This window comes from Thunnus thynnus, chromosome 7 (genome assembly GCF_963924715.1).
Source record: "Thunnus thynnus chromosome 7, fThuThy2.1, whole genome shotgun sequence".
In the NCBI taxonomy this organism is placed as follows: domain Eukaryota; kingdom Metazoa; phylum Chordata; class Actinopteri; order Scombriformes; family Scombridae; genus Thunnus; species Thunnus thynnus.
Window position 1 is genome coordinate 18,490,171 of NC_089523.1, and position 139,917 is coordinate 18,630,087.

The 139,917-nt window shown below is 39.8% G+C and overlaps 6 protein-coding genes across 15 annotated transcripts; 2 read left to right on the plus strand and 4 right to left on the minus strand.

Moving 5' to 3' along the window:
* Positions 1–15,399: 15,399 nt before the first annotated feature.
* pde9ac (phosphodiesterase 9ac) lies at positions 15,400–23,081 on the minus strand. 2 transcript variants are annotated; one of them, XM_067595782.1, is made up of 18 exons: positions 22,957–23,081; positions 21,181–21,251; positions 20,505–20,582; positions 20,101–20,144; positions 19,885–19,939; positions 19,537–19,607; positions 19,296–19,373; positions 19,110–19,189; positions 18,935–19,009; positions 18,622–18,708; positions 18,431–18,535; positions 18,199–18,281; positions 17,759–17,915; positions 17,455–17,568; positions 17,037–17,141; positions 16,759–16,887; positions 16,566–16,661; positions 15,400–15,613 (listed from the first exon to the last, which is right to left on the minus strand). In XM_067595782.1, exons 1-18 carry the CDS (start codon positions 23,023–23,025, stop codon positions 15,563–15,565), a joined length of 1,548 nt encoding a protein of 515 aa, XP_067451883.1. In that variant the 5' UTR covers positions 23,026–23,081; the 3' UTR covers positions 15,400–15,562. The 2 variants fall into 2 exon arrangements, with proteins under 2 accessions (XP_067451883.1, XP_067451882.1); XM_067595781.1 differs by having other exon boundaries at positions 19,110–19,191; positions 19,286–19,373.
* Positions 23,082–26,825: 3,744 nt separating this feature from the next.
* Positions 26,826–33,946, minus strand: hepacama (hepatic and glial cell adhesion molecule a). The gene is made up of 7 exons (XM_067594707.1): positions 33,568–33,946; positions 30,797–31,144; positions 30,236–30,517; positions 28,816–28,906; positions 28,510–28,577; positions 28,270–28,340; positions 26,826–27,614 (listed from the first exon to the last, which is right to left on the minus strand). The coding sequence occupies exons 1-7, from the start codon at positions 33,662–33,664 to the stop codon at positions 27,252–27,254; spliced, it is 1,320 nt and encodes a 439-aa protein (XP_067450808.1). The 5' UTR covers positions 33,665–33,946; the 3' UTR covers positions 26,826–27,251.
* Positions 33,947–37,045: 3,099 nt separating this feature from the next.
* Positions 37,046–46,860, minus strand: spa17 (sperm autoantigenic protein 17). 7 transcript variants are annotated; one of them, XM_067594711.1, is made up of 7 exons: positions 46,758–46,860; positions 46,425–46,638; positions 46,245–46,315; positions 46,040–46,083; positions 43,460–45,254; positions 39,555–39,710; positions 37,046–38,013 (listed from the first exon to the last, which is right to left on the minus strand). In XM_067594711.1, the coding sequence occupies exons 2-7, from the start codon at positions 46,576–46,578 to the stop codon at positions 37,990–37,992; spliced, it is 2,244 nt and encodes a 747-aa protein (XP_067450812.1). In that variant the 5' UTR covers positions 46,579–46,638; positions 46,758–46,860; the 3' UTR covers positions 37,046–37,989. The 7 variants fall into 7 exon arrangements, 6 of the variants coding, with proteins under 6 accessions (XP_067450812.1, XP_067450810.1, XP_067450811.1 ...); XM_067594709.1 differs by having other exon boundaries at positions 39,509–39,710; XM_067594710.1 differs by having other exon boundaries at positions 39,509–39,710; positions 46,425–46,652; positions 46,758–46,816.
* A 16-nt stretch (positions 46,861–46,876) lies between these two features.
* Positions 46,877–49,764, minus strand: LOC137186074 (uncharacterized). 2 transcript variants are annotated; one of them, XM_067594716.1, is made up of 10 exons: positions 49,497–49,764; positions 49,056–49,361; positions 48,872–48,913; positions 48,740–48,775; positions 48,464–48,574; positions 48,315–48,339; positions 48,144–48,184; positions 47,998–48,048; positions 47,794–47,906; positions 46,877–47,196 (listed from the first exon to the last, which is right to left on the minus strand). In XM_067594716.1, the coding sequence occupies exons 1-10, from the start codon at positions 49,543–49,545 to the stop codon at positions 47,065–47,067; spliced, it is 906 nt and encodes a 301-aa protein (XP_067450817.1). In that variant the 5' UTR covers positions 49,546–49,764; the 3' UTR covers positions 46,877–47,064. The 2 variants fall into 2 exon arrangements, with proteins under 2 accessions (XP_067450817.1, XP_067450816.1); XM_067594715.1 differs by having other exon boundaries at positions 48,458–48,574; positions 49,497–49,762.
* Positions 49,765–50,953: 1,189 nt separating this feature from the next.
* On the plus strand, positions 50,954–102,022 carry si:ch211-286b4.4 (SCO-spondin). Its single transcript, XM_067594717.1, has 101 exons — positions 50,954–51,041; positions 51,558–51,746; positions 51,866–51,971; positions 52,085–52,318; positions 52,417–52,518; positions 52,757–52,948; positions 53,172–53,282; positions 53,955–54,147; positions 54,316–54,452; positions 54,950–55,174; positions 55,404–55,545; positions 55,698–55,821; positions 56,225–56,416; positions 56,540–56,677; positions 56,885–57,067; positions 57,221–57,415; positions 57,765–57,913; positions 58,028–58,196; positions 58,303–58,437; positions 58,610–58,762; positions 59,653–59,854; positions 60,168–60,308; positions 60,410–60,595; positions 60,890–60,961; positions 61,089–61,215; positions 61,330–61,463; positions 61,884–62,081; positions 62,308–62,457; positions 63,027–63,206; positions 63,706–63,822; positions 64,733–64,882; positions 65,090–65,242; positions 65,535–65,750; positions 66,277–66,381; positions 66,962–67,106; positions 67,252–67,463; positions 67,688–67,906; positions 68,118–68,224; positions 69,088–69,241; positions 69,634–69,733; positions 69,963–70,135; positions 70,352–70,588; positions 70,758–70,945; positions 71,313–71,433; positions 71,775–71,925; positions 72,132–72,271; positions 72,461–72,607; positions 72,955–73,083; positions 73,545–73,700; positions 74,668–74,784; positions 74,892–75,053; positions 75,217–75,435; positions 75,695–75,865; positions 76,212–76,346; positions 77,070–77,285; positions 77,996–78,174; positions 78,446–78,548; positions 78,690–78,848; positions 79,028–79,190; positions 79,566–79,669; positions 79,774–79,953; positions 80,333–80,554; positions 80,978–81,157; positions 81,282–81,473; positions 81,973–82,122; positions 82,235–82,338; positions 83,214–83,416; positions 84,651–84,871; positions 85,033–85,179; positions 85,322–85,486; positions 85,656–85,807; positions 86,028–86,196; positions 86,438–86,546; positions 87,085–87,221; positions 87,428–87,553; positions 88,194–88,373; positions 89,102–89,326; positions 89,478–89,604; positions 89,785–89,984; positions 90,112–90,324; positions 90,432–90,577; positions 91,015–91,142; positions 91,964–92,108; positions 93,082–93,214; positions 93,366–93,524; positions 93,628–93,754; positions 93,857–94,068; positions 94,172–94,334; positions 94,504–94,592; positions 95,949–96,109; positions 96,214–96,328; positions 96,852–97,048; positions 97,136–97,184; positions 97,279–97,425; positions 97,565–97,897; positions 98,054–98,151; positions 98,228–98,334; positions 98,427–98,506; positions 100,388–100,416; positions 100,524–100,655; positions 101,008–102,022. Exons 4-101 carry the CDS (start codon positions 52,108–52,110, stop codon positions 101,551–101,553), a joined length of 15,687 nt encoding a protein of 5,228 aa, XP_067450818.1. The 5' UTR covers positions 50,954–51,041; positions 51,558–51,746; positions 51,866–51,971; positions 52,085–52,107; the 3' UTR covers positions 101,554–102,022.
* Positions 102,023–106,088: 4,066 nt separating this feature from the next.
* On the plus strand, positions 106,089–117,380 carry scn3b (sodium channel, voltage-gated, type III, beta). Of its 2 annotated transcripts, none has more exons than XM_067594719.1 (5): positions 106,089–106,879; positions 108,492–108,679; positions 108,795–109,023; positions 111,640–111,778; positions 113,932–114,632. In XM_067594719.1, the coding sequence occupies exons 1-5, from the start codon at positions 106,825–106,827 to the stop codon at positions 113,993–113,995; spliced, it is 675 nt and encodes a 224-aa protein (XP_067450820.1). In that variant the 5' UTR covers positions 106,089–106,824; the 3' UTR covers positions 113,996–114,632. The 2 variants fall into 2 exon arrangements, with proteins under 2 accessions (XP_067450820.1, XP_067450819.1); XM_067594718.1 differs by lacking the exon at positions 113,932–114,632 and adding an exon at positions 114,661–117,380 and having other exon boundaries at positions 106,093–106,879.
* Positions 117,381–139,917: the final 22,537 nt, after the last annotated feature.

The following is a 139,917-nucleotide window of genomic DNA, read 5'->3' on the forward strand; positions in this document are numbered from 1 at the left end:
TTATTCACATTTTGCGGTGCTTAATTTTACTGGAATATTTCGTTAAGCGTCTCAGCTGAAATGGAGAGAAGCTGTTTGCATTCCAAAGGCAAAACCTGTGAAATAGACACCGCAGCCTTGTCTGGTCAGTCTCCTGTAGACTCTATGTGTGTTTGCTTTTTCACCCTAACAGCACAGCTGCAGATGTTCCCTTATCTAAACACATATAATCTTGACATCCTTCTGCAAATGTGAAATAAGAAAACCCATTTAGGCCTTGCCCTTTGTCAAAAGTAAACCACTGATTCCCTAAAAGGACAGTGATATAAAAGTATAATTATAGTTGTATATCTTATGTGTTTTTCACATCTGAACACATCAATATCTATTAAGATTTTGATAAAGACAATGAGTGTGTCTCCATTACTACTCCATTACATCAGGCTACCGTAAATAAATCACGCCTGCCTCATAATAAACGCAGTAACGATGCTACTTGATTATGTAATATTGAATGAGTCTGAACATGTAGAATTGGAAACCAATCCCAAACTAGTACATTCATCAAAAACAACACTGTGGGATTTCATTTTTCCATTCATAACTTTGGACGGCAACGTAAATCCACATTGCTGTAAACACACACACACACACACACACACACACACACACACACACACACACACACATATACACACACACACACACACACACACACACACACACACACACACACACACACACGCAAGCACGCACTTCCACTTTTACTGTTAGAAATGTGAAGTATTTCCACCCTTTGATGAGGGACAATTGTGCCTATTTGTGAGGTATTTGGCTTTGACTACAGTCAGGGTGTTAATACTGCATTCCAGTTGTGTGTGTGTTCATGTGTGTGCATGTGCATGGACATGCACACAGAGTTAACATAAAATGTTTGACAGGGGATTTGTGCCACCCTGATAGAGCTTTTAACCAAAACAACAGTTTTTGCCAGTGACCGGAACAAGCCAAATGTTCTGCACTTCATCAATTGTGTCAAATGCAGTAGCGTGAATTAAAAGCATATTCCCCAACTGGAACACTTTGCTTTCATTGCAGGAACTGAAAACTCCAGATAGAGAAAGACAATATTTGCATTAAGGGTTGATTGCCATCACATACAGCCACACAGTAGTATCCCTAATACTCCCTGTATAGCTGTAATATTTTCCTCCATAATGGTTTGCTTGAACAAAGCGATCAGAAGTAATCAGAAAGCCTCCAAAACCAACAAGCTGATGATGTTCCACCTCTGCAGCATTGCAGAAGAAGGACAGCTAGTGGGGGAGAGCCAAACTCTGTGGTTGATCTGTAGTTGATCTCTCCTCCAGACAGATGCCAGAAGTGTTTGTGTTTGTGAGTGAGTGTGTGTGTGTGTGTGTGCTCTCAAGAATGTGTACAGTATTTACATAAGGATTGCAGGAGCCGAAATCAAGCTGCTTTCTAGTGCTCTGATGATATTTTCATATCTTTCCTCCCCTTCCTTTTTTTCCCTCTGTTTAAATGCTTTGCCTTCAGTGTGTCTAGGGCAGCAGCCAGTCAGTTCAGTGGGCTCCCTGCAGTAGGCTGACTGAGGAGATATCCCCTTACACATGTGGGGCTCTGGGGCCAGGGTAACCATTTTGGAGCACAGGCTCATATGAAGGAAAAGAGAGCATAGAGGAGAAAAGTTGGATGATGGTGGTAAGACAAGAAACTAGAGAAGAGAAGAGAAGAGAAGAGAAGAGAAGAGAAGAGAAGAGAAGAGAAGAGAAGAGAAGAGAAGAGAAGAGAAGAGAAGAGACGAGAAGAGAAGAGAAGAGAAGAGAAGAGAAGAGAAGAGAAGAGAAGAGAAGAAAGTTAATCTGTACAGACATTATTGTTTGTTTAACAATGTTGGAATCAGCATCTTTTTGGCAGACATTCCATAAGCTCTAGTACTGTTTGGATGCTTTCTAATGATTCTACATTATTTAGTATTACTCACTGGGTGAGTGGCATCCAGATGTTCTTGTGTCATCACTTGCAGGAGCACAGTTCAAAGGAAAAACACTGAAAGAAGAGAGGAGGGATCATTTAACCCCTGCTTCTCCAAGAAAAGCATCCCACACACACCCACAAAAGGTGCCCTATCCAACACAATCACTTTTATTACAAAAGAATTCCATGGAAATTCCCATAAAGTTAATGACAGAGGGAAAGAAAGACTGAGAGAGATACGGGGAAGGGGGAGGGGTGTTCTTTTGAATTGTAAAAATAAATAAGCATGTTTGAGCTTATAGCTCTAAGCATTAAACCTCACAGTGAGAATCTTTCCTAGCAGCGTCCCAGCATGAGATGAAAGACAATCCCACTTTAAACACAGGCGTAGGAACGTATCATTTATCTTTCCCCATTATGGGAGGTCAAAGCTGTTATGATCTAATAGCTGAGGTGGAGCTACCTCTTTCTTTCTAGAAAATACACATACAAATACTTAGCGCATCGACTATATGGGCTCATGATAATTACAGAACAGAGGAACTACATCCTTGTGTGTATACATCTGGTGAACCTCAATGTTTTTTACAAACATGAATACATCCATCTTCCTGAGCCCTTGAGAGAAATTCAATTTATAACTGGAGTGTATATTGTCGGTGGGGAAATGGTTCAAGGTGGATGATGTTTGGCCAAGAATCTGCAGCAATTCTCCCCTCATCAGATGGTGTTGATTAAAGTCTTGGTTCTGAGGAAGCACATGACTCAGAAAACATCTGTTCAGGATATAAGGAAGATCTCCTCTGTATTTAATTAATCTAGCTCCTGGGGGGCATTTAATAAGGTTGTTGGGAGTCATTCAGAGGTGACTCACCAAACACAGTTTTTCTCAGCAATTAAACTGCCATGTTTATTCATGATACTTAGTATGCTCTCATTTCCCTGGGAAACACAGTATACATGTTCTGCATAGTAATGTCACCTGGAATTTGGTTCACATGCGTATAAACTGTACTCTCATGTATTCTTGGATAACTGTGTGTATATGTGGCCCTGAAACAGGTCTTTTAATGTGTGTTCTGTAATGCCAAATAAACTGAATCCATTACATACAATTTATGACAGTAATAAACTGTGGAACTCTGACATTTTAAGTGTTAAGACATAAGAAAAGTGAGAAAATACGTAAGGAAATACTTAAAAAGACTGTGTGTCAACCATTGTACTGAATGGATCTCTTGTAAAATCCAAGATGGCACATAAACCAACAGAAGTGCTACTCTTCAGCCTTAAGTGATCTTACTGTTGTCCAGTATCACTTACTTGGTCGAGGGCTTCTCCACCAAAATGTTATCATTTTTGGCATTTAATTTCCCAGCATACATATTTTCAAGATTGGTTGATACAATGACCCTCTATTTGATAATCAATTCTGACATAGCTTCTTTCTCTTAAGTGAGAGCATTTCACTTTATCTGTTTTGAAGGAGGCATGTGGCTCTCTGCACAGGGCAATAGTAAAGTTTGCAGTGAAAAGGACCACAAAGTAGGGATAATGGTTCTTCTAAATGTGGGACAAGAGGGAGCATAAAGTTAAAGAATAAGGCAGCCACTTTGAGCCAATGCTGCCAACCAACAGAACTGAACTGAGCTACAACGTGGGCTGTGAGTGACTCTTGAGTGAGTCTGTTGTGAACAACAGTGCAAGGGAAGTAATGGCTGTGCGTGGCCAGCTGCAATTTTAGTCAGTTTGTGTCATTATGATGTCACTTTCATCCAATACATGATGCTCTTTAAGTGTTATGACAGTACTACTTTATGAGTGCTTTATGACAGTCCATTGGTATACAAACAAACTGTTAGGAGGAACTGCGGGCTCAGATGATTGTAGTAATGGCCCTTTCAGACACAACACGACAATGGCACCACTGCGCTCTGAAACCCATTATTTCCAATGGTTTGCAGCAAGCCACGACGGCTTTTTGTTGCGTTGAGCAAAGCATGGGCGCAGCGCACTGCTCAGTGAGCTGGTGCCCAAAGTTGTGCTGCGTGGCCAGTAAAAACAAGGCAGCCAGCCAGGCACGGAAGGCAAAATGGAGGAAAAGCTAATATTGTGTCTCTGAATTCCCTGAATTATACAACACAAGTTTATGCTTGTATCGAGACCTCGCGATGAAAGCCCTATCTTGAAAACATGTTTCCAAGGCATATCAGGTGTGTTTTAATGGTCTGGTAGCTTGTAGGTAGGTAATACATGTAACTCAGCCTATTTTGCTCTGTCCTCCATGAATTCCCTGAACTCCTAGTCAGATGTGCACTGAACCCAGTGGTGAGTGCTGCTCAAATCATGTTGTGTCTGAGAGGACTATAAGCCTGTGAGAGATAGTTGCCCACTCTCTTACTAGCCTCAAATCACCTGCTTATGTTATATTCTCCAGTGAGGTGAGCATTCATATTTAAGATGTGTAACATTGTCTGTCTTATGGTAATGTGTTGCATGCCTTATGATAAAGTTTAACAACCAAATTAACCAAATTAATTAGCCACCATGCTAGGCAGACTTTGGCAAGAAGTTTGTACAAGTTACCTCTGTGTCCAAAATGTCAACTGACATGGTTTAGGCTATATATCACACCAGATCTGGCAATGTGGGAAAAATGCCAGTCCTCCCATTCATTTGAATGTAGTGCATTTAGGCTACAGGAGTGGGGACGGCATGGGGTTCAGCAAAAAACTGCAGTGGCTGTGCGAAAAGAAGGTGAACCAGAATTAACTTTTGCTGAAATGCTCACAGGAAGAAGAACCTTGTTTACAATGTAGCAGAGGTGTACAACCCTGCCATGAGGGAGTGCAAAGACATTACTAAGACGAGCGGAGGACATTTCTCTTCATTTGATAACATTCCACTAGTCCATGGACTCAGAAAGGACTCCTTAAGTATAAAGGGCAACACAATACATTTCCTGGTTGAACCTGTATTAAGCCAATCATTTGAAGATACTGATTTGTTACCAAACCAAGGTGCATTTATACCTATCCATTTCATTTTAATGGAAGTGTAAGTTTCCTTTAATTTCATGTCAATAAGGTATGTAAGGAAGTAGGATAAAGGTACTCTGTGATTATCCGATGTATAATAAAGATAGCTATGCTCCAGTGCAGCAATTCATAAAATAACTGGATATAGGTAGTAAACTGCTATCAGACCCTAAATATAATATAAATATATTCTGAGTTGTTACAGTTACATGATCTCAGTAATTATTTTATAAGCTGGAGCAGTGGTTACACTAGCATGACACAACACAAGCTCGAATTGGTCTTCAAACATAAACTGAGAGAAAACTGATGCCAACAGAAACATGAGTGTTTGACGACTGAGTAAGTGTTTATGTATATTAAGCCAGTTCCCCTCAGCTATATGGAGCATTTCAGTGTCTTTTGGTTTTCTGCTTCAAAGTCAGCAACTGGCTGGTTACCATCTGGCTCTTTAGAGCATTAAAGCAGCTGTCGAGCCAAATATTTCCCTCAGGAGTTGGTGAAGACCAAAACAGAGCTAAATGGAAAGTCAAAATTGGACTAACATTCATCAAGTGACCTGAAACACAACTCTAAATGAATGTTAATGTTGCTCTGTATCTGTTTTTCAACCATTATCAAAAGTGAAAATAAATCGATGTTGTGTTTACAGCTTGCTTCTGTTGTCCACAGGTGGCCAAAAATCTGTTATTGCAGGTTTTAAGGGGACACATCATACATTTTGTGATTTTCTGTTATTTTTTAATATCGTTATTATGTCAGGTGTCTATGTTAAACATGGTCAAAGGTCCAAAACTTGAGAAAAATGTAAAACACTCCTTGCAAGTCAAAAGCCAAGGCTTCAGCATGCTCTGAACACTTCACTTGCAATGTTACCTCTACTTCCTCCTCAGGATAACATCAGATCGGCCTACAAACGGCTGTGCACTCTGTAGTCTTTATTGCTTAGGTTATCCAATGGGTGGTTCATGTCTTTGGTTTGCATATTTGGATTGGATTCAGGCTCCAGATATATTTGAGAAGTTTTTCATTTTGAGTAAAGAACAAGAAAAAGAAGTGAAATCCAACCAATACTGTTTGTTTACATTGCCTCCAGAGCCAGTGGAAGTCTGCAGAGGGGCACCTTCTGGGAGCTAACCATTCAGAACAGAGTGGGCTCATGGGGAGGGGGGCCTTAAAGAGACAGGAGCTAAAACAGCCTGTTTCAGATAGAGGCTGAACTGAGGGACTGCATAAGGACCAGTATAAGATAAATGAGGAGTATTTTGAATTGCAAATCATGTGAAGATATCCCTGTAGAGCCTCAGAATATGAATACAGACCTGGAAATGTGCATGATACATCCCCTTTAAATACAGCGCATCTTCCAGGTTTGTGTTGTTGTGCTCATTCAAAAAAAGAATGACCACCAATACATTAATCTTTTTAAAGCTCTGTGTTACAAGCCTTTCAATATGAGTATATTCTGGAACAATATCAAAGATCAGTTTCACCACCATTAACCTATGAAATAGAAAGCTCAGAAAATCATCACGTTATTAGTGATTAGCATTCCTTTAACCCAACCCCAACCCAATTCCACTCAAGCCCCATGCTAATACCAAGACCGAGATTACTGAAGGAAGACTTTAAGGTACTTTATGCTGGTGTTTTTTTTGTTACTATACTCTGTATGTCCATCTGTCATTAGGCCTGCTTTACTGCACTCACAAGCCTGCTATTCATACAGATAAGAGGCCAGTGTAATTGCCGTGTGGCCCGGCAGTCACGGCACGGCTGCTGATGTTCTGCCAGCACACAATCAAGATTCTTGCTCCAGATTATCAAGCTGTAAACAAACTGGTGCGGGCCTCTCCCTCAGTGAACTGTCAGGCCTCTTTCATGCGCTGGGATTAGTATGTCCAACTGTCAGCTGCCAGACTGGGCTCACTGCTCCGCTCTACTAAGTGAATGTGTCTATAACAAAAGATTCAGATAAACAGTAACACAAATCCTTGCCAACCAGAGCTCCATGAGAGCATTCATTGATCATCATATTTGTTATTATTTATAATATTATAATCTCTTTGATCTGATAGTGGCATCCACATTTATTTCCGGTTCTCTGTTGCTCTGTTTTAATGGGTGGACTGATAGTTTAATTGTTTTTCCTGTGAGGAACAGCAAACCAGTAAAATGTCTGTTTTTGACATGTTGTAAATTGTAAATGAGGGAAAACATTAAAACTGTTTTTTTAATAACAGTGAGCCATTGTTTTTATGTGTGCAGAGTTTAATTAAAAGAAAAGAAACACTGTAAGTGGTTAATATAACAATTGAGCCTGTGTCAACACATAAAAAATGTTACAGTATGAAGAAATAACCACAGGGATTTTGCCTTCATATTAGTGTATTTTGTTGTACAGAGTTTAAATGGAACAAAATGTGTCCTAGTGTTTCACAATAGCCATGACTGCTTGTGGAAAACAAACATCTTTCCATGTCCCAATTTTTGTTGTTTGCATATTTCTGAGAAAAGCAGCGATAAACACAACAATATAGACTTAGGTAAAGTCATTCTCTGACATGTATCACCAGAGTAGACTGGTCTTACTGTAGGGGTTAAAGCCTGCATGAGGGAGCTGAGAAAGCCAAGGATACTAACTAAACGCTGCTGGTATGTCGGAAATGGATACTTGAGCTCAGATAGCCTGTATGTGCACAGCTCTTTGGAAATCAGATCTTTCAATATTTACTCAAGCCCATGTTGCCTTTGATAGTTAATCCCCACTGACCTAAAAGTGAACCAAATGCACTGAGTGGTATTTGGTTGATGTGATATATTGATGGCTGATCTAGTCTATGAATGCAATGAATGACACATCATGAGAAAGCAGGAATACAAAATACAATAAATACATTGTATAAAGAAATGTTTTCAGTTAAGTTAAAGGTACTAGTTTTTGACCACTGGAGGCGCTGTAGTGCAGTGTTTTAATGAACATGTCTCCACATTGCGTTTTACAGCCCATAAACAAGGTTGCACATGTACACCTGGAGCATGGGGGTGATGTAATATAAATATAAATAAAATGGTGAATGGAGAGGGCAGAATTGCATATCAGCTGTTAGCGGTTACCCTTATGTGTCCTAATCATAGACTGTGAAAAATATGGACGTCACCCATTGGTTTTCGGACAGTCGAATTGAAGCCTCAAGTGTAGCGATTTGACCATCACCATCTTGGATTTGACCGTCGCCATGTTTGATTTTTGGAGCTAGAAGTGACCACATTTGGATGAGAGGGTTGAGCTGACCATAGTGCGAGCTGCTAGCTCTGTTAGCACAGTGCATTTATAATCTACGATTAACAGTGATCATGCTAATGCTAATGCTAATTTCTGCTAGCGAAAAACAGGCCTAAAACTGTTAAAACAAAATGTAGTCACCCGAAAAACTGATCATCCGAATCATTGATGAGTCTTTTATTAAAACCAAACGCTGAACAAGACTTTTTTTCTGAAAACACACTGTGAAATAGCAGCAGTTAGGCCTATGGTTACGTTACGTAAGCAACGTTGTCGCCGTGGTAGCACCTTGTCAATCATAAGGTAGCCACACCCTAAAGCATACCCTGCTTTATCGTCAAATTTAAATTAAATGGGACCATAATTTACAAAATGGACATCATGCTGTATTGAGGAAGACTTGAAACTAGTGATTGAGATCATAAACTCAGTAGGAAACAGTTTACTGAGGTAATAAATCAAGAGAGACATAGGGCCATTTTCTCATAGAGTTCCATACAATAGGACTTCTTTTTGCAGTCAGTGGAGTTGCCCCCTGATGGCCATTAGATACAATGCAGGTTTTTGGCACTTCCGCATTGGCTTAATTTTTCAGCCTTGGAGGTTGGCGCTTGGTCCTAATGGTGCCAATAAAAGAGGAGAAGAAGACATCTGCAAGTCAATGTAACAAATGGAGGTTTCAAAACGTAAAAAAGGCTTTGCAAATTTTTATGATGTATGAAATGCTTTCAGTGTGCTAAAGGATATACACAAGAAAAATGTTTGTTTATAATGAAAAATCCACATGGATAAAAAATGAGACCAGTTTTTACACACAAGCCAGATGTTAAAAGAGCCTTCTATTTCTTTCTTAAATGAGTCATTTTCTCTTGACAGCACTTCATGGAAATTTTAAGACCTGTTTTATCAGGATGTTGCACAGGTGTCTCAGAGCCCTGTGGCTGAGTGTGTGAGGTCTGCTTAGCTTGTAAAAAATGGAGCTGTTCAACCAACTTTTGAGTTATTGGATGGGCTTATAACTAAACCTAAAACATTAACAAGGAAATTTTAAGGTGAGAGGGGGGAGCTCAATTAAAGAGAAAATTAGAGAGAGCCTCTGTTGCAGTAGATGTGTTTTTTTTTTTTCAGAGAGAAAGATAAGAAAAAAAGTTTTGTTTTGGTACCCAGATTTACACCACCTGACACTGCTCTTTGTTTTGTCTGTCACAGAGTCTTTAGTCGCTGACACAAAAATGCAGGGCCTGAATTTAGGGTTAGCTTTCTCTTCTGACCTTTGACTTCATGCCATTCTTTGCAGGGATGTAACTGTCTTCAGTAAATCTTGCTTGTGTCCTCACAGTCCAGTGGCCAAACAAGGAACTGGGCATTCCTGTGAATGTCAATGTCAGGGGAACGCGACATCCATGATGGTTTAACTGCCTCTCCCACAAGCAAAGCTTTGTCTGCGTGCATGTTTGCTCACACGAAGCAGGTCTGGGCCGCGACTGTTGTCTGGTCAGCAGAGAAAAGCCTGTGTGGCTGACTCATTCCCCTGACCGATGCCACAGTCTGATCTGTGGTTTGACAAAAGATAAATGGGGAATCGCATGTGTTTACATAGACGTAACTGTAGAGAATCCTACAGCTTACACACTCAGTTCATTCAGAATACATTAAAAACTGCTGCACAAGCTGTACCTAATGAAGAACAGATTAATGGACAGTGAGGTAATAAAACAGCTAGGTAGAACTACAGTCAGAATTTATTCCACACCATGTGTTTTGCATTTCACCCAGTTCCCCATGAAACTAGGCCATGGATCATCCACAGCTTCCTGCTGTAAGACTTCAGTTTTGGAAAGCCTGTTGACAACACACACACACACACACATGCACACACACAAAATGCCCTTTTACCTCAACCCCTGGAAGAGCGCATGCTGGGAGGAATTCTCCACAGTGTGCTCTGACCTGAGAAAGTAATGTAATGAGAATTTAGCAGAACACACATGAAAATGAAACAGCTTTTCCGAGATTGTTCCAAGATGCTTTTCAAATAAAGCAGGAGAGAAAGGGGTTCGATTTAGTACTATCCATTTCTGCTCTCATGAATGCATGTACTATAATCGTACAAAAGTAAGTTCATCATGCAGCACAAACCTTTACAGGGCAGTAATACTGCAGACACAACAGACAGTGAGTATGTTTTTTTCTGTGTGCTGCTTTGCAAGAGGAATATTTTATCAACTTTCATCAACATTCCCGTATACTGTACATCCCTCTCACATGGTCTTTACCTGATAAGCTGCGATAATATGTGAGAGAAAAGCTTGTATCAAATTACCTTTTGGTTTCCAAACTTTCTCCTGGCTCAGGATAAGGATTCATCGGTAGACCACCAGTGAAGATCAGAGAGATCAGTTAAAGCTCTGACTGGGTGGTACCTGCACAATTCATATGGATAATATGTATCTGTACGAATTACAACACAGACCTTTTGACAGACAGCCTCTAATGAGGGGATTTCAAAGGTTTTTCCATGTTAATAATGTATTAAATCAAACAAACATAAGGGAAGTCCGAGTTGAATCTGAGGCAAATTGTTGAAAATAGGACTGAAAATCAATTAAAAGAGCTCTCAGGAGCATCAGATGAAAATAAAGTGAATATAACATGGAATGAAAATTAAAGCCACTATGTTCAGAATTTGAACTTCTAATTATAGGGTTTGAATTTCAAAATTTGTCACTCCCAAGTGGTAGGGTCAAAAAAGACCCCATGGATCCAACTTTGGGATGAATGACTGAAAGTATTACACAGACCGTAACAGTTTTTAAAACAACAGAAACTGTTGCCGTTTAAATAATTTGAAAGATATCATAATCACATAAAAATTGTACATATATGATGGCTTTAAGTCACATATCTCTCTGGAACATCAATGCTCAGAGTTTCTATGGCAGATTTTGGTCATTACTTCTCCAATAAACCAATAGAATATTGACAGTATAATGCTGATGCATGTTACCAGCAATGGTCTTTTCATTTTCATAGCCACAAAAATTGAGGATGATGGAACATCATGAAAATACATGAACAAGGTTTTCTTCACTTAAAATTGGACTTATTTTGTTAAGCGTCCCAAAATTTCATAAAACTGACAAAAAGGTATTTTTACTTTATTCCCTTATTTTTGGAAATAAGGTAAAGGTTGTATTTGTTTTTAATGTTGTCATTGTAAAGCAACTTGTAATCTCTGGTTTTAATAAAGTAAGGACACTGAAAAATACATTATGAAGACTGTTTTATACCTGCAAAGTTAAACATTTTTGTTTTAGTGGTATGAAACTTTGCTTTGATTCCTGTTAAAAAATTCTATGCAGAAAAAAAATCATTATCATAGAGAGCATTTCTGTAGATCTATCTCTACACTTTTCTCATGTACAGTAATAAGTGATTAAAACTACTGCAAGTTTTGACTACTGACTGTGAGGTAGTACGGATAATGTTCCAAACCCCTGATCGAATGTCACTGTAATAGATGCCACACCTTTCTTTGCACACTAAGGTCCAATGTCGTGCGCACCCAGTGAAAGAATAATTAAACACTTGCTCATTTCACCCAAATAATGGTACTTTTGTAACAGATACAGTGTTCACTGTCACATCAGAAAACAGGCCTAGTGAAGTTTTGTGGTAGTTTAAGATGTGACACCCGCCTCAAGGCAAAGAGAATGAATTAAGGGTTTCAGATATCAGTTACTTTAATTAGTGCTGCACTCATACTTGGCAGGCTGGGATGCTCAATCTGAGAGATTAATCTTTTGATGTAGGATAGAGAACTGAAATGTGAACAAATTATGAAAACATCAGAATACTGTGTGCGCAATTTGATGTCAGTCATTTACAGAGAATATAAAATGAAGCATTTTTGCAAACCTTTCTTTCAAAACAAACAAGCAAGACAATAACAAAATATCATTAAAGTTGTGCCTCGACGTGTGACTCAGAAACTCCTTTTGCTTGTTGACCGCAGTGCTTTAATTATTTGCCATGCAGGAGGATGTAGTGCAGAATCCTTTAGACAACATGTTGTTTAATCAGAGCATTCCTTCAGGCTAATGTCAATACACTCTGCCATGCTATGTGGAGGAGGTGACGGGTAATTACATCCATTCAAACAACACATGAACTCAAATATGTTTACCCACTTCCCATATTTCTCTCATCTTAACTGCAATCACAACATGTGGTCGAGTGTTTTTCTTTTTTATTGCTTTGAGATCATTAGCTTACAAGTAGGATTGCAGTAGTATATGCACACAAAAGATCAGATTATTCCAAAAATAACCCATCAGACCATTTCTGTAATATGTGAATAAATGGATTAGTGGTGGGACTTAGATAAAGCTAACTAGAGAAGTGAAATTGAAGTTTATTAATTCTCCTACTTGATTTTTGAATGCACAAACAAACCTAAACAAAAAGATGCAGGACAAATAATGTCTTTGGCGATTCATAGCGTGCGTTACTCTGTATTATTAACATGATTTCATGTTAGGTGTTGTTTGTGGTGTGTGAGGCGAGGCCAACAGGTGAGGCATAATCACTCTGGAGTAATCAGCAACAAATTGTTGCCAAAAAACACAGTGATTTAATCACTGCAGAGTAGCTGGAGGAAACCACCCAGTTCTGATATGGCTGAGAGGGAAGCTGTGAAGAGAGAGGGGCGTAGTGCGGGCTGAGTTAAGTGGCACCTTTGGGTGGTACACAACAGGATAACTAGTCATATTTCAACACATGTTGACTGTATTCTAGCCCTCCAGTCTCAAATGTGCCAATAAAATGTGTCTCAATCAGAATGATGGGCAGAGAAGCAGTGAATAACTGGAATGTGTGCACAACATTTTACAATGCAGCCTTTCACAAGGGCTCAAGTAAAGCATCTATCCAGGATTGAAAAAAGGGTGAAAAAAGATTGACGGTTATGTCAAACAACAGAAATGACTCGGTTTGTTTTCAGGTATAAAGATTCAGGTATGATGTGATATTGATGCTACCAAGTTTGTTTTTTATCAACATGATTCATTTGGTGAAAATTATGTATCATTGTTACATTTTTAACATTCAAATATTCAGTATAAACAGTATGTTGAAAAAGATGTACACCAAGAAATTATCAAATCGTTGAGTAGTGATTAGTTAGAGGAATCATACTTGCAACATTCTCACCTTTATAAAATAGGTAAACAAAATAAATTAAGTGTTACCACAGTGATCTAAATAGCCACTTGCTGTCGTATGTTATGGCCTCTGTGGATTAACAGCATATTTGTAATAAGCAGTAATATGATTAATATGAAAAACATGTGGAACAATGCAAAGCATAAATAAAGGGTTAATTTATGTCAATTAGTTGTTTTCTAGTATACAACACCAGGTTTATTTTAATGATCTGTAGCTGTATTTTTTTTAACTTCTTTTAAAATAACTTTGACTAAAATTTATTGTTTTTAAATGTGTTCTATTATTAAAGTGACAGTGGACAGACACTCTGAAATGTATGTTGTCTAAACTTTATATATAAAGACATAACAGATGAACAGACATATAAAGCACAGTTCTACATACATTTTGAGATGTAAAAACACAGAATGAATTGTGAAACATACTTGGAACTTACAACTTGTGAAACGTTTGCCCCTATGTGGCTTTTTAAAAAAATGTATAAGTGAACCAGAGAAGATATCTAGAATCGTGATGGTTTGCTGAACAGCTCATTGTGTGTGTACAAAAAAAAGTAAAGCATTATTCTTTGGAAAACACTCTCATAGTGCACCATGTCAATCAAAAATATTTATTGCTACAGTGAGGTGAAAATGTCCCACTTTGATGTAGTTTATTTTTCTACTGGAAATATTTTGGGGAAATATCATCATTTACTGTTTGTGCAAGCTATTTGCCTGAACCTTTAGCTCATGAGGCTTTTAAAAAATGCATTGCCATCAATCTAAAATAACATTTTTCTTGAAATTTGTTGTCAGAGAAACTGGTCTTTCAAGCTGTTGCAGCTCTATGAAATGAAAATAAAAAAAGAGTAGAAAGAAACAACAGAAACACTATAAATATACATCGAGGTCGCCAGGTCCCTCTCTGTTACATCCAGTGCAAAAGTCTAAGTCAAAGTTCAAGATATGCCACCTTGACGCCTAAGTTTAGTTCAGTATGTAGCCAAGCAGTCTCTTTTCTCTGCCTCCTGCTCCATCTCTCCATCCGTCATCTTCAGAACGCAGCACAGAACGTCTTTGTCCAGGCCTCACTCACGTTTTTTAAAGTCTGTCCTGAGTTTGAACACAAAAGAAGACCCCTGCAATAAAACAAGAGCTTAAATTAGACAGAGAGAAACAGATGGGTTTTAAGGAGGAAAGCTGAGACTAAAACTAGGTTTAAACAACAACTCATCGACGGAGAGTTGTGCCTAGATCAGCACAAACCATGCCTGACCACCAAAAGATCGTCCATCACAGAAGAAGGCTATTCGACTGAAGTTGCCCTACAGCTGTGAGTTAGACTTGGCTTCCCTCTGCGGAAAGTCAAATCTTACCCTAAATCTAGTAGCAACTTCATTCTAGTTCTGTGGAAAGGTTCAATGTGAAATGGGAAAAGAAAGGAAAAGAGGTTATAATTTCAATTCATGAGCAGAAATTGTTGTCTTGTCACTGTAAAAAAAAAAAAGTGTTTAAGAGGGTAACTAATGAGTGACAGTTTCATCACTTTCAGTATTGCAGCAGTGACAGTCAAAATTATAATGACAGCTGCAAAATTAATCTTTTCAAGGAAGTCATATTTGAGTCATACTCTGGTGTTAGTTAGTTTTAATAACTTAAGTATTTTTTGTAGGATTTCTTTCTCCTTTTGGTTCTTAGGCTGTAACATTTTCTCTTTCTTTGTAGGCTGTAAAATTTCTAATGCTGAACCAATTTTGCTTGAGCCAACTGAACAGGATTGCTCTGTTTGCTTTTTCCTTTTTTGTGAGGGAATCCATATGAACTCCTTGGTGTTAACTTAAAAGGCGAATCCAAAGTGATGAAAGTGCTGCACATTCCTAAAGGTCTGGCTTTTGTCGATAGAGTTCAGTACAGAGAAGAGTTGCTGTGGAGGGGCCAGAGACAGCGGCAGAGACAGAGAGCACTCATGACACGAACACTAAACACTAAAGCACAACCAAGGAGTCAGTTGCTTTTACTTACACAGATACCACTGCACTCACTCACTGCAGAGCTTACTTCTTCTTCCCGCCTAATGACATATTTTCAGTTTTTTTCTTCTGTGCCTCATTGAACAAAAGACACACCTTTATGTTAGCAAGTGGTTTGATGGGTGCGTGCATGCATGTGTCCATGTACTGTATGTGTGTGTGTGTGTGTTTGTGTGTGTGTGTGTGTGTGTGTGACCCCTCCCATGTGAAACAAATTGCATAACTGTTCATTCGTAGTGTTTGGTAGCTCCAGGTGATAAGCTTGAGTGAGCTTGGATCTGTTGACTAAATGCCTCCTTTTCATTGCAGAGAACCTGTTACTGCTATTGTTTTAACCCTTTACATTCCGATTAAGCTAAATTTCATTTGTTATGTCCACACAGGCAAAATGGCATGTTTGCGAGCATAAAGGAGTGTCACTTTTGGCTTTTGACACATATTTCTCTGCAATGTGTGCAGGTTTAAACCTGTCTTCATTGCAGTTTTGTTCACTGCATCTCCTAGTGTCTCAATAAAAAATAATATTGCAATATTGTGATAATTTCAGATTTAATTTTTTTCTTACATTATTTATGTTGTTTAAAATATTATATTGCAAAATTGCACATTGTGACTCCCCCACTGACAGCTTTACAATATCCAGATCATTTATAGCCATGGGAGCTGGATGGTAAATCAGATTAGTGCATGTGTGAGGATTTGCTCTGTTTACGTGCATTTGTATGTGTCTGTGGGAGCAACCTGGCCAAAGTTATAGCCACTCTACCTTTGCTAGTCACCAAGGTTGAAAATAAGGTCGTTGTAATAGTGCTACAACTTGCTGTCTCTGTTTTGCACAGTATCATAGAGAATAGATGACTATTGACAGGTGATTTTTTTCGACTCATTTGACATCTTTTGAAAATATGGAGTGTAATTTAACATAAAAATGTGTGTGTTTGAACAAAGCTTGACTGTACATCATGCTTTTTCCCCGATAGATAGATAGATATAGATATAGATAGATAGATAGATAGGAAGGTTCTACCTCTGTCATGGCATCGTCAATCTGTTTCAGCTCCTCATAGTGGTCACGAGAGTCTCTCAAAGGCTGAACCATGATCTCCTCAATCTGAGGGAAAAGCTGTCATAAAACACCGCAGCCGTTAAAGGACATTAACTTTTTTTTTTCTTTATCAAAGTGTTCATATAGGCACACATCGTTAGACAGTTGGTCCTACCTTCATGACAGTTTCAAACATTGGGATGAGGACAAACTTGATGAATCCAATCTGAGCAGTGGGTTTGGTGACTTTATCTCTGTCCATGAAGGGGGCCACAGGAAGACCCTCAGACTTCTCCCTGTCACTCTGGGAGCCACAGAGGTGGAAATATTGTCATTTGATGCTGTAAGCTTCACTTATCATTGCTCATGATGTACAGAATCCTTTATTTGAGTTGACTTTTTGGCTGTAGATCATGGATTTAGGGGTAATGTAAATATTTTGGATGAGGTCACCTGCATGAAGTACTCCTCCAGTAGACAGTCCACCCATGGCTCAGCTACCTCAGTTGGCCTCACTTCGTTGGAAATATCACAGCACTTGATCAAAACCATCTTCAGCTGAAAACACAAACACATGCATGTACAACCACCCCCCCACCCCATACACACACACACACACACACACACACACACACACCAAACAGAGAATAAAGGAGCCTATTCATTTCCACATTTTCCACTGTATTTCTGTGACTACTTTCCCAATTACGCTAATACAATCCCTGTGGCTTCTGCTGATTGCAACACTCTCAGAAAGGATAAAGGCCTGCTTGTGCTGAGGGTCAAATCCTATATGCATAGCGCAGTACAGTAAACAGCTGGTGTCAGCTGGAGATGTAACATGATCTTGTAAGGCACAATGTATACGCACACATGTGACATGCTCTTCGTTGGTGAAGTCAAAGTTGTCCACTTTTTGCTTAAAGGAGTCTAGTATCTCTCCGTGTCTGGCCATGTCGGTGGCCAGAATGAGGGTGATAATTGCCTGGAGACATAAAAGCAAAGTCAAGGTTTGAAGGTTTGAATGAAAATTGGTTACATTTTAAGTTAAATAGTCTTTAGATAAATGTGACAAGACAGTAGAATTACAATAAGATAAATAAGATGTTTGTCATGAATCTGAATGAATTCTGTTTTTCCTGCTCACTAAGGAGACTTTTGCATGCACATTTCACCTGTCGAATCTGTTTGAATGCTTCAGGATCCACGTTTGCAAAGATATTGCACTCAGGAAGAGAGAGGATCTGGAAGGCCACGGCACAGTGATGGTTCTCCAGTGGAGAGATGTCGTTGTAGCGCACTGCCAACTCTGTGCGGGCATTGATTTGGTACCTGATAGATGGATGACACGGATGACACGGATGAAACGGATGGATTTAAGATGGATGGATATATTCTCACGAAGTTTCCTTGATAAGAGAGGTCTTCACCTGCCCAAAACTTCAACATGATAATCTAAATCGGCGTGTTTTCATACCTGAACTCTCCCCATGCTGAACTAGTTTCACAGTTCATTGACAACAGTGTTGTGTAAAAGATGTCAAAACATACTGGGGTCAACGGGCATCTGTACTCCATCTTTCAACACCCCTACAGACAGAATAGCGAGTCTTACGTGTTGTTGTAGCCAGGGTGGTCCAGGTCGTGACACACTGCAGCTGTCATTAAAATGCCCATATCTGTGAGAGTCAACTTCTCCTGGACAACAGTATAAATCAAAGGTGTTGTTACAAAATGCAAAATATCCAGCGTTACATAATTCTGTAAACATGGTTGTTGAATGGTAGATGATTCACTTGATATCCTTGACATGCATGAACACTCATACCCACAAACATACACCTCACCTGTAGGTTGCAGAGGTGGATCATGCCATACATCATCTGACTAACGCAGAAGCAATGACGAAAGTTGTGGAAAGGGTTGTTTCGGTAGTTCTCCTGAATGGCCAACTAGCGGACAGAAAAAATACTTAATTAACTGTGAACTGCACATTAGAAAATATATGTGATGCTTCTACTCTCTTCTGTAACTTTACCAGCCAGCGTTTCAGTGTGATAGGGTTCATGTTGAATTCTTTCACCAGTCCCAAGTCATGGTACATATACTCCAGACAGCTCAGCATCTGCAACCACAAAGGAAGTAAAGCATCTTCAGTTCAAATATGCAAAAAAGGCTGAAAAAAGAGCTAAAATAGGCATAAAAATCATATAGAAATATACACTTGCAACTAAACTGCAACCGTGTAAGAATAGTGCATACAGACTGATCAGTTGAATGTTAATTGGAGTCAACAAAACTTGGCAAATTATTAAAAGTGTTTTGAATTAAACTGAATTGAATTAAAAAACCTCATTGTGTTCCCAATGCCAGACATCAAATGTTGGCTTCTTCAGTGCCTCAACAGTCTCCTGAGACAGTGTGTACTGTGGATGTCAAGCCAAATAAATAAAGTCATCAGAACTTCAAAAAAAATCTTCAGTGTTCCAGAAGTTTAAATGGTAAAAAAATAGGAGACAGACATACCTTTGGATAACTGGGGACATCTCGTCTAGGAGTGACCTTCTTCCCATCATCTGAGAAGTTGTATTTGCATGGGCAGTTTACTCTAAAGTCGAAAGGAAAGAGGACATTTTATTTTGAATTGATATTACATGATTTGGTTTCTATCGATGTTGGTGGTAAAAGTATAGTCATTTCACCTGCCACCACCTCGTGAAGTCATCTCATCTCGTAGCTTCTTCAGATCATTTTTACACTTCTCAATTTCCACCACCTTCAGGCCCTCCACTGGAACAAGATGACATGAAATATCACTGTTTGGCTTACTTTAGGAATGTGCCTGCACTTGAATTATTTCATGTTTTATTGATATCCTAGATTGTATTGCATTGAAATATTTTTTTTTCCTATGTGATCCTATTAGATAAATGACATAAAATGTACTTCTTACATTCCACTCTCTTCTCCAGCATGGCTAGCCTGTTGGTGACCTCAGTCTTCAGCTCATTGATGCGAAAGGCTCTTTGAGAGCAAAACAAATGACAAAAGACATGTATTTCATATGGTTCATAGGGTCATAATGACAAAACCAAACTAGAAAAGGACCTTCAAAGTTAATGACAAAAGTGAAAGAATTTCTTGTTGTCTGATTTAACTTGCCTCTATGGGTTGCAGCATGTATTATGACTGGATTAGAGTGTTTGAAAGGCACCGGTGTCAGGTATGAGTGTGAGGTATGTGCGAGGGTGGGGAAGGGCAGGCTTCAGTCATAGCATAACATAAACAACTGAGGTGTTACCTGCTGAACTGCTCAGCCACCTGGGACAACACGTTCTGAAACATATCCTCCTTCTCTGCAGACATAAATACATACCTGATAAATCATTGTGAACAGCAATCACGCTGTCAGGTTTGGTATGTTCAAAGCTAATCATTACTTTCACAGTAGATGTGTTGTTGATGCATGAATGTATGTGTGCTTGTCAGCTAGTTAAAGCTGCTGCAGACGCTTTACCTCCAAGCTGACCGGTAGACAGGGGGATGATTTTGTACAGAGAGCTGTAAGGAAACCAGATGTGCAATTATTATTCCTAATTCTCACCATAGCAGTTTGCTTGTATTACTTTTTTTTGGAAAGAATTGCAGTTTAATTCTATTAAGTTTATAAATGTCTATAAAGAGTTAACAGAACAATTTCAAGGTTAATTTAGTAGCTGTTCTGTAGATATGATCAAAAGCTCCATTTCAGATTGTTTTGTCACTGTTTCCAAAGTCAAGAGCGAACTTTCATTCTCATCTTATAAAATGTTTGTCAAAAGAGCCTCTGAAATGAGGCACAGATTTGGAAAAAGATGACATGAATGACATGTAATTATGTAATTAAGATATTAATACAATGTCATAATGATGCTAGGTTACTTTGGAGAGTTGGTGGGCATGGTGGGATCTATGGAGACCAAGGCACCTTCTGGATCCACCATCATGATGGCAGTGTTCCTGTGATAAGAAGATGAGAAGAAGAAACACTGAGTTGAATACAGTCCTCTTAACTTTTTCATATTATATTTAGTGTTTAAGTCAGAGTACGTAGTGTTTAATGTTGTTGGAGTGAAAGAGAAATGATCGACATTTATGTTATAAAAGTTACAACACCCCCCCCCCAAAAAAAACCAACCCAAACATTTATTATAGTAATAACACCTTAACTGGGCTAACTTTTGGCATAGATACAATTTTATAGTTATACACAAAAATGCATGTGTATTGTGCCTGGGATCTCTGTAGAGACAGAGTGAAGGAAAAGGAGGGAAGAAAAAGGCATGTCTAATGTAGTGTGTCTGACTCATTAGTACATTCAAGTCTTACTTTACTATATGGAGCTACTCAACAAGCTTTTTCTGTCTTTACTTATCATGAGTTATCATGCCTGAAAATAATCTTGCTTTGTTTTATGGCAATCATGCCCAGAGACATGAAATAGGGAGCAATGGGACCTCACTGTCCACGTGAATGAAATAAATGAGCAAAAAAACAAACAAGTGAGCAAACAATGATGAATTTCTAAAAATTGAAGCTAAAAGCAGGTGAAATAAACCTGGGAATGTTGGATGAGGAACATAGAAGCTCCTTGATGTCGCAGGGACTGCAGTGCCGACTGAACACCACCTGTGAGGGACACACAGTTCTTTTATTGGTTCAAATTCAAATACAAGCAAGTTGGTTCTCCTTTTTGTATTAATGTAGACACAAATGATTGAGGGCTGTAGCAGTGGTATTTAATAAAATAACATTCACACATATAGGAGAAAACTTGTTCTGTGCAGCCCTCAAATCGAACACAGCAGATTCAGTGTATAAGGCTTTCAAAGGGACACCTGGACACAGCTGCTGTGGTTTTGATATAAAGCCTCAGTGCTCTGACAGGGGAGGAAGGTTATCAAATTTCATATCTTTAAGCGACAAAGTCACATGGGAATGTAAAGTAAAGGTTGGTTTGCTGAATATATAGTTGAATGAGGTCAAGTCAGCAGAGAGAACAATGTGACAGAAGTGGACAGCTGGAGTGTGAGAGAAGATAGCGACATTATCCACGGCTGTCATACAAAAACACTCTAGATTACAAGACTCACTACAGCATATGTACACAGATAAAAAAAGGTGTGTGCATATACCCTATGCAAAAACTGCAGCCTTACATCTTGAAGCCAGCAGGTGTAGCAGACAAACATTCAGCCTCAGGCTGTGGGCTTGGGGCTCTTGAACAGACATGTGTCATCGCCAGCTCTCTACTTGAAGCACTCTACATCACCAGATCAGCAAGTGTTTCATTTATCTGTACCTCAGTATGTTTGGAGCGCTGAAACATGAAACTCGAGCAAGAAACCATTTGTCATGACTGTTTAAATGTTCACTCGGCCGTTGCTATCTTGTCGGTATGATTAAAGAGCTGAAATAAGCCAGTGCTATACTTTATTTAGTACTTTTTCTGTTTAACTTAAATGCTGCTTCTGAAAAGTTAAAGACAAGAAGAGATCTAAATCCATATTTTGAAATACATTATATTCCCCAGAGCTTTAAGGGATCAGAAATTAATACCGGAGTGTAAGCTGTTGACAACAGGTGTTTGGTTCTGTCAGAAATAAGGCAAACTGCTCTGCATCACAGTCTAATTTTAGCTCCTCCTCAGGTGAGGCTGGTCCACTGGGAATACCAACAACTGTGAGTCATGAAGGTAAATTAAACATTGAATTATTTAATTGCCATTGCTTAAGTTATTAAAGGACAGTTTTAGAATTCTTACTAATATGAAATTCTGAATTTCTGAATTTTCCGAATTCTGAATTTGAACTTGAATTGAAAAATAAATGCATTTGAAAAATAAATTTGAACTAACTGAATGAGCTGCAACTGTGATGTTTTTTTTTTTTTTGTTTTATTTACATATTTGCATTTTTTTACATTAATGTCAATCGTTTTACAGTTACGGTTTGATACATAATTCATATGCAAATGCAGTTCTGATTAAAAGAAAGAAATAACCTATTTTCATCAGATGTGTCTCTTATATCTACACTGTATTGTATATCACATTTTATAACACATTTTACAGGCAATTTTTACATCTTTGTAAACACATAATTGAAATCTGTATATGACTGCATATCTGTAACAGATTTTACTGCCAGAAAATTAGATTCTGTGACCATTTTTTGTCAAAACCAGTTGATCTGACACAGCAGAGAAGACATTAGTGAAATGTATAATGTCACATTACATTTCTAATAGAAATGGGGGGTGAACTGTATTTTGGCAAATGAAATAATAAAAAAAGACAGAATAATTCAAACTTTTCCACTAGAATCGGACCCACCTTTTGCACCTTCCCATCCACATCCAGATAAATGGTTTTGGGGGCATAGGAGGAGGAGCTGGAGCCCATGTTGACCTCCCTCTCCTCTCTTACACACCCGGAGTGATTCTGGCTTGGAGCCCTGATTGACAAACTTTAAAAGCCGACAACCTGGGTGTTTTTCTGAGGATCCACAAGGTAAGCAAATGAGTGGAGGACATCATTTTTTCTCAATACATTACACTAATTCCTAATAAAAAACTAAAAAAATAATGACATGAGAAAAGAATGAAACACCAGCAACAGGTGAGCATCCTTAGATCTCTGTCAACATATTTGAAATTACATAATTTGTTATGTTTTTGCCATTGCCAATCTCCAGAGGCCGGAAACAACTAAATCAAAGAGGAATACGTATGCAAAATGTTACCAAGGAGCATGTTAGATTCATGTGTAAAACATGATGGAAAAAATGTCTATTTGCCCACAACATTTTCCACAATCCACAGCCAATTTCCATGATATTTAGTTTCAAAAAAACTGAAAAAATGTGCAAATAATAAGGTTAAAAACTTACAGTCAAATGAAATCACAAAAAGCAGCAGCACATCTGCTAAACTCACAGTATCAGCGATGCAGCTTCCCCTGTGGAGACTGGCGGTAATGTCCCAGGTGCTGAGGATGCAGCTGACTCACATGCAGACACACAAGGACCCAAATGCAAAAAAAGTGAAATCTACGGTTACAGCGAGAGAGGCTGTGAGCGATGGAGAAGGTGAGGAAGGGTATGTGTGAGGGAGCCAGAGGGGTATCGAGTACTATGAATATAACTGGCTCTCTTACTGGTTGCCAGGGGACTGTTACTATGGTGAAAAATAAGTCAACCCTAATGTCTTAAGTGGCACAGGGCTTTTACCTGCGGACAAACCTCTTATATACATAGTCTGATTCACTGTATCTGTATCTGAAAAAAACACACAAGCATTATGTGTCTACGGGGCTTTATCAAATAAATTGTTTACTACACTCTTATCTGATTGGTGCTGGAGAAGGAGAATTATATTATACCTGTGTTCTGTTGAAATCAGCTACTATTATTGGCCCAAAAGGCATGCAGGACAGGAGCAAAACACTGATTAGAGCACTCGAAGATGGAAAATTATATCTTATCGGGGGGACTCCACTTCTAACCGAGGGGCCCCCTAATTTCAAGTGTGGCCTTGTTCTTTTTGTTATAGCTACTATGTATGTGTGTGTGGTGGTGTGTTATGTTCATCTGAGAAGCATTTGTGTTTTTAATTTCTGTGTGTGTTTGTCTTATTATCCCCTGTTCACTCATCCACTCATTGTTGAGAACATGTCTAACAGATGGTTTGGTCAGATGAGTTCAGCAGAGCACTTGAAGAGATTTCAGAGTGTGTTTTATTTTTAGCAGCAATTCATAATTGATCATGTCGGGAATAAAATAAATATATGTCAAAGCACATGGTCTAATAACATTTCATTTGCTGATTTCAGGAAATGTTAGAGACTTACTGATGTTCTGAATCACCTGGATGATTTAATTTCATATCAATTTAATTCATATTAAATCACAAACTTGTCTCATAGGGCTGTACAATCTGTACAACATATGACAACTGTCATCTTTAGACCCTTGGTTTGGATGAGGAAGAACTTCACACACACACATACACACACACACACACACATACAAAAGCCATTTTAAGCGAATAAAGGGAGAAACCTCAAATAGAGCAACAGAGGAGGAATCTCTCCTGCAGGATGGACAGACATGCTGTAAAGAGCAGACAAGTGGAGAAACAGAATGACGATAAAAAGTCAATTAAGTACATAGTATAAAATATTAAGTAAATACAGTGTCATAAGTTAAAGCATTTCAGGAAAAAATGGTTTTGAGTAAAGACTGTGGATCAGAGAAAATGTCAAGCAACTACCAGCTGCAGTCAAAAGCTGGTAGGACATCGATCATAAAATCTTCTCTATTTTTCTTTTGTCCATTGACCTGTTACACTAAAACCATGCTTTACAAGGGCATTAATTATCTGCTATGAAAGCGGTCCTGGCCTACACACACACACACCCACAAACACACACACACATACACACACACACATACACACACTCACACAAGAGGCTAGATAAGAGCTTTCCAACAATAAAGTCACCCTCCTCTACTGGGAATTTCACATCAGCAGACTGGTGTGAACAAGGACATTAGTGAGAAGGCTCGACTAGGCAGTAGGAGGAGGTAATTAATTAGAGATGGAGAGTGTCATACGTCTCTATTCAACTCATAGGATACCTCACTCCCCTTACGAATACACACACATACACACAAACTGTTTACACACAGATGTGATCCTGCTCCCTAGAGTCTAATTACACCCTGGGCTTCCAAGCTCCTCTGCCACGCTGGATGTGGAGCATGATGGGACGGACTTGGTGACTAATATACAAAATGTGAGATAAAAATATGATAAAATTTTCAATTTCAATTTCCAAAACAATCAATAAGAATGGGCCTCTTTCATTATCTGAGGACATTTCATTTCCACTTACTGTGAGCTACAAGTGATTATGCACATGTTTGTGTGCTTGCCTGCCTGTGCTTTTGTGTGTGTGTGTGTGTGTATGTGTATTCATGAGGCTGTGTGCCAAGGTGTTTCAAACAGAACAAAGACTGCAAAGCCCAGATCAAAACAGGCGGATCTGATTGCTTATGAAACCGCAAGACTCGTCACACCTTCAGCAACGGAAGATACATTTCAGGATAAAAGCAATAAATGAAATCATGCAGATTTTCATGACAAAAGATGTCCAGCTGGACATCTGAGGGGAACACATTATCCTGATAATAGTGACAGACCAGGCCACATTGTGTGTTTGTGTGTTTGTGCACACTTCCTCCCTTGCAAGCTTATAACTGAATATAGTTCAGAACATCCTTTAATCTTTAATCTTTTTGGTCTTTTTATGCCATGCTCACTGACAATGTGTTTTTTTTAGCAGTGGACAGAATAACATGCTGATGATAAAATAAACCACGTATTAAGTGATTATTACCCCCATACATGGATATAGTTGCCATCTACTGTAAACTCATCTGGGCATATTAAGGAGCGGTTTATCCACAATCAAGAATGCTTCTATTCATAGCAAACTGATTGGAGGCTACATAATTGCGTGGCCCACTTTAAGTTAAGACTTACTGTAAATATTAAGTCTGTGACTGCACATTATTGATTTAAAGCCTCCTCTTGAAGTTGATTAGCCCACATTAGGTAACTGTGCAATCAAACAAAGCTTTATCCTCATTGACCTTTTCATATCAAGTAAATGAATATTAAGAATCATCTGTCATCATGCTTCGTTTAGATAAAGCAAAGGGACTAAACGGTAATAAGACATCCACACAAGTATACAACCCAACATGGCACAACAAAATGTCATATGTCAACTGCTACACATGATTGATTTAAAAAGGTTCATTGAAAGTTTAGGAAAAGTGGTGAAGGTAAAATATATTTACAAGTAAAATCTACCCTTTGGAACTGTTTCATCACCAGTGTACACTGAATACAGAATCTATGAAAATGTGTGGGTGACACCTAATGGACTAGAAAGGAATTACACTTGTACTCAGCAATACTCATTCAGCCCATTATGGCTTTGTTGTTTGGTGTGTGTAACATGATAATAATATTATAACACTGTAGTAACACACAGAATGATAGGTAAAAATAAAAAAATGCATGAAATTAATATGCAGGGTTGTGGTGGAGAATATTACAACACTGATGACATACACCATACCAGCTATTTGAATTTTTATTACCTTCGGTTATATAATGATCCAACATAGAAAGTACAGTTTGAGGTTTAATTGTTGAAAGGGAAAACAAGGCAAAACCCCTTACCAACCAAACCCCTTAAAACTATTAACTTACATATGTACAGGTACTTATCAAAAGTTCCCAGTAAAATTCACAATACATCAATATATACCAGAGCTGGAAATTGTTCACTGTCTCAGCATCATATACATAATATACTACATGCTGGTGGACAGGAAGTACTTTTTCATATTACAGGATATCATCGAAAGACTACAGAAAATACTGTGCATGGAGAGATAGATAATAGATAATGGAGTTAGCAGAAAGTGGGCTCATCTCTTATCCTAGTGCATCAAATCCATTATCCTCATGGCAGGATACAACAAACTATACATGTACTTTACATATCACAGAATGAAAGCATATTTCCCAGGAATGCTGAGAAATGTGCGGTCGTCACTGCTGGGGTGGACAGTGAGTCTGATCACTGGGGTCTACACACTCTGCCTCTACAGGCAGGTGGCTGGTTGGGATGCCCACTGGTGGACGAACTTTTCTGATCGGGCTGAAACTGCGTGGAGATGAACCGGGGGAGTGAGCGGGGGAGCGTAGAGGGCGTAGGGGAGGACCTGGAAGGGGTTGTGGGAGAGGTTGTGCCAGTGGAGAGGGGCTGCGGGGGTACCTGCGTGGGGCAGTCCAGATGGGCCGCTCAGTTCTGTTGGAGGAGGGGGGAAGGACTGGGGCATAGGTAGCAGGGATACTCATTTCTGATTGGCTGAAGGTATTACTAGAACATTCTTCCAAACGCTCGAGGGTCTCCTGAAACAAGATGATGTGACACATGTTAGAATCATCATTAGCTATAGTGTTTTATTTAAGATTCTCATTTTGATGAAGCCATGATTTTTATAAACTTTAGCTTTAACCTTTACACACTGTCCATGTCAAATATGACCCATTTTTACATTTAATAAAAAGATCCTAAACACTATTCTTTTAGCTTGAAATGTTATGACTTTTCCTACAGAGACCAAGAATATAAAAAATGAAAATATTTAAACTTTTTTTATTTTACACATTCACATTTTTGAGGTTGTTTCTGGGTAAAAAAAAAAATCACCATTCAAAAATGTTGATGCATCCTTCACATTCAATAACATTAATTGAAATCATGATGGCTGCCATGTTCTCCTGTTTCAGGTAACATAGGACAGTAACATAGTGTGATTGCGAATGTTTTTTTTTCTATTCACAAATATCCTTAAACCTAAAGAATACAATCTCTTTGTTCTCTGAAAGCTCAATCAAGGATTTATCACCCATTTATTAATGATTAATGACTGATATTGTGTTTATTAATGAAAAATACATTTGTGGTTCAGAAGTTTGGTATAGAGACTAATTATGAGTGATACTGTGAAGGGTCAGCATATGAACAGTATGTAAGGGTTAAATGGCTTGGAGCTTCACTTACATCTTCGTTGAGAACATACAGAGGCATGGGACTCCTTCGACCAAGTGTGGTTGGTTTGGGTACAACATCAACTACAAAAAAAAAAAAGAAAAAAGAAAAACATGAAACATGTAACATATGAAATATATACATATAATAAAAAATATAATGTTCTGTGACATGTGTCAAAGATTAACAACAATACAATAAAAAATACAAAGGTGTTGTAAAGCTATATGAAAAGGAAACACTGTTGCTCACCATCATGGCCATTTTCACTCTGCTCTACATAGATGGGAGCTCTCTGGGGGACAGGTCTATGTTTCTTTCTTTAGAAGGAAAAAACAGATTCAATCAAAATCTTAAAATGTTATATAATCTACAAGTCACTGTGTTGATCACTTGTCCAATAAGGATAAATGTTAAGAATAGCAGAATATGGTGACACTGTTGAGCTACTTAAGATTCTAGCCACATCCTCAAGTGCAATATCAAAGCCAATGAGAGCGAGAGAGAGAGAGAGAGAGGAGAGGGAAAAGAGGAAAGAGAAGAAAGAGTGGCTCTCACTTGGAAGGTTTCCAACAGGCACACACTGTCACCAGGGTGATTAGGAGGAATATGCCCCCGGTGGACAGGATGATGTATAGCGAGCTCCTTCCTAAACCAGAGGGATACACAGGGAAGGCAAGAAAGAGTGAGAGTGACAGAAAGAAAGAAAGAAAAAAAGAAAGAAAGAAAGAAAGAAAGAAAGAAAGAAGACATTGAGAGAAAGAAAGAAGAAACCGAGAGGTCTGTGTTAACACGTCACTCATGTCTAGCACATTTCCCACCGCTTTTAAGCAGACTCAGCCCTCGGGTAACCCCACAGCTCAAAAAGCCGACACTTGATCCATTGAAAGTAGGAAACTACAGACCAGTTTCTCTTCTCTCATTCTATCCAAAACACTTGAACATACTGTACTTAACCAAGTGTCTAATTTTCTTTCGCAAAACAACCTACTCGATCCTAACCAGTCTGGCTTCAAGAGTGGTTACTCTACTGAGACTGCTCTGTTGGCAGTTCTGGACTCCCTGAAGTCAGCAAGAGCAGCGGATCATCATTTCTCATCCTGCTTGACCTGCCTGCTGCCTTCGACACAGTGAACCACCAGATCCTCATGTCCACTCTCTCCAGCCTCGGCATCACCATCATCAACCTTTTCTTGTTTTTCACAGTGGAAAAGTAAAAGTTTGAAAACATGAAGTTCTGTTTTCAAGGCAAGAAATTAATTATTTTGGAACATCCTACTTTTCTTTTAAACCTATAATGAGATGTGGCCAGGATATGCAGTATCCAAAAGCAACATTAAATCTTTTTTCTACACTGCTTGGGAAGTCTTATTCATGCCAGCACATTGGCATGAATAAGGTGCAGTGAAGTAGCACACTAGTGTAGTCACTTTGAGACTTTGTGCTGTGCTGCTATGCATGCAGAGGGAACAGAGAGCAGTCTGAGGGCCTGTAGCTGTCCCTTCAGGCAGCACATCACAGTACAGCAATAATGAAGTCAGGATTACTGAGGTCCACTGAGGCAAAGCGTCCTCCCCACCTGCTTTCTTTTTCTACTCCCTCCTCATAAATAACTGTCCATTCATTGGATCAGACTGTCTCTCCCTCTCTCTCCCTCTGCTTGACGTGTGGCTCTATAATGGCGCCCAGTAACAACTGCTCTCAGCCAACTCTGCTGCACTCACAGTCTGGATTTGCACTTGTTGTAAACAACATTGTTAGAGAGGCAGACATGCTTGTGTATGGGTCACTGTGAGATGATAATTGCTTCTGCTTACCACTGAAAATAGATTGCTGTTTTCGTCATCAGTTTTGCTGGTATAGAGGAAGAAATTGTAATTCTCAAAAACCATCTAATGTTACTATACCATTATCTCTTCAGCTCAAATGTAAACTTATATCACAACCTAAGATCCTACCGGTGTAACATGCCACCTACTGTAGACAGTGAGCTTGACAGCCATGCTCTTCATGCTGCTGATGGGGTTGTCCACTGTGCAGGCGTAAATGTCATCGTCTGACATCAGAACGCGCGAGATGGTCAGCACCTTTTGGTCGTGTGAAAGCTGCAGGCGTGAGTCATTGGATAGCACCTTGCCTCCCTTCAGCCAACTGTAGATGGGCTTTGTGCCATTATCGTGGGAACAGTGCAGGTGGAAGTGCTCGCTGTACTCCAGGACAGATGAAGCCATCATCTGGATGTAAGGTCTGGACACAGGTACTGAGGATAACAGGACAAAGACATGGGGGGGCTTGAGATTGAAATTCAAATATATTAGAGACTGACCTTTAGTTATATAAGAACAACTGACATTCATTTGAATGTGGTTATAAGATTTCTTAAAAAAAATACCACCAACACTGTGAATCACTCTGTATCGTGTTCTTGGGCAAGATTATGTATTTTCAACTTGTATTGATTTTCTGTTAGCTTATAACTCCTCTTCAGTGTCCTGCGCTGATTGCTCAGATATTTTGAAAAATGAGTAATTCTGCATACCATCCACAGTGAGCTCAATATAGTGCTCTCCAGTGAAGGTGTCATCCGTGATGGAGATCTCCACTTCGTACGCCCCTTCGTCTGACAGCTGCAGGTTGTGAAGCAGCAGTGAGCCATTCTCGAACACCAGGATCCGGTTGCGATATTCTGGCCTCAGGTTCCCTATGATGTCGATTCCTATGGACTGCACAACAGTAATAGGTTTCTCTTTGTCCCGCTTCAGCTGCCACTTAATTACAGGCTTGTCGGAGCTGCTGCTGGAGTAGCTGACTGACAACAGGGCCTCTTTCCCCACCGTGCCCCTCACCAACTGGGTTTGGCTGGTCACATTGACCCCTGACACCTCACCTGGAAAGATGGCAAAGAGGCAGTAAGCTAAGGAGAAGATAGAGAGGAGTACAGGAATAGTAGAGGGTTGCAGAGTAAACAAAGGGCAGCTCCTTTGCAGCCTTTGATGCTCCAGTGAGCAGAGATCAGAGGAATAAACTGTTCATACATTATGAAACAATAGAGGAGAAAAACACACTAATTACTGTTACACTAATTACTACTCTTGCTGCCAGTACAAACATAAATGAAAAATATGAGTATAGCAAATGGGCATTGGTACAGGGGCCCTGCACACCAGATGTAAAAAGTACGTACATTCACTTAAGTACGGTGTAAATACAATTAATTAAGTGCAAGTACAATTTTGAGATACTTTCATTTTACTCTAATACTCTCATCTGTGAGACTTTATCTTTTCCACCACTGCATGGAAATGGATTGAAAGGATGGAAATATCACATAGCCTTTTACTCTAAGTCATTTATATGTATGCTGTTGTACATTTTTAGAGTTAAGTTTCACAAATGTGTGATGTGACCACATAAAACATTAAAATAGTTCTTGCATGTTAATGTATCTTTAATGTAATAATCTCTATTTCACTTTACTTGCAACCCTTAAATTGTAAGCATGTTTTAATTTTAATCAGTAATTTATTCTATTGGCAGTTGGTTAACTTGCTAAAACATTTAAAGCAGCAAAGTCACTTCTAATTGACCTTTTTCACAGCCGCCATTTTGACCATACTCCAGTAGGAAAAGCAAAGGTGTCACTAATAACATTAATGATGACTCTGTTCTATTAAAGTGACCCAGTAAGCCATGACAGTGTGTGTGTACTGAAACTGAGGGAGCTAACAGAACTCATTCTTGTTAATTTTATATCCATTCTATTATTTATGCCTATACTTATCCTGCTATAACATGTCAAAATGCTGCATTTCTCAGGACTTTCAATACTTTTTTTTGCTTCATTATTTAGGCCTTTGTCTAAGATGTTTGTTTTTTCTTTGATGCGGACTTACTAAACAGAAATGTTATGCATTTTTGCCTTAATACAGCAATTAGCCAGCTCACTGTATGCTACGCACCCGCGTTATGTTCACTTGGGCCCATGATGTCTAGTCACATCTTGATCACTAATCTACTTCTCAGAAACTCCCCCCAGGAATTCCTCATGACCCCTCGTAGTGAACAACTAATACACTAATTTTGATTTGTGCTCCTCAATTATCCTCCACCTCCCACAGGGATGCGGGGATAAGGTATTACAGTCTGAGCCACATTTCATCCTTTATAGAGGAGCCCTGTCTTGGAAACCAAACACAGCAAAGCTATTATGTTCACAGTAGAGGTTCCTATAACTCAGTGCCGCTGGACACATGGAGGCTTAAACATTGGCTGCAGGCCTGTGAGGGGCATCCTACTGTTGGGCCTCAATGATGGAAAGAACAACCTAGATGAGAGAGAGAGAGAGGGAAAGAGAGAGAGAGGCAGAGGGAGAGACTGCACTGTTCACTATTCTTTGCAGTGAGGCAGTTAGCAGGGCATCGCCTCATTGCCGTGGTAACCATTTGGTCCGCCTGACAGGGGTTGCCAAGGCGATAAGACAAAGGGCATGATTGTTGGAACTAGTTTCCTCCCTTGAAAAGAGTGAGAGAGGGTGAGAAAGAGAGCGAAAGAGAGAGAAAAACTCTTTGTCATTGGTGAAGTTGGAGATAGACACAGAATCCAGTGATTCTACCAAAACTGGCCTGGTCGGGTAAACTGGGCCCTTGGTACGGATCACAGAATCAAATCATACATTTTTAAACCAAAATCACCAAGTAGTTAATGTTTGACATCACTTTTTCTCACCCATGAACTCACCCAGAGCTTCCCAAGTACAAAAAGCAGGCCCTGCCCTTTTCAACAGCTCTTCACAAAACTTGATATCATCACACTTAACCTGCATGTCCTCTTTCTTACATACCTACAATAGCCACTCCAGGCTCCTCTTGAGCTTGTGATGGGGGCCCAGTTTAGAGCATCACACATGAACTAATCCATTGTGCAACCAGCTAGTGGTACACAAGGACAAGAAAAGAAAAATCTGCGACTAACCTGGATTAACTTTACTAGACAAACAGTAAGGATGTGAGTTTTGATCTGGCTTTTAAGTGACACAGAGTGTTTTTTTAAAACTGATGAAAACAAAGAAAGTGACCCAAGATTGTAAAAGAAAACCAAAAATGTTAAAAATAGGTTAATTGAAATGAGAGTAACTGAACAGGCCCAGTCTGGCTTTGTCTTTACTTATTACCAACCAATCAGAATCTCACAATTCAAGGAAAAATCAACGTTTTCTGCCAGTCATCTGAAACATGGCACAGTCTCGGTGAGATCCTTTATCCTCTGATTTCTTTGTAGGCAAAAAAAAAAAAAAAAAATGTTTGGACTTACCTGTGAAGAGAAGGAGGAGGAGGCCAAAGAGCGTCAGTAGTGGAGGAATGTCAGTAAAACTGTTGCCTGTAGAGGAGGTCTTCCTCTCCACCTTCATCTTGTGTCTAGGGCAGAGTCTTTCTCCCACTTAGTGAGCATGGTTTATCCACCCTGGGCACGTCTCTACGAATCAACACTCTCGCCACTGCCTGACTGCCTGCAACACTGGCCTCTGCCTGGTCACACTGAGCCCCACTCTCCTCACAGCACCCCAGTCAGAGCCAACAACAGCCAACTGTGTGTGTGTGTGTTTGTGTGTGTGTGTGTCCATGTGAGACAGAGACATAGTGTAGATGAGCTCCTCTCTTACATGCCACATTGCCCTTTCAAAAAAGCAGCTCAAAGAAAAATAGTGTTTGCTTTTTTGGGCAATTATTTATCTTAAAGTGTCTGTTTCTTTCTTAAAGCTTCCTGTAAAATAAATGCTTTCTTTTTTACACCCTAAGCATACTCTTGCTATAAGTAATAAGGAGTTGCAATAATGAGTTGAGCTACTTTGCAGAAATTCCTGCTGGGAAGAACTAATATACTTCAACCAAAACAGTGGCTCTAAGAGGAGCCCACTTAAAACCCTCAAATGTCTGAGTTTGAAAAACAACTCACTTCCCCCCTCTTTGGCCCACCTTTGTCACATTGTGCAAACTCCTCTCTGGACTGGAGCCTCTCAATAAACTCACAATTTGTCACTTGGCAACCAACCCTGCTGTTGACCCACACATATAGCCTTGAAGCATTTTGCTGCTAGACAGTACAGTCAGTACAGTCAGTACCTGTCAGGTGCGTAGTGCATGGTACTGTATGAAAGCTGCATGATAATAAAAGCAACAAATAAGAGGAAACAAATTAAAGGAAAGATGTTATACCTACTTTGTCCTCTAGGTGGCGTAGCAGCTACATTAAGACAGTGAACTGATGGAGAAATTAGAGGCAAACACTCCTTCTAAAGTGAAGCTGCCAAAAACAGTGTTTTGTGAAGTTGTGGCTTTTATTGCAACACATTTGCTCTTTTTTTTTACTGACCTTTTAATATTCACTATGCATGTGAAAAAACAGTGAAACACACAGGTCAAAAGGTGTAAAATGAAAGTAAAACATGCTCTTCAAGAATAAGACAGGAAGTCTGAATGAAGAGTCAAAATACACTATGTTGAGTTGATTTAGTTAACTTTATTGCCACAGATATATCTCCTGACTGCCAATCTACCACTAGCTTCAAAGGTCCCACATGCCTAGACTGTCACCATTAATTATTTTAGAAATGACGTGTGTGTAAAATCCGCATTTGCCACATCAGTCATTTGTACTGTGTTGTGAAGATAAAAGCATTAGCTTGTACTCTCTGATGAGTCAATTGCATTATAAGTCATCTCTCCCACTTAAGGAAAGCAGTCTTTTGTTATGAGTTTTTTTTTCTTCTGAGCATTTTGTTTGACTACAAAGGGAGGTTTTATGCAGAGGAGGAAGCACGGTTGATAGAAAGCTCCAGGAATGTGGGAACAGCTGCCACTCTCCCAGGACTCCTGTGTAGTCGGCCATCAAAGCTGAACCTCTCCCCTCCACCTCTGCCCTCGGTAAGAGCAGCACCTCCCTCTTCCTCTCATCTTCTAACACACTCTTAATCAAGGGGGACACTTTCCAGTCAATAGAGGAAGAGAGAGGGAGTGCAGACGGGGGCCTGTGTACATGTATTATGACAGGAATGATTGTCACATTTAGCCCATAACAAGACTGATGTCATCCTGTGTGGCTCCCACAGTGCAGGTTTACAAGTACATGGATGCAATCAAGATGTGACAAAAATGTATCTTTAGGCTACAATGTGAAGCTGATATCACATCTTCTGAATGTAAATCCTTGATTTTATGGTGTCACTGATGGTGTTGTTTTTACAGCTGTGGTATTAAAGACTACACATTTCATCTCTACCAAGTTGGGTAATCTTAGTAATAAAAAATACTGTATCTTCTAAGATGGTGAGACCACAGGAATAACCACTGGAAAGCAGATAATTGCGCCCCCTGTTGTTTGTCTTGGCTCATACATCTCTAATTACCACCCAGGAGAGTAGAGAGATCTTTCCTCACTGACAAGCTGTCTGAGAAAGAGAACAAACTAACCAAGCAGATCTTTCAGATGATCTTCTCCTGAAATAGTCCATGTTCAACTTAACAAGTCACAAAAAAAAAGGAGGGGGCAGAACTATAATTCTCTGCTTCACTATGGTACATTTAACAGGCTACCTTGTGCTTCACAAATGTGCTCACATGACACATATGAGGATCTATTTAAGACCTGAACCAACACACTTTTCAGGCTCATTTTTGAAAACCTGTCTTTTCCCTTATTCTCAGAATTCAATCTACAGCACCAAGTGGGTGTTGTGCTATGTTTGGAGGTGTGCATAATATTGATTGTTCACCCACAGTCATTAAAGAGACAGGAGAACATGGCCATGGCACCTCTGGGACTGAGTAGGAGAAAAGAGAGAATAGGTCCATATAAAACCCATAGAGGATGTGTATAAAAGTGTGGCGGAGGAGGGATGTCAGCCTGAGAAGGAAGTGCTTTGCACTCTGCAAAACCACTGACACTCATGTTGGTTGTCCTATCTCTACAGCTGGTGTCACAACCAACATCCCATGTCTGTGTGCGTGTGTGCACAAGAGTTAGAGTGAGTGACTTGAGTGGGATCTGTGCACTAAAGTATGGGTTGTGTTTTTCCTGTGTGTGAATGCATGTGCAGTATGAGTTTGTGCAGAGTGCTGTATGGCTCAGATGTGTGTGGGTGGGCTGAGTGGGAGCACTGGGAGACTGAAGATGCTCTAGCCTGTTTCTCATAAAGTGAACAAGACTGCCTCTGCAAATGAAGCAAAAATGATGTTATTCTTTTGTGATTTAAAAAGCCATATTGCAATAAAGGTAGGCCGTGTATTGGAAAACATTCAACATGTACACACATCACTCGATGGCGTGGGTGTTTATGAAAATGCACCTGTTGACACCATGGATGCATTTTATAGCTTCATGCATACAGGCTTTGCAACTGTAAGCAATCAAATGATCTAAATGGCCTTTTAATAGCTATTATTATTGGTAAAAACTTAATTTGTCAAGTGTTACTGGCAGTTGTAAATATTACAAATGCATAGCATTATGTTTATGAATTATTTATGAAATTCCTTGTTTAAGAGAGCCACACGGGAGACAACACATTGTTTCAGCTTCATGGAAACCTGCTGTCGCCAATTAGCAGCCCCCGCTTATGTTGCAGTGAAAAATGAGCAAGTTTGGCTACTGTAATATCATAAAATAGAAAAACCTCAACTTTACCACCTAATTTAGAAACAGAGGTGGAGGTGACAGGTGACATAAAAGGTACTGTTTGAAAAAAAAAGATCCTTATGTTGAATTAATAAAGTTTAAAAGAGACATTTCACCATATATTTAAGGTGGATTTATTAGTGTAATGCCATGACTCTACAGCAAAGTTCAGCAGGGTACTTTTCAAGCATGAAGGCTCTGCAAAATCTTACAATGGAATTTCATACACCTGATTTAACAAAAGTCAAACCCACCAACACAACAACAGAGCATATTGAATCTATGTCTCATAAGATAAAGCTGTACCAGATGCATCTGAAAAAAAAAAAGTGTAATTACTGCATGCTCACTGTTCTGGAAGATCAGATTTATAGAAAATGCTCGATAAGGTGAAAAGAGAACTTATTTGTCATGTGATCAAAAAGATAATCATGTATTTGCAGTCTGAATAAGATAACTTAGAATGAATAGAACATACATAGCTACTTCTCTTTTGATGTTTTTGACGTTTAATCATTTTTGTAAGCAAGTCAAATAGGTAAATAATAGTCATGATACAAGCACATCAAAAAACAATGCAAAATAACATTAAAGCCACTAATTACGCAAAGTGTAAAGCTGATGCATACAAGGTTTTACACACAGATGGTATGAACTGATCCATCCGAAATAGGCCCTGTTTAGCATTTAGAGGACATTCATTTTCACATTCACAGATCATCATCTAAAAACTAGCACACTACCAGAAGTTTCACAAGTACATGCAGTGAGTTGCAAATTCTGGGTCAAAGACATCCGTACTGATGAGACTGCTGGACATGCAGAGTTAGAAGTGTTAAAGTTTACAAAATACACATAACACACCCTCAAAACTGTCTGTTCATTTTCTACTGCTAATTTGTGTTGAAAGGAAAATGACTCCTGGGGTAAAAAGGTGTGCCTAAAAGCCAGCCTAGCCAGCTTATGCCAGCCATCTCTCTTGCTACCTTGTTTCCCCTCTTTTCTCTTCATCCAGGTCAGGACAGGGGCGTCACTGCTCTGGCACAGATGTGTCGTCTCTCTCTACTGCCCCCGATCCTCCTGTCTCTAAAAACAGAAATAGGCAAGGTGGAGTTAAGCACTGCAGAGCCTGGAAAGAACAGCTTCTGTATACGCTCTTGTCGTCAAGGTAATTTTTAAGGTTACTTGTGGGTGGATCTATTGTAAAAAAAGAAAGAAAAAAAAACACTTGATGGTATTGGTATTAAGTTGCTACTTAAGGAGAATTCATTTTCAAAGGAGGTGAAAGCTTACCGTTATGCAAATATACATTTTTAGAATTTACTTTCAGAGTTCTACATCATTGTGTGATGCTGAGAACTTGATTATCTGTGAGAGGTGATGGCTAACATAACCAATGAACTCAAAAATCCACTTCTGTTGCAAAAAGGGGTCTCCCCCAGTGGGAGGTGCTCGGGATGCTTGGTTCCAATCCGACAGGTCCATTAATTCTGCTTGGCCCTCTGAAGCATATACCGAATGCACCTGGAGCTATAAATATATCTCCTACATGAGGATTGCAAGGCAGCCAGCAACTGGGTTAGAGAGAATCATTGACGTAGATCCCTTGTGTCAGCCACATCCCCAAAGAAAATGCTGCTTTGTCTTACAGGAAAAGGTGAAATTTTGAGGGCTGGAAGGTCTAAAGTTTTCTCTTGATTCTCAAAAGAACCTAGTTCTGGTTCATGTTTAAGAAAAAAAAAATCTGATTTGAGTGGATATCTGATGTAAATGTGTGGTTATGAGTCCTATGAGTTTTATTTATAGCTGTACTGAAATGACAGCATTTTAGCTTTGTGGAGATGTTTGCATAAGCATAAAATCAAAGCTCAACCCTCTGTTGGAATAGTTTATGTCCTCGGGAGAAAGCATTTTTGACTAGTAAAAAAAACTTGTTGTGAGTTGTGAGACTGTAATGTGACTGTTTCCCTGTAGAATTAACTCTAATTATTCTTCTCTTCTAGCGATTAACAGCACATCTACAAGCAGATTCATTTATAACCCTTTAACAAAAGAAGTAATTGAAAGATTCAATCATCTGTTGCTGCTGGAGACTCTATGGGGTAATTAAATGAGTCACTCAGTTATGTACTGCATTAATCACATATAGGGTAACTCATAAGGGGCTCTAATAAGTACATTTAATTATGTATAGCTATTTAAATGGTTTCTTTTTCTACTATGTAAAATGGCAAATCAATGCGTGCTGTGTGTTCTGTGCCCGGGAAAAGGTCACAAAATTTTCAAACATCTTAAAATGACGACTAATGCTCTACCAACAACATGCAGAACATACTTTCATTTGAATTATACCTAACATTATTTTGAATCTTGACTTGCTTTAAACTCCATGTCTCACAAGACTCTGTTTATGGTCAAAGATGCAACTTATACTCAACCTCCATCACTTACCTCATATTACCTACTGTAGTTTCAGCTCCTGATAAGAGACTCTGTTACCATCCTTAACGTCACTAGCCATAATGCCCTCTTTAACAGCATTATGTGACCTAGTCTTATCCCGTGGTTCTACACCACTGACCTGTGTCCCCCTGGCTGCCGTTGAGCACATCCCCAGTGCTGCTCACCTCCTCCCCCTCTGCTTTGTCCTCCGGCTTCATCTTCTTACGGGTCATGTGACCACGGAAGCCAGCCTGGATCTTGGCAGCAGCCCTGTTGGCCTCGGGGTCATCCAGGGGGATGTCCATGATGTCCTCCTCCTCCTGGGGCCGGCTACACTCCTCCTGGTGAGAGGACCAAAAAAATAGTGGTTTACCACAGTAGGACAGCATATTACATGATCAAATGAGGATGTTTTCTTCCTGGAACACTGGCAAGAAAATATCATCTTTAACAGACTGCTACACTATATTTTGTAAAGTTAACTGTATGTGCTACAGCACTTTCTTTTTTGACAGTGAGGGTTGTGCGCTTGTTGCTGAGTGTCTCTCCCTTATTCCGTGACTTCAATGGTGCACTCAGGAGGTCAATAACCCACTTTGCCTCCCATTTTCTCTCCCTTTCTCCTCTTGTCATATACTGTATAACACTCTGCTGGCAAAAACATGTCTGAGTCAGCCTATTTTGTAATGAATTAACATTGTTTGCTGTGTTGTTTTGGATAGAACATGGAAAAGGTTCTGTATATTTATCAGGCACATGGATTTCCAAACTGATCAATGGCCAATGATTATAAGATCATTGTTTATTACACAAAGAAATCTTCATATACTATTAAGAGACAGTGAAAAGCACTGCTACCTCTTTGAGAATATATCCTTAGCTAGAGGAAGATTTATGATTTAAAAGAAACTAAGGGTGTGGTTGAAAAATAGTGAGGTTTAAAATTTCTTTCAAGGGTAACTTGCTCTGCAAACTGGGCTGAAAAAGATGACCCAGCGAAAATGCTGCTGCAGTCAACACCAGCAGCTTATTCGGTCACATTGGAAGTCCAGCATCCACTGTCCCAAAGGAAACATGGGGTGGGCGGAAGAGAAATTCTGGCTCGTCGTAAAGGGTCAGTGGAATAGCACCAAGACTGTCGACAAGTTATGTAAACACCAATCCAAATTCTACACCCCGTGCATTGCTTATGGAAACAGATTGACATTTCACACAAAGGCAGCCCACAGAACGAGCCTACTGTCATCCCACTACCTCGGTGAAGCCGTGCATCATGTCTCCAGTGAAACCCCTCCAGTGTAGGAGTGTGACCACCCACCTGTTCAGGCAGCATTCATTAGCCTCTCTGTCTGACTGCTCACAGACAAGCCAGCATCCAGCTCTTTTGCAGAGATGCAGGACTGGAATTTGCTGTCTATACACCTCAGGGGTCTTTTATTGTGGCTACTGCCTCACAGTCCTTACAAAGATTGATTTTAAATATTCTGATGCAAATCTTGTGCAATATTACCCACTTACAGTATGATGAAAGGAACATGAAAACTGATTCATAATTAAACAAGGAGTTTCTATGTTAGCTTCTCTGTGAAAAATTAATCATTCGTGAGTCATAAATATACACTTGGTTAGTGTAGTAAATTTTACTCTAGAAAAGGTCTATAAACAATAACACACACATGGCAGGATGTAGTTTGTGGGAAACCAAACACTTTTAAATACCATCAGTAACTAACAAAGTGTATTACCCAACTGTATGTGCATCTACTTACAAAACTGATCAGTGGGAAAAAAAATTGAAAAAATTACATCTATTAAATTAAGAAAGTTAATCTGAAGCTTCTACTTACATTGTGACAGTCCATGTCTTACTCTCAGAGATGACTTCAGTCTTCAGGTGAGCTGACCTAGTATGACTTGTATGCCTAGTATGCCTCGATTTCTAGTTGGACCAAGGAAGCTCTCTTTAAATGAGTCTCTGGTATAATACAGATGCCTCACTGGCTCTTACTAACAATAACTGTATGTTCAGTAACACCCGCTCACGCACAGAGTGAGAGAGAGACATACAGTCAGAGAGAGGAAGAGAGAAAGAGGGAGGGAGGGAACGAGAGACCTCCTACAAACATGACAGCGTGTGTTCCATCTTTTCAGTCTCATTAAGGTTGATGACCTACTGTGTTCACATTTTTTACTGTTATAGACCTTTAACAGACCTTATTTCTCAACATACACTGAGCACAGTCTGAAGACTTAAGAAAAGTAACTGACAGATGCTAATGCAATAATGTAAAGTTTGACAATACTGACACAAGAGAAAATAATGGAAGTATTTAGTCTGGGTATTAAATATGAACACAAAGTGACTACCACATGCACTGAGCATAAAAAAAAAAATTCACAAGTTTGCAGTGTTGCAACAATAAACTCCACAAATAAAAACAAATGACTAACATAGAAATACTATGTAAAAGCCAGATGGTCATGAAACAATAATTGCTGACTTTCAAATTCTACTAATAGGGTGAAAAATAAAAGAGTGTAAGCATCTTGGACTGTTTTACACTACGAGGTGTTATAAATTTATTAGAGGCAGAGCGAGCTAACAGCCCTCTCCATCCCTCTGATCCCAGCTGGTATGGCCGCCCACACTCCTCTGCCAGCCTCAGAGACAAGACGGAGAGGGAGAGAAACAGAAAACATCCATTTATCTGAGTTATATCTCTGACATTAACACTCTCCTGCTGGTTTACTAACCATTCAGACAATATGTTAACTTATCCTCACGCCTAATTTCACTAAGATGACTCGTTTATCAATCATTTCACTTTGTTAATTTGTAGGAATGACAACTACTGAGTAATTAAATTTACTGTAATCAATCATTACATAGTTGGACTGCTCATATTAGCTGAATCCACTACATGTTAACCTAAGATGATTAGAGCATAGAAACATCTTTGTGGGCACTTGAAAACAGTGAAATAAAGGCATAAAAATTTAAATGAAAAAAGACTAGAGCAGATAGGTCACTTCTAGAATAGATGGCCTATATAGTGTACAGGTATATATTTGTATTTGTGGTAGTTCTGTTTCAGCTGAAATAAATTCTGCAACAGAATACATATAAATAGCACTTTAAATAAAAAATACAGAAAATGCTGTTTTACTGTGCTTTATCAGTCTTTTAGAAACTGCTATTAAAGGTAGATTACTGATACAGATGGTGCCTAGCAACTATCAGCATCACCATCTCCTATTAATTCCATGACGACACTAAGAGAGAGCAGGATAGTGAGGGGTTACCATGGTAACATTCTTAGTGCCGCTTCCTACACTCCCTCCGTGTTTGGAGCCTTGTTGGGTCCAGACAAATCAGACAGGGCTAACTGCAGTAAAATGTTAAAGGCCTAATTCACAAGACACATTGCTCAGTCTGTCTTTCATGATGATAGATTACTGAATCAAGTTTCAATTTGCGGAGGCTGCCGTGGCTCCCAGGAGGAGAGTGGATCTGGCGCTAACAAAAGCACCGTATTACAGTTTTATGACCATGCGGCTGAGCAAACGCCTCAAACAGCATCTCAAAAACTGAGACAGAATATGCTAAAACTGACTCTAATTTCCGTACATTTTTGGTTGAGATGATTTTGATCATGGCCGCCTCGATCCATTCAAAGTTTATCAGAACAACGTCATCCAGAAAATGAACTATTTTGGAGATATTTTCAATAACCTACCCCTAGTGAGTCCAGGGGAGAAAAAAAGTGAGGGTCACTGTTGATCAGACTCGTCCTTGAAAAGTTTATGTATATAGGCTACCTGAAACAGAAATGGGAGCACAGCAGAGTGTAGCCTAACAAAAGACACCTCTGTCTAAGACTCTGTGAACATTTAACATTTTATTATGCTGATGAATGTGGAGGCTGTAGAGATGTGGCGAGCCTCTACTAAATTAAAATCATAAAAGTTATGGCCATAAATGATAAAATATCTGGGGTATTTTCTTCACATCACATAAAAAGGTGTAGGTAGATATGACGTAAAATGGGATCTTTAATATTCTTTATTGAGAAGGTTCATCAAACATTACCTTGTCACTTCTCTGGCCCTCAGGCTCTGCTGTGTCCTCTTCAGACTCATGTGGCTTCAGACTCTGCTCTCCTTGTTGGTCAGCAGCCGCCTGATCTGCACTTTGAGTGGGGCTGATGCACACTGCATCACTCCTCTCTTGTGCTTCGGATTCATTTTTTCCTTCTTCCACATCTTCCTCTGCTTCTGACGTTGCCTCCTCTGATGTGACCTCCTTTTCTTCCTCTCTGTCCTCTGGCTGCGACTCTACGAGCGTTCTCTCTTCATTCTCCTCTGGTAGATGTTGTGCACTTGGCTGTAAAGTTTCACTCTCTGCCTCCATTTCAGCTTTTGATATATTTGGCTGGGTTACTTGTGATGAATCATTTTCCGCATCGCCATCATTAATTTCTTTATCCTTCATCTCACTATGACCTTCTGTGTCTTCTCCAGCTGTGTCTGCCGTCTCATCTTCTTTGATGACAGGGTCATTTGACTTTGTCTGTTTTTCTGAATCCTCATTCTGGTCAGATTCGTCTCCACTTATCTTCTCATTATCCTCGATTTTATGATTGGTTTCATCCTCTGGGCTCTCTTTTTCTGCCTCAGTGGTGGGCCGATGTGAGGATATGATGTTTTTAACACCTTCTCCCTTCTCATCATCATCATCATCATCATCATCATCATCACTATCATTTAAATCAGAGTCATTTGCATCCACCTTTTCCTTCATGATATTAGATGCCTCCTGCTGACTTTCCATTTCCTCCCTTTCAGTGTTAATTTCCTTTAGTACTCCCTCCATTTCAGGTTCATCAAGGTCTTGTGTACCAGATATATTTTGGTCTGTCACCACTGCAGCAACCTCACTGGACTCTTCATGTTTCCGCATCTCTGACATCTCAGAGTGTAAAACTTCTTCTGAACCCTCGTCTACTGGCTGTTTCTCCCCAATCTCAGTAATCTGCTGAGCCTCTGGAACATCTTCAAAGCTAATCTCAACCAAAGAGTTTTCCTTTGGTATAGCATTGCTGTCCAAACTGCCCTCTATACAAGCTAAAGTTTCATGTGTTTCCCCAGAAGAAGCCTCAGTCTTGGTTCCTTCCTCCTCCATTGTTTTATCTGCCTGATCTTCAGCTTCTTGTTGATTACCCGCAAGTGTTTCAGATTGAGGTAGTGATGACTGTGCTAAAGTTTCTTCAGCATCGACCGTGGTTTCTTCCACTGTTTTCTCAGTTTCTCCGAGTTCTGTAGCACACACGTTTACGTCAGCGAGCCCAGAATACGGAAAGACTTCCACTGGTACTTCAACTTCAGTGCCCTCCTCTCCCTCTCCAACCTCTGTATCATCAGCTAAAGTCTTTTCTTTATGAAATTTTTCACCTCTCTCATCTTCTGCAGTACTCAGCTCCTGTGCACACACTTCTACATTTGAAATCCCACCGAATGACGACAAGTCAGTGGTCTCAAACTCAGACGGAGGTATACCTTGGTCTGGAACAGAGCTGTTATCTTTTTCATTAGCTGCCTCGTCAACTTGATCAAGTGCAGTTATTGTTGGATCTTTCTCCTCCTCTGTCTCACTCAGTTCATCTGACTGTACATCTGCAACTGGGAGTCTGTTGATTGATTCTTCTTGTGAAAGTCCCTCTCCCACTGAAATAATGTGTTTCTCTGTAATGTTTTGTTTTTCTTCTCCCACTGTACTTTCAGTTAAATCAACCTCTTCAGAGACATTAGGTTGTGTGGCGGAGAGAACTGAGGCGTCTGCTGAATGACTGGATTCATCTTCAGTTTGGGACTCATATGATTGTTCTCTAAAAAAAAGTCCCAGTCAAAATGAAAGACTTGAGGTGAGAAATGTTCAGTATGACGTGGAGAAAATTTATGTGATAAAATGTGATGCTTCTTCAAAACAATACAAGGTCATACAATGCCCTTCTGGCTCATCAGGAACCTGTGAATGTCTTACTGCAGCTGGTGGTCTCTTGTCTTGTAGTTCTGCCTTTCGTTCTTAACCTCAACACTGTAAACCTGACAAAGCTTTCAATAGTGATCTGACTTTTTGTGCTACCTTTCTACTCCACAATGTATTTTTGCTTTTGAGGTTATTTTCACTGACTTGTCTGAAAAATTGAAACATGACATTGGACTGTTCTATTCATATTGTAAACTAAATTAGTATTAATTAATGTATTTGCTAAGGAAATTGGAACACAGTGTTTTAACAAATGTATAATGATTATTTTCTAGCATTTAGAAAGTACACCTCCCATGAGGTTAGGACAATGCATGTATGTCCAACTTCATTGCAGGTGTAGGTGTTCAGTTAATATACTACAATAATTGCAGGTATATGATTAAGATTGTATATCTTGTCCCAATTTGATGTAGTAATTTTCCTACATAAGAAAAACAGCATAACCACATCTACAGAATACCTGATACCAAATGACTCATACTGAAACATTTAAATAATCAACATGAAAAAAATTATATTTTATTTTCATCTCTTCTTAACTTGTCACTTTCCTCTATCCTTTCCCTCAAGTTCACCCTGTCCCTGTCCTCGTCTGTTGATAGCACATAAGGTGAGACTCACTTGGAAAAGGTCACCTCTGTTGCAGGCTCTTTTTGAGGACTAGCCTGTTGGAAAAAATAACAACAAAAACAACAGTGTAATGGTAAATGACTCACAAAAGCATAGAAACCAGAGTGGATATTTAAGGCTATAGGTATGATGACAGTAGCAGGTTAAATTTATTTCAATATACAGACTATATAGGTTGATCTAGCACCCAACTAACCTTGAATGCATGGTTGTTATAGAATCTATCTTCCAGTTTGGCAGCCCACTCAGCTGGGTCCATGCCACTATCTATGAGCCAAAAAAGAAGAAAAAATAAGAAAATTATTTCTGCAGTGACACTGACAGCAGTTAATGGCACGTCGTTTCATTTTCTATCAGATATAAAGCTACTAGTTACCTTCTCTTTGTTTAAGAAGGATACTGAAGTAGTCTGCAGCATATTTAGGAATGTCATCAGGCTGGTCTCGTAAAACTTCTCTAACCAGTCCTTCCAGGACGGTACCAAATCCCCTCGGGACCCTCAGGTGATTGTTGGAGAAAGGCACTGACATGTTTTTAGGATCCTGCTGTGACAGCTAGGGAATATCTGACCAGGAGAAGTCCAAGTTTTTCTGAAGAACATAAGCTAACGTAAATTAAATGTTTGAAAATGGCAGTAGCTAGTCGCAATTTTATTAACTGCAACTATGTTACGATTTAAAAACGTCTATAACTACTTATTTGTACCTACCTTGTCGTTTGAATGTTTTAGCGAACAACAGTACTGTAATTTGTTGGCAACTGTTTCTAGGCAACGGTTCTAACTACGGGCAGCGACAAGGCTCAAATGTCAGAAAAACTCACAAGAACTAATGGTATACATGCTCCTTTTATTAAACACAGAACGGGTATATAAAACAATAAAAATACATACATTTAGCATTATTATTAGAAACACAGATAGCGTTTAATAGCATATTTACAACACAAGCGGCGTGTATGTTTATTCCTTCCTTTCTCTCCTCTTCCAGCAGCAGCAGCAGCAGCAGCAGCTTCAGTCAGGCATATGTGATGACTGCATACTCAGAGTTGGTGCTCATCTTGCGGCTGACCTCTCTGGGCTGCGGGACGTGCAGTCTGTCAGCTGAACGTGAAGCCTGGAGGTGAGACCTTGATTCATCTCCCCACCACTGCGGGGGAAGCAGAGACAAACTTATGTAGTGTGTTGGCAATAGCAAGGCTGGCACAAAACCCCCTAGTGCTCTTAAACATTATTTTCAGTCATTCTAAGAGGTATAACTAGTCTAATACATCATCCCTAGGATATATCTTACGTTCATGACGATTAAAATGTTCAGTTTTTGTTAAAACACTTGTAGAAAGACGTTGCTTCAACTCTGATGTTGAATTGTATTGTGTTTCACTTCTGGGTGCTACTAATATTTAGTCTACCTTTCATTAATGAATACCAAGCAAACAGGTAACTGGAGTGTATACCCATGGGTTATGCAAAAACTTAAACATAAGTGATAAATTAGTAAGATAATTATTGATAAGTGCTTGAATTATGATTTAAAAATAGCTTTGCATTTGTAAGTTTCTTGTTTGGCAGCCCTGTAGTGATTCCTGCTCATTATGTAACTCATTTGAACAACTTTACACTCAGGTGCCAGATCTAGAATAGCAAAAAATGCTCTTATCCAATAGAAATGAATAAACTGGTTAATTTAACTATTAATTTGGGATTAGGATTTGGAAGATGTTGATAGTGCAGTCTCGTTCCTTACCTCTTTTTGGTCTCCAGGAGTCAAGTACCCGACCTGAGTGAGCTCTGGTGTACTGACACCTCGGACAGTGATCATTATGTCAGCATATGGAACCTCAGTGTCACTCTCATTATCTGTTTCAAAGGAATGATTTACAGCAATTGTCAGAATTTGTATGTGATGCTGTGTCACTAGTGGTATTACTAATCCGGAAAATGATCTTACCTGGTGTAGGAATCCTCAAAGTCACTCTTTCACTTTGTGTTGACAATGATCCTGAGGAAAATGAAGGGTATGAATGGCAGTATTGTATTTGGGGGTAAAAAAAAAATCTTGCATGTGATTCTTAATATGTTATGATAACTGTTTACCCTTCAATGGTGAAAGGACAGCATGAGAATGTGGTGGTGAGCTAAAACGGTAATGAATAAAGAAATAAACCAATAATTTTATTTGTAATTTTTTTTTTTCAAAAACATAGGTGAAAGATAAGATAATTGGACACTGATTTTGTGAAACATTCATTCTAAAATTGTACTCACCCTGGTCTGGAAAGAACAGGCTCCCCTGGAGAATGTGACATGATAAACACAATGACTTAAAGATAAAATAGTGTGTATTTTCATATTCAGAATTCAGAGTTTTTATTGCAGACAAGTGTTGAATGTAATATTCTTATAATCACCTTTACCATTCCAGTTCTGTCTGCTCCGGTTCAGACACAGATAAACAGCCAACGCTGCGAGCACCAGGGCCACGGAAACAGTGACTGTTGCCAAAACCTTCATTCCAGTAAACTCTCCTGTTGACACGGAAAAAACAGCATTAACAGAGAGTGTTTGAATCGAAAGGGCGAATCTTACTTTTCAGTTCCATAAATAGATGTACACGATTATATAAAATGTAGTCATGCATTATGTACGTTAATTCATTTCATATTCTGCACTTATTCAAAGCGTCATCTTACCTCCACTTGAATCTTTTGGCTTAGCTGGAACAGATGCTGAGAAATGTAGATCATAGTGTATAAAAATAAAAGTAATGCGTAATGTGCAAGAAAATAACACGTATTTATGAAATATTTTATATCCATACTCACCATTTGTAGTTTCAGTCCTTGGAGTAACTGTCCAGTTTGGAACTGGAAGAAAGCGTTTTCATCATTTAACTTCATGAAATCTGCTTCCGGCTTTGTAACATTTGTTTACTTATAGCTTATTATTACTATAGATTTGTTTTGTCAAAAGCAAGATATATCTCATCTTATAATAATATTTCTGTACCTTCAACATGCAGTGACACAACACGCTCGATTTTTTTTTTAAGTTGAGGGTGATCTGTATCTTCTGTGTAGCAAGAGTAGTTATACTTGAGATCTTCAGTGGACACATTCGGTAGACGAAGTAATACTGTGCAAAAGCTGCCTTGGATGTTGTCCCCGAGACAGACAGGGTTCTCCGATGCTTTGCTCCAACAGCCGCGAACAAATCCAGCAGAGCAATTGTAGCTGCAGTTTAATGTAAGAGGGTCCCCTAATACTACAGTCACCAAATCAAAGGGTATCTTCATATTCACACAGCTCACAGAATCTGCAAGGAGAGGAATTTATATTTACTTTACAGAAAGACCATAATATTACCTAATACAAAGAAGATTGTATTTATTGAATGTGTATACATAATCAACATATTTAATTTCAAGAGAATAAATACTGTTTTCCATACCTTGGATCATCCAAAGAAAGAGCAATGTGAAGTGAACTGAGATCATCATTGTTGCAGCCAATTTCCTTGATAACAGCTGCCTTAAAACACGCAGTCAAATAGACTGTGCTCTTGTAGTTTTGAAACTCTTGCACCTGTGCAGAAAAGCACTAAAATACCCACACATATGCTCCAACCCTTCGGTAAGGGTACAGGAAGTGGTATACAACAGGATTTAGAGCTGCTAAAAAAATAATTCATAACTTTCCATGTATTGCAACCGACTTCCTGTAAATGAAAGTTCAGTTGAGAATGTGAAAGCAAAAAAGCATAAAAAAATAAAATTGTACTCATGCATTTATACTGCAAAGCGTGCATTTCACACCCGATTTGAAAGAAGGGCGCAATAGATGACAATGTGGTTTGCATTGCTGCTCATTAATTGCTCAAACAGTAGGAGGATGTGTCTGACAGTCATTTCTAAATTTTAAGAAAAAAAAAAGGTGTGATTTGTGATTGAACGTTTGATGTCAACTGCTGAGTCAATATGATTCATTCCTGAAATCTATTTGATTTTCCATATCTTTTCTTTCCATATCCCTCTTTGTAACCTCTAAATGAATTACACTGGTAACATAAATAATTGAAATGATCCACCAACAGAGACAATATCTAGGTTAGCTTTAGCACATGCTCATGCATTATGAAAGTGGAGGGTACTGTTACAGAACATCATTGCACACCATTATAAGCTAGAGCAGTCATCTGGGAATCGCATTTCGTGCTCGTGTTTCACTTTCACTGACTTAGGGCCTCTCACTTTCATGCCTTTACACAATCAGTCTTGTAGACTCAGACCAAACAGTTCCAAATGAGCATATAAAATAAGTGAAATTGTGTGGACTTGATTAGAGATTTGTTGATAATGTACTCATGGAAAGTAATGCATCTGTTCTGTTTTTCAGCTGCATGGATTTTTCTGCTGCGGACACACTCTGGACTTGCCTCAGGTAAGAGCAATAACTATTTAAAAGTTATACATATATGTTTTATTTAACTAATTAAGCTAATTTAAGAGGAAACAGACAAACACTGATTCATTACAGACTTCCTGAAATTCATTTATGTGTCTCAGAATCTTTTGAAGCAAGTGCAGACCTCCCTTTCAGTGAAGAGACCAACTCTGATCAGTGTCCAGAAGGAACATACTTCTCCCACCAGCTTTGTTTAGAGTGTCCCTCTGGTCATTTGTAAGTCATCAGTGAATAACTAATATTATCTACCTGTATAGTTTTACTAAGAAAATATATAGGTAAAAACTCATTTTAGTATAAATACAGACACTATTTTTGCTCCTGGGGAACCATGTGTAAGAATTTGAAAACATTTTGATACTGAAATTTGAAAAGAAATATGTTTATGTATATATAAATGAATAATTAATTAATATATTCCTATTTCATTCACCTATTTCATAGTTGTCCTGGCAATGTATCTGCACCTCATAGATGCCCAACAGGAACATTCAACCTCTATACAGGGAAAAGCAGTATCAGTGACTGCAAGGTAATAGATCACTGTGACAAAATGTATCATTATACAATACACTTTTCTTTTGTCATAGCTTCTTTTGAAAGAAGGAAAAATTCATATTTCCTTTAACACCCTTGCAACACTCTTGTTTTGTTATGGTTCTTAAACAAATTTGATTCGTATACCTTTTCGTATACCGCAGAGAACATCTTCACTTATCATAGCAGGAAAAGCACAGGTGGAACTAATAACACTAACAATAGCAGTTATTGCAATGCAATGCAGCACTTAATGATCTTATCAGTTACACCTGTGCTTGAAAGGTCAAATTGCCTGCTGTTGAAAAAGGTCTCTACGACTTAAGATTCTCTCCACCCCTCATGTGTTTCCCCCCTGCAATTGCACAGTTTGAGAGCCACTGATATAACAATACATATTACAAGATATTTGTAATGTGATCATCAGAATATTAGTTATTTGCTGTTAACCTCAAATACTGTGCTCAATGCTGTAGAACAGGTAGTCACTACTAATATCTGTATGTTGCAGCCTTGTTTTCCAGGTCTGATCAGTTCAGATGATAGAGTGGATTGCAGACTGTGTCCTGCGGGTTTCTCCTGTGATCCAGCCAATGGGACGCTCTCTTTATGTCCCCCAGGACATCATTCTCCTGAAGGGGTCGTTCATTGTCTGACCTGCCCTGTAGACTCTGTCTGCACCTCTGGTTTCCCTCATAAGGTAACAGAAGGGCAGACTTTCACAAATTTAACCTCATGTTAAACCAAATGTTTCACAATAGAAAGAAGAAAAACAAATTGTATGTTTTTCACCCTTGTCTTGTATGTTCTGCCTCATAGTGTGGGCCTGGCAAAGAGCCCAACTTAGATCACAATGAGTGTAATGACTGTTCCCCGGGCTTCTATTCCACTGTATGCACTATCCAGTGTCTTCAGTGTCCTGCAGGTATAAAAGACTATGAACACATGTTTCATACATGTGTAGATTTTAAATAAAACAGTTAATTTGTGATCAAAAGGTCCTTCAACAAGTAAAAGTGAGTCCTCTGCCTGCCACAGGAAGTTACTGTCCAGAAAGGGGGATGTCACAGCCTCTCCCCTGTCCTCCTGGTTGGTCTTCCACATCGGGCCAGACATTCTGCCGTAGCTGTAACAACACTTCCTTACTGTGTGGGGGAGCTGTGTCCCCCCGCTGGAGCCAACCAGTCTACAGGTCCAGTCAACCAATCATCTGTCGACCAGGAACATACAAAGACTCAAGGGAAGGGTTAGCCTGTGTTGTCTGTCCAATAGGTTAGTGTTTATCACGGCATACTGCCATTTATGTTACAGTTTCCTTTCCTACGGGAAGATACCTAATATATATTTGAATATGTTTTTTCCTCACCCAGGTCATTACTGTGTAGGAGGTGTAGCTATACCCTGTCCTGCAGGAACTTATGGCCCCAAAGAAGGTCTGCAGAGGCTGAGAGACTGTACAATCTGTCCTGCAGGTAGAGTAAACCTTTGCATTCTATACTGTTATTCTTGGAGTTTAAGGTTACACACACCGTGATGTGTGCAGAAAATCATAACATCATATCAATGAATACCAAAAGTATGTATACCAATAGACTTGACTAAGTTAATAGGCCAATTTAATTAAGTTAATTGTTTTTGCGTGTCCTTAACATATATGATATGCTGTTAATACCTGTTCTTGTGATCGCATCTATAAATACTTTTCTCTAGGGTTTTACTGTCTGGAAGGCATCTCACGGACACCCACCTCCCAGTTCCTGTGCCCACAGGGCTATTACTGTGAAGAGGGCACAGCCACCCTTCATGGGTCACCTTGCCCTGCTGGTACAGCGGGGGAACAACTGGGTCAGAAAAGTAGGGCAGCCTGTAAGAGATGTAGAGAAGGACGCTTCTGTCCTGCAGGTAAGTCTTAGCACTAATACAATGACTTTATTGACACAACATGAAATACTAAAATACTAAAGAAATTACAGCCATAATTGTAAAGAACATGAAATGGAGCCTCACACAGAAGAAAATAAGATCTATATTAGAGATAAAATATGACAGCATGATGCACTGGGCCCACTACTTCTCCCTTTGTATGTTGTGTGTGTGTGTGTGTGTGTGTGTGTGCGTGCGACAGGCTCTTCAGGTCCTGGTCTGCCCTGTGCTCGGGGGAGATACTGCCCTGCTGGCACCTTGGAGGAAGTGATATGTCCTCGAGGCACCTTCACCCCTCATCAAGGAGCAATAAGTGAGGCATTTATATCCCATATCATTACTGTTTTATACTAACCACTCATCAATTAAGGTTTTATATTCGCAGTTATTGATTTCTTTCCAGCATACTGGACAGAAAGCTCCGGTTTGCTATTTATTTCAAAGTGAAATTATCATTTGGGAACAGCTCTGCAGTCCTCAACAGCTCAGCTAAAACTGATATGGTGCTATAGCAGTCGATCATAGCAAAACTCAGAGATCATATAAAAATATATGTTGTTTAGTTTACATGATGAATCAGTATGTATGGATGAGGAATTGTAACAGATGGATGTTAAGAGGGCAAAGAGAGAATGCATCTAATTTAGCAAAAAAAAAAAAAAAATCCCAACAGCTGTGTGGTGGTAAGCTGGAGCTGTGAGTGCAGAATGGAAAAAATGATGCATGACTGTGAAGTAATCTAACTATGTGCTACATTTTATAATAGGAATAGATCACAAAAAAGTCCAGTTGATTCATTTAAATATATCAAACAGACACCATATATAACTTTTCCTTAGCAAATTAGGAGAATTTTAGTTACAAGTTTACAGTTACAATGAGCAATATCAACTAATATAAATAACGTTGGACTACATTGTACTATAAACCTACAACAATCTTAGAGTGACAACAGCATCTTTGTTCTGTTAACTATTTCCTCCAGGTGTGAAGGACTGTCTCAAATGCCCAGCTGGTTTCTACTGTCCTGTGGGGACAAGTGACCCTGTGCCCTGTCCACCAGGCTCCTTCAACCCCTTAGAGGGTCAGGATGAGTTGGCTGATTGCAGGGAGTGCTATGCAGGAAAAGCCTGCACACAGGTAGCTCTGAGAGCCCCTGATGTGGATTGTATGCAAGGGTAGGTAACCTGCTCAGATTAAAGACAATGTTTTCTGTTAGTGACATTCTGACATTATTTTCTCAAATATATCTGATTTGAAAGAGGTCATAGACTTTCACATTCTGTAAGTATTTTTTTCTTTGTGTGATCTCTATGATTTTGATTAGTTTTCTCAAATTCCGGTAGCTTTGTGTGTCCCCCTGGTTCCTCTAAACCCAACGCCCCGACCAATGCTTGCCCACCAGGGACACTGAGCAACCGCACGGATCTCACTGACCGCTCACAGTGTCAGCGGTGTCCGGCACGATATGCTTGTCTGCGAGGTATATACACATGTTTATCCAGCTGGCTTTCAAAATCACCATTTGATATTTCATAATATCAGAATAGATTACTATAGCTATGATGCCTATTAGGGTTGGGCAATATACCATTATAATATAGAATATATGTTGTGATATGAGACGAGATATTGTTGGGAGCTTAGGTTACCATCGTGATGTAGCTTCAATTTGTGTTCTTCCTAGACCTGAAGGCTGCATTATAGTCAAATTATACATATTTATGGACTTATTTGACTGCTCTAGAGTAATGAAATTACAGTAACTATGAATACTTCTACCTTTTGGATCAGTATATCATCATTAATAATGACATTTTTTCTCAAAACTTTCTTAGGTGTAAACATGTTCTAAAAGCCAATAATCAACCCCCTCTGAAAAAATATTGTCACATTATATCAGTATTGAGGTGTTTGATCAAATAAATAGTGATACTTGATTGATCCCCATATTGAAGCACTTTTTTTTGGTTTGAACAGGAACTGGTGGTGCCCAGAGACCACCACTCTCCTGCTTTGCAGGGCATTATTGTCCACCTGGAACTATGTTCCCCACCCAGTACAAGTGTCCTGTGGGGACTTGGAGTGGTCACAGTGGATTGGAAGCTGAAAGTGAGTGCCGGCCGTGCCCACAAGGCTGGTACTGTCTGGCAGGGTCAGGTGCTCCATCAGGCCGATGCAGCTCTGGACACTACTGTCCTGAAGGTACACAAGTGGAGAATATAGATAGTATTTACATTACATGAATACATTTGTTCAGTGCTGAAAAACACAAAATTATCTTCCAACTAATTACGTGTTTTTCTATGTAAACTGATGAAATATTTAGTAAAGCTATGGGTATAAAATTTATTCCTAAAATAAGATTTCTCTTCAAGAGATGTCATCATGAGTCTTTCATGTGGATATATCTTTATTGATGTTGCATCACCAGGGACAGCATATGGCACCCAGTTTCCTTGTCCTGCGGGCACCTACAGCATCCAAATGGGCAACAGGCAAAGAGAAGAATGCCTGGTTTGTCCTGAAGGCTCGTTCTGTCAAGAGGGCACCTCTAAACCTTCACCCTGCCCGCCGTAAGCAATAACTGTATAAGTACCAGAGAGAAAATGTAAAAATGATTTTGAAGGATGATAAGAAGAGAATTTGCAATATGGGGTAAAATGAAGGATTAAGCTGGTATAATAAGTATGATTTAGTATTTACCCTCTGTTCTGTCTTTCTCTAGCTCCAGTTTTCGCCGTCTGAAAGGAGGTCAGAGGCTTGAGGACTGCTCTGCTTGCCCTGCTGGCTATTTTTGTCCCCACTCAGCCACTGTCAACCCCAGAGTGTGTGGAGCTGGCAGCTACTCTGTAAGGCCCCATCTATAACACAGCCCACTGTGACTGGTCGACTGACAGAACCAGTGGAAACCAGAGCTCGTGTTTTTGGTCTCGTCCTTCCATAAGCCATTCTGATTGTCCTATTTTTAGATTAGCATTTTCCGCCCACAGTGATATCGTCTTACATTGCTCACCATGTATGTACATCTGTAAATGTCATCCACAGACGCAGTTGAAGTCAAATTTTATTATAGTTCATCTTTTGCTCTCAATATTGAATAAATATCAGTGTTTTTCCATCATCTTCCAAGTTAGATCCTCCTCTCCCTTGCGTTTTAAATTTGTATTTCGCTGTGGCCCTCCCCCATACTGGTTGATATCTTTAACTTCACCTCTCTGAATCTTCTGAATTTGAACGTCCTCTTGTGTGTAGGATGAAGGCTCTGTGGAGTGTTCTCCATGCCTGCAGGGCCACTACTGCAGTGATGAGACCACTAGTGAGGAAGCCATGTTAAGCGTCATGGTGTGCCCCCCAGGCTTTCTCTGCTCTCAGGGTTTAGCCAGAGACCCTCAGCGCTCAGCCACCCTCTGCCCTCGTGGCTTCTACTGCCCTGGAGGAGGCATTGTGAGTTAGAGCAATATACATCCAGCAGAGGGCAGAGGGAGATTTTTTTTTTAATTATGTGGTCTGCTTTTCAAAAATCTATAGCATTTTTGGTCGATCACAGCTGATTGTAATCTCTTATAGGATCCCAACCCCATTCCTTGCCCCAATGGTACCTATAGTGAATTTCCTGGTCTGCGAGAAGTCAGTGAGTGCGTCCAGTGTCCTCTGGGGAGGTACTGTTACTCTCAGCAGCCTCAGGAGCAGCCTATTACCAGACCTGTAAGATCCCAAATGAATGAGATATACAGTATTTGAGATGCAGAACAGAATAGTATGGTACCTTTTTCACTGTAGTAATCATACATAAAAATATAGTCAAATACTGAGTCCAAAAACTTGCATACTATGTTTATTTGATTGTAGGTGAAAATTGTACTTGCATAGTAAATGATTTGACCATCTATGCTGTAATCTGTACTGTCTCAGACAGGGGTTTGTCCTGATGGGCACTATTGCCCCCTAGGAACTGGATACCCGTACACCTACCCTTGTCGGGCAGGACAATACAGGAACATCACAGTCGGTCACAGTGGAGAGGCGTGTGTTTTATGTCCATCCAGGTATTACTGTGACAGACCAGGAACTCACACACCCTTGGTCTGCCCTCAGGTAGGAATATTTTGAAAAACCATTTTGTTGCATATATGATAAAGTGTATCTTCCATTTCAGAGTGTTTGCCTCTATCTATGTGAGATCTCAGATAATAAATGTCTGTTTTTCTCTGTCTTCTTTTCTCCCCCTGTCAATCACTCTATTCGTAGGGCTTTTATTGTCAAGAAGGCACTTTCTTTCCCGAGCCTTGTCCTGAGGGAACCTACAGCTCACGCTCTGCTCTCAGTGATGGGTCTGAGTGCTCCCCTTGTGGCGGAGGCCAGTATTGCACTGGTGTGGGACTCAAAGAGCCCTCTGGAAACTGCGAGGAGCGCTTCTACTGTAGAGAGGGAGCCAAGTCTGCAGTACGAAAATGCTATATTAATATTTTATACAGAGGTTGTTAGTCATTAATAGTAGTGTCCGCTCTGAAAGCTTTCTCAATAAGTGATGCTGCAAAAAGATTAGAGCAAATCTCTACATCTATGACTATAATAGAAAATAATGTCTTATATTTCATATTTAGCAAGACACGCACACTAAGCCAGTTTATATATGATGATTCTTAATGTAGGGATGAAACTCATATTTCGAAACATTATGTTGTTTTGTGTTACATTCAGTTATTCAGAAAACCGTTTCAGGGATGAAATTACTTCACCATACAGTACAGTCTGGCTTGTCTTTACATGAATATACTGTGACAATGTCCAGACTCCAGTTGATGGGTCGACAGGAGGTTTGTGTCCATCAGGAAGTTACTGCCCTCTAGCTTCTTCCTCTCCCTTTCCCTGTCCCCCCGGCACCTTCGGCAACAGCACTGGCCTCAGCAGGGCTCAGGATTGTGTCAGCTGTCCACCGGGGTAACGTCACTCACACAACTCACTGTTCTCCTTTTGTAATGTGAATATTTTGATATCAGTTGATTTATATAAGTGAACTATGTAAAATGGCCAATACATCTCTCTCCCTGTCAGTTTCTATTGTTCAGGTTCCAACAACACCTCACCTTCAGGTCCTTGTTTTCCTGGTTATTACTGTACCGGTGGCTCAGCTTCACCAATTCAGTATGAAGCAGAGGAGGGTTATTATTCCTGGAAAGGAGCAGTCAGGGCAGAGCCATGTCCTCTTGGCACTTTCCAGCCAGTAGGAAAAAATCTAGAATATACCAAGTTTAAAGTGTACTGTTAAAATTAGATAATGAGATAACAGCTTATTCAAGGCTATTCCCTTGTGTATAAATCCTCCACAGCGCCGAGGTGCACAGTCATGTGTCGAGTGTCAAGGAGGGAGACTGTGTAACCAGACAGGCTTTTCTCAGCCACCACTGTGTCCCACAGGACACTACTGTCCTCCAGGGTCTTCTGTTCCTCGCCCCTGTCCTCCAGTCAGTATCTGTGTGTTTGTGTGTCTGTGAATGTTTATTCAGCTGTTTATTGCTGTGCTTCAATCTCATCTTTTTCTTGTAAGTCAGTCACATTAGCTGTATCTCTTATTTCTGCATTTTCGATCAAGTTTGCATAATTGATACTGTAATATGAAACCATGTTATTATTCAGGGCACCTACTCTGACCAGCCTGGTAACGATGCTGTGCAGCACTGTCGACCATGTGAGGCAGGGTGGTTTTGCAGCAGAGCCGGTCTCTCTGACCCTCAGGGTCTGTGTGACCCTGGACACTACTGCACCTCTGGAGCCTCCACTGCCTCTCCAGTAAGACATGGAACAACTTTGATAACTGGACTTTAAAAATCTGAATAGTTTGCAATTGAAACAGATACAAAATTACATTCAATCACAATTAAATTTTGATTGCCTGAGTTGTGTTCTGGAGGGTATAACAACATTTTTTACTCCAATGACATATGTTTGATCTCTTTATCTAAAGTATAGACCTGGGCATCTGTCCAAGGATCTTAGGTTATGGACAAATACTGACAGTAACCTGATCACGAATATTATCACAAGAATGAATTGAAGTAATGAATTGAACATGAATTTAATTTACAACTATGTATGGATGTAATATTACCAAACTGTTATACAAATTTATTTTTGTTCAGTCTCTAAATATGTGTTATAGTCTTTTATGCCTATCATATTTACCAAATTAATTTGTGAATAATATATATGATGGAGAAAAGTTTTGTCTCTTATGTACTTGTTGATGATTTATGCTTATAATTTGTCTTTTTGCTCAAGTCAGTCAAGTCTGTCTGTTGGTTACATTATATGAGACAATGTAAAATAGTGCAAGCAGGGAAAATATGAAGCAACTAATGAGGTGGAAACTTACATTTTTTGCTTTCTAGATCATGGCAGCTGTTAATTTCCCACACACTTTAACTGCTAAAATGTTTCCTGCCATTTGATATGAATATTTATTTAGAGGCATGTTTAATACAAGTTTGCATTTATTAAATAAATAAAATTTGTTCCTCAAAAGTGTTTTTTTGGATAAGCTGCTGATAGTGCGTGGGAAATGAATGACAGCTACAAACTCAAACTACCTACAGCTTTAACTTTTCTTCTTCTGACTTTAACTGAAAGCCAAAATGGTCCAACTTTGTGGTATTCTGATGATTACGCCAACACTCCCACAGGTGGCTGTGGCCTCTGGCGGTGTGTGTCCTGCAGGCTATGTTTGTCCACGAGGGACCAAGTTCCCCCAGCAGCACCCCTGCCCTGTAGGAACCTGGAGTAATACTGTAGGAAGCCAAAACCTGTCCTCTTGCTGGCCCTGCCCTCCTGGACTCTACTGCAACAGTACTGGGCTCAGCCAGCCCTCGGGAACCTGTGATACAGGTGTGGGAATAAATTATCTGCTACAATGGAAGAAAGCAGATTTGATGTTGTTTCATGTTTTTAAACTGTCAGTAAATACAAACAGCAGTCAACAGAGAATAATATCAAATTATTCGTAAAATTGTAATGAAGTAATTTAGATTTTTGTTGATTGACCATTCGAAACCTGTCCATATAGAATGTCAGTTCATTGTTAAAAACACAAAAACAGTGCAATAAGGAAAAAAAACACAAACAGAAAAGATTTTGTACATGAGATCATCATCGCTTCAGTGTTTTAAGTTACTAAACTTTTGTATCCACTGATTTATAGGATACTACTGTTCTGGAAGGGCAGTGTCCCCGATGCCCTCAGACGGTGTGACAGGGAACATTTGTCCAATTGGACACTTCTGTCCCATGGGCTCAACCTCTCCTGCACTCTGCCCTGATGGGACTTACACAAACACTACAGGTATAGAAAATTCATCTGATGAAGTTACATAACATATGAGTTATAAGGATTTTAATGCCTGCATTCCTTTCATTATGTCATTCTTTCTTTATTGCCTAAAGGGGCAGAAGCATGTGATGACTGCCCCTCAGGGACCTACTGTCTATCAGGAGAAGATGTCCAGCACTGTCCAGCAGGACACTACTGTCTCGGTGGCGGTGTCGAGGGCATCCTGCCCTGCCCTCCTGGCACATACAGCCCCCAGTTTGGCCTCAGCCAAGTGGAGCAGTGCCTCATATGTCCAGCAGGTGAGAGTATTGTCACATGGTTGTCTTAATTTCTTTGGAGGACACTGGAAATCCTGCCATTAAATATTTAGTAAGTTGAATTGGGTTTTATTTAATGTAATAAATTCTTATTATTTGCTTGCAAGTGTGGGAAGTTATTGCTTTAAATGAGAGGGAATTAATCATTTTGTTAAGGGAATATTTTATGATATTTAATTAATCAGAGAAGGAATATTTTCTATGCTGACAAGTGTGATAGCCTTTTTGTTCTTCTATCTGCAGTGATGCTTTCAATTCTTTGTGCTGTTCTAACAGGGTTTTACTGTGAGGACTGGGGTCTGTTTGAACCCACTGGGCCATGTCAGGCTGGTTACTACTGCATAGCAGGTACACTTCATGTACACTATGATGCTAGCACAGTTGTTGAGTTTGATAACTACACCATGTGGGCTGCTGATTTGCTGCTAAACTGGATTAGACAACTAAACCTAACTTAAATGTGCAACTTCTCAAGGTGTAAACTTTCAGAATCCGGATGGCAACTTCAGCACAGGAGTGGGAGGAGCATGTCCAAAGGGGAAGTACTGTCCTGAGGGCACCAGCCGTCCACTGCCCTGTCCAGCAGGAACATATTCTAACAGGTTGGTGTATATCAGTATCACATAATACACATTTTGAAGCAGCTAAACCCTTTTGTTTTACCACGTAAATCTTTATGTTTGTGTATGCATGTGTTTATATGTGTATGGTTGCAGCCTTTATTTGACAGACATCTCTGGCTGTAATCAATGTCCAGCGGGTCAGTTCTGTAATACTGCAGGTCTGAGCCGTCCATCTGGACTGTGTCAGGCAGGGTTTTACTGTCCAGGAGGAGACACAACAACCACAGGTAGAATGGCAAAATATTGACTTTTATGTTGTTATGAGAAGTTCATTTCATGTGTGCTTGTGGGATAATTTCAAAGTTATTTGCTCCATTAATCCTGTCTGCAGGGTAATGTGGTTCCATCCTCAAATATCAGCACAGATGTTTAATGCTTAATTAATCAATGATTAATAATGACTGTAGTTCATACATAAGTTAAATAGCAGAACGCAGAACTAATATATAATGTGTGGAGAGAAATCTTATGAACAAGCATCAGAGAAACAGATGCTGATAAATGCAGGAAATCTCAATGTGTGAGGGTGTTTTGTTGAATGACTGATTACTGAATTAATCAGGGTTTATCACAGGATTCATCACATTAAGGGCTTAGCAGTCATAATCTCCATGATTTACCACATCTAATTGGTTTTCCCTTTCCAGGCTCAGAAGGAGGTCTTTGCCCACCAGCTCATTACTGCCCCATGGGTAGTGCAACCCCAGTGCCCTGCCCAGCTGGAACCTACACCAACCTCACAGGCCAGTCAGCCTGTTCCCGCTGCCCTGCTGGCTACTACTGTCCAGAAAAGACTGGCAACTTCACCAAGTTCCCCTGTCCTCCTGGATTCTACTGCCCTGATGGTAAATTTACCCCCAAAACAGTCATATTTTCATTTCTTCATGAATTCATTGAAAAACCTGACACAGCGTTAACTCAGCATAGCCTCTAAAGAAGCTAGGCACTATCTAGATTTTATTTTAGTATTTATTAGCATGTACTGTACATCACAGGTAAATGTTTATAGTATTAAAAACACCAATATCTCATGTGGCACTTATCTGAAGTCTAACTGTATTATGTACATAGGTACTAGGCATGCCACCCAGTTTCCCTGTCCTCGTGGATACTACAACCCAGAGCCCATGACTCAGAGTCTGGACAGCTGCCTGCCTTGTCCTCCAGGACACTACTGTGAGAAAGAGAGGCTGACCAAAGTGTCTGGAAAATGCAAGGCTGGTCAGTAATAGTGTTTTTGTTTATCTCTACCAAAGATACAGTCACAACAACCATACAGCCTAGTTTCTCAGTGTCAGGACTTTGTCCTCTGTGTCAGCCAATTTGTCTTTAAGGGCTGGCAAGCCAGTCCAAAGTGGTCAGGAAGACTTGCGAAGTAGTGAACAAAAAGTACACTTTAAACACAAAACATCACAACTCAACACCAGTTTCAACAACAAAAACAGCTTTAAAATAATGATTTACAAAGGCATTAACAGCCTGGCCCCACATGCCAAACACACAATGCACACAAGTGTTCAAAAAAAGAACAATGGCTACATGGTTTATTAAGGGTTTTTCTTCAGTGACTCATCTCTCTCACCTTGCTCTGTATTGCTGTCTGTCTGCCTTGTTGAGCTTCTTCTTTCACCCTGCACTGAGAAAGATATCAAGTGATATCTATGGTGATGCTACTGCATATGTCAACAGACAGAGTGTTTGTATACCACAGAGACAGACAGCAGTCAAAACATCAGTACATCATCTAATGTGTCCCCTACTCTGTCTCTTACTGTGTTTGTTCCTCTCAGGTTGGTTCTGTGTGTCAGCAGCTTGGAACTCCCAGCCCTTTGACCTAGACAATTACACAAATGCCAACTGTCTTTGTCCAGCTACCTCCACAGGGGGGCGCTGCCAGGTGGGCTTTTACTGCCCCTTAGGTAGCTCAGAGCCCATGGCCTGTCCACCTGGAGCCTTCTGCAACATCTCAGGTATTTCAACACTGATAATCAGAGACATTATGATACACACAAGCCATATATATATATATATATATATATATATATATATATATATATATATATATATATATATATATATATGATATATATATTATATAATATATATATATATATATATATATATATATATATATATATATATATATATATATATATATATATATATATATATATATATATATATATATATATAATATAAAAAAAACTTTTGAGGTGGTTATAAGATTTCCTTCTATGTTTGATGGCAAATTTGTTCTGGTCAGTACATATGTTAAAGTTATACAAATCCACAAGTATATAAAAAGAAGTGTAAGAGTAAGTTAATAAGACAGCTTTAGAGCAATTTAATTGCCTTTTAAGTGCGCACACATTATTCTGCATGAGAGGACATCAGTTCCCGGGCAACATAAATAAAGGATTATTTGATATATAATATGAAAATAACACATTTACTTATGTTGCTCACCAGGTCTGGCTCTGCCGATGGGCCCGTGCTCCGCTGGGTATTATTGTGTAGGTGGAGCCACTGAGGCCAGACCAACAGATGGAGAAACAGGCAGCATCTGTCCACCTGGGACATACTGTGGTAAGCCCTGCTTTACTGCTTTGGAATGGTTGTATCACTGACTTGCCAACAAAGTTTTTAAGCTTATTAATAGTCATATAATAGAGCACTTAGTGATAGAGACAGTACATTGAGTCCACAGATGACTGACATTATGCTTAATTTTAATACTTATAATTGAGTTTAATAGGAAAACAACATCTGAAATAGCAGCAGCACATATCAGCTTCTGCCCCTGTGAGGGAGATTTAAATAGTGGTTATCATTTGATGTTTTACACCCCTCAAAACTGTATACCAAGGGCTTCTTTATACTGTAGAATCACCAATTTTCACAGACTGAATGGAAATCCAGGGGGCAGATATATCAGTTCTTCTTCTGACAGAAGCCTTGATACACCATGACACATTGCAGTCATATAATGAATATGAGCCAGTCCACCAAAAATGTAAATATTACTGAGATTGAAATGGTGGATTTTTATTTTAATGTCCTCTTAAGATATCATGAATTCTATATTTTTAAGTCTCATCGCATCATGTGTTATATTCTTTGGGCTGCTAGTTGGTATTGATTGGATTTTTTTTTTTTTAACAGCAAGAGGGTCCCAGCCTTTTACATTGGAGTTTTTTCTTTATTCTGCAATGTCTTCCCACAGCCTAAAGGCATGCAAATTAGGTGGACTTGAGACTCTTAAGTAGCTATATTTATGACTGAGGTGGACTGGACACCCTAAATTACCCATGGGCATGAGTGTGAGTCATCATGTGCATTGGTCCTAGTCTGTTGATAAACTGTTGACCTGTGTGGGGTGTTTTCACACTTCCTGTCTGATGTATTCTGGTATAAGCTACAGTACCCTATAACCCTGAATTTCATGTAAAATCAATGAATGAATGACTGCCTACTCATGGTATTTCTCACCCTCCAGTTGAGGGCTCAGGAGAGCCTGAATTGTGTCCAGCTGGTACTTTCTCCGCAGTGCCAGGTCTGACCAGTGAGGCTGGCTGTCAGCCCTGTACTGCAGGTTTCTACTGCAGAAGAGCAGGTCTCAGGGCTCCAACTGGACCCTGCAGCCAAGGTCAGTCCATACATTGTGACATTGAGTCACTACTATCATAAAACTTAAGTAAGTTTCTGGGACTTGCCTGTTTAATAAAGGTATATGTGTTTGATACATCCTTTCCATCCTTTCACACTGATTGACTTGTGAAACAATGCTTTAATGATGAGCTAACCACCTGCTCAATGCTACTCTATAGTATTGTGTCTCTTGCCACCTCCATAGGCTATTGGTGCCCTCCTGGTCAGACTGTGGCTACAGCTCTTTCATGTCCTCTGGGCCACTTCTGCCCACCGGCTAGTGCGGCCCCAGAGCCCTGCCCTTCAGGAACCTACCAGGACAGAGAGAAACAGGCAGCCTGTACTATCTGTGAGGCAGGTAGGAGCCCTCTCCACTCTTTTTACCTTAACACAGTTATTTAGTCTTGTGCCATTTCTGTTTTGCTGAACAGGCTGCTCTCAAGCAACCCAGCAAGTTATTTATTTATTAATGTTGATGGATTGTTCAAATACGGGTGCATTTATTATAAAGCACTTTGCCAGTTTGTTGAAAGAAGTACTCTGCAAATATCGACATTAATTTCACATCACCATGTTTTCAGTACTTTCCGATACTGACAGGGCTAATTTAGAAGCAAAAATAGACATTTACACATTTCTCTTCTTTCAAGGTTACTACTGTGATCTGAGACTGGGTCTAGCTAATGCCTCTTTGCTGAGGCCCTGCCCTAAAGGACATTACTGCCCTGCAGGTACAACCCTGCCTAATCAGCACCCCTGCCCTATAGGCTCCTTCAACCCAAGACAGCGCACAGACAGCCTAGCAGGTTGCATGCCATGCACTGCTGGACAATACTGTCCTTCTGTGGGACTGTCAGAGCCAGCAGGTGAGAAAGAGAGATCTCTCTTCCCTTCTCTTTTCTTCTCTTTTCTTCTCTTCTCTTCATGTTTTTTATTATTAAACATTTTAATGTTTAATAATAAAAAACACTTAACTGTAATTCCAACAAACAAGCCTCTACACTCCACACGCTAATGATATTCATTATGTGTTGTTAGCTAAACTATTTGAAAAATTTAAGGTTCAGAACGAGGCTCCACATGTTTTGTTTAATATTTAAACACGCAGTTCATCCAAGTTTCAAATAAACATATTTTCTCACTTACTGCGTGTGCACATAGTTTTACTCTTATGTTTTTGTCCAAGTTTTGAGACACCTATTTCAGAGATGGATATCTCAAAAGCTAGGCAAACTCCAAAGCTATATACACTGGAGGTAAGCGAGAAAATATACTTTATAATTCAGATGATCCAGTTGTATAAACCCAGAAGTGGTAGTCTGTATCATGTAGGGCTGTAAATTTGTCTACGTTAGTGTGTGATGATAATGTTGTAATATTCTTTACCCATAGGACCGTGTCATGCTGGTTATTGGTGCAGAGAGGGAGCATCCTCTCCTAGCCCACTGGATGGACTCTCAGGTTCCTTGTGTCCGCCTGGTCAATACTGCTCCTCAGGTTACTGGCTTATTTTCCCTCAATAAGCAATCAGCCACCAGCAGCTGGCTCAGTGCTGCTACACTGTTGATGCTTAAAATGTATCAAGGGGATCTACATTTTCCAAATACTAGTTTTTGTAAAACAATGCTGATTCAGCTTGTTTTATAGGTTAATGTAACCAAATTTATACTGCATGAGGCTATTAACATTCTTGGGCTACAATGTTTTATTCATGCTAATTATCATTCGGTGGCCTACAGGAAGTTCTGACAACATTTATCTTGTAACTTTTGATATAATTTTCTTTTGATTAATTTGTACATTTGTTCTCTCTGACTTGGGGCACTGACCCATGCTTTAAAAATACTGCTGTAGGGTAAACTCTGCCTTGTCCTGAGTTGCTCAAAAGTGCACGCAGCAATGGGTACTTTTAAAAGAGTGCCTCACTTAAATTCTGCTTACACAAAAATGTCCCCCACTGTAATAGTATATTGTATAGCTAAAACCAGTATCTGCATTGTTCTTGTCATCTTTTAATTATTTTCTGCATACTTTACTGGAGTTTAAATGTGAGTTGGTTCTTATGTCATCTTTACAGGCACCACAGCTCCTGTGGCCTGCCCTGAAGGAAGCTGGTCAAACAGCTCAGGCCTGCGTAGCCAGGAGGATTGCAATCCCTGTCTTGGGGGATTTTACTGTGACTCTGCTGGCCTAACAGCACCTACTGGACGCTGCAGTGGAGGGTACACCAGACTGCAATAAATGATATGAATGATAGAAATGCTTCCCAGCAATTTTATCATCCCCTGTTGTAAAACTAGCCACCACTTGCCCTTGCACACATAAAATGTGTGCATGAGTTTTAATACTCTCATGTTTCATATCCAGATATTACTGTGTAAAGGGAGCTGTCACATCCACCCCTACTGATGGAATTACAGGGGGACCTTGTCCTGAGGGTTATTACTGCCCAGAAGGAACTGTTCAACCTGTGCCCTGTGTTCCGGGGACATATGTAGCTGTTACATATGCTACTCAGTGTGAGCCCTGTGTACCAGGCTGGTACTGTGTGACTGGCTCTTTGTACTTGTGTCCTGCAGGTTTGTGTTTTGCTGTTTATGCCCTGATAAATGCTGCCAAAATATATTTTCAGTTGTATGCTGATTGTCTGATATTATTATAAAATTTCCATGATGAAAGATCACTGTTTCTGGAGTAAAATGATTGATAAATACACATAAATATACACTCACCCAACGATTGAAACAAGTTTTTGTATTCGTCATATTTATGCATTTCTTTGTGTTTGTTTTGCGGCCTCCAGGCTTCTACTGCCCTGAAGGAACTGGATTTGACATGAGAAGCTGTCCAGAGGGAACTTATGGTCCTGACCCTGGCTACTGGTCTATCTCTCAGTGCAGGCAGTGTGACGGTGGCCATTACTGCTCTTCCAGAAATGGCACAGCTGTCACTGGACCATGTCAGGAAGGATATTACTGCTCACATGGAAACACTTCTCCACAACCTCTCTCACAGGCTGCAGGTAAACAAATATCTTCACCAGACATGTGCTGAGTGTTCACACATTCAGGAAATACAATACAGTATAGTCTGATAATACCACATTTTTTCTAATGTATATGTCAGAAAATGGATTTGTCACCTCCTGGGTCTTATAATTCATATTCTCCAGCAGTGATCCTATTTTCAAGTGGTCGAGAAATGGCAACCTTGTTCTCTGTGTCTCTTACTAGGAGAGGGAGGGCCATGTCCTGCTGGTCATTACTGCCCCCAGGCCACCGTCCATCCTCTGCCCTGTCCACGTGGAACATTCTCTAACCTCACCAAATTAGTCTCCCAGGTCGCTTTGACTCATCACACTCACATGTCTCCATGGCTATGATTGAGAGAGAAGTCTTTACCCTTGAATCTCCTCAAGGATGAAGTTTTGATTGAAACTGTAAACATTCGTTGTTTAGTGATTTTTCTTTTTTTGTTGTGTGAATTGTGAAAATTAGTTTATGGATTAAACAAAAATGAACAACTGCATAATTCAAGATTGTTTTGTGCAGCATTATGAAGACCCAAAGTGTTCAATATTAAATTAATAAACAAGACATGCAATACATTATCATTAGAATATATACAAACAAAATGTATATACATGCAGACCAATGCAACAACTTATCCCATAATTACAACGCCTTAACTAGCTCTGTCCTGTTTCTCTTGATTGACAAAGACTTATGAAATAAAACAATCATTTAAGGAAAAAAAATTCCTCAGAAAAATAACATTTTGAAATAAAAACTGATGTCAAAGAAGCAGGATGACATAACATTTCATAATAATGAGCTGACTTCAAAAAATGTATTGGATTATTTGACAGTTTCTTATACATTGTCTGTATTTATTCATATGATTATTCATCTCATAATTTATTGATTATTTAATACTGAACACTCTGGGTCTCTGTACAGCATCATTTTGGACACTAGCCACTGCTTCACCACCTCTATACAATATATTATATACAGCAGCTTTCAGTTTTGTTCAGTTCAGTTTTCTCTGTCTTTCAGGCAGACAATCAGTATCTACTCCCAAATCAATGTTGCAATGAGGCACTCTTTTTCAATTTTCTTACAGCCACTTTATCTGTCTTTCTTCCTCTCCTCCTTTTCCTTCCTCTCTGCCTCTCTTTGTCTCTCTCATTTCCCCTCTCAGGAGGATTGCCAGCCGTGTCTCCCTGGTTACTATTGCAATGCCGTGGGTCTCTCAGCACCTTCAGGAGAATGCTGGGAAAGCTTCTTCTGTCTGGGAGGTGCAGATCGTCCTGACCCTCCTTTGAGAGACAGCCGTGGAGGACCGTGCCCAAAAGGTGATCGGGTCTCTCAGCATAAGTTAGACATCTGTGTCTTAATTTGTTATGTGGACAAATGTGTCCAAGGCAACACAAAAAGGAAGAGCACATGGGTATAATGTAATCAGGTAGCCATTGTGTAGACAGTAAATAGCAGCCAAAAGCAATACCATGCATAGTATTGCAGAAACACAAAAGCACATAATTAAGTTTAGAACTTACATAAGCCTAGAGACAGCTTACTGAACAGGTAAACAAAACACTCTTTCAAGTTAATAGGGCTAAACATAAGCAGCTGCTCTGTTGTTGACACTGGAAATCGAACCCTGTCCCCTGTGGATTGTATGTGTTTGTGTGCGTGTGCTTGAGTGTGCGTATCTCTTTCATGACTCTCGTCTTCACACAACTAGGTTATTACTGTTCTGAGGGCTCTGCGGCTCCTCAGCAGTGCCCCCTGGGAACCATCAGTACAGAAGATGGCCGAGCCAGCTGCAGTGTCTGTCCCCAGGGGTAAATTTGCTTATCACGGAGACACACAATCACTCTGTACCATAAACATATACACATTTGCGCATTTAAACACAGTGGATTATGCAAGAACTGTAAATATACATACAATACAATTTCCCTCTTACTTTGCACACACATATACACGCACAGACACAAGTACATCCACGCATCACTGCCATCACCAGCAGCCAAGAAGTAAATTATTCCATCTTTGTTTTTGTCTGGATAGTTTTTATTGTCCTCGCAGTAGCAACGGCTCTCTGTCAGAGAGTTATGAGTGTCCAGTGGGTCATTACTGCCCGTCCGGGACCTGGTCCAAACACCAGTACCCGTGTCCAGCTGGATCCATCAATCCGAACACTCGGATGGCAAAACCCCAGGACTGCTTGCCCTGCCCTCCAGGTCACACATCATTTACTGCTAATGATTATGAAATTCCTTAAGGTTATGTAGTTGACTCAGGGCTTAAAATGAACTTATTATATTAACAAAAAGTGCACTTCATACAACAGCTATTGTTAAAAACCAGGATCAAGAGGAGCATTATAATGATATACTGTATCCTAACTGGGATTCTGGTTTTCCATTTCACCCAGTTTCTCTATTTTTACAAAAAAGGTTCATTCTGTGCATCCTCTGGAATGGGTGTTGTATCAGGCCAGTGTGGTGCTGGGTATTACTGCCTCTCTGGGACTTCGTCCCCCACACCAGAGGATGGAGGGATGACAGGTGACAGGTGTCCTGAAGGTCATTACTGTCCCCAGGGTTCCTCTGCACCATTGCCCTGCCCCATAGGACGTTACAGCAACAAAACCAGGAACAGTCATCTCTCTGACTGCCTGCCTTGTCTTCCAGGTTGGCACTTATTTACCACAATTTTGTATTCACTTGTGTTTAATTGTGTGTATTTAATCTGTCACAGGGTACAGTTCCCATTACATAACTTGATTTATCAGGGATACTCCCTTCACACAATATATGTGACTGCTTGCGACTGCTTAACAGTGTCCCTTTTGTTTTGCAGGCTTCTTGTGTGTCACCAGAGGGCTCCCTTTCCCTTCTCAAATCTGTCCAGCTGGCTTTTACTGTCCAGGTAGAGAAAACAGCAGCCTTCAAGCCTCAATACCCTGCTCACCTGGAAACATGTGCCCACCTGGAGCTCATAGACAGGTACCCTGCTTTCCAGGGACCTACCAGAATTTACCCGGGCAGGTAAGGAAGATGCAGATCTGTTATGTCCTGCAGTCACAAAGGCAAGGAACACCTACTATATAATGCTTTACAAGTGACCCATAGTCACTGTGCTCCTGCCTTACACAGTAGATGACTTGATACAATGGATTCCTACATATTTGTCATAAACAGTGCTGTTAACTAACTGTATATGACCTGTAAAAATGGAATTTTTGTGCAGTGTGAGACTGTGTAATCTGCACATTCTGGAGGAAGTTATGGAGCTTTTATATCTAAAGCAGGAGTCTGACGTGTTTGTATCTGTTCATATTAGAGAACATATGTAGTCATAATTTTGTGTATGCACTGTGTAGCAAAAATTATATCCATGAATACTCCTCCACAGGCAGAGTGTGTTAAATGCCCAGCAGGATTTTACTGTGCTGGCTCAGTCGATGCTGACACTGGGCATGTGTCTGGGACTCACACTCCCATGCTGTGTCCTAAAGGACATTATTGCCCACCAGGTAGGATACAATAGTGCAGTCATTGCAACACATTCATGCATGACAAACATACAAAGTTATCAGACTCATTAGACAGAAGTATATGTGGGACACAAGTGATGTTGCTCACATAATTACACTGATTAATTAATTAATAATGTGTTGTATTGCATGGGATATGTTGTTGAATAGTGTTCTTGTTTCGTGTGTACTCCTGAACAAGTGGCTGTAACAGTAAATGGCTTTCTAATTATGCAAATGGCCATCACAGAGCGTAATCAAGATAAGGATGGTCTTCACAAACTGTTCTGTGATGTTTAGTCCTGGACCATCTGTAGATATTAAACGCTATTTATCTACAGGAACGCAGTCTGGTGTAGCATTCCCATGCCCAGCTGGTGCCTTTAGCAGGCAGATGGGGTTGTTCAATAAGTCGGGCTGTGAGCTCTGCCCTCCAGGGAGATACTGCCGTTCCTCTGGACTGGCTGCTCCCACTGGGGACTGCTCTCCTGGGTAAACACAGGCAAACTGAACACGTATTTCATCATGCTTACAGACAGACTATGAGAGATATGACATCCTGTTTCTGTTTAATTCTGTCTCCCTTGTCTATAATTAAACCTCCCTTATGCTCTGTCTCTCCCTCTGTCTTTCTCATCTATCACTTCCCACATCCCCCTCCCAAATCTTCTCTGTCCTCATCATCTCTCTGCCCATAGTTACCTCTGTATCCACGGTTCTGTTTCTGCCCAGCCAGAGGGAGGCCCAACAGGAGGCCCTTGCTCTGCAGGGTCCTACTGCCCTCAGGGTACCAGCTATATGGTTCCCTGCCCTGCAGGCACCTTCAGCTCCATAGATGGTGACATATAACAATGAATGATTAAACAGATACACCCTTGGTGACATTTGAACATAATAGGCTGTGTTAACGAAAGTTGTTGATGGTGTGAATCTTTGTAAATAAATGAGAAAAATTCCTACCCTTCTTCATCAGAAGGTTAGGATTTTTAATTAATTAAACATATAAGCTGTATTTTTGGTGTTCCAGGGGCAGTGTCTATAGAAGTATGTCAGCCATGTTTGTCAGGCCATTACTGTGCGGAGGTTGGTCTCTCTTCCCCATCTGGACCCTGCAACCCAGGCTTCTACTGCACAGAGGGATCCAAAACTGCCGCACCTTGGGGTAATATCACAGGTAACAAGATTCTTCTACTTGCGCTCAATGTAGCGTTAATAGAAGCACGGAAACATGCACAACGGGTTGTTTTAAAAATGGTATTTGTAATATACGGACTCAGGTAAATCTGTCATGAGGTTATAAAATGCTGTGCTGTTGACCATTTTTCCTCCTTAGTTTTTATTTAACCTTTTCATGGATTTTGACTACATCAGCTGGAGAGGTCTCCACCGAACATTTACCAGTCCCCACTGCTTTCTCTTAGCAGTATATTCCTCTGTGGAATTAGAGAAAATGGCTCTGGCCTTTTAGTTCACTCACTAACCTAATGAGTAATGACATCCAATAAAGGTCTATTGTCTCAGTTACAGGAGATACCACGTCACCATCCCCACTTCCTGGTGTTTCAACCCCAGGTCAGTTCCATGGTGATGTATGTCCTGCCGGTCACTATTGTCCTAAAGGGAGTGAAAGGCCAAGCCCCTGTCCTCCAGGTACCAAACCAACATATCCAGAGAGGTCTGAAAGAATTTCTGTTGTAATGTATCATGAACCTGCTAAGTAGTAGTAGTAGTAGTAGTAGTAGTAGTAGTAGCGGAAGTATATAAGCCCCCAGTCATTTCCCCGAGAGAGTTATGTGTCCAACCTCCTGCTTTTTATTACATTGCTTCCAAAGGTAGTGTACAGTGCCATAAAGCCCCCAGAGGTACAGTATACTGGCTTAATGTATCCAGAACTTTAGAGGAGGTAGTAAAACCTAATGGGAGTCCAATAAAACTGTCATAATGGTCAGCTAGCTACTTAACCAAGTGAATAAATGGAGCCATCTACGGTGTGCACACAAGACACTGTTACATCATGCTATTTCCTTCTGTGTGTGTGTGTGTGTGTGACAAAGAAAAAGAACTAGAGGGAGTTATTTTTATTCTCATGATAATTTGTCTCCTCCATATAGGCACTTTCCTGGGGAGGTCTGGGGCTGAGTCTGAGGCAGACTGTGGAGCTTGTTACCCGGGTTTTTACTGCCCCTTGTGGGCTCAGACCTCTGCTGACCTCCTCTGTCCCCCCGGGTGGTTCTGTCCACCAGAATCAGTGTCTGGACATCAGCCAGGTACAATGTGCATCATCAGGGGTCAGCTCAGGTTCAACTACTGTAGTCTTTGCACTTCATCATTTTCTTTTTTTTTCACTTAGTGTCTGATCTCATCGACCATGTCTGGTTTCCCAATATTTGGTTCAGTACACCAAGCTTCACTTACTGTAGTACTGTACTATACATCTTTAATTAGGGAATGGACAGAATACTATAGAGAAAAAATGGTTGTATTGAAAGTAGTGAGGTAAACTTTACTTGTAAGTTATACATCAGGTTGCATGCCAATTAGCCAATAATGTATTCAATAACTTATCAGGTGGCACTTTTGTAGGAGTGGTTTTAACTGTAATAACTGCATACTTAACTTATTTTCCATGAGATGTTTACATTACCTGTCTTTCTACACCCTAAATTTAGTTATGGTGTAACTGTGTAGTAACCGGTGCTGTAACTAGTAGTGTGTAGCAGAACTCATCAATTACTTTACAAATCGTACATCTACATGTACCATGGAGATTATTTTATGCCTCAGATGGGGTTTTCTTCTCCTCCTCCTCCTGTGTTACATGTGCACCTAGAGTTTCTATGAAAGGCATCTTTGTCCCCTTTTCGCCTTTTATCAGGAAGACATTTTGCTAATTTGAGCATGAAATGGCCCAGAAGCTATAAATAGTTTCCAGCTCGTCGCTGTCAGAGTCAGGGCACCTGCTGCTGAGCCTGCTTTCTCTTCTCCTCGTCTCCCCCAGGATTTTCATACAGGACGAGTCACTCTCTTCTTCATTGCTTTGTTTGTGTGGTACCACACTGGGCATGGTGAAATACAGCAGCCATGCTTGCTTTCATGGATAATGCCCCCCTAAATGAACTTATGTGGATAAATCATAGTAGCACTACATTTCAAATGCAAATTACTCTTGTTTTTATTGTTAAAATGGAGATGAGAGTTTGAAAATTCTTGATTGCTTATCTGATTGTGTCACAGGATGCCAGTGCCCACCTGGCCATGCGTGCCCGCTTGGTAGTGCTGAGCCGGCCATCTGTAGCCCTGGCACTTTTCAGTCTTCATCTGGACAGTCTGCTTGTAACATCTGCCCACCAGGTTAAAAAACACATCTGCACTCTCATGTTTATATATTATAAACTATACACAAAGAAACAAAGGTGAACTGGAGCATATTATGAAATGGGACACCTCACCTTGCCCAGGTTTTTACTGTATGGAAGGTTCATCTGTGCCATCTCCATGTCCAACGGGTGCTGTCGGTCCATCAGCTGGCAGGACGTCCCTCATCGACTGCTCCCCCTGCCCCTCTGGCTTCTTCTGTAACAGCACTGCTCTGGCAGAGCCGTCTGGACCCTGCAGCCCAGGTCTGACAGGCCCCTATCACCAAGGGAGAGGATGTCAGAGAATTGTGTTATAAAAGTGTCTTTTCCTCTCTTGTATGTGTGTTCTGTATTAAGCCACATTTATCCTTCAGTGTAAATGTTGCAATGTTCTCTGTGAGATATCTAACTACATTGTCTACCACAGGACATTTTTGTTCCCTGGGGTCCACTGAGCCTTCTCCCGTCTCCCAGCCTTACGGAGATGTTTGTCCCATGGGACACTTCTGTCCTCAGGGTAGTGGGTCACCCAAACCCTGTCCTGTTGGCAGCTTCCTCACAGAGCCTGGAGCTTCCTCTTCCTCTCACTGCCACCCCTGCCCACCGGGGAAATACTGCCTCAGTCCTGGAGCATCACAGCCCACAGGTGGGGGATTACACCAGGTTTCCCATTAGTCAACAACAGTCAGGCTTATCATTGCTCATTGAGTATTGAAGGCTTATTGTGTAAAATCCACAACATTTCCTATTTCAGCTGTACACTGCAACTAAGTATAGGTTCAGGAGTCATACACATCACATTATCTGAATCTAAATGAAACTTAATGGCTGATCATCAGGCTGAACTCCCATATAATTAGATGTGTAATCATTCCATTCCAATTTATAATACCTCCCGGTGGTAGGTCTGTGTTTTGCAGGTTTCTTTTGTTCCGGTGGTGCAGATAGCCCCACACCCCAAGCCACCCCCTCTTTGTTCAGCTGTCTTCATGAAATATTGGAGGTTTATACCACAAAGACAGACGCCGCCTCTTGGATGCACAATATGTCCTGCTTCGATAACTCCAGTAATTCTGGTAAAATATGGGTTTCTTCAGTTTGTAATAACACAATAAATGCTTCCTTTGAAAGGGCAGTACATCAATTTTTTTCAGGCTATTCAACCAGAGTGCAAAGCCTTACGTGCCTTGATAAATGTCCCACAAAGCAGTGGCTTTTCAGTTTGACCTTTCACTTAAGTATTCTACAATTAATTATTGCCTTACAGTGTTACATTGTAAAAAGATGTTGTTCCCTTGACAGTCAAAAGTGTTAAATTAGCAAGTAGAGAGAGAGGAGAGGCTCCTCTTTGGTTTCCTGTCTGCGAGACAAAGATATTAACTTAGACATCTTTCATGTTTTATCTGCCATGTTCTATTATAGGGAGAGACGCGAGCTGGATCGAAGTGGTAATGGCGCCACGGGCAGATTCAGACCATACTGTGACTCACTCACCGCCATGTCTCAAGAGTCCACATTATGCATGTACCACCTACAGAGGAGATATATGCCCCAGGGGTGGGTAAATCCTGACAGTGAACTTGTGCACTCAGTGCAATACTTGTTCATCCCCTAAAGTGCAGATATGCACGTTATTTTCCTTGTTCATGACATGGTAGTCCCACTTAATATAATTGCTGTGACATATGACTGATTTTATCTGATCTGCCTAGTGTGTGCAGTATAGTCCAGCTTTAACACCACTTCATCTTGATTTTCTTTGGACTTTGTTTTTAAAAATAATGAATGGAATATGTTTCAATCAGGGCAAAACTATTTGGTATTTGTTCATGCACAAATGGAGCCAAGATGTTGGTGGTTATCACATTAGAATTCCTCCTGCAGATGAAACTCAGTCTTGAAACTTCAAATTCCCCTAGTTGTAGACCTGAAAATGCTGGAGTTGGACTTCCCTCTTGAGGAGCTGAAGATGGTTGGGTGGTAGTGCGGATAAAATAGCTGCACTGAAATGAAACAGCCGATGTCAGACCAGCAAAGGAACCGATTTAAATTCTTGCAGCAAAGTAATTACTGCCCCCTGGAAACCTTGAAAAAAATCTGGTGGGTTAACTGTAAATAGAAGAAGCAGAAAATAAGAGTGTGGGAATGGAAAGTTCAGACTTTGAGAAAATCCTCTATCTCTAGAGGGAGTGTGTGCATAAGACCAGTAGACCTCTTGATTGGACTTTTGCTCTCACTGAAGGTGATTTACTTCAGTGATACTTTGTGGCTATTTTTCAGGTTTCTATTGTCCACTGGGTTCTGCCTACCCCCACCCCTGTGAGGCTGGTTCGTACTGTAACCAAGCTGGTCTAGATGCCCCAGCTGGATCCTGTGCGGCAGGATTCTACTGCCCTAGAGGCTCTTTAGACTCTCATACCACCTCTTGCCCTGCAGGGCATTACTGCCCACTTGGAACCCTTCTCCCTCTCCCCTGCCCTCTTGGAACAATAAAAAGTAAGATGTCACTCTTGTTATTTAGCTGTAGCTTCTAGATTCGATATAATCTTGCATATTGTTTGATTTTTGTGAACAATTTTATTATCAATAGAAAACTGCATGCTACCTGTTTTCTCTTCCTTTGAAAAGAGAGACAATTTAGGACAAGTCAGTAATCCCCTGCCCTTTTTGGTCATGAATTAATGATGAGTGAGTAATCAAACACAATACTAAACTGTGAATTACAACACCTAATCCTCTTTGTTGCACCAATTGTCAGTTTTTCTTGCTTATGTTCTTACATGAACCGGTGTCTATCTTTGCAGTTCAGTGATGCAGAGAAATATGAAAACTTGCATTGAAGCCTTTTTCTCCCCCTTGGGTGCCTATGAATAATTTCAGTCACAAAGTGGTTTAATCGTGTAACTGTATTCTTGTCTCGCGGCAGACAACCAGAATCCTATTAAAATGTGCTGTAGCTCCTTTGTATGGTTATGAATTAGAAACTGATGAGGGAATAGGTATGTACTTTTCATTTAATTAATATTGTTATCTATTTTAATGCTTTCATTACATTAACTTATGAAGTGATCAGTGATTTAATTTTGTATGTCAACAAATTCTGTGTATACAATGATGTATAGATAAAACACAAAACAATGAAAAACATTCAAAAGTATATAAATGAATAAATTTATTTCTAATTGATGTATATTGTTTGCTATCAGGTTCCCTTGGTGGATCTACAGTTGAGGATTGCCAGCTGTGTCCTCCAGGTCATTACTGCCACCAGAGAGGCATAGCAGAGCCAAGTGGCCAGTGTGCAGAAGGCTACTACTGTCCTGAGGGACAAAGCTCTGAAAGACCACAGCAACATGTCTGCTCAGTGGGACATTATTGTGAGAAGGTCAGCCATGCAGTACAAGTCTTCAAGCTATTGTCAGTCATCATTGTTGAACATTGCATGTGATGCCTTCCTCCTTGGCCGTGTCTTTCATTCTGTCATGACAAATGCATTGCTGCATGCCATGAGTCAATTGTTTTCCTCCTGTTTGCTTGACAGTTTGTCCTGTGTTGTCTTTCTTGGTCTTCACTGTCGTTGCAACCATGATAATGCCTAACGATGCATGTTGTTCCCCAGATATAAAGTCTAATAAAATCACTAATGGTTGCTTTAGGGCAGTGTCAGACAGACAGCCTGCCTCCCAGGCAGCTACCAGCTCAGACAAAGCCAAGGCAGCTGTGAGACATGTCCTGCTGGTTTCTATTGTGAATATCAAGGTAAAACTGATGTGTTGACAAATCATTGAATGACAAAGCATTTAGCAGCAGGGGACGTAAATATAGTCGACATTAAGGTAATGGCTGTTTTTTGTAAGCAACCAAAATGAAAAATGTTCTTTTTTTTCATATGCACATCAGGAATGATCCTTCCACTTTCATGTGAGAAAGGATTTTATTGTCCTAGTGGATCAGCAAATCAGCATCCCTGTCCAGCAGGTACCTATGGAAACAGGACAGGGTTGGTTGAGGAACTGCAGTGCTCATTGTGCGATCCTGGGATGTACTGTAAAGGAACAGGTACAATACATCACAGTTTTTGACCCTTATTAGTTGCTTGTTCTCTATTTCTCACAGTTGACCATTTTGCAAATGGCTGCAGTTTAGATTTATAAGTGTAATCCAGAAACAATTAGAAGTAAATAGCTGCTCTGTTATTTGAGTGATAAAAATCTTGCTTGAATGATATTCCTTTTAAGGGAGGTCTTCCCCCAGTGGCCCATGTGCTGCAGGGTTTGTTTGTGTTGAAGGAGCCTCTGAACCTTCACCATCAGACAGTCTGACTGGATTCCCATGCCCTCCTGGTTTCTATTGCTCTGAGGGGACTTTTATACCAAGACCATGCCCCAAAGGAACATTCAGGTGGATATTGAGCAATATCTCTATGTACTTAATAATCTTTGTTTGAATTACATCTATAGGATTTGAGCCACTGTTGTTGTAGCTGGTGACTAAACGGTGTAGTCTAGGTATCCTGAACTAATATTGATTTTTTTTTTTTTTTTTAATTAATAGATCTCACAAGTAGATATTTAGGCAAAGTCAGGTAATGATCCATGTCCAAGTTTTTGTTGGTGTCACTGCAACAATGTGTTTAAACACGAGATATAATCTGATGTGTCATCCTTTTTAAAATTCTCTAAGGTGATGCAATACTCAGCAATTATTATCCAAACAGCATAGCACTCGACTTCTCTTGTAGTTTATTGTTATTTATATATTCACATCTTATGACAGTCAGCAAAGCAGGCTTGTGGATGAGTCTCAGTGTCGTAGCTGCAGTCCTGGTTTCTACTGCTCAGAGACTGGCCTCTCTGCAGTCTCTGGATCCTGCCTGCCTGGTAAGAAACAAGACTGAAAATTCAATTATGTTAGTGTGACACATTATCCCACTTTACATGAAAGTGTTGCTTTGCAAACATTTTATAAAAGTGTCTCTCCCCAGGATTCTACTGTCTAGAGGGATCTCATACTGCTGCTCCAATGTCAAGTGTATCTGGAAGTGTTTGTCCAACAGGGCACTACTGTGCAGAGGGCAGCAGTGTACCCTCACCCTGCCCAGCTGGCTCTTACCAGAATGAGACTGGAGGAAAAGGCAAAGATGACTGCAAACCTTGTCCTCTTGGTAAACAAGAAGATTCTGTATAAAACTGTAAAATACTACTTTTTCTGTCACAATTTCTGTCTGTCGCTCAAGATGTTGCTGCCGTTTAAATGTGGGGCAGCTGTGGCTCAGGGTCATCCACTAATCGGATGTCAAAGTGTCCTTGGGCAAGATACTGAACCCTAAATTGTTCCCGATGGCTGTGCCATCGGTGTGTGTGAGTGCATTAGATTCTCCTCCTGATGAGCAGGTTGCATGGTAGTCATCGGTGCTATCAGTATATGAATGTGTGTGTGAATGGGAGAATGTTGGCTTGCAGTGTAAAGCGCTTTGAGTGGTTGGAAGACTAGAAAGGCGCTATATGAGTGCAGTCCATTTACCATTTAAATGTCTTTGCCAGGCTGGTTCCAGGATTTATCCGGCCAGAAAGAGTGTAACCCTTGTCCTCCTGGGTACCACTGCCAGTCCCCCAGTCCCAGCCCCACCAGGGGGAGCTCCACTGGACTCTCCAGCCCTTTGCCCTGCCCAGCTGGCTACATCTGTCCTAGGGAGAGTCCAGACAGTCAGCCTCTCCCATGCCCTAAAGGCACATACAACCCCAGCCCGGGTCTCACCACCACAGGTGAAAAGGCAGAACCTTTGTGAAAAAAGGGAACAAGTGGAATAATAAACCCTCTTTGAAAAAAGTATAATGTGGAGACTGGATATGAAAGTAAATTACTTGACTATGCAAATATTTTGTGGTGTACTCTCGAGGCCTTTAGGATGTTATTGATTATTCAAATCAGATTTTCCTTCAGACAAGATTAAAAAAATCTGCAGTCAAGGTAAGCACTTTTCTACAATAAAATAAACCAGGTTCAAGGCCTGTGAACCAAATTTTGTTTTTCTTGAAATGATCTTCCTCAATTTTTGTTTGATTCAAGAAATTGACACTTCCATCTGTGTGCAGTTGTTTCGGAGACATGTTGATGGATCTCACCTAGCAGGTGGCTTGTTTTGCTGTTAGGACTGAAGTCAAAGCTGTCACTCTCTTTGTTTACAGGTGAGTGCCTAGTGTGTCCAGCAGGTCTGTTCTGTGGGTCTGACGGTTTGATTGAGCCATCTGGATCGTGTGCTGCTGGGTTTCTTTGCCTGATGGGTGCCACGGTTCCCAACCCAACTGACAACAGAACTGGATCTCTCTGTCCCCCGGGGGTTTTCTGCCAACAGGGGGTTATAGCAGGTAAACAGAATGAAAGACAGCTAGGTTTCCATGTTTTAATGCTTTCCATGTTTTAATGCTGATTTAATGGGTTATAAAGATAATCTCTTATATTTAAATGCATTTTTCCCCTTGTGTGTTTTAGGTGATTGTTGGGCAGGGTTTTATTGTGACTGGGGCTCTAGCAGAGCAGACCAGGCTCTGTGCCCAGCTGGTTTCTTCTGCCCCAGTGGAGCACCAGTCCCCATGCCCTGTCCTGCAGGGACATTTAGCTCTGGAGCAGGCAACACACACCAGGACAACTGCACCACCTGTACCCCTGGATACTACTGTCAAGGTGAGTCCAAAAGTTTTCTTCAGCACGAAGAGCAAGGGTGTTTTTCCACCACGAAATCCATGCAGGATAGAGAGGAAAGAGGAAGAAGAGAATACAATTTATCTTCCAATAGTAGTCACCATAGATTATCATTCAGTGCAGCCACAAGACATGTTTTTCATGAGTTGATTTTTAAGCTATGATTATAGACACACCAAAAGGATACGAATCATTGGCTAGCTAGCTGCTGATTACCAATTCATATGCTGTCTTTTTAAAGAAAGCAATGGATTCATACCCATTCCATGAGGGATACTCAATGTCATTCAGGGGAGCACTCAGTTTTATTAATTGAAGCAGATATTATACAATACATCTTTAGGGAAAAGGGTACAACTGATCTGACAACTGATCTGACAGTGTCAAAGTGTCCTTCATAATACAGCTGTATCTTTTCAAAGTCTAAGAAGGTTTCGTCAGATATGTCAGTCTTTTATTCATTCTCTCTGATGTGGTTCAGTTGAAGGCACTGTACAGCCCGCACTGTGTCCCTTTGGATACTACTGTCCTCCAGGACTGACACTAGGACTGGAGTTCCCTTGCCCACCTGGGACTGTGCAGAACCAGCTCGGAGCCTCAAGTCCTGATGCCTGCCTGCCCTGCCCTGCTGGTATGGAAAGGATAAACCCCTAATTAAATTAAAAAAAATACTTGTTCACAGTTAAGTGAATGTGTTTCAAATTTGATGATGATGAGTTTTATTTTGTTGGTTTTTCTGGCAGGAATGTTCTGCTCTCAATCTGGTCTATCGCAGCCCACAGGACTGTGTGAGGCAGGATACTACTGTCCAGCTGGATCAACCAGCCCTAACTCTACTGAGTATCAGGTGTTGTTCTTCTTCTCTTTTGGCTCTGTAGGTCCATAACCTTGTGATGTTGGTCAGTAAGTAGTTGGCCAGTCAGCCCTTGCCCCCAAAGAATGATTCTTACTGATATTGGTGACCTTTTGACCTTTCATATCAATTCACAATTCATGTCAAAATTTTCTTATGCTCACAAGAAAGACCAAAGACTCCTCATTAGCTTTCTTCCAACAACACCATCAAGTGGAACTTTGTACACAAGCTATCAAAAAAACACATTTCCTGGAAATTTGTTGTGGTTATTAATGGTGCCTTGGCAATGAATTGCTTTTCCTCTAGCACCACCATCAAACTTAAATTTCCACTGGTACACAGAAAATATCAGAATCTAACTGTGTTTACCATGAATTTCACTGAACTGATTTCTGCTCCCCATTTTGGTCACCACATAAGCTTTCCTCAATATCCCCCTGAGGGGAAAAAATTTCAGCACAACATACTGCATAATCAAATAGAAGACTGCCATATTGCTGAGCATTTTTATACTATGATAAATGATAATAAATGAAATTGTAATAAATGGGAGTAAATTGCTATAGTTTAACAACCACATGACCCTTCCAAATCACATTTTAAGTCCCACTACTTATAAGGCTTTAACAATAGGAAAATCATTATTTTAACTTTCATCAAGCACCTTTGTATTGCAGGACGTAATATTTTAGCTTTAGACTTGACCATATTCGACTTTAAGTCTTGTTACTACATGCAAGCAATGCATGCTTTACCATGCATGCATCCTTAGGACATTATGCATCAAAGCATATAAATAAACACTGTCATTTTGTGTGTTATGACACTGACTGCATTAGGGTTTTTATTTTTTATTTCTATCTCAGGCAAATTCTACCAGAAACCATCTTTGCCCTTCTGGCTACTATTGCCCCTCCGGCACTGGCTATCCACTCCCTTGCCCCACAGGCTCTCTCTCCATCCTCCAAGGACTGAAGGGGCTAGAGGAATGCCCACCCTGCCCCCATGGACTGTTTTGTGACAGACCTGCAATAGCTGAGCTCTCAGATGCTCTCCCATGTCATGCTGGGTAATCACCTTTGCTCTTTCGCCTTTTCAGTTTAAAACCTCTCCACTCTGTCTGAGAGTAGAGAGACATACTGTTCTTTTGTCCTTGATGGATATTATTCAGACAGTTCACTTTACTAGCTGCCTTTGACCTAGACAGGAGGTGGTCATGAAAATAGTTTTGCTTTGAAATTGTTTTTCTTCTTTCTTAAAAATAAAATAATTTTATTATTTCTCTGTCTCTCCCCTACCTTTTCTGTTTCTCACCTTCTGCCTTTATTTTCAGATTTGTGCAAAAGATTTATACATAGATTCAAGGGACCATTCCATTATGTCAGCAGGATATCCGGTGTTCAAAAATCAATTGCAAGCCAGTATACTCACAAACAACTGAATCAGACAGATAATTGAGGCAAGCAGACAGTCTTTACCTGAGCGTCTGTTGAGTCTCAGCAGGAGAGGGAGCAGTGTTCTTCAGCAGGACAAAATTCACACACTTTGGTAAAAGCTGCATTTTGGTCGTAAAGTATGCTCTGCAGTGAATACTTAAACAGATAAAACCCACTTTAAAGTGGCTGTAGCAGTGTGTGTGTGTGTGTCAAGGTTACAGAATCTGAGTTTATTTTTTATTCCATCCTTGAGGTATAAATAGGATCTATGATCTGAGTTGACTACAGAATTAGACTTCAGTGAAATTAAAAAGTCATAAAACAAGTCCTATTTTATTTGACACTAATCACCACCAGATATCAAAGCATTTACATTAATTTGGAAACACTATTCTTTACAACTTATGATGCTTGCTTCTGAAACTAATTTCAACATATGTCATTTCAATTTTCAGTACCTGCATTCTTGGGACTATTTATCACAGATTTCTGGTTAGACATTATTTTAATTACATTGATTGAACAATGTGAACTGCCCTGAATTCAAATGTACTAGTTTCAATGTATCAATACAACAGTGACTGTAAACAGAAATGCTGCTCATTGAAAATCTTCCTTTTAATAAACATTCCATAGCCATGCTCTACTTGAGAACACTACCTACCATTGTAAAACTAATAATTCTAATAACCTTCATCATTGAAATTTGAAGTGGCCTTGATTGACACTGAATACTTTCATTAAAATGTTTTCTCAAACTTCTCCAAAAGATGATATTTTCTCACTGACAGATTGTGGGATCTTACTAATGGCAACTTGAAGCAATATTTGTGATATGAAGTTTGTTTTTCCTGTTTATGCCTACAGGTACGTTTGCCTGGGTGGCAGCTCCAGTCCCACCCCATCTGATGGTTCCCATGGCTACCTCTGCCCCGCTGGCCATAGCTGTCCTGTTGGCTCAGCAAGTGAAGTTCCCTGTGAGCCTGGCACTTACAGTCCAGCCCCTGGAGCAGCCCACTGCATAATATGCCCCAGAGGGACCATGTGTTCCTCGTCAGCCACTAAAGAGCCCTCGATCTGCCCAGCTGGTGAGGATGGTGATAATAATCTTCAAGTATAAATCAGATCATTACTGCAAGTCTACACAACTCTAAACTACATAACAGCAGTACTGTCCAGTGGGATAATTCCTAATGTTGCTACATTAATAATAAACTAATATTTGATAACTGTTATGATCTCTTTCTAGGTCATTTTTGTCCTGCTGGGACAGCCCTGCCTCAACCCTGCCCTGTAGGGACTCTAAGTAATCAGACAGGAGCACACTCCCTCTCTGTGTGCACAGCCTGTCCCTCTGGAGTGTACTGTAGCTCATATGGAGCATCAACACCACAAGGTGCACAGATACAATAGAGATGTTTAGTGATATGACTTTTGTCTTATAACAAAACGTATGCACCTGTATGCTGGTTAAACAATTTAATAACAGATAAGCAAATTGATGAGGAAATTTATAGAGTTTGTGTGTTTTTGTCTAGGTTTATGTTTGCAGGGTTATTTCTGCCAAGGTGAAGCGATAGGGCCAACACCGCAGAGCTCTGACAACTTCCCCAGGAATGGGCCTTGTCCTGTGGGCCACTATTGTCCAGCAGGTTGCCTCTCCCCAATTCCTTGTCCTCTTGGCAGTATCCGCAACACCACTGGTACTCATAATGTTTACACACATTATGAAATAATGTTTTTTCTGTTAGATACCATGTCTTGGCTTTTGAAATAGATTCTAATATCATGCCATTTTCTCTTCTGTGAGGAACAGCTTTCTGTCCCTGTCACTTTATCTCCTCACTGGTATCTGTTGTTCTTCTTTCATAGGAGGTGTGTCGATGGAAAGCTGCTCTGCCTGTCCCGCAGGTCATTACTGTTCTACTGAAGGTCTGGCCAACCCCAGTGGGCCCTGTGCTGCTGGTTTCTACTGCCCTTTTGACTTCTCTTCAACCATTCCATATGCCTTCCTCTGTCCCAAGGTAAGGCTATTCATGTACTCTTTAATTCTTTCTATCTGTGTTCCCTGTCTTCCACTGAATTCCCTTCCCTGTCCTTCACATATCCATTGTTGTTATTTTCTACCTAACAGTATCTCTAAGCTATCTTAGAGAAGCTTGTGCCACGTTGATTATCATTAATGTCCTGCTGCATTGAATGCCACCCCTCAGTTGCACTTTGGTCATTTCCATTCTCTCCTAGGGCCACTACTGTCCAGAAGGCTCTGCCCTAGCCCTGCCTTGTCCAACAGGAGAGTATCAGCCAAACCTGGGCTCAGATAGCTGCATTCCCTGCCGACCTGGATTCTACTGTGAGGAGGCCATAATAGGAGAGCCATGGCCCTGCCCACCACACTCATTCTGCCCTGCAGGTATGCTATGTACGATTTTGACTGCAGAGGATGACAACTTTAATTTAATTTCCATGTATGTATAATCTTATAAACCATCACAAAGAAAACAAAAAAGACACAAAACTCCCTTTCAGATATGTGTTTTAGTCCAAAATAAAACAACAAAAAAAATTGTACTTAATGGCACTTATTGCCATTGTGGTAATTACTATGTAATAAATCATGCAGCCTGTCTCTGTTCTTCTGCATCTTTTGTCAGGCACCATGGTGCCTCAGCCGTGTCCTAATGGGACATATACTCATCCAAACCAGGGAGGGCTACAGGAAGAGAGAGAGTGTTTACCCTGCCCCCCAGGGAACTTCTGCAGGTAAAGAGCGCTGGTTCATTGGAAGCATCACAGCTTATTTGCATGCAAGCATGAGCACGCAAATGTGCACTTGTCTCACATACTGTACAATACACCCAGACACATAGTGTGTACACACACACACACACACACACACACACACACACACACACACACACAGATATGTATATAGACATCCTGTACAGTTAGGCACATGCACATCCTGTGCTCATGCATACATGCTCAAAGGCAAACACGCTCTCTGCTTTGATTATACTCACAATTAGCAGAAGGAGGGAATACTGTATATCATGCTTCGGGAGTCATGGTTCACTGAACAGCCAAATTAACACCTTAATATGGATGAATATAATGAATTTGAATATGACTATGGGAGGTTAAAATGGTAGAAATTATGTAATTATCAAGCTGTTTATCTAATGAAGTGTGCAATCTAGTGTCTTCAGAAATATTCTTGCCCATGCTTGTGTGTGTTTGTGTGTATGCAATGAATTTTGTGGTTTTATGGATAAACTAACCTAGTGTATATTTTCCAAAGAGCTGGTAGGATCCAGGGTGTGTGTGCTGCAGGGTATCTTTGTTTTTCTGGGAGTGCAGATTTAACCCCGCAGGGACCAATGTCTGACTTGACCCAGTGTCAGTGGGGCATGCAGTGTGCTGGACCATGTCCACCAGGTACAATGCATCAATTCTTAAAAACAAACAAACAAACAAATAACCTAAATGCTAGCAACAATTGATATTCAGTTTATCCACACAGTGTTGTTCTCAGATGACCTTTGAGATTAGTTATCTCAAACTTATAAGTATAGTCAGACAGTCAGTTTATCATTTAACTCTTTAAAGTTAATTGTAAAAACCTAAGCATTTTTTTATTCTAGGTTTTTACTGTCCTGAAGGCACAGAGGAGGCTGTGCCGTGTCCTACAAACAGTGTCAGAAGCTCCCCAGGAGGTGCCAACCTACAGGACTGCTTACTGTGCCCACCTCAGCATTGGTGTAAACCTGGTACAGACTGATAACAGTCTTAATGTTTGAGTGTTTTGAAGTATTTTTGTAGCTAATGCAGTCAGGTTTACAGAATTACAGTGCAGGATAATCTTTTAAACATTATGAAGTCTCCTTTTTGTGGACAAATTGGGTTTGAGAAATGATGGAAAGCAATGCCTGAGTTTGTGACATTGATTTAGACAATTAAAACTTAGCAGAAAGGGCATTGCGTAGTTTTGGAATTCTTACAGTGAAATTCTCATTTTGTCTTTGGTGAGCAGTTTTTCAATCCTGATGCTTTGTACACAGCATTCTGCCTGCTTTCTATCGTACCACGTAGTTAATTACAGTCTTGTGTGTAAACTGATTGGATGCCAGCATGATCTGGGACTAAAAACCACTGGCTGACAGCCAGGTGAGCCCTGAAAATGATGACTAAGGCTGGGATCATGAAGTGTTTACCAGTCAGAAATATTGCCAGGGGCAAGTGCTTGATGAGCCTTAAAAGTAATCAATAAAATATTGAAATCTTGAAATCAACTCCTCAAACGGAAAGCAAGGAGTGTAACAAATGTGCACTGAAACAATCTTCACATAAAAATATGAAACTGTTTTTTTCCCCTCATAATATTTCAGCATTTTGTTTGTTTGTTTGCAGGAGATGCAGTCCTTCATCTGTGTCCTGCTGGTCATTACTGTGATGGTTTACCTGGCAGCAGCTCTAATGGAGAGACAGGACCCAGGCCATGTCCTCTGTACACCTATCGAGCTTCCCCTGGCGCAGGCAGCAAGAGTGACTGCCTGCCCTGTCCTCCTGGTTCTCACTGTAATAGCACAGGTCTGACACACTGCAGCTCACACCATAGACCACAACCTACTCATTTAAAAAGTTAATTAAAATTACATATGCAAATGTAACAGATTCCTTAAATTACAGGTGATATTTTCTCTTTTCTTTCTGCTATATCTTGTAATGAATTGTAAAATAGTGTATAACGTTACACCTTAGTATGCCTCTCTTGAGTGGGTTTGAATTCACATTTGGAAGGACAGTTCAATGCAGTTTGCCTTTCTAGGTTGTATTAATTTCACTAGGCATGCACACCTTTATACTTGTGCCTGAGCCTTTAGCTGAGATAAGAGTGGAGAAGGTATAATGTGATTGAAGTCCTTGAATTTAAAACATACCTGGGGTGACAGTTATGACTGAGGGGTGGATTTACAAAGGAAAAACTTATTTTAATCTCCCTCACAAATGCTTAATGTTTGAAATTGAAACCATATTGTTACTTTATCTGCTGGATGATGTGCAGCAGATGGTCTCCTCCCTCTCCTCTCTCTGATTCTTTGTATTCATACATGAAAGCTTCGTAAATAATGAGTAGCAAAGAACTTCACTTGTGTCTGAGTCATTTTGATAAGTTTAATGGTTCAGGTGTTTGTTACTTCATTGAGGGTCCCACTCAATTTGATAATTTCTTATGCAAAGATGAAATTAATTTATTTAAATTATGGTTTCACTGTGTGAAGTAATATGTTTTCTACATTTTTTTTTTTATTTTCCAGGGCTTACAGACTACTCCAACCATCCTTGCCCACCTGGTTATTGGTGCAGTGGGTCTGGACCCCCTTTTCTCTGCCCACCAGGCACCAAGAGGTCCCTTCCTGGAGCTGCTGCACCTAGCCAATGTGAGCCCTGTGCAGGGGGAACCTTCTGTCCAGATCCTTGGGCTACAGGAAAGCCCAATGTGGAGGGGATACCCTGCAGGGCCTCTTATCATTGTCCCATGGGTAGGTTTATCCACACAGTTTATAATATTACCATATATCTGTAAAATCTGTATGTGATGGCATGGAATATTTTATTTTAATAATAAATATAGTGATTTTAATTTAATAAATAATAAGGTTCTGCAGTAATGAGTTTTTGCTTATAATTCAGGTGCAGTCACAGAGAGGCTGTGCAGAGCTGGCTCATACTGTGGACCTCAGACTGCTGAACCTCAAGTCTGTCCTGAAGGTTACATTTGTCCAGAGGGATCCCATTCCTACAACACCCCTGAACAACTGTGAGTGCATTCAAATGGTCCGGCATTCTAAAACATGGCACATAAGGAAGACTGTCTGTAGGACTGACATGGAAATGAGAGGCTTTAACCGTTGAAATGATAATAGCTTAATGGATTTGGACTGATTCTGCAAGGTGGGGGTTAAAGTTTTATAAATAACTTTGTTACCATGCTCCACAGCTGTCCATTTCCCTACTACTGCCCAGCCAACAGCTCTGCCATGAAGTCCTGTGAAGGGGGCTCCATGCCTGTCAACACCAGTGGGCTCAGAGGATCCAAAAACAGCTGCTGTAGTGTGTGTGAGGGTGGCACCTATCACCTCTACCTCTCCCCTATCCCACAATGCCTTCCATGCCCACCAGGATACTATTGTCCCACAGGTACTTTACATGCAAAGAAAGGAATTACTCACCACCACAAATCATTCCTGATCTCAATTCATGTTTAAATTATGTATTATTTCATGCCTAACTCGAAATTAAGTGTAAATTGATTTTAATTGAACAGGTACAAACCACTACAAGAGTAATCCTTGCCCTCTTGGGTATGTCTGTCCGATGGGATCCACCCAAGAGATACCATGCCCCCCTGGCTCTTTTGGTAACCTCACTAATGCTGAGAAAATCGAGGACTGTCACCCATGTCCAGTTGGCACCTTCAACCACCTGCCTGCCCAGAAGGCCTGCTTTCCCTGTGGCAGCTCTTCCACCTCACCTGCAGGTTTTACCCTTTCAGATGTTCCTCAGATCACATAAAATGCTTTTATCTGAACATTATTATGTTCATTTTTTTATCAAATTTGTCCTGCGTCTCATTTGTTTCCACAGGTTCTTCTTCTTGTACCTGTATTGGAAAGAACCGTGCATTCCAGCACTCAGATGGTTCATGTTTGTGCAGAACTGGTTTTATCTTCTATGACGAACTGGATTTCAAAAGCTCTACATCTGACAGTGAATTGGACTGCCAGCCTGAGGTTAGCATTAGGCCTGAAGTCAGCAATAATTTTGTTTTTATTTCTTTTTTAATCTAATTTTCCCATATTTAGACAGTGAATTTGTAATTTCTTCCTTTCAAAGATTTTATGGAAATACAGTAAATGTGTTCTTGTGCAACTGTATAGACTGAAAATATTATACTCCTTCAAAGTCAACTTTGAATGTGATGCTGTATTGCAGCCAACTCTCAAGTGTCTGTTTTGGTGCTTTTCCACAGCACATAAACATAACCCTTGCCTAACAGTGTCGCCCTACACAAATGAAATCTCTGTAAAAAAGACTTCCTCCAATGTCTGTGAGATGGGGAAAATACTCTAGTAGATCAAACATGAATGATGTAATGACCAGTAAGGTCTGTTTGTTTGAAGTCCTTTAGATGTGTATGTGTGTGTGTGTGTATTTGTGTGTGTTTCAGGTGAACAGACGGTGTGCCACAGGACAGGTACGACTGGCAGCATCCAGAGAATGTGTGTCCCCATCTCTCCACTCCTGTAATATCACCTGCGGACCGCATGGAGGAACTCTGGATGTGGAGATGGGCATGTGAATCTCACTAATATTTTTCAATTCAATTTGCTCCTTTACAATGGCCTGCAACATCCATGACTTTAAAAAAAATATTGCTGCAAACCACATTTGAATTAAAGGCTTACTATGCAGGATTTTCCTAAAAAAACAAAACAATTTACAGACTCATACAAAATAATCCCTCTCAATCATCAGTTATGACCCACTGGAAGTGCATGTTCAGGACAATTCTGGGCGTCAAACTTTGGGCAGTTGGTATGTAGCCCCCAGCCAATAACAGAACGCAGGGTGTGAGGTCAGGACTTGTAGCATAGCGACCAGGTTACATTGCTGTCTCTCTCTTCTGCTCTCTGTCTGTGTCCGTTTGACTGAGGGGGGGCTGAGCTCCACACAATCACAGACACGCACGTAGAACAGAGAGGCCATAGCAGACAGGATGAAGCGTGTGCTTCAGCTGCATTCACATAAATTTGGCAATGCAGCATCTTCCTGCAAGGTTGTGTGGAGGTGTGTAGGTTTATTTGTCCTTTAGAACATAGCCACCGTGAAACAATCAGAAAATAATGTTTTTTTAAATCCGATTCACTGCTTTGTTCTTGCTACCACCGCTCTCTCTCTCTGTCTCTCTCTCTCTCTCTCTCTCGCTTGCGCTCTCAGCTCTCTCTGGTGTCATTGAGCTGGGGAGGAAGGGCCAACTTTGAATGTTGTGTTTACAAACAGCAACCGACAAATTCTGCATAGTATTCCTTTAAAGGTATGAAGTGATTTCAGTGACAAATAATCTGATATACTGTCTTTTTGTCTTTCGCCTTATCTGCTTAATCCTGATGCCCCAGCTGCCAGTGTGAGCGATATGTGTCTGCTGAGGAACTTTGCAACACTTCCTGCCTATCCAGAGTGCCTCATCTCTCTGCCCAGCTCTCCCCAGATGGACACCTGCTGCTCAGCGTCAAAGAAAGAGACAGCGTGGTGTGGGCCAGGGTGAGGGAGAGGTGGCAGGGCCATTGAAAATCTGATATTGCAGCAGTTTTTATTTACATCACAATTATTGATTAATTACACTAAACCTGTATATGAATTAGGATTTTTTGAGGCGGCTACTACCAGACACATATAAGCACAAATACAACATTAGTATTTAGCTGATGCAGCCTGGAGACTTCTCAGACTGTGGAGTCCAAGCTAGATCGATTATTTGTCGGAAAGCTTGGTGTAGCATTTATCAGAATTTTGCAGTCTCAGCAGGATACCTGGAAAAATGTTGCAGCTGCAGATTTGGTGATACCATGGCATTATGGCCATAGGAAAGTGTTAAATAATGAACTCTTCTCTCCATGCAAGAATAAATTCAACAAGATAGCCTCTTGGTCTTCATCATTTATGGATGTGGATGTTTTGTGTGTGTGCATTTGAGTGGGTCTAGTTAAATTGAATTTTACCTTTGGGGGTTTGTTTACCTTATGGGAGAGGATTTTTGTGCTTTGTGACTTTGATTTGGCTACACAGTAGAAATTAAGCTGTCTGATTTAGAGATGCTTAGTGCCCCTAACTTTTATAACTTTTTTAAAACTTTTTTTTAACATTATCTGCTATATAAATTTATTCTATAAATATTTTGTGTATATATTTTGTATTATTATATATGTAGTCTACATGTTTAGCGATGGTAATGCATAAATGCATAAAGTATAATTATTCAAAACAGACATTGAATACACAGATACACATACAGAAATATGCCAAAGTTCTTCCTCTGTTTTTGGTTCTCCAAAATGGTGCAAACACTTCAGCTCAGTAACCATATGCAAGATGATGCCCTGTCAGATTTATTATAGAAAGCAACTCATAATTAGATATTGATATCTCATCATTTTATTCCTTGAATTTATGTAGCATGCTGTGGTATAGTGCTGCAGTAGCAGTTCTCATTGGGCTTGTTTGTGTTTGTTTCCAGACTGTAATGGATGTTTTAGGACCAGATATCCATGCGAATAATATTAGGAAAATCCATTTAGTCCAGTTTGACTCTGAAGGAGTGTTTGGCTGGATTCCGACACAAAAAGAGATTATTAATCAGCTTCTCTCAGGTGACTAGACTTGATTAATTTTCTTTTCCTAATGTCTCAGATCAAACCATGTGATTTCTGCATGCAGTATTATTATATTGGGAAATAGTTGAACATTTAAATTGGTCGTCTAATCTCCAAGCATTTTAATTTGACACTGACCTCTACTCAGAACCAATTGAACTCCTAAATACAAGACCCCGGAAGAGGAGAGACACAGATGAAGAAGATGATGATTATGACTTAGCTGTCCTTCCTCGTATCCCAAACCCTGTCGCCTGTCTGTCCTCTGGTGACATGCTCATTTTCCATCTCACCATCAACCACACGGGTACTCACTCTATTTTCATTTAATGTTGGTTTTATCATAACAGTATGAGTTATATTTCTTTTGAATCTTTAAATCTTTCTCTAAATCTATTTATACCCCAAAGATCGCCATCTCAGCCACTTTCCAGTGTATCAGAAAGACCATCTGTTTAACAGTAACCCCAGCTGGGACTTTGGTGCCTTCAGACGTCTGCAGATACTCATGAAGCAGACAAACTTCAACTCCACAAGGTAGTGCACAGATAATATTGCAGGTAGAGCTTCAATTTTTCATTATTTGGAATCCTATTTTCTGACCATAACCTCTTTATCCTCACATCTTCCTTTTCTCAGATTTGCCCATGTGTTTTCAGAAACAGGGAAGTATGTGTTTGTGGACAATGCTGTTCCAGAGTGGAGTATGGTGGTCGTTGTGAGTGAGGAGGGGACAGAGTGTGACCCTCGGGCCGCTGTCTTCCAGCCCATGACCCCGGCACAGCTGGTCAAGTATGGGATTGTCAAGCAGCACCGACTCAACCTTCTACCAGATTGGGGACTAATTGCAGGTGGGTATTTTTGTTGTTTATTCACAATTTTGTCATACAGGAGTATGACAGTGATGAATTAGCCCTTGGTATTTTATAATGACACAATGGTAACTGTACGTAGGGATCCTGAGTGTGCTGCTGGTGGTAGTTGTGGTTGTGACCACCACAGTGCTGGTTCTACGGCCCGGCAAAGCAAAGCTTGTGTCCCAGTGGAGGACAAAGCCCAAGTGGCGCAACCTTGGGGAGCCCTTCTGTCCAATGGAGTGTGTTTGCAGTGGAGAAAGGTGTGTTGCCTTGGCAAAAGAGGTGATTTATTTTATTCATGTGTCAGGATGGTAATGGTGGGTGTCCTGGTAGCACATACCATGTCCCTTTTCTCTCATTATCATAACGTCACATAACGTGTAAATGTATGGATTTATAAAAATAACATGGTTTGCATCTGTGTTTCAGCCTAGTTGTCCCAAACTTAGATGGCCTCCTTGGCAGAAGGGGTGTAGGAGAGGGAGCAGAGGCCGAAGAGCCTGCTGTTTCAAAGGGAGGTAAGATCACTATTTGTGATGATGTGCTTTAGCTTTACCCAAATCCTCTTGAAAATGTTGTATCGGTAATGATGTAAGGAAATTGTGGTGGAATCGGTGGGTGTGGTGGAATGCATACTCAGATAGCAAAATTGCTGTGGCCCAGATCCAGCCCACACCTGACACTTTCAGCACTTTCTTTCGGCCCACATACCGCTTGGAATGATGGCACTTAGGCGGTCCGCTCCTGTTTCCCAGATCTAGGCCACAAGCAAGCCGTATGTCAACCAAGAACAAACCAGATAAACCAGAACTGGCCCACATCCAGAATACACATACCTGAGAGGACCGCATCTTTACCTACATTTGATTTGGGATATTTGGGCCATATTTGCCATTTCATATGTGGGCCATTTCAGGCTGACATTCATTTTGTGTGGGCTAGAAGATGGCCAGCAGTGCCACATTATTGTCTGAAGTGGCTCACCTCCGTAGGCTATCTGTGTAATGAATTTGTGGCCAGTTAAATGATTTTGTGAATTGTTTTCTGGCATACGCTGAAATTACCACCACTGGATGTGTCTGTCTACAAGATACATCACCTATCAAATATGGAGTATACACTATTTGGAATTTTTAAACTAAGGTCTACTAAAGCCAGCCTGATGAGTAATGATCTTTCTTAATTATTCTGCAACCATATTTTGGTTCAATCTAATGAATAAAACTCTTCTAAATCTTTTTATTTTCTGCGCCACTTCAGTAACCTAATCATAAACCAATCTTTGAAAAAACAAAACATAACAAAAAAAAGAAACACTTAAGCTCTGTCTGGTGGTTGAAATGTTTGAAATGACTATAAGGTAGAACTGGATTTAGTGTTTCTCACTTACTGCTTATTGTATTATTCATGCAACTTGATAAGGCGTTTAAATGTCCATTGGCCTAGCTATTATGAAACCATCACGCATGACCTGGTAGCAGTTAACAGCCTATTCCCCATTTGATTGATGATAGAGAAAATAATGGCTAATATCACACTCTAATGACTTATGCTGTTATCTCTAGCTCTCTAGTTAGCCTCTGCAATCTTAATTCAAGTACTTATCATCCATTGCATGCTCCATCCTGGAATGGCTAAAAAGCTAGAGAGACTCTGCTGCATTATTATGGAGCCTTTGATTTCAAGATGCAGTCAGTCATCATGATAGCGTCTCCTCAGTTCTTAAAAAAAAAAAAAAAACAACAGTTGGTCATATAAAAATATAGGATGCATGACAAGACTTAAACTATAGTCGTCTGCTGGACTTTTGTTCAGATGTGATGTTTTCCTTCATATCTCATCATTTATTGGTGACATTTCCTGGTCCTATCTAGGAGGCGTGTTGGGGCGCTGTGATTTAGAGGAGTTCAATGTGAAAACTCTGTACGACAAACTAGAGGATCAGAACCTCCACATAGCCTCACAACTGGCCCGACACCGCAAAGACACACAGGAGTTCTACAGAAACATTTGCCAACAGACTGAAACGTTCAAGGTGAGATTTACTGCATTGACAAAATATGACAACGTCCAATGACTTTTCTGTTTGGTAGAAAATGAAAAAAAAAACCCAATGTGAAATTGTGTATTTTCTTTCAGAATGTCTTTGAGAATATGGATCATAAAAAATTGAGTCTTCTTAAAGAGCTGCTAGTCCATAATTCTATGAGGGATGAACCATCAAATGGCAGTGCGAGAGAGAGAGATACACAAGGTAAAACTGAATGATGATCACATAGAGAGACTGATGTTTTCAAAGAAATGCCCAGGGAACAAAGAAGACAAATGTCCATGGCTCTGTCTGGAGGTAACAAAATCCCTGTACCAGCACCTCTAAAGCTCAAACAAGATGTAATGTGTGAATTGGTGAGCTTAAGAGGTCCTCGGAGGTGGATTGTATTACCTTTGGCCTTTTCCCCCTGCTTCCAGTCTTTATGCTTAACTAAGCTAACCAGGTGTTGGCTGTAGCTTCAACATGAGCATGGCATCAATCTTCTCATATAACTCTCAGCAAGAAAGCGAATGAGCGTATTTCCCAAAATGAGGAACTATTCCGCTTAACAATATTGTCACATTTTACGGCTAAATTAAAGCTAACACAGAAGAACTATCAGAGCACATTGTTTGAATTTAAAGTATTTTTTGTTGCCATGTTTTTAGAGGCTGGAGCCTATGTGACATCTTTCCATTTTACTCTTATCTGTTATATGCATGGGACTGACTACACCATCACCCAGCTGAGGCATCTATAGCATTACTGGGAGCTGTTCTCAGGTCAGTGGAAGCTCTTTTATACAGGCTGACGGGAGATGCTTGGCAGAACCAGGATTTGCCTAGTCCCCCATACTGCCATACTGCTCCTCCTGATGCCAGGGAATGTGAGCCACAAGCTGGATACACCCAAATCGGTGACACCAACATGTGTTACACACAGGTATTATAGTTGTCTTTGTTCTGTTTGTAACATATCTTGGAATAATCAAGTGAAGAGTAATTTCCTCTTTCAAATTTATATCCCCAGTTTTCATCGATGAATATGACCAAAGCAGAAGCTCTTCCCCATGAGCCAAGTAAGGAACAAATCTACACAAGGGTTTCATTCCATTTCTGAGAATATTAGGAGGTTACAAAGTGTCACTCATATGTTAATTTTCTCTACCCTAGTCCATCTACAGAGCACAGCCCCTTGTCTAAGTGATTATGACCTGTCCAAGTTGGTCAGCATATCTCCTTTATTCAGGACCCTGCAAGAGATCCAGCTGTCTTTGCATAACCTCACCGCAGGTGATCCTAGTCAACAGCTCAACAATGGTACAGATGCGCCATAAAAAGCTTCAGTATTTAGTCCTCAATTAAAGATCTCAGAAATAGATAGTGAACTGGATGAATGTAACACCTAATTATGCTAGATATGATGCCTAAATAAAGTATTTTCTATCTGTTCTCACAGTTCTAGGGCATTCGGCCCAGGAGAACCATGATGTCCAACTTATCCCAACTGCACTAGACAAACTCTCGCCTCAACACTCCGCCATTTTCCTGTTTGGTTGCCAGGTGATGCAGCTGCTTGCAAACTGCCCCTTGTTCCCCTCTGTGCTTCTGCTACTGGCCAAATCTATCCCTGTTTCATCATCTTCCTCTAATGAAGGTCTGCTGGCACATTGCTTAGGGGACTTTTATTTTGATGCGACCAATCAAATCCTTTATCTGTCAGAGGCCAAGCTTCAGCACGTGGGACATTTTATCGCTACCATTCTGCAGTCCATGGCCCACATAGCATCAGGTAATCAGAATGAGAGCCCTGGATCCCAATATTGTGTGCTGGTTTTGCAACAGTCATATATAATACAATATAATGGCTCTAACAATCATCTTTGAAAGCACTAAGTATGTAATCTTCTTTGGAAACAATATATAGATTTTTTTTTTTTAAATCCAGGATCCAAACCCCAGAGCTTTATGCAAGCTCTCCATGAGGCCATTTCAGCTCTAAGCCTTCAACTGTTCAACTTTTCTTTCAAATGGATCACAGCAGAGGTGTGTAAGTGCTATTTGAATGAATCCCCAGACTGCACAAGTTGCTATGGATAACATTTTAGATCTCTTTTTACAGTCAAAACTCGATGCATCAGACGGGCAACAGGGTGCGTTAGTTGAGGAATTTCTCAACATTAGAGTTCCCACTGAGGCGCAGTTCACTGAGCATCTACTAGCCAGCAGGTTGGTGAGAAAGAATAAACCTACTACAGAGTGTAGTATTCAACTTTTAGCAAAATAATGCAATGAACTTTTCTCCTTGTCTCCCCATCTAGGTTTGAGAAATACAAATACTTCAAGTTAGAGCAGCTCATCTCGAACATCAAACCGAGTTCAACTGAGGACACAGAGAAAGGTAAGACATATTTCACGTATGATGTTATCATATCAGGTTAAGTAATATGCAAAAGCTTGACAATAATTACTGTAAAATACAAAAAAAACATTAGTTGACAAAAAAAAGGAAAAATAAATCTTAATTCTAGGTCTACTCACTATCTTTTTCTGCAGCACATTTTTTGTCAAACTTCTGTTTCCAAGATCAAGAATGAAGTATTACACTCAACCAGAGAACAAGTTAATTATCAGTATCAACAGTAACAAGAGTATAAGAGGTCTGATAATAGTTGATGACTTTGGCAGTTGAGCAAAAATATAGTAGTGGTAACAGCCATACATTAACAAAAAACAACAGTGGCTAAAATCACAATTTGTCGTCACTTAGAAGTCTGATAAATAACATACATAAACCTCAGTCCTCAAATGTGAACTCAGATCTGAATCACAATCGACACAATCTTTATGTTATTAGTCTTTAGTCCATTAGTCAGATATTTACAGGGTTCAACGGTAATGCTTTTTTTTCACTTTCCCGCTCAGGTAGGTGGGTCAGAAATCTACTTGCTCGAAGTCAATTTTTACTTGCCCCTATACAAATTGTTTTATCTGTGAGCAGTTATCAAATAACAACAAAGACTAAAGCTAATTGTCATATTTAATCTTTAAGTACATGAAACAAGCCAAGGACACAGAGTTTCATAGATGCAAAGCAACAAACATTCTTGCATATTGAAAATGGTATGACCATCCCTTATATTTCATTGAACACTAAACTCTTTTGATAAGCCAGTTTCTTTCAATAATGTAATAGATTACCTAACCCGATGGCTCATACATTTTTAGACTAATTTCTTCCACTCCAATCTTCTTGATTTCCCTCTTTAATATTTCTCATTCTCAAGAGTATTTATAGCAGTGAACAATTACATGCTCCTCTGATTCCTCTATTTGACAGTGCTCACATAATCCTGTGGGATGTTTGTTTCATGCATAACACTATTAGCCTACTCAATTCTTGATTGGCCAACGGCGCATCCCAATATTCTCCGATGTGTACAAGGGAAGGGAGCTATGTTGCGTGCCAGAGAACTGGAACATAATTTATGATGATTAAAAAAATGATTGAAACATTTTTTATTTTATTATTTATTTTTACCTTTTTTTTAACCACTTGCCTGATTGGGCAAGTGAATTGCTAGATTTACAAGCCCGATGTGGCATTTTATTTGCCCCGGGCATTTAGCAAGCTTTACTGTTGAACCATGATTCATGGTCTTCATTGTCAATAAACAAAGATGCATCGACTGGTGATGATCAATGGAAAATTTATAAAGTTCTGACTTGCTATCTTCTTTCCTTTTTTGTCTTGTATGAGATGGGTGTAATGCTTTCAAAACAAACATTTGGTCCATTGATCCATAATAGAACTAGCAAATAATCTTGTTAAACTCATGAAGTTCTCATATTCCACAATGATAATGAACCCATACAAACAAATAAACAAAGTGAATTGCGGTTTTAAATGGAAATCAAACCCTTTTCCATTTCTCTCCAATTCACATAATCTTAATATCACCATTAGAGGAAGACCTAGAGAGAAAGAGAGTGAAGTCAATTTTCACTTCCTTCATCACCTAAAGAGCTTTTGTTCCAGAAGAATAGTCCAATATCCTCCAAACACAGTTCATGATGTCCATGACAGCATGCCAGTGAGCACTTAGGCTGTTCTGAAGGGAATAAGTGGTTGTTCTACCGCTAGATATGCAATAATCATATACTGTAATTATTAAGTGTGTCAATTGTGTCTTCCCCGTTAATGCAGATTCTATTAAAACAATTACCTAAAATCAATTTTTTAATTCTCGAGAATCAAAAGTCTCATGTTTAATCTCTGCAGGGCTACCACCAAAAGGGACTCCGATGCAGGTATCTCTCAATTACAAATCACAAGTCTTCTTAATTTCTGGGAGAATAGTCATTGTCTTCAGAGCTACACTGCCGTACAAGTTACTTCATGGTTTCCTCTGTTCCAGATGTCCTGTATAGAGGAAGAAATAGACCGTATGAATGAGTCTTTCTTGCAGCTGAGTGTGCAGCTACAGAAGAGAGCTCACATGAGCACGTGGCAAAAGGAGAGAGAGAACAGTGCTGGCAACCATTCTGCGGTAATTAGCTTGATCTCAGTATAATAATATTATATCAACATGCTGATATATTTTGTTTGACATTCTCGCTTCTCATTTTTATAGTATTTCACACATATAAATGACATATTACATTGATAAATCAAGTTGATTAGTGATAAATCATTACAATGTACTTGATGTTCATGCTCATTTTCTCCTATTCAGCTGTGACTTAAGAGAAAAATGTGTGAATATGTATGCATGAATAAGATGCGTGCCTGCATTTGCATATTTGCATCATTGTGTGTGTATGTGTTTGACTGTGTGCATGAATTCACTGATGTCTTTTCCCACACATCATCTACAATATATGCGATCTATCCTATTGCAGGGGGCAACTCCGACAAGCATGCCATGCCTGAGTCGCAATGGAACAATCCTGCTGGAACTGAAGAGACGCTATGTATCACAGCGCCTCAATGAGCTCCAAATCACGTTAGGCCAGATCCGACAGTGCCAGCAGCATGACGACAAGTCAAAAGACAGGACAAGAGGCCATACACAAACAGACAGCAACACCACTCAGCGGGGGCACAGCGAGCATTATCCTGGCGTAGATGGCTGCAGTCCCTCTGAGGGCCAGCGGCAGGACAGTATTCCAGCCAGCCAGAGTCATGGCCAACAAACAGCAGAGAGCAGAGGTCTTGGTAGCTATAAACCTGAGAGTCATATTTCTGACCAGCAGAGGAGTGATACTGTCCAGACCCCCAACCTTGACACATTACTTAACTGCCAGATGCAAAAGAGCCAAGATTTGCTGCATCTCAGTGTCCCTCGAACAGAGGAACTAAATAGTCAGATTACAATTGAAAATTTAACTGGACATACCGATATTGATGCCATGTGGGGGGCTACTGATCTGAATATGGATAAATGAAGATGAGAAGTGTGTTGTTTTATTTGCTTCTCTCACCATTATTTCTCAGTCACCTGCCTTTTTTATGTGCTTTCTATTTTTAATCGCTGTTTGTTATGTGTGAATGCATTGTCAGGATTGCTACTCAATTTCATTGTACTCGGTGCAATAACAATAAAGGAATGCAATTGTATTGTATTATATTCTATTCTATTACATCCTAAAATATATTGTCTTGTTTGTTGAATGACGTGAGTGACCTCCGTCTTATTTTGCACCAGCTTTAAAACAATACTCAGCTATGTTCTTTTTAATTATCTGTGATCGTGGACAGAAATAATTTCTGGCAACAAGCAGCAGTGTGACACAATCTGTCATCTTGTCCAAATAGTTTCTCAGTCAGGAGTTAATACCGGCTTCCAAGACAGGCTCTGTTCATTACCACATTCTAATTGAGACAATAAACTTCAGCTGGATGAACAAAAGGTGACACTTGTGCTTCTGTGTTGGTTTCTGATCATAACAACCTCTCCCTTGTGTAAAGGTGATGACCGTCTTGTCTTCATGAATATAACTGCAATAATTCTTTCCGCCTTTCTCTGTCTCACACAAATTCAGGTTTTCTTTCTACTTTAAGCTCCTTTCATCAATGAGTTTTCTCTACAATCAACATGCATCAAATGAAACTAAAAGTAGCAATCCAAACTTAAAAGCTTGTTGGACTTGCTCCAGTAGAGAAGTATATTCTGTAGGACTGCTGCTTTCTTCTGGTTCGATGGTTTATTGGCACACAGGGTTCTGGCTCTTATAATAGAAAGTGAGTATTCCTACAGGGGGCTGTGAGCCAAATCAGAAGGTCAGATGGAACAAGTCTTCACTTACTATCAGTGTTAGCTTAGAGCTCTGTGCCAAGTCCCCCTGGGTTGAATCTGACTTTGCCCTGTAGCTCTGTGTCTGAGTGTGTGTTTGTGCGTGTGAGTGTGTGTTTGTGTGTGTGTGAGGGGGTGGGGTTCAGTGGCTCCCTGAGATTATATGCCTTATCATTTAGATTGGCTGCTATGTGCCACTGATCTGGCGTGTATGTCTGCATCACTGTGGGACATTGTATCATGTAACTCCATGCTGTGCTGCTCTGGAGCTGTGTGCGTGCGTGTGTGTGTGTGTGTGTGTGTGTAAATCTTTGTGTGATGATCTGCAGTGGTACAACATTATGCTTGCTCTAGTTGTTTAGATCAACACATGGGTTATTTTTAGGAAGACTGTCTTTGTGTGTTCTATGTATGTGAGTATATGTGTGTACATATGTATATGCAAATGCATAGAGTTGTGCGTGATCTCCAGTTTGTTTTGATGCCTGTAACATCTTTCCATCTTTCCACAACATGGAAACAGCCTAGTTTAATCTCTCTTATAGCTCATACTTTCAGTATCTTGTTTTGAAATATAAATATATATCTCTGAATAGTGGCAGATGTCATGTGATATTTTTTGTATTGTAATTCAAATATCCTGTGATTATAAATTCCAAAAAAAGATTATGAGTGGTGGAAGCAGTACTCAGATCTTTTACTTAAGTAACAGTAGCAATACAACAGTGTAAAAATTATCCAATCATCCGCAAAATGTACCTAAAGTATCAGAAGTAAACATATTTTTTGAACAGATAAACAAAGTGACAGTTTATTCTGTAATAAAATGATAATATATGTATTATATATTATAATGTATATGATATAAATAAAACATAAAATGAGAACATTTAAGTAAAGAACATGTACCTTAAAACTCTACTTAAGTACATGACAGCGGGATTGTAGAGGACAGGAAATATAGACACAGTCGACCCACAAAAGGATCAGGAATATATATGATATCTGTTAGAGAGATCAGTAAAGTCCTGCTTATAGTTCCGAATTACAACACTGAGAGGTTTTTATACCAGGCTGCACACGAGATTTACATCTCAATTTCCAACATGTTTCATCCATGGCAGTCTGCTGTAATCATGTTATAATCTTGAAATCCTTCCAAATCCCTAGAAATCTGCTCTCTGCAGTACATCCTCGAGGGGCCTTAAACATACGCACACAGATACATACATGAGCAAACACATATTTTCTCTAACCTACTTATTTATACACTCAGTCACTCCATTTACTCGCTTCCTAATAAACTGCTGGTTTATGCAGTGCCTTGACTACATTTTTCCTCAGGAAACTGTCCTCATGATGTTCTACCAATTTATAATTGGTGCTGTCTTTGGGATAAGTTTGCCCACAAATACCTCAAAATGTGCTGTATTCATCACATGCATTGTACCCTTTGGTGAAAGCCTTTAGACCTGAACTCAGGGCAACAAATTATTTATTCAGCCTTTTCTTTGAAATGCTCTGCTTTTTGTAGAAAGTAAGTCAAACACATTGGATGCCTTGGAAAGAAAGAGCTAAGGTTTGAAGCTTCCCGTTATCTTCCTGAGTCTGTGGGCTGTCGCTAAGCAGGCCTCCTGTTGTCACCATGGCACTGCATTACTGTTGCTATGGTTTCCTTATCCACAGGATGTGGTTCAACCAGGCCTGCCATATTTAGTCTGCTTCTGAGAGTCCCAGCCTATTGCTGATGCTGACAGCAACACAAGAGTAAACTCAATTGCCCCTTTGTTGTTCTTTTTACATTCAAATCTGCATCAGCAACTCTAATCTTACTGCAAAAACCTGTTGATTCACTCTTTCAACTGTTTTCAGTGTTTTATAGCTCTAATACAGTGTGCCATCGAAGCACACTCATGTTGCTGTTTACAGATACACACTAAAAAGAAATTTTAAATGGTAACATGCAGATTTAAAACTGAATAACTATGATGAAATTCTTAAACCCTTGATTCCTATTCTCCACTGGAGTAATCCTCTCTTCAGATACAATAGCTGCTAGATTAAATAGTGTGATGTCACAGTGAGATTACTGTGGCTCTTGGGGGCTTGAGGATGCTTTATCTCTGGTTCATCTCAATCTTTGTTTTTCTTTGTTGGCAGATAATAACATCAAACACCACAGCAATCCTGACTTCTTGATGGGTGTCTCAGAAACATTTGGGGCAAAAAGAAAAAAATAACTCCCACTGTTTTTCTCATGGTTATATGTAGATAATGATGACAACGCTAATCAACTTACTTTGAAAAATTGGAGAGCATGACTTCACTCAAATTTAGAAGCCAAGTAAGCAAAAAGTAATACAAATCAAACAGATAAAACATTTCAGCATGTAATCATTAAAAGATTTCTTTGTAAAGAAACACAGTCCTTTCACAGCCATTTCCATACAGAAGGAATACAAATAGATTAAAGCAGGTAATAGATTTATGTGTGTATATATATATATATATGTATATAGCTCTCTGCCCTCAATCTGTTGATGTTGATGTTGACATTCACCGGATGCACTTCAGGTCTATAGAACAGAGAACAGAAAAAAGCTAAATACACACTCTAAATTCAGTCTGTTTCATCACTTACTACATCATAGTCACATTTTTCAGTCTCTACAAAGGAGTCAAAACACTGCAATTTTCAGTAAGTGAAAACAGTGAAATAATTACACTGTTCGGCAGGCACTTCAGCCCTCTCTGGTGCAGATTGTGCTTGTGTGATGGGCAGGAATGAGGTTTACTTGAACCAGTGAATCATTGTAACTGAATTGGTTAAAGTAAGATTTCCTCCTCACCCTTTATGTCTAGCAATGTTTACCCTTTAAAATAATATAAATTGGAATGAGAGAGAGAGCAAAGAAAGACAAGTGTTACTGCAGCACAATCATGCAGCATGGAAGGGTTTGTACCCAAATATAGACAGAATATCACAGAAAAGGTCAGGCCCTTTTAAGGCTGAATGTCAGAGGACAGAAGATCATTAGATTATTGAGTTGTATCCTGCACATTATATCATCAGCTTAATTTCTGCAAAGATATAGAATAGTCTGTGTATGTGGTATCATTCATTTTATTGCAAAATATGGATCCAGGCTATGAATTAATACTAGTCTGTGCTTTTATGTGTGGATACATGTAGATATGCATGCATACTGTGCGCAGTATATGCATTTATTCCTGCAGCTACACTGTTGTCGGCCTGTGGCTACAAGATTTGCTCTCAACACTGGCTCTATTTGTTGTTTTGGAACTTAGATGACATAGTTAGGACTTGAGAAGTAGGAAGAATGCAAGTACTGATCTGTATCAAATGAAATGTCCTTAGAAAGAGCACTGCTAGCAGCTGCTACACAGGGTTATATAACACATGACAGCTACAGTATTGTCTCATTGTTCTTAACTAGATAAAGATAAAACTGTTTTGCCTTAGAGTTTGGTTTCTATATGTAGATATGGTGTAATTAAGGGCGTTGTGTTTGTTTAGCTCCTCAGCCTGCAGTCAAAAGAAGAGCAAATGCAAACAGGCACAAAAGGCTTGCAGGATGAGTTGGTCAGGCCTACCCAAATGACAACAATATGGTCATGCACATTGTAGTGTAGGAGGGAGTTACTCACGCATGCGTATCAAAGCCTCTGCTTCTGCCAGCGCTGTGACTGCTGAAAAACAAAGGCAGTGAGCCGCGGCAGCGATATGTCATCAGTCATCCTTAATTGAGGAAATAGACTTCAAACTATCAAAAGTGTTATTCTTTGAGGGCTGAAATAATAGTATCGTTAGCGTTGCTTTTTGCTGTTTGTGTGTGGACAAGACTCCAGATCTCGCAACAGTAAGTGGCAAAATCGGCTTTTGAGAATCCACAGGTTCCTCCTCTTCGCTTTTTTTTTCTTCATCGCCTGTGTATCTGGATGGATCTCGACTGAATGACAACAGTTGTGTGCGAGGAATTGTTGTACCACTCTGGGTGTCAGCCACATATGACGGACTCTTTTATTTCACCGAGTGGAGGGAATAATGAAGTTATAGGTCAGATAGACGATGAATGAGTCAGGGGGTTGTTGGAAGACCCAGATTTATAGATGAGCACGTAAAAATTCACGACCTCGTTTCAGCCGCTTTTTTTAAACACCTTTTTTAGTTTGACATCCTGCCTTTTAGTCGACAGTGGGGTTTTGATTTTCAGCCGTGAAGAGGGAAGTTACCTGCGCGCTCATCTGCCGAGGAGAGGCGCTGTCCGTGGTCCTGAAGTTATCTCAAAAACTCCTGATATCTTACTCCTGGCCTTGTGTGTGTGAAGACAACTTGAGGGTTTCTCCACAAAGCAACGTTTAGAAGGACACTGTCCACAAGTAGCTCCAGAAAGAGCTGAATATGCTAACTCAAACCACAGTTCATCTGCAAACTTTGGTACTTTTGATTTTGGTCGGTAAGTATAACTGTGCCAGATGTTTAAAAAAATGTCGTTTCATTGTGAATTTTGCATGTGTTATAACAGATTTTTCTCGGTTGGATAAATTAGTAATCACGGGCCTTGATGATGGTTTGTGAACCTTCCAACTGGCTGTGAACTCTGTTTCAAATTAGTCCCATTGATGTCTGCACAGTGCCACACAGCTCAGTGGTGTCAGCATTTAAATGAAATAAATTGATCCAATGAACAGAGAACACTAGGGGCAAGCTTCTCCCCTTTCTATCCCCTTTCTCTGTGCTTCTCCACATGTCTCCCTGACTCTCTCTGTTTGTCTCCCTCTTTCTCAGCCCACTCTACATGTGTTCCTATGAGCCCTCAGGAAAAAAAAAAAAAAAAAAAAGATGAGATGGAATCGATGTTGTCACTGTCTGCCCAGGGGGGGCTTTGGGTTATATAAGAGTACTGGACCCAATGCTGCAACAGTCACACAAAGACATCCATCCATATGGCGAGCTCACTGAGATGACTGCCTCACTTCACTTTACAAGAAATCCTGTCTTTGTGTATATAATCCCCTGGATTTCCCTACATGCTCTCATCCACTTCCTTTCCTCCTCACATTATTGTTTTCCATAATGGATTTAAATATATATTAACCCTCTCTCATCTTCCTGCTTGCCCACAATACCTTGCTTTCCTCCTCCTACACTACACACAGTTGCTGCACCCAACACTCTCTCCCTCCATTTATTCCTCCCTCTGCCAGCTAATGCTAATGGGCAGAGGCCATCATTAGTGCTTACTGGCCTGGATGATCTTCAGTTTGCTATCAGTGTTGTGACTCAAGTCTCTCTCAGTGCTCACGGAGCTGTATAATTGAATTTATGTCTTTTTAACGCTTACTGAGTTTTGTGTTTGACTCAACATTGGATTCAATGTAACTACAGAGTGAAAGAGCTGATGACCTCAATAAGGAAGACTGGGCCATGAGTTTATTACTGTGGATAAAAACTGTGCCTTTCACAGCAGTGTGTGTGATTTTATTCTCACAGTCACTGTATAAGAACTGAAAGTGGTGTCACCAACCATGGCAGTTTGTGCTTATACACTAAAAAAAAGATGCAATATTTGCATGGGATTTGTACATGATGAATTATAGCTGCTTCTTTAAGCACTTGTACTTTGAAATGCTCTTGCATTTACTGTCGGTTCAAACTTCAGCTCAGTAAAGTGTAATTTTGAGTTTCTTGCAAAAAATCAAAAGAAAAAGTACTATTGCATGGTGTAGGCAGCGAACAAGCATATAAACTTGCAGCGTAGACTTTATTTCATACATTTCCTTATAAAATAAAGTTTGCACTGCATAACTGTCAAACTTCTCCTGCCTATTTGTAAGTTTTATACTTGTTCACTGTCTGCAGTTTGAGCACCCCTCCATGCAGTTTTGAACATGTTATCTACACAATGGACTACGGTTGCATAGTGTTTATACTTCCATGATCTTTTCTATTTTCAATATGTTATTACTGATAAACTAAACATGTCAGTTAAACTTCGACACTTTGACTGAGCTTTCATCATTTTAGCTGCTGAGCTGAATGTGTGTAACATTTCCATGCACCTGCAGTCCACCTGAGCCAGCCAGTATGTGTCGATGTCCCATCGGGGACAGAAGCTGTCCTGGGGAAAACCATGAAGTTGACCTGCATCTCCTGTATGAAGAGGGAGGAGGTCAAAGCAAAGACACGTGTGGATTGGTACTACATGAAACATCACGAAAAGAAAGAAAATAGCACCACAAATCCCAAATTCCATGTAGGTTGCTACTACATTATTGAGTAGTTAATGTGATGTGACACGTCCTATGTGTGTTCATACCAAATAGTGTTGACTTTCTATATAATTTATGCATGCCTTTCCTCTCTCCTAGATATACAAGTATGAAGGTAACAGTCCAGTAGCGTTAGATGGACCACTTAGTGGGCGTCTGACCTGGAATGGGAGCCAGGACTTGCAAGATGTCTCCATTAGTATCATTAACGTCACCTTTAACGACAGTGGTCTCTATGAGTGCCACGTGCTCCGCGAGTTTGAGTTTGACTTCTTCACTCCCTCTGTCTCCATCTTGAAGAACATCACGTTGAGGGTGAAAGAGGAAGGTGCGGCTTATAGCTTTTCCACTTTCTTCCATGTTGTTGTGCACTGTTCTGTGCCACGTTTGGCCAAGTGCTTGGTTGCCATATCAGTACAGCTCAGTGTTGAGTACAGCTGTGATTCTGTGCTGAGAGATGTCAGTTTAGCAGGGTTATTCTAGAGCTGCACACAAGGTTATTCAGATCTCAGACTTGTGTTTGCTGTTAAGTGCTTCTCAGGCGGTGACATGCCTCTGTGAGGTTACCAAAAATAGACATCATTCCAAAGAGATGCACAACTCAAATCTGACACTGAAGCTTTTTTGCCATTAGGATAATATATTGCATCACACATTTGTTTCATTTCGACATTTTAAAAATTAAAAATGCAAGCAATGTTTTTACAGCCCCAGAGCAAATGTATAATTCATATTGGCCTTAATATAAATTTAAACTCTAATACAGCCAGTAGTGGTCCAACAGTGTCTCAACAGGAGTGGTTTTACTGCAAAATATCTCAAATATCTACCCAGCATTAGTATGCATACAATATATTTTCCCTGTAGGCTTTAGAACTCACAATCACTCAATCATTAGAACTTCTCGATATTAACCAATATTCTCAAAACAGAGGTACATTTTATTACAGGAAGTTGCACTGCAGATGCAGGACAGCATAGCTGATCATGTCACTGGTAAATTGCTTATATTTTAACATTGAGCTGATTGAATGGCTCAGCTATTATTTTAAAGAAAACACTAGAAACACTAGTCTGTACTGACTTCTCTGTACTGCGTGTTCTCTTTGTGCTGTGCATGCCCCTCCTTCAGTGTCGCATTAAGTGTTTATGAGACCACTCTAAATGGGTTTTGCATTTTACTGTATATTTCCAACTCGTTGATTTTGCTAAGTGATGCATCAGTGTGAAGGCAGTCTGCCACTAACAACACCACTTTCCTTCTCTCCCCTTTGTTGTGACTCTGTACTGACTGAAGAGGAATAATTGTGTGTTTTGTTTTGTCTGTCTTTATTGTCCATCAAAGCTTTCTTCTGTTGTCAGTGAAGGGGTTAATTCAAACCAACTACTTTGCTATCTTTTATGAGGGGTAATGTATTCTGCTTCCTGAATGCTTGGCTTGCTGAATGTGTCATTTTCCACCTTGATCGAATATACAATATGACATGTATATTTGGAAAGACTTAACTCTCCCCATTTCCTTTAACTTTACATTATTCCAATCTGCTTGCACGTGGTATATAGTTCACTATCAGAGGCATATAGAGATAGGCCAGTTTGTATCCCAGTGTTTGGTTTGTGTCTGGAAAAAGAGGAGTGCAGTTTGGATGTGATTATCCTCCAAAGTGCAACTTTAAAAATATACTACAATTTGATCTTTTATACATACCTAAAAGGCTCTCCTTCACATCTCATACTACTGTGGTATCAAATTTCACAAAGCCGTCAGCCAGAGTACTTTACCTTATAACTGGGTATCATGTTACAGTAATGATGTTCATGGCAGTAGAATAGATTAGCTCATAGCAAACAGATCTGCGCTTTCCCATGTAAGGGATTATATTACACTAATAGCCTCTATTTGCAGAGACTGCCGATTCAAATCAGTGAAAGCTGTCAACTGTCTGGTCAGCAGGCTTTCTGGAATTTGGTACACTCACTGACACAGTGGTTCACAGTGGCTCATAGAGATCTAGAGATTATAGGAATTAAATATAAGGTAATGAGATAAAGCGCGGATTGTAATTTTGTATATTATTACATTAAACCAAATGTTGACCTAAAATATGAGGTAATCACATCTCTGAGCTTAAAATCTGAGTCATGCCCTGAGAACCACTGTGACTTTGCATATCCATCTTATTTCATGTTTAAAGGTACCTTGTGGAGTTTTTGACCACTAGTAGCGCTATGGAGTGATGTTTTTACAAGTGGGACACTGTTTTGTTTGTATCGCAGGCAGTGTGATTCACGTCCTGATGTCAGTTTCATACTATCTCACAGATCAACAGTTGGTGGGGGTAATGCACCAACAAACATAGAAGATTAAGACTGCTTGCTAGCAAACATAGATGCAAACAATGCATGATTTAAGCATTAAACAAAGTCTTTTATGAGGAACGAAATGCATTCAAAATGTCATGGATAAAACAGTGTGTTTTGGTGAGAATCACTGAATATAAACATAACTTTTGATAATTTATAAGAAAACTCTGCAGGCAACCTTTGACTCCCCAGGCTCTATTATCACTGTACCACAGGTATGGTCATAATGTTCTGTACACAACACAGTTCATGCATCATTTAAAAGTGCAACCTATACGAACAGGATGCAGACCGAAAAACATGACTTTACTTTGCAATTCAGCTGCACAATAATAATTATTATATATAAAGTACTGAGCTGGAATGTTGTTATTCAGTGAAATGAAAGTGCTTTTGAGTATACTATAGAAATATTACCTTCTTTATTACGACTGATTGTGGGTCAGCAGTGTCGCACGTGTACAAGTTTAACATACTTTCTAAAACATGAATGAAGGAGTCTCTCCTGCTCTAACACAAAAACATTCAGATGAAGGATGTGTGCTGAATAATCCACATCCCCTGCTTTTGTGCTCCACAGCCAGTGACGACACCACAGCAATCTACTCTGAGATAATGATGTATGTGCTGCTGGTGTTCTTGACCTTCTGGCTGCTGATAGAGATGGTCTACTGCTACAGGAAGATCTCCAAGTCTGATGAGCAGGTGCAGGATACAGCGTGAGTCTCACACAGAGATAAATGTATTGTAATGCAGAGACAGACACAAACACAGATAAGTTTGAGGGGGGGGTACAACCTGAAACAACTTAGTGAAACACTGTGTCTTGAAAACAAACCTGCTGTCAGTATGTCCAGATACATATTTATGCTAACTTTCTCTTTTCCATGATTCATAACACAGAAAATCTGTGTGTTCATATTATGAGTCATCACGACTGTACACTCTGTGTCACATAAGTAAAAATGTTACCCGTCTATGCATGAGTTTTTGGTGATTACATAAATAGTCATTTAAAACATGTTGGAAAAAACGATTTTGGAAGCAATCAAGAGGCAGAGAGAGTAAGACAGAGAGGAAGGGAGACAGGCAAACAGGTAGACAGACAGGGAGGTAATTGAGTCTATACTGCATCAGTTTATAACCCTCCTGCAACGGTAATCTGTCTTTTCACTTACACTGCCTGACAGGTCTGAATAATTCTAAGCACTGCTGACTGCACTTTTTCTCTGAATAACCTTTTTACATCCATGGTGGATTTGCAGCTCCATCAGAAACTGACTTTTTGCGTCACCTTGTCAGCACTGACAAAGACCCGAATGCACCTGTATACAGTAGTCAGCTCCCACCGGATTGTCATGGTGCTGACTAGCCCAGCGACTCAGGCTAACAACTTTTGAACAGGCAATTTATGTCCTTATTGTGGTTTTGCAGACAATCAAGCCTGATTCCATATCTGACATCTGCAGTGACACATAGAGCCCATGTACTGCAGAAATTATTTCTTACACTAGGTATGTTTTCAGAACAGTCAGTATACAGGGGGTGGATAACATGAGTCTGGGTAATATAAGGATTATTTATCCTTTTATTTAGCTCCAACCATTATTATTAATTTATTATTCATAACTTAAATGTCCATATACTGTATATTGACTTGTATGCTTGCCATGTAACTTTAAGTTAGTGGTAACTAATTAGAATAAATTAATTTGAAGTGTACCAATTAGACTTAATTTCTCTATTTTTAGAGCTGAATTACAGAGTTCTTTCCAGGATACCCCCAGGAAATTATCAGGAAATTATAGAAAAAACAAACAAAAAAAGGACAAAGTAATACAACAATAGCATTCATTATGTCACAAAAAAACAAAACACAAAACAGAATTTAAGAACATCTGTGTCAAAAAATATTATACTAATATATAGATTCACAGAGATAGTATTTATTATAGGGCTAATTGTAATTTACTGTATTTCACATGCATTGCCTTGTATATTCTTAATTGTATGTTAAATAACTGAAATTTGTGGATTAAATACAATAACAATAAAAAACAATACATTTACTGATTTTGTTGGATTTGAAAAATGAAAGAAAGCGAGATCAAATCAATCAAGTATTTTTCAAAATATGTAAATAATGGCTATGGCTAGTGATGTGGAGTAATATGCTACATTTAGAGGCTCAGTGAAGCCATGAGAGGGCTGTTGACTGATGTTCTTTGAAGTAGAAATGACATCCCACTTTGCCCTTAGCATTTAGGTAAAGTTTATCGATCCACAGACAGATCAGGAGTTCACATTAAGTTCAGCATCAAGCGAATGAATGTGTACAACTCAGTAAACTTCATCAGTTCCTGCAGCTCGAAGAGTTAATGGGTTGTGGCCACTTTCACAGCCATTATTGACCTGTATGACAACACATTTCGCTTTGAGAAACTACACCCATTCAAAGAGGCTGTTTTGTGGCTGGCTTCTTAGCTACCCATGCTTAATGGATATGTACCACAGCTAGAACATTCACTTTTCACTATTATGAGTTTTACTGCACATATACAGTTTCTGTGTAGCTCTTGAATATTGTGGTTTTAACAATTTAAAAGTTTGCTATTAAATGCTGTATGTTTGTGCAACTTGAAAACATTATAATTATGTTTTTTACCTTTTAACATTAATTCTCTCCTGGGATATACATTGCTGTACATAACAAATTAGAGAAAATGTTTGTACAGAAAATCTCCCATGTTTCATTGTAATGAATGCTGTTCAACCTTTAACCATCACTAGACTGTGATATGCAGTATGGTGGTACAGGCGGGCCTACCACTGGGTCTTAGACACTCTTGTTTTTCTACCAATCTGCCCGCAGGACAAACTACCTAGCCATTCCCTCTGAGCAGAAAGACAATCCAGCTGCTCCTGTTACCGAATAAAAGTGGTTGTCAGTGACACGGTATTTTACATGTAACTGATTCCGATCAGTGAAATCATCCCTGTCTCTTTCAACTCATTGTTTGTACCTTTAGTACTCATGACTGTGCAGCTCTGTAGTGTAGTCCTGTTGCTTCAACACCCTCTGTGTCTCCTCTTGCTTGTTCCCTTCAAAGGGCCTTCATTCCTGCCATTTTTGGAATTGCAGCCTAATCATAAGAACTCCATTTGTACCCTTGTATTCAGTGTACAGTCTCCCTCACTATCAAGAATTTTCCATGAGAAATGTTAGAATATATTTGATGTAGGGTTAATAGTCATAAATTAAGTTTCAAATTATACAGTGTGTAAGAAATACAAAATGTGTCCTCTGTGAAAACTGGTAGTTCATTCAGCAGTTCAACATGAGCATGACAAATTCAAATATGCAATTCAGTCCCTGTCCCTTCTGGCACTGACCTGTATAGTGAAGATATCATAGCAATGTAAAACATATGGCATTTGCATGTATATGAAGTAGGGCTCCTGATTTATAATAATCCTAAAGGACACAGCTGTTTATGTGAGTTAGATGATTTGTATATTGTTTCATACTGGAAATATAGGTATTTAGCATATAAATCAATCCATGTTGAATAAGAGGGAAAATATTCTCTGCTCTTCTTAGGTATTGATCCAATCACAATGGGACTTCAGTGTCACGTGACAGAGGCATAGATTCTGCGACCTCATCTATGCCACTATGAAGTTATCATTACTCCCAGACAGCCATTGGAATCCTGCCAACTGACCTCCCCTGTGTATCGACTGCGTCCTGTGAAGAGCCAGTCAAAAATGTCCAATTTTTCTCCTCCTTCTCCTCTCATTTTTTTAAGCTCTGTGCCAGGCATCTGGAATCAAGTGCTTTCACAAATACAGCAGGTTAAAGAACAAATGTCAGTTTCACACACTTATTATCAGATAAATACCAGCTGTGCTTCAGGACCTGCCAGTGCTTAGAATTACTAAACATTTTCTTAGTAGTTACTAACTACTAGTTAGTTGCGCATCTGTGATTTATAACCTCTACAAACAGATAAGATCCAAGGAAAGAAACTGTACTGTTAAGGCTTTTTAACCTATATTGACTCTGTAGTACTTGCTTAGATCATTTTGTTTTGTTTCAATTTTATAGGCAACACTTGAGAGTTTGGGTCACAGTTTTATTTGTCTTGGCCATCACCTTTTTGATGTCTTTGTAAGGAAAATGGATTTCATATATAGCTTTTATACTGTATGGATGTGCATTTCTCCCTTTTTTGCTGTATGCATCAGTGTGACCACAAGTAATGGAGATATACAAAACAGATCATTCCTATCAGGTCACTCTACTGTATTTCAGTTGATCTGAATTCATCTAGAGGTCTTTCCTATACTCCCCTCTGTGTTAATCTTTAACCCATATTCAACACTGGCATCAAAGTTCATTCAGTAGGTTAGATGTCACTGCATATACAGTAGTTACTCTAAAATGTATTCTTGAAGCTTTGACTGTTGCTGGTGTTCTTCAATAGCATTGCTATTGAGACTAAATGTGTGCCTATTTCTATAGTATAACACTGTAGAAATGTATATATTTTGTGATTCACTCATGCCACACTGTTCATTGTCTGCTACAGATGGTTCCTCCTGTGTGAGTGAGCTGCTTATGAACTATTAAATCCAATGCATTCCACACCATCTGTTCACTGAAACTTCTTACTTTGTATTTGCATAGATGCCACTGAAATTACACCAAAAGATGAGTCCACTTTTAGACTTTTTGTAAGATGCCGTGAGGAAAGTGCAGTATAGACTCTCAGCAGTTTCTGTCTTATGTTCCCCTTATTATCTGTGACTGTGGTGATGTTGAAAGGAAAGAAGTGGGCTCTTAATCAACCACAGCAAGCACCTCTGGTGTTTTTGGCTCTCATTAACACTGCAGAATAGCAGCTAACAAAAAGACGTGATTTGTGTCTGCTTGAAGTAAACCCTTGTGTATTTTAATTGTCAGTCTTGGCAGAGTTGAGACACAGTATAGCAAGAGTTTTATTCAGCAGCAGCAGAGCGGGTCCAGATAAGCAAGGCCAGGAAAGTAGAGGAAGACAAAGGTAGAAAGCAAAAGGTGAGGGTCCTGGAAGCGAGAAAAGGAAAAAGACTGGCAGTTAGAGAGAGATGTGATGGTGATGTACGTTGCTCTTTTAGCTAGCCGTGACCCACAGCAGCGACAGATATAGCAGCAGCTGTTGTTATAGCAACCCAGGCATGCCTGTAGCAAGGCAGATTGCCTGGCAAAGATATTACCATGCAATAGTTGAGACAAATTCATTTATGCACAGCCATAAAAAAAGAATGTAGAGAGGTTTATTGCTAACTATAACAAAAAAAATATGCAGGAGCCAACACTCTCCCAGCATGCTTTGCTGTGAGAGGAATGGAATAGGCTTGATAGATTATATCCTGGAACAGAAGAAACGCCTTCACAAACCTACCAAGATCAGGTATATTGCCAGTAGCAAATAGGTGATGTAACAAGTGCACCCTTTATCCATCCATCACGTTCACATAAATTGGTTATTGATTCTGCAATATGGCATTATGGCTTCAAGATGCATTGTTAAAGTACAATTCTGAACCCCCCCCCCCCACACACACACACACACCTCTCTCTCTCTCTCCCTCTCTCCCTGTCTCTCTGCCTCTCTCTCTCTTCCCTCTCTCTACCGTTACAATGTAGCTCCCTGAGGGTACAACCCATTATTATGGCCCACATTCTACTAAAATACGTTTCAATTAAACCACCAGGCCCTTACTGCCTCGTTGCTCTGGTAAGCATTTTAAGTCACATTACACTTGAGTTAATTTTCTTTGCTCGTAAACGGAAACAGTCAATCCCATAAAGTGTCACTAATGACAGAAAGGGATTTACTAGCTCAATATCCCACTGACAAAAGAGTCAGCACATACTGTACAACCTTGCTTTTTTCACATGTGGGCCTGTAGTTGATGAATTTAAAGCGTTGCCACCACTTTCTCATTTTTTGCTAAAGAATGACCAAAAGAGTTGCAGCAATTTTTCATTCTGACATCATAATGTGACTTTGAATCATAAATCATGTAATCTGGAGTATACAACGTTTGTCCATCTATGAAGGGTCTTTGTCTCCCTCTAGTGTAAAGTGTATTATGTCATCAAATGTTGACATGTAATCAAAGACCAGTTATGAATGTCAAACTCTCTCTCTCTCTGTTAAACAAGCCTCTCATGCCCAAATCAACATGCTGTTTAATGGGTTGATGGATTATTTGATTTCTGATTTGCAACTTGCTGATGATTGCAATATTTCACAATAAATGCTGATATTTGGATCATTGATTTATTGATCTTATCTGTTTGGGAGGTAGGTTAATCAGAAACGCTTGGCTGTGGTCCGAGCATTGATGATACACCATGCTGTACGCTGGCAGACATTGCACTCATCCAGAAACAAAGGATATTGATTGTTGATCAATGGTCACTTTGCCAGAGCTGAGTTCTTTCTGTTTTGGCATCAAATAATTATGACTGATGGGAACATATTGATAGAACACAAAGTGAGTGATTATTATGCTTTGGTTTTCTACTTTCTTACCAGGATAGCATGTAATCTGTTAACCATGAAACCTCCTTCTCTCCTCTACTCACTTCCTGAGAGGTCCATGTATGGTACAGTTTCTAAAGGGATTTTCAAAGCATTGTACCAGACTGAGCTGGAGCTAAGAAGGGGTTTCCACTGTAATTCTCCTGCCTGCCGATTTTTATTTCTTTTAGCGGCTGAAGACGAATGCACACATTTCAAATGGAGGCACAGAAATTGAATCATTCCTCCCAAGGAAGCTTTTCTAAGATAACCACGGGCAGCCCACTCATAATTATAAATCTTCACACATTGCATGCTGTATACATCAAGACAGGGCAGGGCTGTTGACTTTGCCATGCAAAAAAAGCCAACAACTTATTAATTCAACCCTGGAATGTGAGAGTTTTAGCTTGATTATAGACTTCCAGCCAGGGAGAGATGAGAGATATTTTTGGATTGCAAACAATCTCTCTTTTAGTACACATAAATTAAACTGGAATCTAGAGTCTCAGACCAAAGATAGAATTAAAGCAGGCTGTTTTCTTCTGATCGGGCTAGGTTGATAATAAATCAGCAATAATTAGATTCACCTTATGAAAAAAAAACAATGTGATAGAGAAAAACAGTACAGCTTATTTGAAAGGTAAGCCTATTTAGAAGTGTAACAGATCACTACACAGTGTTGTCATATGTTGATTAAGGGTAAATATCTCTACAGATACATCACATTAAACATCAATAACTGACTTGACAGTCACGGGATCTTTTAATCCAACCAAAAAATTACACAAAATGTGATGTTCAACTTGATATATGCTATACCATGCTGATATTTGACTTCAGTGCCATTTTTTCTCCATTTCTGTGCTTGACACACATCACTTTTCTTCACCAGCCAGATCTAGACAGATCTCTAAGAATGAGAAAAAAAAAAAATCCTCACAATTTTTGCTTTTGAACAAGACACACTGTCAGCACAGTTAGATACTAATGCCTGGCTGTGATTCTAATTGGCTACATTAGCAAGCTATTATTTGACCAGTATTTGATTAGAGATTTACCTTGCCCCTCTGACTCATACATTCTTCAAGGTCAATGCTTATTATAGAAAAAGACAGTGTGTCAGCACACAACACATCATTCAAGTCTTTATAGCCTCTTTATTGGCCACCGAATTGCACCTGCACAACGTTGAAGCACCCCAGGAGCGCCTTTCCACTTAAATTTAGCATAATCAGACTTTGGACAATGTACACAGTCCCTGAGAGTTATTCTTCTCAGGAATATTCATTTACAGTCATGTAATCCATCAAAGCTCCTTTTTAACAAAAGTGGTCTGTCGGGTATTTCTGTTTTCTCACCCTCTGTCCCCAGCAGTAGATTTTTATTATGCATGTATCTCACTTTAGTCCCCTTGCCTCTCTGCACAGGTGTGTGATATTTGTAGAACAATATTCCTAAAACGTTTCACGCCTTTTCTAATCTGACATGTCTTTTGTCTCATATCCACAAAGCTCTTGTGGTTTATTTGATTCTCCTTTAAAATACAGTTGAAACTCAAGACACAGCATCAGTTGCAGTACACAAGTAAATAGATGTTGAATAAACAACAAACCATATGGAAGACTTGTTGCTGTCAGCCACAGTGTCATTATCATCATTTCATACACATGGATCAAGCACCATGCCATACCTCTGCTCACCTATACAGTGTGCATTAGAGAAAACAGGTATGTGTTTGTTTCTAAATAGCATTAGTTTAATGATGTAGCCGATATGGGATGTTTTCTTTATCTGAAGTGTGCTTCCAAGTAAATCACTGCCCTTGCATTGTCTTTTGTTAGTCATCAAATGATAAGGTTTGTTACTGAGGGCTGATACTGAAAAAAGAAGATAACATATCCAAAACCCCAGCTGTTTAAAACTCCAAATCAAAACCAAATCCATGAATTAAACAGAAACCCCTCACCGTATGCCTTAACCTTTCCTCTCTCCCATCCATCTCTCCTATCCATCATCCCATCCTCCATTTCATTCACTCGCATTTCAAACAAGAGGCATCTTTGATTAGCAAGACAAAGAGGATGCCTTAAATAAAAAGACCATTTACAAGTCAGACTCGGAAGCGAGGCAGTGACTGGGCCCTGCTTTCTAATTTGTGATGAGAGGATGGAGCTGGCCCATAGCACAATGACGTCGCAGCTCTATTGTTAGTGAAATGAACACCTGGCTGCCAGAGAAGTGCTAAATCACTGCTGTGTGCTTAGCCACACCTGAGGCCCTCCACACAAAGTGGCACAAAGCAGAACATAACATCGCAGACTGGCTGAATTCATTGGTAAATGTGCCTGAGATTCAGATTTTTCATCGAATCAATCAACGACTGGTTTGTCGATGAGATGAAAATTTATTGTGTGTTGCTATATTAACTGCAACATTGTTTCCTTGGAGAAGAAGCACTGACAATTAAATTATACGAAACCTGATCAAATAAAAATGGCAGAGTGGGAAATTAGCCTGGAGGATTTCTGAAGATTTCTAATTATGCTGTGTAGTCAAAAGTTGATGAGGGAAAAGGGGAAGGTTTTAAAAATTTTGTGCTGCAGCCAAGGCAGAAGTTGGCTGATATTCTTCTTGACATTAGTGATAGAGAACCCCTCCATCTCTGATAAATGTTATTTTACCCTGTGGTCATAAATGCACACACACTCTTAACCCAAGTATGTTCACAAGCATGCCTCAATCAAGGGCAATCATTAGAAATGATATCCAAGAGACTTATATTGCTAATGCTGTGGATCAAAATGCAATTAATTAAACTCTTCAATCCCCTCTCACGCCAGCAGGTTCACTCTGTGGAGGATAAAGTTATAGATCGGCAGTGTGAAATAACAGCTGCTCGTCTCTGCCGCTATCTCATGCAAGGTGATAGACCCTCATTTGAACAATAAAGCCCAAGGCTGCAAAATAATCCAAGTCAAAACTCCTCTCCACAAATCCTCTGGATCAATTAACACAGGGTGCAAAGGATATAGAGTTTTACCTACAACTTTAATCTCTTCAAAATGCCAGATTATTTTCCTGTGTAAGGTAGTATTATTTACATAATTCACAGCTTGGCCTCTGTACTTTGATTAAGCCTTCAAGCTTATCTGGCAGAGATGAATGCAAGCATTCTCTGTGACTTAACTAATAATTTGGAGCAGCAACTAATGCTCACTGGATCAATAACAAAACCACACAGCATAGCAAGTGACTGGAGTATTCCTTTCACATCCCTGCAGCAGGTTAGGAGAAGCCAGTAGGAACAGCTGACCTTATCTGCTTCGGCTCAGGTCGAAGGCCAATCAGGAGTTGAAACCGACATATAGCAAAAGTAATACCAAATAGGAGTCTAAACAAACAGTAGAATGTATACACGCATATATGAGACCAACAAGCCTAATATACACAAGACATAAAAGTCTCTGTCGGGCTGTACTTACTTACAGTAGCGCTTCAAGCCACACGCTAATGTCAGAATACTAACATACTCACAATGACAATGCTAACATGCTGATGTATAGCAGATATAATGTTTACAACATTCACCATCTTCAATTTACACGTTAGTGTGCTAAAGTTCCTGTGACAGACATGAATGTGTGAAATAAATATCATGGCCATCCATCAAGCAGTTTATTTATTTCACAAATACAGACACATGTCAACCATATGGTGGCAGACGATAACTGAGTGAATTACCAAAGTCAGTAGGATTCATCCTCTGGGGATCATGACCTCTGGGGGACATCTGTACAAAATTTCATGGCAATCCACCTGATATTTGGTGAAATATTTCAGTCCAGACCAAAGTAGTGGACTGGTTGACAGAATGACATTGCCATCCATAGAAATGGTAAAGAAAAGGATCCTAGTACTAATACTAATACTAATACTAATACTAATACTAATACTAATACTAATACTAATATTAATACTAATTGTGAAGCTAAATTAAATATGTATATGACACCAATGGGCCCAATTCAATGTAAAAGACAAGAGAAATAGAGCGAAAAATACAACAGCATCATTACCACTGTCTCTCCACTCAACCCAGTATATTTCCCCTAACAGCACCTTTCTGTTGCTCCTTTCACCAGTGTAGATCAAATTTACTTCCCCAGGTGAATTTGATCTACACTGCACCATAAAAATCCCTTAACCAAGTGAATTTGATCTAGGTTGAATTGGATCGGATTACGTGTTGTGCAACTGTGGAAACCAGCAAAGAAAAGGCGTGATTGAATACTAGTATAGACCTTGACTGAGGTGAGGCTTTTTCCGATAAGAGCAGACAAATTGCTTCTCAGCAGCTGTCCCGAACCAATTAACCTGCGGACACTTTCAAATATGAATTTCACACTTTCATTGTAAACTGAGGATGATGAAAACAAAGCCTGCATGTTTAACTACTTACCCATGAGGGTTAATGAGAAAAAATAATAACAGAATTACATCTTTTGAGAAATCTGAATTTTAACCATCTTATTACAGAGCCCTCTTTGAATTCTGGGCTTATGGACTTCAAAGTAGACTCCTTTGCTTCTCCTAACTTCGAGGTTTATTTTGACAGTAAAAATAAATAAAGACTATGCCCAGTATTGGCAATTATTACATACAGCCAGCTGATGAATATGAAAGGAATTGAGCTGATTATCCTGTCAGCCTTGACTCAGAGCAAAATCAGCACAAAGACCACATGCGTCTTAGTTTTTGTTTTTATGCCAATTCATTTCCCAGTCTCCTAATGGCTCAGATAAGTCTGTCTCTGTTCTGTGACTATGACTTATCTATACAAAGAGAGAGAATATGTGCAAACAGTATAAACAAGGGACAACTGAGTCTTGAAGGTACACTATTCTAGTTGCAATTCTAGTTTCTGGTGCATTGTCCTTCAAACAAAACTACTTCCTTGTAAAAGGCTGCCTTAATTGAGGGTGATGGAAACGCACACACACCCAAACAGACACACCACATGACACCATGACACGTATTTGTCCTGCACTAAATTAATTTCCGGGGGGGAAAAAAGCTGACTTATGTGGGAGCTTTTCTTGTTTCAATCTTCCCGTAACAGGCAGACTGAATATATTAGTCAGCCAGTCACATAATGAATTATATATGTACATTTCTCTCTTCACTGGGATTGCCAGAGGATAAACCGAAAATTTCAAAGTAAAAATGAGGAAGCAGATACAGTATATGTGTCACTGAACTCAATACCTTTCAGAAAACGAGCTGTGTGGCAAAAACAGAAACATGTGTCAGTAATGTAATAGACAACGCAAAGTCATTTTCCTCTAATACAGTGCCTATGTGTGTGCGCTCATATATTACCACCCCTGATTTTGGAGTTACTTATTGTTCTTGTGGCATTTTAATCCTCTTTATATTCATAAATTGGAAAAAAAAAAAAAAAACCCTCTCTAAATAATTCGGTTGGCTGCTCTTTTAAAACCACACTTGAAGCTTTCATTCTTACAAAACCTCTTGATATCTATTTTTCAATGACACACACTTGAAATAGTTTCACATTCCCTGAACCATCTGTTTTTTTTTAATATGATATTTAAATATCAGCATGCAAAATGAACTGCTCCCAGGGAAATTTATATTCCAATAGTTTGTACAAATACATACTAATGCCAAATTGAAAAAAAATAGGTTCACTGTGAAAACTGTGGGTAGCTTGAAATGAGTAAATTCCTCTAACACTATAAAGATGAATATAAATAGGTTTCAGATCTACTGGCCTGAGGTTTCAGATGTACAAACAGAGGGGGCTGAAAATAAGACAGGTCAAGCTTGGTGAGAAAGAATAAGGTTGGTTGACCATATTCTTAATAGATCTCTCTGATTGCCAACAGCTCTGCAGAACCAACAGTGGGGGGTTGGTGAAAGCCTTAATGGTTGAGAACAAGACTGATGCTGCTGAGGAGACGTGGGTTCAAAATCAGTGATGCTCGATAGGAATGAGTGGGGAGGGGGTAAAGTGATGCTTATCATTCCTCTGTCGCCAAGCAACACATGTCCATGTGCTCATGAGCAAAGCATCCAACAACTAACTCCAGCTGTTTAACAGCTGACATTAAGGGTCTGTAATTTAGCAGGACTGCACAAAGAATAAAGATTTTAAAAAATGTGCCATTTATTTTCTTGGTTGTTTCTTTCATTTGCTTTGAGGTGAGATCTTACCTGCATAACACTGTAATGCAGGGATCAGATTACATTATATTTTTATCTTTCAAGATGGTCACTGAGTCATATTCTAAGTTGATAGAAAGAGGTTGAGTGTGCAGGTGAACAGCATACCACACAGTGCACAGAGGGTGACATCGCACCTGTAACAGGGTTTGTATAGTATGTGATTCCTCTTACTCTACATCTCGTAGTAGTGGAGGTTTAGTGGCTCGGGGGTGATCTCCCTCATTAGGTAAATGCTGCTGGTAGCTGAGTAAAATTCCCAGATTGACAGAAATATGTCAGAGGTAGTTTGTTAAGCTCAGCACTCTGCACAAATGAAACAAAGTCATATCATTATGTTCCCTTTTGAGAATGTTAGTGTTGTGCCTCATTGAAATGCTACTAAGTTGTGTAATAAGTAGATGTGTGCATTCTACAGTGCTAAATTGGATATGAAATAGTATACGCTGCAAATTAGTTGTGGCTGGACACTGGCTAAAATAAATGACGTGCAGATTTTGAAAAGTGAGTTTCAGGTAAATATGTTGCTAAACAGTAGCACTGTGCAAGCTCATTGTGGGATTTTGGTCCTAAAGAGAGATTTGATGCAACTCGTCTTTGGTCGCTGATGGTCTTAATAGGTCGTCAGTGTCTGTCAGTCTCACAGTCTGATGTAAAACTACTGTTTGTGATTGGTGACCAAAGATTTCACCACATTCCTCTCACAACACTTTCTGCCAAAAATTGCACAGTGTAACGAGGCCTTTACGCCTCGTCATCTTTACAGTTGTGCATGAAAGAGCACTCTGTTCTCCCACGGTTTACTGTCATGAAACACATTGTAGAAGCTGTCAAACTAGGCGATGGATGAGTAAAAAAGATAAATTCTGACATGCTAGTCTGGATCAGGATGTCGTGAGGCGTCCCTGATGCTGTGTTGGTTATCTTCCACTATGACAAGCTACACTGAACAATATGAGCAAATGTCATGCCTGATGCTCATTGTTCTGACTGATATTGTGTAGTGTGATCCCAGCATAATTAAGGATTTCTCTTCTTTGTTTATTTACTTTTTGAGTTATACCTAAGCCAAAGTAAACTAAACTAATCTACTTCTTGCTGGTGTAAGACAAAATAAAGCAATTAAGTAACTGAATGTTTAAAATCTATAATCCTCTTTTACTCCATTATCTAGATCGATGTCAAAAAGTAAACTTTGCAGACAAGCACTACAGCCCCTGAATGAAACTATCTCAGTCCTTTATAATCATCATCAACATCCCCTCTTCTCTGAACATGAACCTCTGCCATCAGGAAGAAGACTCTGTGTGCCAAAGTGCAAATCAAACTGCTTGAAGCTATCATTTGTTCCAGCCTCCATCAAACTGCTGAACTCTAAAGCTAAATCTTAGTGCAACAGAGCAATGTGAAATAAATACACAAACACTATAGGACTTAGCACTTTTTGCACTTTACTTCTTACAGTTTCCTTTTAAGCTCTTGTGTTGTCAATGTCAAATGTCTCTTTTTTGTTTTTAAGATGTTTTTATGTGAAGCAACAGACTGCAGCACTGTGCCCAAGACAAATTTCCCCTCAGGGACAATAAAGTTTACTGTACTCTACTCTACTCTACTGTACTCTACTCTACTCTACTCTACTATACACTACAATTATTCCCGCTCACACAGATTTTTAAAATAATTTTGCAGTGGGATTTTAAAATAGAGATCCATATCACTAACATGGACACTTTCATTCTAAATGAACGCAACTTTAAATTTAGCCGGCACCTTTGCAACATCTGAATACATTAGTTGGAGAATTTGTGCTATGCAGTACATGGTGTTTTGGCATGAGGGGAGAAAGATACATTAGAGAGTACTAATGAGCAGTGTTTATGGAAGGTAGACACCTACAGTACATGCTGCTGATTCAGTGTATTATTAAATAATCCTTGAGGGTTCTTTTCTCCTGCATGTGTAATAGGTGGCTGTCACTTGTTTTTCTCTATTTCTGTCCAATCTGATGACACATGTTTTGTATGTAAAGTATGAAATGTCCAAATTAAATTTGTTGCTGCTCATGTTGGCTGCTGCACTCAATTGAACAGCTTTTCTTCTGATAGTGGTTATTTTGTTCCATCATGACGTTTGTCTTATTTCCTCAGTGTGCGGATAAGTCATTCTAATAAACTGTGTGAGTGGATTATTGGGGTCATATCTATGTTGCCCTTGAAATCAAACCCCACAGAGACACTTCTTGGCTATATGATAAGACATTAATTGATTGTGAAGGTTGTGAAGGTTCCACTGAGTGACAGTCAATAACACATTAAGTAGTGAGGACTTCTGTCACCAGTCATTCCACCAGATACAGACCAGTGTACACTCATGTATAGCACTCACTTAACACACAACCATATATAATCACGGTCACGAACACACATGACAATCAAATGGCACTATCACAGAGGGACAGAGAGAACAGGCAATGCCACGAACACTCCAGATAACATTGTGCCCTGCAGACCTGTGAGGCTACAGTACATCTCCCTTTAAAGACTGCATCACTAAATATTTCAAAGGCCTGGTTGACCAGATCCACTCAGTGAACAAAAAAACAAATAAACACAAGTTTGTTTACACACATAAGCAATGGTGTTTGGAGCCGCAATGCTGACGATATGAATTCCCTGTGGAGTGTCATGGTACTTGATTACAACTGAATAAATGCCTGAATAAAAATGCATGTTTAAATCCAAAGCAAAAAAACCCTCAACTGTATTCCCTGTAGCTTTTTAGACAGCAGGGTACTTCAGATCTTTCCTTTGTGGTGTCATTTGATATTATTCATGGCCTTCCCCCAGCCTCCATATGTGTCTCTTTTTCATTCTTCCCTTGGCCCCCTGCCCATCCCATCTTCTTATCTTTCTCTACTCCTCCTCTATTCCTCTCTTTGAATCCACTTTCTGCATCCTTTCCACATCTTCTCCTACCTCGCAGCATTCATACGTCAGCAGCAGAGCTTTGGCTGTTAAATACTATTGTGCTCCAAACAAAAAGGACACAGAAGACCCATTAGCACTCAGGCTGCAAACACACACAAATACAGGTTTATAGTGAAAGAAAATCTTCTGACACAAGCGAATGACAAGTAGAATGGCTCTTGATGGGTTCCTGCTCTGAATTCCCCCAATGAATGTGCTGACTTAAGTTCCACATTAAACTTCTAACAAAAAATGCTGATGTGTGAAAAGACATAATACACGCAATATACAGATACAGCGCAGTGCTGTAGTGATGGCACCAAGAAGTAAGAAAGAGGAGGGTAATGAGGAGGGAGAGAGGAAAAGGAAAGTGGAAAGAGAGCGAGACAAAGATTACTTTTGCTGCTCCAAGATGACTGTGACAGTGGAGGCAACACATGATGAAATGTGAGTGAGGAGAGAGAGATCAAAAGAAAGAAAAGGAAGAGATGGAGAGAGAGAAAGAGGGAGAAGGCATGACAGTTTTGAAGTTGACAGGCTCCATGGACGAATCCAAGCAGTACATAGGTTGCCTGAGGATGTGTGTCTAAAGTCAGAGGAGACAGCGCACAGAAACACCAACACACCCTGGGCAAGGAGACCTCTTGCCTGGTCCAGACTCCTTATGTAAATACAGATCACAGCTTCTTAGTGTTTCAGGGTGATGAATAATCCTAAAAATGCAGATGAGGAGCGTGTTAGCACCGTAAATTCTTCCTGCTGTGAGCCAGCAAATAAGCTCCCGCCAGGACACGAAAGGAGCGAGGCCTAAAGGAGCAATGTTGTAACATAAGCAGGTAAGTCTAAACTGGCATGTGCAGCCATTACACTGTCATGAAAATCAATGCGTGGCCTTTGACTCGGACTGTGCATGCTTCAGTTACACTCCCTGTGATGTAGGTGGAATGTGCTGGGTGAACTGTCTCTGCGGAACCGTGTTTTAGACATGGTTCATTTCTCCATCTTTCATGCATTTGTTGTTTGCTGACACATCCACAAAGGTCTGTGCTCCCAGGCCTTTCTCTTCATTATTTTTTTTTTCCTGGAGTAATGCAGAATGAGACCTGTTTTGGTCACAGTGCCTGGCTTTGATAATTGCAGGCATAAATTAAAAGATTTTCTCAAATAACATTCTACATAGAGCTCCACAGTGACCTCCTCTAATAAAATATTTAGCTGGAACAGTGGATCAACTTGTAACTAATTAGAGAAGGGTACTGTGGTACTGTGGTCAGGTGGCAAGATCTGACAGTCTACAGCTCTGCCCAGTAGTAAAGGGCAAAGACCTTTCACATGGTAGATAGATGGCAATGAATTAAGCAGAATAAGAATTACCAGGTCTTCTCTCATGATTGTGTGGGCTGTTGTGTATGTGGTATCACATATTAGTGGTAACAAGACTACAAACTCCCAGCAGCCTAAGTGGTCACAGTTTTTAATATACTATAGCAGCTAGAGCTCCTGTATCCACAATCAGGCCCTCTATGGTGCTGTCAGGACCCGAGGCAAACCTGTAATAGGCACATTTTCAGTCAGTAATGGTCTCAAGTTTCTGTTTAAAATGTCTGCCTGAATGTGCCATGCTGCAATATTGATTCCCAAGGAGAAAGAGGCACTTGTTTATGTTTATGTGTATGTTTATGTTTATTTCAAACATGTAACAAATAAGTAAAAAACAAAAACAAAACAAGAATAACAAATAAAATGAACAGTAAACATATACTGCAACCTCTCAATAAACAAATTCAGATATAATTTAGACAATCACCTCAGTGTTCATCCTACCAACCCTTCTTCATCACTGTACCTCTTAAAAATGAACTCAATGTTGTTTTTTTTAAATTAAACTTTCCTCTTAAATTATAATCCCCCTCTCTGTCTAAGAACATGTTTTGTCTGTTACCTGGAAGTAAATTGCTTCTTGCTTCATACATTATTTATGCAGTCTTAAATTCTACATGATCCATGAACTTCAAAGCATGTGACTTTAAAAACATCATGTTAGTGTGTTCACGATATCCTACATTGTTAACTATCTTTATAGCTCTTTTTTGTAGTATGTATAATGAGCGTGAGTTGCTTTTATGCTTTTATACGTGTTACCCCACACCTCCACACAGTAATTCAGATACGGTAAAACAAGTGAACAACACAGAGTGTACAATGCTTTATGATCCAATATGTTTCTTGTTTTTCCCAGAACTGCCACGCTCTTTGTCAGCTTTGCTCGCACATATCTTATAAGAGGTTTCCAGCAGATTTTGTGGTTTAATATCACACAGAGAAATGTATTTTCATATATTCTTTCTATGTTAACATTGTCTATCATCACTTGTACGTTTCCAAACAGCATAATCGTTGTTTTGTTCAAAATTAAAGATCATTTGTTTATGTCAAAACACCATTTTAATTTACTCGTTTCCGTTTGTGATCACCTCCAAAAGCTGCTGTAAATTCTCCCAATTATGAAAAATATTACTGTCTTCTGCAAATAAAACAAATTTCAGTATTTTTGATACTCTGCAAATACCATTTATGTACAATATGAACAACTGTGAGCCTAATGCTGATCCCTGAGGGACTCCACAAGTAATATCCATGCATGTTGATCCATGCTCACCTATCTTTACAAATTGTTGCCTGTTTCTTAAGTAGCTCCTAACCAATTCAGCACAATCCCTCTAATACCATACTTTCTCAATGTATCTAGTAATATGTTGTATCAATGGTATCAAAAGCTTTTTTTTTTTTTAGATCTATAAACACTCTCACTGCGTACTTTTTGTGATCTATTCAATTAGTAATTTCTTCTATTAATTCAATTTGCAATTTGCAAGATGTTCATCTGTTTGTTCTACATCAATACTGACTGTCAGTCAGCAAATTGTGTTTCTCAATGAAATTGTCCAACCTTTCAATAAAGTTTCAATAAAGAGTTTTCCCAGTATCTTACAGAATGGGGAAAGTCCATCCTCTTGTTTCTGGGTCATTGATGTCTTCTGCCAATTTTTTATTCTCTATATAGAGTATTTTTCTTTTTGCAGGCATTTTGCAGTCCTTTTGAGATCCACGATCTATCTGTTTATTTTTGTTTTCTGCTGTACTGTTTTGTTGGACAATTTTTGTCATACAATGCTTTGAATATTTTTAAAAATGCTACATATGCTTTGTCTATATCTTCTTCTTCATATATTATTTTCCAGTTCTATTTCAGTAATTCACTTCTAAATGCATTCATAGATTCTTCCATTCTCACTCGTTTGTATCTAAAGTTATTGGCATCTTTATCCTTCTTATAATGACAGTCATAGACTACAAAAACTGGTAAATGATCACTAATGTTAATAATTAATAGACCGCTCATGGTATTGTCCTCCATAAAATTAGTGAATATATGATCAATTAGAGTGGTACAGTGTGATGTTATCTACTAGGTCTAGTGATATTAACTCATACTATACATTGTATCAATAAACTCTTCAATCATTTGGGTATAACAGGTCTGTATTGAAATTACCACAAATGAACATCTTATGATTTGTCTTAGCAAACATTCCCCCCATACTATCCTTAAATACTTCAATGTTAGATCCAGGTTTTCTATATACACAGCTAACAATTACATTTTCTTTTTTTCCATACAGATTGCTATGGTAATACATTCCAGCACATCATCAATAGTAGTTGTCATATTTTCCACTACTTTATAATTGAAGCTTTTATCCACCTTCAGAGTCACTTAATGCAACAAGCAATAATGAGACATGTGATTGGCAGTGGTTTCTGTCTTTTGTTGTGGTGTTGAAGCCGATACCATTCATCCAACAAATTAAGTTGGCACTCTTTTAAAGCACATTCCTTTGATCTGCACTGAGGCATGCATCTCTCAAACAGTATCCAGCCGCTGCCTTCACCAAACTGAGACGAGGTATAGTAACACAGCACCAATGGCCCCATTTCTCAAGTTGCCATACAATCCAGCACAAGCAGCGCCAGATGCTCCCCACAGCTCTTTCTGACATAGATTAATTGTTACACTCTACCTTTACTCCTCACAGCTCCGTGGATGGAGTGTCAGTTGGTGTCCTCGATGAATCAGATTATTCTTGGTGTATTTCCCACCTCTGTCAAGTCTGACCGTTATCCTCCTCCTTTCTCCATCTCTCCATCCAGACACTGGGGATTTTGCACTTTGGAACCTTTAAGATGTCTAAAAAAATCTTTTCCTCTTGGCCTTACTTGTCTCACCATCTCTGCTCATTGTCCTCTCTCCTTCTCTCTCTCTCCTCTCTCACTCAGGAGGAAACCTCCATACTTGGGCTAATGATCACATCATAGACTCACTTCTTGGCACTCACAAGCTCCCAATTATAGTCAAGAGTTGGCTTCTTTAAAATAAAGATCCTTGTCCTCCTTCTACCCAGGGCACTTCAACTCCTGCCGCCTTCATTACCAGAGGTTCTCTATTCATCTGTCCATCCGCCCGGTTTTCTGCCCCATCAGCCTTTTGTCCATCCATCTGTCTTTCTTTTACCTCTTCTTCTTTCGTGCTTTTGCTGTTTATTTGTTTCTTATTTCCTTAATAGACCAAGCTTTTCCTGAACACCAAAAAGTCTTGATCCAACCTTTGCCTCCTTCATCAAGTGATGCCAAGCGTAAGGAACTGACTGACTTTACTTTTGTTAAAGTAGTCAGCTACAACAGAAATAACTCCTCATGCTGAACTGAAGAAAAAATTGTTCTTTTGAATTTAGTTGTGTTCTTTACTGGCTAGAACATGGTTCATCAAATGGAACGGATTTTCTGACGTGATATGCTGAAATAGTGTGCGCATTGGAATGCCAATAAGCATGGCCACGGCTGCTGGGAGCTGGAAAATCTGGGAAAATTAACAAGCTTTTTAGTTTGAAGCTTTACAGTTTAATCAGTGTTGTCAGGTCTGTATGTTTAACTGCATCATGGTGCGTAGTCTGATGCAAAAGACAGGAATATTTCCCTCAGCCATTACAGCTATAAGAGAAAATGAGACCCTTTCAGGCAAATGTTGAAAATAATGAGGCAATCTGGGCATTAGTGTGAAGATAGAGGGCAGTTGGAAGCAGCGCACTATGGGGGTTAAAAGCGTTCAAATTAGATATTCAGGCTAAATGATGTATGTGTGTATTTTTTCCACAAAATGACAGAACTTAATGAAACATAAAAATGAAGACACACAGATGACTACTTTCTCAACGATACTCACTCTAACTAAGCCAGACACATTTCAAATGTACTGGTGGTACACCAGTACATTTGAAATTTTAAAAGTGATGCGCACGTCTTCCTTGAATACCAAACTAGCTTTCAGTTGACATTTGTGAAAGCTGAATGCAAAAGCCTAGTTTCTGAAGCCACAGTGATGCAATGAACCTTGGAGAAAAAGACAAACACAGAATTTCAAAAATGTCCCCATTCTTAACTTTTCTTATGTCTCTTTCTCTCACACTGTGTCTCCTTATATCCATTTAGCTGTTTTCTGCTTTCTCCCACACAGAAAGTATGTTTGTGTGTTTGTATGTAGTTAAAGAACAGGGGGCAGACTGTGACTCTAGGAAAACAGGTTGTTTTCCCATCTCAGCAGATGATGGTCAGGGTTCGAAACAAGGTCTCAGTGGAAAGAATAGTTTGGCATTTTTGGAAAGTACGCTCATGTTAGTATGTTATAAATGAAGCTGGAGTAAGGAGACGTTTAGCCTAGTTAAGCAAAAAAACTGGAAGCAGGGGAAAACAGCTAGTCTGGTTCTGTTCAACAGTAACAAAATCCATCTATGTGGACCTCTAAAGCTCACTATTTTAGAAAGCAGGTTGGTGCTTTGTTAAAACTTTAACAATGGCTGAATATTGTCACTGTACAGCATGTGTGCTTTTTTCTGCTTGCTTTTTTGTTCTCATCTTTAGAAATATGTTGGTGGGGGTTCACGGCTGCACAAGACACATGCAACAGGCTTAAGTTTCAGTTTTACAGAGAGTTAGTGTAAGTGTGCCACAGTATTTCATGGCTTGGAGTAGTGACTTTCTGAAGTCTTGTTGTCACCAGGAAGTTGCCTGGCAACCAGCGACTCCAGGAACACATAACCCACCATAACTTTGTGTTTTGCATGGATTAAACAAATAAGGTATAATGTGTTAATTAGTGATTTTAAGAGGTGCTGGTGAGCATTTTTTCTTCTTTGGACAGAGACAGGCTAGCTGTCTCCCCCTGCCTATAGTCTTTCTGCTAAGCTAAGCTAACAGTCTCTTGGCTACAGCCTCATATTTAAGTGACAGGTACGTTTCAGCTAGAAAGGGAATAAGCATATTTTCATAAATGTTGAAGTACTCCTCTAAAACTCATATACAGAAAGAAAATTGTCCTGCTTACTTTTTGCCTCTTCCAAACAACATGACATGTGTTACAGTAGTGACAGTAACAGTGTGGAAGATTTTGTTCTAAGTCTTATGTAAAGCAGGCATAGTATCTAATAGGCATAGTATGCATTTGAAAGGATCTACAATCATAATAATAAAGGTTCATCTCATCCCTCCCATCCAGTTATGTAGAATCAGTTAATTATGATAGAGGTGAGAAAGGGATGACAGCTTCAAGTCCTTTAATATAACATGACATGTGTCCCTCTGTGGAATCGGGCCCACGCTGAGCTGATTAAACCACCGGTGAAGCCTCTGAAGGGAGTTGACTGTTTGTCTGCAGCACAATATAGCCAATAAAGCCAGTCACATGCCACAGTGCTGCTGCCATTAACAGCAATATGGTACAAGTGGTTGTATTGTTTATATTCTGTAGTATTTTTACAGTTTTCTTTTTACCTGCAGTTTATCTGTAGAATTGGCTGTCTGCTTCATCTTGAGGTTCAGCTGTGATTAAATACTCCCTTGCATCAGTTAACAGGCTGCCATATATACTGTAGTTATGTATTGCATTCTTCACAGTTTGCTTAATTACTGTGGTAGGTATACAGGAGAAAAAAAGCAGCATAGTACCACCTGATCACTGTATTACTGCATCACCTCTCTGCAATCAAAGATATTGTTGTTTTCCTATCTATCTATCTATCGATCTATAAATAACAACACTGTATATGGTCAAAATTAAAATCCAACAACAATCAAGTGCAAACAACAGCAAAAGTATGAATTGATTTTGGATTTAATCAAACTCTAAACAGCTACTTTTCCATTTGGCCTGTAGAGTGCACATAGACACTCCAAACTCAGTGACGGAAAAGCTTTTTCAGTTTTAAATCAGTCATCAGTTCCAAGCACAGGGAACAGGGAACATAAAAGCATCTCAACAAATGCATCGAAGGCAAACACTCCTTGTAGTCGGTCATGGGCAGCCATAAGACTAACAAGCTTGTTTGTGAATGCAAAGGCAACTCCACAGTGCCCCATCATAAAATCCACATGCTGCTTGGCTTGGCAGCTTCAGCACTTAGTGACCTTGAGCTCCACAATTACCAGACTGTTTTCTGTCCCCCCTGCCTTACCTTTCCCTTTGTCGTCTGTCTGTTCTGACAAAGCCAGAATTTGCATCCGATTGTCCTCATGGACAAAGATTCAGTGCCTGGCCATCATGAAGTGATGGAACTGGAGCCGATAAGATTTTAAAACTTCCAGCATCAATTATTTACCTCACAGCTCCTCCTTCTCCTACACTTATATTTCATTCAAGACATCTTTTCTCTTGCTTCCTCCTACTTCTCTCTACCTGCAGCGCTGTAGCATCTGATAAAATGAAACAATGAAACAAGATGGAAAGTTGCCGTGTATGCTGTAAAACTCTGAGCTGAGTTTAATCACACACTCCACAGGAAATGATACAATTAAACAGGCTAATGAAATAAACATAAATCCTGCCTGCAGAAAGCAGTCTCTTCCTTGTGTTGACATTGCCTACATCTTTCTTCCATAATGTCCTCTAAAATGCATAATTACTCTGCCTGAGCGGACAAGCAAAATCAGTTTCTGTTAAAGGAAGAATAAGTTAAGCAGCTCTACAGTAAATCTCTGGGGCGGATGGTAGTTTTCTTTCTAATTAATTAAGATTTTCTAATCTAAATACTATTACAGTTTTACAATTTAGTCTAATTTTCCTCTTTTATCCTCTTTCTCTGCCCTTCTTTTTTCTCTCTTACAACAGACTATACATTTAATTATTTAAAGTAATTATCACCATCTTACAGTTTAGTTTAATTTTATTTACTGTCATTCTTTCTCCCCTTCCTCCTTCAGAAAGACAAATCTTTTTGCTAATTTTTGTTTATTGGGTAGCATTTTGGATACACACTCCAGATAATACATATTTTCCTTTAAAACATAGGATGAGAAAGTCACCAAGTTGTTCCCATCATCTGACTCTACCCACTTTAGTCTTCAGGTCTATCCAAACTGCAGTTAACAGGTCTATGCATGGGTGTGTGGTTATGTTTTAAAAAGGGGGGGGGGGGGGGCATACTTGGAAAGATACATAATTGGCAGGGGGTAACTCACTCTCGCTCCTGTCTGTGTATACACAGCGCGAGAGGAGAGGAGAGTGAGAATGTTATCTGGCCGTAAAAAGAGATTATGAATTGGCAGACGATCTCTCTACTGTCAGAGATAGAGAGCAGAGACAGATCTTAACCAAGTACAGGCTCAGTGACCACAAATTGGCAATCGAAAAAGGATGACACAAAAAATCATTGCAACTCAAGAAAACAGAATATGTGGTCACTGTTCAAGAGGTAAGGCTGGGACAGAGATGCACTTCCTCCTACAATGTAAAACATTAAATGAAATAAGGAAGATTTACTTTAATAAGGTCAACTCTGTAATTTCAGATTTCAAAGAGCTAGATGACTTCTCAAAATTAAAAATACTCCCAGGAGAAGGAGACAGGGCATTTCTTGCTGCCAAGTACGTATCAACATGCCACAACCTGAGGAACAGTGAAATGACCTAGACACACACACACACACACACAAGAAATGCATAGGATATACTGTGTATATACATATATATGTATATACCTTAAGAAGTACACCTATGCAGTCAAATGCAATCCAATACAACAGCTCTGCTATAAATTCTACATTTATGAAGCTTATACATTTTCAGTTTTTGTTGACATTGTCAGAAAGGTGATAATTCTACTATGTTTCTTATTGAGGTTGTAGTGGGTGGCCATGGTGTGTTAGGGTGCATTATATTGAATGGTGTTCCTAATATTTTGTCCACTCCATTAACATACATGAGGGGGGCAAAATATTAGGAACACTTTTCGATATAATGTGCTCCAGTACACCATCACCACCCACTATGACCTCAATAATTATCCCACTGCGTGAGAAAATTAACGTGTGGCGTGGGAGCGTGTGAAAAGTGTCAATTGTGTGAGTTTCACGGTCAATGCATGAGTTGGCAGCCCTGCTAAAGCCCAACTGAACACAACAAAACCAAACAGTGTGGAACCCAGGGGAGAGAGAGCAAGTGGAGTCCTCCACAGAAAGAGTCATCACGATATGCTAATTAGCACTAAACGCAAAGTACAGCTGAACCTAGTGGAAATGTTGTTAGTTTTTCGTTGTTAACCAAAGTACTGGGCTAATTAAAAATTTCACCTAATGATGGCACCAGATGAAAAGTCAACCTGCAGGCAACATGGATGTGACCAAATTTCATAGCAGTTCATCTGAGCTAAAAAAGTCAACCTGCTGGTGAGGTTACAGGAAAAGACATCATCTGGGAACCATTAAGGTCTTAAGCAAATTTTCTGCTAATAGTAGACGTCAAGATACACTGGATAAGTAAAACCTGCTGGTGGTGTGAAATGAAAACTTGTAGGAGGAGTGTGCTGCTGCTACTTCACCAGCCAACTATGTGCTCAAATAAAAAAGGAACAAATGTGAAAAAAACAACTTGGCAACACTAAGCTGACTAACTGGAACAATCTTCTTCACCGTGTTTTGGCACATGGCCTTCAACAGGGTGATTAACAGAATGGGCATTAATGAAAAGACAGTGGATCACCAAAGTCATCACGATTCATCCTCTAGGCAGCATGAAGGTCTGTACCAACTTTCATGAAAATCCATTCAACAGCTGTTGAATTATTTCAGTCTGGACCACCAGACCAACAGCATTTCCATCCCTAGGACCATGCCAGCTTGGTTAAAATTGGTTAAATTATTTTTCAAAACAGCTGAGTAATGTAGTGTCAAGCAATTATTATTCAAACAGTAAACATTGCTTTTGTTGGGGACTATTTTCAGCTGTGTATTACAGGAAAACAAATTTGGTGTGCTGGTAAGGATTGACCATAAATAAACTAAAATACATCGTAATTAAGGATCATGTCACCCACTGCAGCGGTGTGGCTCTGGTTTTTGGACAACAATGGAGGCATATGGCACAGGGGATTAAGATACTGTATATCAGGCATTTGATACACAGATACCTTGTGAGTAGTATCAGTTCATTGTGTTTTCGTGTTGTGGTATTTCTCTTGAGAGAAAAATATAGAACATCCCCAGGCTTATCCTTCAAATATCCCACTCTCCCTGGAGGTAAAGGATTGCTAGTACTTCTCTCATATCTAGATATCTCTTCCCAAACTCTATCTCTCTCTTCCTCATCTCTCCTTCACTCCTTTCTGCTGTCACCATCATCTTTCAAACAGGCAGTCACGCCAAAACTCTGCCTTTTTGTCTCACTAACTCATTCAACACATAGTGTGCACAGGTTATAGTGCCAGTCAGGCAATGAGCCACAGCGTCAAGCACGGGATGTCACACAGGCTTATTTAATCCTAACCATTGGCAATATAAATTCTTTATATGATGAGGTGAACTTTAAAGTAATGACTGCTGGTGAATAAAATATAATTCACTTTCAGGACCTTACTCAATGGCTTAGAGTACGTGCGCTGTATCTGTTCATGTGAGTGAAAGGCAGTGAGAGCCTTTTATGTCACAGTAGCGTCCTCCTTCCTTTGCCGTGTCTGTGCCTTTCCTAGGCTGACCTCAAGTCGGCATCCGCTCACTGGTGGTGGTTCAGTGCCTCGCCAAGCTGTGAAAGGTGCTCGTGTGTCTGGAATCTACAATCTGCCTGTGTGACATGAGGCTGAAAATGCATGCCAAATAATTAGGTGAATTTACCCCCAGTCCGTAATTAACATTATATGCAATACTGTGGATCTCATGGCTGCAAAAAATCCTTGGTGGATTATGAAATGTTTCATTAGCATGACACAAGGGTGAAGCTGGTGTGTAAAGTAGCATGAATTGAACACTGTCATCAAAGTTGCTCTGATTTATTTAGCATTCTGCCAACATCAACTCATCAACACAAGTTAATGGAGGCTGTATCAGGCAGCACCAGGCTGCAATGTTTCCTTATGGCAGTCAGCAGTTAGATGTGTCTGTGCCTCCCACAACAAGCCTGGGGACTGTGTTTGTGTGTGTGTGTGTGTGTGTGTGTGTGTGTGTGTGTACTGTATGGGCGTATGCATCTGAGTGTGTGTATGTTGTTATGTGTGAGTGAGTGAGAAAGTCTAAACTGTGAATTTGCAAACTTATTGGGTACAGCTGTCCCCACGAGAGCACAAAACTGAGAAAAGCCATTCTGCGTGAGTGCTGCTTCCCACAGAGGAAAATTCCACGCTCGGGTTGTATCACTAATCAGTGACATTTCATCCTTTTCAGAGTAATTTTTTATGATGATTTCAGTTGTTGTAATTTAGCTTTTTCGCTTTACCCATGTTCCCTCAGCTTGTGTTGCTTACTCATGCATCAGTAACTTGTTTCCTACATTTCCTAGAATGCCCTTTGGCAGCCCCAGAGAACATCTCGGAACTTGTTGCATCCAGCTGGCTTTTACAAGAGGCAAAAACAGAAGTTATTACAGGTAGTATTAGTGCTCATGAGTGTTTCCAATAGGGAAAAACAATATTCAAACACAATAAATCTGGCTGTTGTGTGGCTTTAATGGGAGTTTAGTGTGCAGAGAGGTGTTGGCTGTTCTTCTGCCACGGTGAATATCTCCCAGAGTGATTGCTCATTGCATCATATGAATGCAAGACAATGAAAAAAGTCCTTTAATTTTAATTCTGGGGTACTGAGCATAACACCTAATATTCTTACAAGAAATGTTTTAACGTGATGTTACGTTTTATTAATCATCACCAAGAATGACCAAAATACATAGTAGGTAGAAGTATTCAGATTCTTTACTTATGTAAAAGTAGAAATACCACAATGTCAAAGGTTACTGGGGTTATACTATTGTATTTTAAATATTTGTGTATGGCTGTAAAAATTTACTCAAATAGAAGTACTCTCTTTGAAGAATTCTTACAAGCAGTATTTTAATCTTAAAGGTAATCCAGGAGATGCTAACTACTACAGGTACATCATACTGTTGGGTTCATGAATCTCCATATTTTATAAGCTTATCTCATGCTGAATGTAAAATATTTATCTACAATATCAGTAAGTAAGTGTAGTAAAAACTGCAATATTTCATTTATGGCATGTAATGTGGTAAAGATTAACATAATGGAAAAACACAGATAAAAAGTACCATTAATTGTTCTTAGATACAGTAGAGTAAATATACAAGGATATAATTTCTGCAAGTAATATAAGACAGACATCAATATTATTAATGTTTTTGTATTTTTTATGCTTTGTCAGTGGCATGAATTCCAGTGTTTCCTCCAGTGGTTATGTTTCTGTGCCTACAGTCAATGATTAATACTTCATGTCAGTGTCAAATTAGTATAGTTTAAAGCTAAAAAAAAAAAAAAAAAAAAAAACCTCATGGACTGATCTTCCCTGACAACACAGAACTGTTCAGTGCTCACCCTCTTTTTATCCTCTGGTAATGAGAACAAGCTACTCTTTTGATTGTACTGAGTGTTGTGTTACCGTGTATTAGCCAGGTTCGCTTTAACAAAAATCCTTATTCAAGTCTCATCTGTGTGGAGGAGTAGGAAGCAGGGTGATGTAAAACTAC

Coding starts and splice junctions, on each gene's coding strand:
- scn3b (XM_067594719.1), top strand. CDS start 106,825: ATGCTAACTCAAACCACAGTTCATCTGCAAACTTTGGTACTTTTGATT. Junction 108,680..108,794: donor CCACAAATCCCAAATTCCAT/GTAGGTTGCTAC, acceptor CCTCTCTCCTAG/ATATACAAGTATGAAGGTAA. Junction 111,779..113,931: donor GAGCAGGTGCAGGATACAGC/GTGAGTCTCACA, acceptor ATCTGCCCGCAG/GACAAACTACCTAGCCATTC.
- hepacama (XM_067594707.1), bottom strand. CDS start 33,664: ATGAAGGTGGAGAGGAAGACCTCCTCTACAGGCAACAGTTTTACTGAC. Junction 28,907..30,235: donor TGTCAAGCTCACTGTCTACA/GTAGGTGGCATG, acceptor CCTCTGGTTTAG/GAAGGAGCTCGCTATACATC. Junction 28,578..28,815: donor GCCTGTTGGAAACCTTCCAA/GTGAGAGCCACT, acceptor TTCCTTCTAAAG/AAAGAAACATAGACCTGTCC.
- si:ch211-286b4.4 (XM_067594717.1), top strand. CDS start 52,108: ATGTCACAGCCTCTCCCCTGTCCTCCTGGTTGGTCTTCCACATCGGGC. Junction 55,822..56,224: donor GTGGAGCTGGCAGCTACTCT/GTAAGGCCCCAT, acceptor TCTTGTGTGTAG/GATGAAGGCTCTGTGGAGTG. Junction 77,286..77,995: donor CCCTCTTGGAACAATAAAAA/GTAAGATGTCAC, acceptor GTTTGCTATCAG/GTTCCCTTGGTGGATCTACA.
- pde9ac (XM_067595781.1), bottom strand. CDS start 23,025: ATGGGCTCCAGCTCCTCCTCCTATGCCCCCAAAACCATTTATCTGGAT. Junction 21,252..22,956: donor TGGATGGGAAGGTGCAAAAG/GTGGGTCCGATT, acceptor TGTCCCTCACAG/GTGGTGTTCAGTCGGCACTG. Junction 18,536..18,621: donor TCACACTGAAACGCTGGCTG/GTAAAGTTACAG, acceptor TCTGTCCGCTAG/TTGGCCATTCAGGAGAACTA.
- LOC137186074 (XM_067594715.1), bottom strand. CDS start 49,545: ATGATGATCTCAGTTCACTTCACATTGCTCTTTCTTTGGATGATCCAA. Junction 48,776..48,871: donor AAGGACTGAAACTACAAATG/GTGAGTATGGAT, acceptor TACATTTCTCAG/CATCTGTTCCAGCTAAGCCA. Junction 48,049..48,143: donor TGTCCTTTCACCATTGAAGG/GTAAACAGTTAT, acceptor CATTTTCCTCAG/GATCATTGTCAACACAAAGT.
- spa17 (XM_067594709.1), bottom strand. CDS start 46,578: ATGTCAGTGCCTTTCTCCAACAATCACCTGAGGGTCCCGAGGGGATTT. Junction 46,084..46,244: donor ATAACAACCATGCATTCAAG/GTTAGTTGGGTG, acceptor TTTTTCCAACAG/GCTAGTCCTCAAAAAGAGCC. Junction 45,255..46,039: donor ACAGAGGTGACCTTTTCCAA/GTGAGTCTCACC, acceptor ACTTTTTTTTAG/AGAACAATCATATGAGTCCC.